The 144,179-nt window shown below is 29.5% G+C and overlaps 9 protein-coding genes and 1 long non-coding RNA gene across 22 annotated transcripts; 3 read left to right on the forward strand and 7 right to left on the reverse strand.

Annotated features, from left to right (window-relative positions):
* Positions 1-9,269: 9,269 nt before the first annotated feature.
* Positions 9,270-18,554, reverse strand: LOC132950713 (zinc finger protein 271-like). The gene is made up of 3 exons (XM_061022258.1): positions 18,401-18,554; positions 17,967-18,057; positions 9,270-11,623 (listed from the first exon to the last, which is right to left on the reverse strand). The coding sequence occupies exon 3, from the start codon at positions 11,493-11,495 to the stop codon at positions 10,164-10,166; it is 1,332 nt and encodes a 443-aa protein (XP_060878241.1). The 5' UTR covers positions 11,496-11,623; positions 17,967-18,057; positions 18,401-18,554; the 3' UTR covers positions 9,270-10,163.
* Positions 18,555-18,603: 49 nt separating this feature from the next.
* Positions 18,604-35,651, forward strand: LOC132950717 (uncharacterized). The gene is made up of 4 exons (XR_009665235.1): positions 18,604-18,939; positions 22,413-22,465; positions 35,107-35,219; positions 35,512-35,651. It is a non-coding gene; the product is annotated as an uncharacterized LOC132950717 (long non-coding RNA).
* On the reverse strand, positions 20,492-35,719 carry LOC132950710 (DNA topoisomerase 2-binding protein 1-A-like). Of its 4 annotated transcripts, none has more exons than XM_061022247.1 (27): positions 35,499-35,719; positions 35,319-35,371; positions 35,088-35,242; positions 33,898-34,030; positions 33,720-33,827; positions 33,456-33,657; positions 33,090-33,311; positions 32,868-33,023; positions 32,661-32,752; positions 32,417-32,580; positions 31,714-31,846; positions 30,731-30,857; positions 30,419-30,517; positions 30,147-30,337; positions 29,359-29,522; positions 29,092-29,294; positions 28,601-29,003; positions 26,081-26,150; positions 25,945-26,016; positions 25,554-25,715; positions 25,452-25,492; positions 25,295-25,389; positions 23,797-23,888; positions 23,672-23,728; positions 23,395-23,595; positions 23,105-23,313; positions 20,492-21,038 (listed from the first exon to the last, which is right to left on the reverse strand). In XM_061022247.1, the coding sequence occupies exons 1-27, from the start codon at positions 35,575-35,577 to the stop codon at positions 20,522-20,524; spliced, it is 4,200 nt and encodes a 1,399-aa protein (XP_060878230.1). In that variant the 5' UTR covers positions 35,578-35,719; the 3' UTR covers positions 20,492-20,521. The 4 variants fall into 4 exon arrangements, with proteins under 4 accessions (XP_060878230.1, XP_060878231.1, XP_060878233.1 ...); XM_061022249.1 differs by lacking the exon at positions 20,492-21,038 and adding an exon at positions 22,685-23,040; XM_061022248.1 differs by having other exon boundaries at positions 20,494-21,038; positions 35,088-35,260; positions 35,319-35,582.
* A 4,163-nt stretch (positions 35,720-39,882) lies between these two features.
* On the forward strand, positions 39,883-95,453 carry LOC132950711 (uncharacterized). 6 transcript variants are annotated; one of them, XM_061022252.1, is made up of 19 exons: positions 39,883-40,617; positions 80,998-81,080; positions 81,324-81,428; positions 81,501-81,575; positions 81,847-81,935; positions 83,508-83,597; positions 83,859-83,937; positions 84,032-84,096; positions 84,309-84,513; positions 85,649-85,909; positions 86,053-86,226; positions 86,977-87,052; positions 87,215-87,318; positions 87,893-88,028; positions 88,151-88,225; positions 88,756-88,813; positions 90,235-90,534; positions 91,451-91,486; positions 94,739-95,453. In XM_061022252.1, exons 1-19 carry the CDS (start codon positions 40,496-40,498, stop codon positions 94,910-94,912), a joined length of 2,307 nt encoding a protein of 768 aa, XP_060878235.1. In that variant the 5' UTR covers positions 39,883-40,495; the 3' UTR covers positions 94,913-95,453. The 6 variants fall into 6 exon arrangements, with proteins under 6 accessions (XP_060878235.1, XP_060878234.1, XP_060878237.1 ...); XM_061022251.1 differs by having other exon boundaries at positions 81,321-81,428; positions 94,739-95,452; XM_061022254.1 differs by lacking the exon at positions 39,883-40,617 and adding an exon at positions 58,457-58,739.
* Positions 47,116-51,448, forward strand: LOC132950714 (uncharacterized). Its single transcript, XM_061022259.1, has 3 exons — positions 47,116-47,465; positions 47,557-47,860; positions 50,311-51,448. Exons 2-3 carry the CDS (start codon positions 47,562-47,564, stop codon positions 51,185-51,187), a joined length of 1,176 nt encoding a protein of 391 aa, XP_060878242.1. The 5' UTR covers positions 47,116-47,465; positions 47,557-47,561; the 3' UTR covers positions 51,188-51,448.
* LOC132950715 (uncharacterized) lies at positions 47,888-51,767 on the reverse strand. The gene is made up of 3 exons (XM_061022260.1): positions 51,333-51,767; positions 49,392-49,539; positions 47,888-49,020 (listed from the first exon to the last, which is right to left on the reverse strand). Exons 1-3 carry the CDS (start codon positions 51,505-51,507, stop codon positions 48,396-48,398), a joined length of 948 nt encoding a protein of 315 aa, XP_060878243.1. The 5' UTR covers positions 51,508-51,767; the 3' UTR covers positions 47,888-48,395.
* Positions 68,438-76,220, reverse strand: LOC132951205 (defense protein l(2)34Fc-like). 2 transcript variants are annotated; one of them, XM_061022976.1, is made up of 5 exons: positions 75,917-76,220; positions 73,526-73,624; positions 71,677-72,381; positions 70,616-70,707; positions 68,438-68,667 (listed from the first exon to the last, which is right to left on the reverse strand). In XM_061022976.1, the coding sequence occupies exons 3-5, from the start codon at positions 72,088-72,090 to the stop codon at positions 68,511-68,513; spliced, it is 663 nt and encodes a 220-aa protein (XP_060878959.1). In that variant the 5' UTR covers positions 72,091-72,381; positions 73,526-73,624; positions 75,917-76,220; the 3' UTR covers positions 68,438-68,510. The 2 variants fall into 2 exon arrangements, with proteins under 2 accessions (XP_060878959.1, XP_060878958.1); XM_061022975.1 differs by lacking the exon at positions 73,526-73,624.
* Positions 95,454-97,602: 2,149 nt separating the features above from the next.
* LOC132950483 (egalitarian protein homolog) lies at positions 97,603-112,140 on the reverse strand. The gene is made up of 7 exons (XM_061021971.1): positions 110,478-112,140; positions 102,764-102,844; positions 101,400-101,644; positions 100,423-100,620; positions 100,266-100,355; positions 100,109-100,203; positions 97,603-100,030 (listed from the first exon to the last, which is right to left on the reverse strand). Exons 1-7 carry the CDS (start codon positions 111,693-111,695, stop codon positions 99,777-99,779), a joined length of 2,181 nt encoding a protein of 726 aa, XP_060877954.1. The 5' UTR covers positions 111,696-112,140; the 3' UTR covers positions 97,603-99,776.
* A 5,906-nt stretch (positions 112,141-118,046) lies between these two features.
* Positions 118,047-122,189, reverse strand: LOC132950897 (ninjurin-1-like). The gene is made up of 3 exons (XM_061022508.1): positions 121,488-122,189; positions 118,792-118,989; positions 118,047-118,730 (listed from the first exon to the last, which is right to left on the reverse strand). Exons 1-3 carry the CDS (start codon positions 121,824-121,826, stop codon positions 118,512-118,514), a joined length of 756 nt encoding a protein of 251 aa, XP_060878491.1. The 5' UTR covers positions 121,827-122,189; the 3' UTR covers positions 118,047-118,511.
* A 1,161-nt stretch (positions 122,190-123,350) lies between these two features.
* Positions 123,351-131,590, reverse strand: LOC132950379 (ninjurin-A-like). 4 transcript variants are annotated; one of them, XR_009665200.1, is made up of 5 exons: positions 131,343-131,590; positions 125,786-126,026; positions 125,498-125,695; positions 123,568-125,416; positions 123,351-123,503 (listed from the first exon to the last, which is right to left on the reverse strand). XR_009665200.1 is itself a non-coding variant. In XM_061021801.1 (4 exons), the coding sequence occupies exons 2-4, from the start codon at positions 126,014-126,016 to the stop codon at positions 125,258-125,260; spliced, it is 588 nt and encodes a 195-aa protein (XP_060877784.1). In that variant the 5' UTR covers positions 126,017-126,031; positions 131,343-131,590; the 3' UTR covers positions 123,351-125,257. The 4 variants fall into 4 exon arrangements, 1 of the variants encoding a protein (XP_060877784.1); XR_009665199.1 differs by having other exon boundaries at positions 125,786-126,031; XR_009665201.1 differs by lacking the exon at positions 131,343-131,590 and adding an exon at positions 128,993-129,160 and having other exon boundaries at positions 125,786-126,031.
* Positions 131,591-144,179: the final 12,589 nt, after the last annotated feature.

Below are 144,179 nucleotides of genomic sequence, written 5' to 3' on the forward strand. Positions count from 1 at the left end.
TATAAATTGTTTGAAAATAATATATTACATGATTCGTGTTTATATGGATGTATTTTAAATAAATTCTATGTAGCACACCAAATAAAAATTCAAAATGATGAAAAAAGTGAATCTTATTCGGATATTTTAAAAAAAGAATTTGAAATTTCAGACAGATATGCTCGAAAATTGCGTTGGTTAGGGAAGCTGTGGTCAGTTCATAAGAAAATAGGAAATCTATGTATAGCGTTCTCAAAACTGTATCAGCACAAAAAAGAATTGGACATTTTTTTTAAATCTGAATTTGCAAAAGAATGGAAGCAATAGGCTCTCAATAATAAAACAGTAGGTACATTTAAACCTTTTATTATAAGTACTAAACAATATGCTCTAGTAGAAGTGACCGGCTGCGTCATCTCGTAGTATACACTAAGTTATAAAAAAAACCCTTTAAAGGGGGATCTACTCAACTCTTTTGTTTTTATTATTTTATTACTTTCAAAACTGTTAACATGAATTTTTTTTTCTTTATTCAATTTAATAAAAACCAATAATTGTAAGTACATACTTATATTTTTCATTAAAATGTGTTTGTTATATTGTTAGTTGATAGCACACCACAATGGATTTAAAATTTAAAACAATTACAATAAAAAGATTTGAGGGTACACGAACAAATGAGCAATAGTTAAGTTTTGTTTAAAAAAAGTTTTATATATTATTGTTATTTCAAACATATTTACTTATATAGTTATATAGTATATACCTATAATATACCCCATATGTTAATATGTTATTAATGTTATTATCATTTAATACTTCTATTATATTTTTATAGCTTAAGATTTAAATAAATAAAAATGTTGTATTTTTTTAAACACTAACCCAATGGTTAACATACAATTTCAATATTTTACCTATATTATATTTAATTTACTAAATAATTAATTATATTTAAATTGCATAATATATAAATATATATATTTATATAATTTATATATTTATATATATAATAATATATAAATATTATATATTATTTTTAATATATAATAATATATTATATATATTATTTTTCCTTAATTAATTATATGATAAATGTATCAGTTTTTATTATGTGTTCATGTTGTAAAAGTTTCCAAATAAGTGGTGTACTTCAACTCTTACCAAGTGGTGCTGAGTTCAAATCTTTGTCACACTATGAAAAATGTTGCGATATTTTGTTTTAGAATAATATTAATTCTGCGGTCTTAACAGGACCGCACGGCGGCAAATGATTCATTACACTTATATCAATTATGTACTATAATATACTATCAATAATTATACACTTACGTACTGTTTGATGATATTATTGTGAATAAAGTAATTTATATATAACCTATTTATGTGGAACCTTATTTTAAATTTTCAATCCTTAACTATAAAAGTTGAACATTTTATACATTTTTAACAACAAAACAATTATTAAGTTTTAAATTTGGTAAATTCTATCGAAATTTGAACTTTAAATGCTTATAAAAAAAAATTATGACTGTATTTTTAATATTTTTCAACTGATATTGTAACAATATACCAGAAGCCTTGCATTCAATTTTCACCCTTTTTTACCCAACAAAAAAAATTGTATCGATATTTATAGAAAAAAAAACTAAAAAAATTTAAAACTGAGAATGTTCGTTAACAGCTCAAAAAGAGTCAAATTATTTTCAAATTGTTATAGTGTATAGAAAATGCTAATATAAACATTCAGTGAAATTTTAAAGTATCTATAGTCATTCGTTTTTTAATTACAACAAAATAAGAAAATCGTTACATGAGAAATCGAGTAAATATCAAATGTTGTAAAAATATGAATTTCAAACGCTCATAAAAATTTAATTTGACTTTCTTGTAGATATTTTTTTTTTTTGATAAAGATAGACAAACTTATGGAGAATCTATTATTACGTTTTCAAATCTTAAATTTAAAAACAAAATTTTTTATGAATTTCTAACTCAAAATAATTTGCAAATGTTTGTAATTTATACGTATTTTGTCAATATTTGAACTTTAATTACTTATAAAAAAAAATTGTGACTATGGATTTTTAATTTTTATCATCTGCCGTTGAAACAATATACTAGGTGCCTTCTCTTAAATTTTCAAGCTTTTTTAACCAACAAATAAAATTTTATTGATATTTATAGAAAAAAAAACTAAAAATATGGTAACTGAAAATGCTTGTAAACAGCTCAAAATAAGTCAAAATATTTGGAAAATGTCATGGTGTATAGATAATGCTAATATAAATGACCAGTGAACATTTCATGTGTATAAGCTCATTTGTTTTAGAGTTGCACCAAAAACCAAAATCGATTTTGTGGAAAACCGATTTTGCGTAAAAAATCTCGTTTTTCATTAATTTTTATGTTGTTTTTCATGTCGCTTTTGAAAACTACTGGAAAATGTATACTTTTGATCCCCCAAAGTACCAACTAGATTCACTTTCCTATCAAAAAAGATACTGCTGAAAAAATCTTGGCATTTTTACTGTCCTAAAAGGTGATGACGAACATAAAAATTAAATATTAAAAATTAAAAAAAAAATAAAAAGAACACACATCAATGTAAAATCAATACATTCATCGCTCCGCTCAGAATCTAAAAAAACGTAAAAAATTGGAAACTGAAAATGTCCATAAACAGTTCAAAACAAATCAAAATATTTTGAACACGTTCGACATAGCAAGTTTTCGTTCAGCAGTTTCAATAGTGTGCTTAATGCTGTTAGTTTTGATATTAGATTAAATCGACCTATTATCAAACTTTTAGGTAAGAACATTATCTGTGCCCTTTCGTTGGTTTTTTACAATATTTTAAATTTTAAGTGAGTTATGAGAATTTCAAAATATAAATATTTTACATACTCATAAGTCATAACAATCATAACTCACTTAAAAATTAAAATATCGTAAAAACCAACGAGCGCGAGAGAAGAACACAAATAATGTTCTTAGCTATAAAAGTTTGATAATAGATCAATTCACTCTATTATCAAAAAATTCAAAACAGCACACTATTGAAACTGCTGAACGAAAATTTGCTATGTCGAACGTGTGTAAGACATAATACCGGTGCGACGTCCTCTTAATTTTTAAAAACATGTTAGGTATGAGTGAAAAAAAATACGTGGAATTTGTAAAATAATAGGATAATTGTTAAAAAACTCAATAATTTAAATTAAAACATTTGCTCGTTGTCATTCAGTCAATTTTGGTTTTAGAGCCATGGTTAAGGGGTCAAAATGACTTAAAAAAATTATGTCTATCCGAATTTGATATTTAAAATACCTGTTGCCATTTAAACAATAGCAAGTTGTATTGCGCATGCGCACACTGTAAGCTATAACAATTTTAAAATCATCAAAAAATGTGTATTTATGTATTCCTTAACTCCTCCCGAAAACCTCATAACAATCCGAGGTCACTAGATTGAAATATGTCGTGTTACCTTTAAAAGGAAACACACTGTTTATTATAGTTACTAGCATGACTAAATAAATAGGTATGAATACAAAAAAACTTTTCGTCTGGTTTGCGCATCTCCCCACTATTCTACACACAAAACCATTGCTCGTAGTTTTCCGCATTTCATTCGTCGACAATGTCAATAGAATATTATTATTATAGAAGCGGAAAACTACGCGATAGACGTGGCAATAGGGTGGTGTGTTTATCACAGAGTGGTGATCATACCTATTTATTTAGTCATTATTACAAGCTTGTGAAAAAAAAAACAATTATTTAAAAAAAAAATCTGTTTAAATTAGTAAAAATGTAAAGGACGAGTTGAAAAATAAAACTTAAAAAAAATTAGTTAAATATTGGACAAAAGCCTTGAAAAATCTCATTTCTTCTACATAAAAACCGTAATAACATAAATTATATATTAATATTGCCAAAGATTTATGCAAAGTAATTGGACGTAAAAACAATGGATATAGTGCAAGAGCTCAATAATTTAGAAGATCAAAATATCAAATACGGCTCACGCTCTCTAACTGAATGCGCGTTTGGGAAATTGGAGGCATTCAGCCTTGCCAGTGGCTGCCAAATGGCCAACACCTTTGGTTCACACCGACTGTTCGTCCAACATTAACATGTATCCAATTTGTGACATTGGGTAATCACTAGAAAATTTTAATATACCTACGTTTAACGCGGGATCATAATGTTTAATTGGACTATAATATAGTCGTAGGTCCTACCATATTATTGTCTTAGGTTTGAAACTATTGCCCGTAAGCTTAGTTAATTTATGTTTCACATAAGACATGAAACTATCTGTTATGTGTCACATAAATTCACTATGCATATTGCATACGGACAAATGAGTACTAGAAATAAGTACGTCAGTCGAGCTCACAATATTCCACAGATATCAAACCACGTGAAACAGCTGTTCAGCGTAAGTTATTTTCTGAAAACTTAACATTTTATTACCGGGCGCGTTGTATAGGCAATTTTATTTAATTACATATATACGCGTTTTTCTCAATGCATTTTTATCCGCGTGGAGTATGACACATCTTGTCTTATTAGGTATAATAGACAATGGCCATTTTTGGATTTTGGATTTACCCATTCATTTGTTATAGTAATTTATAACAATATTCTGGGCATAAATGCAATTCGGCTAACTCAGCGATTTTTGAACAATGCTGCAATAAGAATTTGTCGGACGGACTTGGTTTTAAAGCTATAACCTTTTTAAGTTCAAGAATTTTCGTATTTTACGCATACGCACATTTTTTCACTTGCACAGTTGTACCCATGACTAAATAAATATGTATGGTTGTCGCGGTCGTTATCGCAACGTCCGCGAGAGCGCAACCGACAACCGGTCTGGCCACCGCCGACGGTGCGAGCCGCCAGCCCGGCCAACGACGGACGACTGGATCAGCTTTTGCCTGACCGTCGTCGACGCACACACGCCCTAATAATTACGTTGTATACTTATATACTCTTAACTACAATTGTAGTGAACTTGTCATTGTATTGCTTAATAAAAACGTGTGTCGTGCCGTAACGTTCTTGTCAATATTTATTCATCCAACCGTCCGACACCTACAAATAGCACAGTTGGAAAAGGAGTAAGGTAAGTGCTAATTTTAATAAAAATAATTTTAAGTAAATTAGCAAATATTGGGTTAAAAGAACCTACAACAGGTGTCCTGATCTACCGGTTCCTAATAGTTTTAATCTATTTTTTATTTTAAATAAAATATTGAGGGCTTAGCCAATCTAAGGTGGACAAATTTGGCAAAATTTACGAAATTTTAGCGTAATTCCTTTTGAGCTAAACTTGGTTTAGGCTATTTATAGATTGGAAAGTACAGTTTAGCCAGCGAACAACGTTAATCTCATATCTAGCGTACCTTAATTAGGTTGGTAATATAAATTAAATTGAATTGTCATAATGGCCAGTAAATGCATTGGTGAGTTAAATATTGTTGAGATTAACCGGAAGTTATGTAAGCGTGACATTGAGACCGGGGGGTCCAAGGCGTATAGAATCTTAACACTTGAGGAGTTTATCCAAACCAAATAATGTATGGTACCAGGATCAATACGGTTTGGGGAAACTGACGAACCGTCAGCCCAGGTAGTGGCAGAAAAACATCGGAAGCTCAAAGTGAGGAAGATGAGGTCAACTCCGAAAAGAGTTTGATAAATAAGTTCATGGAGCAGATATTATAGATAGACTAGAGGGTCTGGAAACAACGGTCGAAAAGCAGCAGCTGACAATCGCTACTCTCAGTGAGAGCGTGGAACGCCTGGAGCGAGTTTAGCCGAAGAAAAGCGTAGGTCGACCGAACGAGTGGTGCAAGCAAGTTGCACATGCCGTGGGAACTCACCCCAAACCTCCACCAGCGTTAAATCCGAGGCAAATCAAAATTTCCCGGAAGAAAGCCAAAATCCACCTCAAGGAGTGAGTTTTCCAAGCAAGTGTACAACAGAAGTTATGGGGAAACGTTACGGAGTAGTTTTCAAGTGGAAAACGTGTGTATTTCCCGGATAGCCTGCTCATTCCTCAAAATGAGTTGAATATGGCCCGTGCGTCGATACTAAAGTTTGCCGGTAAGAGAGAGGAAGACCCAGTGTGGTTTTTGCTCCAGGCCGAGGCAATACTGGAAGAAACTGGTATCCACGTGGCTAGATGGGTGACCGTTTTGGCCCCTCAGTTGAAGGCACAGGCAGGAACATGGTGGGGAACCATGAGAGCGTTGGACTTGCCATGGCAAGAGTTCAGATCTGAACTATTGGGAAAGTTCAACGGGGACAAGTTGCAGTCGAGTCTGCCATCAGAACTGTTGAGCACCACTCAGCTCAAGACCGAAACACTGGGGGAGTATGTCCTACACAAGTACCAGTTGTATCAAAGGTTAAACCTTGGTCTGACAAAAAAAGCGGTGGTAATGACAGTGATTGGACTCATGCGTGATGAATTTAGAATTCACTCGTGGCGTTTAGGACCCAAAGAGGATTATTCCAGTTCAGAGTATTCCTTTTGGACTTAAAAACACCTCCGCCACCTTCTGTCGCTTGGTAAGTGAAGTCTTCCGTGGGTTAGTTGGTTTATTTGGATGATATTGTGGTATACTCTGAGAGTACCGATCAACATCTAAACCACTTGCAGAGAGTCTTGGAGCGATTTCAGTCTTACGGTCTGATGTGCAAACCAAAAAAATGTACATTCGGGGTGGCACAGATAAAATTCCTAGGCCACGTCGTGGACGGTAAAGGAATAGACCGGGAACCAGAAAAACTGACGGTGATTCAGGAACTACCAGTTTCAAAGACAAAAGACGTGTTACGGGTGTTAGGCGTTTGTGGTTGGTAAAGCCAGTTCGTGCCACACTACGCCGAGATCACAGCACCGCTCACAAGTCTGTTTGCCAAAGGGACCAATTGGCGTTGGTCAGAAATTGAGCAAGAGGCGTTCCGGAAGTTGAAGGAGTTTTTGGTGTCCACCACACGGCTTTGCCCTCCTCTTTCGGGTAAGCCATTCAATCTGCACAAGACGCAAGCGAATTCGGAGATTGTGCCGTGCTCTTCCAGCGGGAGGAGAGTGGCGACGGGAAAACCATATCCTACGTCAGCAAAAAACTCAATCCCGGTCAGAGAAGATACTCGGCAGTCGAACGTGAATGTCTAGCCATAGTTTGGGCGGCTGACAGGTTCAGGCCGGCCGTATCTTGAGTCCGGTAAGTTAATGTTATTTACGGATAATGTGGCACTCGGCTTGGTTACAGCAAGCTCGCTGTACCAACAACTAACGCGATGGGCGTTACAATTCAGGCTTTCGATTTTGAAATCTGGCATGTGCCCGGAGTAGAAAATGAAGAAGCCGACACGTTATCCCGTTGTCCGGTAGGACCGAATACGGTGGACGAAGAGTTGTTGGAGATTAATATCCACAATCTTATGATGATTCGGCCCGGAGGGTCCGGTGAAACGTCCGGAATCTTCGGTGATCTGTCCGGGGTGTCTGGTTTGGGTGACACCCAGTGTGGGGAGATCCAGCCGAAGATTCCGGACGTTTCATCCGTGCAAGATGTCCGAGAGTGGCAACATAACGACCCGAACATACGGGAAATAGTTACTAAACTCTCCAGAGACGGGGCAAGGTTCGGTCGTCTTCAGAAGTTGTACGTTATCCGAGACAAGGTGTTCCACCGCCACCCTCGATCCATCGTAAATGAAGAAGAGGGAGTGGTCGTCCAGGTGAACAATGCCCAGATTTTGCTACAAAGGTTTCACGACCACGAGGTAGCGAATCACCCAGGATGGAAACAAAAGTAACGAAGCATATAGTCATTTTTTTTGGGCCGGTATGCAAGAAGCAATGCGTTACTACTAACTACGTGCGGGAATGCCACATCTGTGCACGCGTAAAACCACTGAATCGCAAACCAGAAGATCGGATATGCACCCGACTCTTATTGGGAGGTGCTAAGCATCGATCTTACGGGTCCATACCCACGAACGCAGCGGGGTAAGACGATTTTCGTAGTAACTGATTGTTACAGTCGCTGGGTTGAGGCTTGCTCCTTAAGGCGACGACCAAATCGATTGTGGATACATTTGAACGGGAGTTGTTCTCACGGTTCAGATACCCGAGGGGCATTATAGTCAGATAATGGCCCGCAGTTCGTGTCCAAGGCAATGGGAGACGCACTCAGGAAGTGGGGAGTGGAAGGATGGACGACTCCAATATACCACCCACGTGCCAACCAGGTAGAATGGCGATATCAAGAGTTGAAGAAAGGGTTTCGAACCTTACTTACCTCATCATCTGTGGGATGTCTACCTATAATATTATATGATGTCCACCAACCCGCTAGATTTGAAATAATATAATATTATGTAAAAACTGTTTAACAATATATTTTTTTCCCCATCACAAAGTTTTTATGATTGAAGTTAATTAAAAATAATAAATAGATCCTAGCCATCCTATTTATACATTTATCCCATTTAATAAAGATGTCAATGTACATTTTTTGTCTTATTTTTGTCAAGTCGACAATCACTTGCATAATTACATGCAAAAAAGTATATATACATGGTATATTAATTAAGAGCATACAAATATAATAACATAAATAAAAGTTAATTTCAGCTAAATATAGGTGGGTTTTTGTGTAGTTAATCGATAAGGTTACTACAATTTAGAAAAATTAGCAAGAAACTGTCTGGCACAAGCCAAATGTTGTGCTAAATAAATTCCACGTCTTTTGGTGTTTAAAACGGACCATTTAAATATAAAAGTATACTTACCTACTTGGATTCATTTGTGGTATTTGACCATTATTGGTTTGCATAGTCTGTTGATGGATTGCTTATGGTTATTTTACCTTTATATTGGAAAGTTAGTGTGCAACATGGGCAGTGCATTATTATAGACGTTTATTAGTTTTGAATTTAATTGATTGATTTGACAAAAATAATGAGATATTTATAAGAAAAAATGTAATAATTCACGATTTCACATATATTTATGGTTCAATAATAGTTTAACTCCGATATGAGTATCAAAGACAATAACGCCACTATTGTCTAAACATTAATATCACCTTTTTTCCCATGGGAACATTTTCTAACATTAATGCTACTGATTTTTTAAAATATTCTATTAGGTATTTCTATATTATGAGATGAATTACATTTGGAATATAGTTTAATAACAGTAATGATAAAACTTTCTGGTGGAATTTTTTTTGATACTTTATCTATCTAAATGATTTCTACTCAATGTGCATAAGCTAATTTGTTTTTTATTTAAATTTATAATGGCATTCCATTTTAGAGAACACTAAATAGTTAAAATAATGGATTTATATTAACTTAACTGTTAGAATATTTACAAATTGCAACACATCATTTTAGTTCATAGTTTAAAATATTCTAACATTACATAACATAACACATAACATACCATATTTACAAAATATTTTATGATTATTACAATTATTTATTACGATGTTTTGAAGTAATACACATTAAAAATTACAATTGTATGGTTTTCTTTGACAATTCTTAATTTTAGTTTTAAGTATTATATATTTTTTGGCATATACACATATATTGCTAATATTTAATGAGGACAATAATTATTATTATAAAAATTGATTTTTTTTCTTAATAACAATAATATAGTATATTTATTTCATATTGTCACTTAATTTTCATCAATAACGGAGTTTACATTCACCCGAGATAATATATTGTCGCATAACAAGAGAGTTTGAAAAAAATTTGTAATTTGGTCTTGGCGCATGAAATATTACAAGAAACGAGGCATACATCAGTTTTAAATATATTGGCATGCACGATAGAAGCGTCTATTTTATTTTATCATAGAAGTGTTCACAACATTCATGTTTAAAAATTCCAGTTCTATGGATACAGATAACATCTCTCGGCGAAACCATTGCTAGGGGGAATGGATAGCGGTACCAATAAGCAATCAATATATTTTATGTTTTGTAGTGTACTTATAATATATATTGGTAATACAGATATTATTATTATTTAAATTATAAAATAATTTGTATATTTAGAATATAATTGTTATAATATTATGCCTTGAATACATTGCATTTTATAGAATTTATTGGTAGGTATCCTCGTTTAATTTTTTAATTTGATGCTTTAGAAAACGCTAAATCACAGATAACATATTTATACGGCTCTATACCGGTATGTGTCCTTTTATGAGTATTTAAATTTGTTTTCTGAGAAAAAGCTTGATCACAGATATCACATTTATAAGGCTTTTCTCCGGTATGTGTCCTTGTATGCCCCGTTAAATGATGTGCTTGAGAAAAAGATTGATCACATATATCACATTTATACGGCTTAACACCGGTATGTATCCTTGTATGCCTTGTTAATTCTAATGATGTACAAAACCCCTTATCACAGATATCACATCTATATGGCGTTTCTCCGGTATGTGTCATTGTATGCCTTGTTAAATCTAATGATGTACAAAACCCCTTATCACAGATATCACATTTATAAGGTTTTTCTCCGGTATGTGTCATTGTATGCCTTCTTAAATTATATGCTTGAGAAAAGGCACGATCACAGATTTCACATTTATACGCAATTTCACCGGTATGTGACCTTTTATGGGTTTTTAAAGTATGTGGTTGGGAAAAACTTTGATCACAGATATCACATTCATACGGCTTTTCTCCAGTATGTTTCCTCGTATGTTTTTTTAAATTTGTTTTCTGAGAAAAAGCTTGATCACAGATATCACACTTATAAGGCTTGTCTCCGGTATGTGTCCTTGTATGCTTTGTTAATGCTGATGATGTAGAAAACCTTTTATCACATAAATTACATTTGTACGGCTTTTCTCTATTATGTGTCCTTGTATGCACAGTTAAATAATGTGCTTGAGAAAAGGCTTGATCACATATATTACATTTATACGGCTTTTCTCCGGTATGCGTCCTTAAATGCTTTGTTAAATCTGATGCTGTAGAAATCTTTTTTTCACAGATATCACATTCATACGGCTTTTCTCCAGTATGTGTCCTCGTATGTTTTTTTAAATTTGTTTTCTGAGAAAAAGCTTGATCACAGATATCACACTTATAAGGCTTGTCTCCGGTATGTGTCCTTGTATGCTTTGTTAATGCTGATGATGTAGAAAACCTTTTATCACAGAAATTACATTTGTACGGCTTTTCTCCATTATGTGTCCTTGTATGCACAGTTAAATAATGTGCTTGAGAAAAGGCTTGATCACATATATTACATTTATACGGCTTTTCTCCGGTATGTGTCCTTAAATGCTTTGTTAAATTTGATGCTGTAGAAATCTTTTTTTCACATATATCACATTTATACGGCTTTTCTTCGTTATATGCCGTTAAATTGGTTGCTGTATACATTTTCTCACAGGTATCAGTCAGTGGTTTTTCCCTTAAGCAGTTAGATGTCTCGTCCAAATTCATATAAGTAATAAATTCTGAAGAGTTGCTATTGTTTAAAATTGTTCCTTTAAATTCATATCCGTCAATAATTGAATACTTCAATTTTTATTTCGGTGTCAATTTTGTTATTTTTTTCTCCAGTTTTAGTTCTAAAATAATAAAATTAGATATTTTAAAAACGTTAACCTTCATCAAATAAAGGAAAATAAATATAACTATAGTCTGTACCAAATAAGAGCGCACCGCGCTGGCACATACAAATGAATCGCGGAGCGACGTCCGGACCCCCCTGGACGGGTCTATTAGCTATGTGATTGGTCGCCTTAGTCGGCTATGATCGGCGTCGTCGACGATGTTGCCGCCGTCGGCGACGCCGCCGTACATACAGGAAATTGTAGTAACAATGCGCTATCGCGTATTACATTGCGCTACCGCGTATTACATAGTAAAATAATAGACCTTTTTTTTGTTTTTTTTTTTTAAACAACAACAAGAAAAATTCAATAAACAGCGAATGCGCACAAAAAACAAAAATACGTGTTACCGCTAAAGACCGTTAAAATGGTGTGACAATATAACACACTCTGTATAAGCGGTTGACCCTGGTGGCGCTGGAACGCACGACGGTAGCGCTCTCTGACATGCGCGTGATATGACCGGTTTTTGTGCGCCGCCCGGTGCGCTCTTATTTGGTATAGACTATACATATCATGAAGATTTCAAAAATTAATTTGTGAATTAATTTATATAGGTCATAATCCAACATGTATAGGTATCAAAAATATTTTATATCAAACAAACATATGGAGTAAAACTTCTATATATTATACAGGATGTCTCACACTCACGCGAGAATTTACCCATTGCGATTACCCATTTATAATATATTATATATCTGTTTTTTTATTAGACTCGCAGAGACAAGAACTACGCATATTTTATTTCATTTTTTAATTTAATTTAATGATTTGGTAAATAAAGTAAAAAAAATTATAATTTTGAAACAATTGAAGATTACCATTTTATAGTTTATTTTTGTAAAAATTTTGACTTTTCAACATTTTATTTTCATTAATCTCATGATTTTTAATAATTTTTTTAGTTTTTAGGTAAAACGGTAAAAACCCGGTTAATGGATATATCCTCACAGGACATCCTGTATATATTTAATTATGTATCTACCTAATATTTTCAAATAAAGGTGGGAAGAGAAGACTGGGACCTACAAAGAATTGTCTGAAGATCCAGCACTGAAGAATTACTCCGTTCATATCAGCTTACTTCAGTCACGTACGGAACGACCCCTACCTCATTTTAGTCCACCTATTGTCTTACAACAAAAAAGTGTCTAGAATACCCGAAAGTTTCAAAAGTGATCACCGAAGATTTTTACATGGACGATCTAATGACGGGGGCCGATATGGAGGATGATTGCTGTCAATTACAAAGAGATGTTAGCGTAGTGCTAGATTAAGCAAAGTTGCCGTTAAGGAAATGGTGTTCCAGTTCCGAGTTTGTTCTGCGAAACATGTCCAAGCGTGTTGACGATCCCTTGTTTGTATTAAATATAGGAGACGATGATAAAGTCAAGTCACTAGGGCTGCAGTGGAAACCAGTCGCAGACCATTTTCAATATGACATCGTATCAAGATCCACGGAAGGTGTATTGGTGAAAAGAGGTATACTCTCTGTCTTGAACAGAATATTCGACCCACTCAGGTTTCCATCACCGGTTCTAGTGAAGGGAAAAATATTCCTTCAACAGCTGTGGTCCATGAAGATAGACTGTCACGGCACGGCTTTCAGTAGACAATCAGCAAAGATGGGGTCAGTTTTATGAGGAGCTTGAGCGACTACGAAAAATATCCATTCCCAGAAAGGGTATGACGGGTGTACTGACATTATGGATGTACGTGGGTTTTGTGACGCCTCCGAGGAAGCGTTTGGGGCCTGTATATATGCTATATTCGTTCCCAGAGCGGCGAAGGAAAATGGCGTTCCAGGCTCCTATAGTCCTATGTGCAAAAACACGAGTGGCCCCGTTAAAGGGAAGCACAATCCTACGGCTTGAGTTGAACGTTACATTGTTGTTTGTGTGTTTTTGAGTGAGTCCCTGAATGGTTTAGATTCACAATTAGACCCAATTGGTTCAACCCGGAGAGGGGCTCAAACAGGTATTTTGAGATTTACGATAGAAATTTTGTTTCTAAATGGTTGCTATTGGTTATAGAAGAAATAATCAGTAAAATTAGTATTTTAAATGTTTGCCATTAGTTACTCTGGCAGATAGGGTAAAAGCATACAATATCAAATCGTCGCACGCTTATGATTTCGAATAAAGAAATTATATCTTAAAACAAATATGAGGGTTGAATGTATATTTGTAGCTATATTTTGTGAAAATTTCGAATGGTTCTTGGAGATATCAGGAATATTTAAAGAGTAGTTTGAATCACGTTCGATATATACCCAACCCACCACAAATATATTGTTCACCTTAGTCGATTTAGTTCGCAAAGCTACCTAAATTTATCTGTGAACTGAGGGTAGGTACACCAAAACCAAGATACACTTATATTATATAAATTTTTTGTGGGTCAAATCGGGTTATATAGGTACAACTAAAATTCGATGTTGGTTTATCCGAAGTTAATAGCCTCAAAAAATGACTGGACCGATTTCAATAAAAGTTAATTAAATAGATTATTACTTAAAAATTGGAGGGTGTATACAGCTTGATTTTTCAACTCATACACTCAGGGCCGGATTAAGGGGGGGCAGGGGGCCTTGGACCCTGGGCCTCCACAAAATGAGGGCCCCCACTTAATGGGACTTTTTTGCGCCCAAGTGTAACACACACACAATATAATGTTTGCAAAATAAATTTAAATCACAAATCGAATAATATTGTTCAATCATATTTTATATAGTAAAATTATTAAAGTAATTTAAAATAGATTATTATAACTCGTAGAGTAGGATAAGCGATAAGGACAACTAAATAATATTGCTAATTTGGTATGGTTTTAAATTTTGATTTTAATTTTGATCAGTTATAAATTAACACATATTACTTGTATAGCAAGCCGCCCGACCGCTGTTGTTGATAAATTCGTGCCGAATACGTTTTATATAAAAACAAGCAATAACGTAGATAAAGATTATATTTAACATTGATGTGATATAGACGAGTACGGTGAGTAGTGAGTACCCTCTTTATTCGTTTTCAACCATACGTCCACACGAGTACCCGAGTATACAGGTTAGTTTAATGTATTATTTCTCACTATTAAATTTATTATTCCGACGATATTAGTTGATTTTTATTTTTTAATTGTTATTTTTAAAATAATATTCCTACCCGATCGAAACATTCACTGAATAATTATATGAGCATTTTTTAGATTTATTATTATTTTATGTTATTAATTATTTTATATTATTGAATATCTACTAAATTTCAGTGGCGGCTCATGGTTATATGGTAATGCGTTAATTTTTTTGTTTAATTAATAAATTAAACAAAATAAAATACATATTTTGTGTTCGCCACGGACTCAGTGGCGGACTGGACGACCGGGTTACCGGGAAATTTCCCGGTGGGCCGCTGCTCGTATAAAATATATATTTATTAATATTATTATTGGGAAATTATAAATTAAAATATTATCTAATAATGGTGTCCAACTGCAGTGGGGAACGATCGTTAGTCAAAAATGAAGTTGATAAAAAACCGACTACGAACTTCGATGACACAAAGTCGACTATCAACCCTTGCACTGTTAAGTATAGAAAGTGACATACTTAGAACATTGGATTTTTCTCAAGTAGTTGAAAAATTTGCAGCGACGAAATCTCGCAAAGTTGCAATATAATAAAAATTATTATTAATTATATACTATTTAGTATTATATTAATATTATTATTATAGACTATGTAATATGTAGGTATATATACGATATAAATATTTAATGAACATAATTTACTACCAACTTTTATTGTATTACATTTTTTTTTGTTATTATTATTTTGGCATTATAATATAAATATTTTTAAACCATAATTTTATTTCTAATTAAATATTGTTTTTCGGTAAATGTTAATATACCTATTATTAAATTAAATTCACTTATAAAGTTATAATAATATATTAAAATATTAAATATATGTTATCGAAAAATAATATATACTTCTAAGGTGGGCCCAGGGCCCCCACATTCCTAAATCCGGCCCTGCATACACTAATACACATAATTACACATCACGCACTACATAGCCGACAATAATTGCTAGGCGATCCCGAACAATACTGTTTGAGCTATTTCACCATTACAAACCCAACTTATCCTCCATATTTCTAGGACTTAGGTGTTAGTGGCGTAAAGAACCTAAGTTGGTTCCGGGCGCGCGTATTATTATTGTACGCACCCAGCCGCGTATTAACAAAGCCATTATAGCCCCATCGCCGTACGTAAATACACGCATTTCATTGGCACGTTTGAATTTCGCGCCAACATATTAATTATTATCAATTACTATCGTGTTTCATTTAAATTGCGCACGTTTTCTGTTCAAAATGAGATCGGTACGGGCATCCAAATAGTACACACGGCTCTTTTTCGTGGCAGCGCCCAACCGTCGCTGTAGTGGGGACGGCGTCAGACCATACGACGTCTGACAGCCACCCGACAAAAACTGGTCGCCGCCATGTACCGATCTCATTTTGAATAGACTATAGTTGTGTAATTTTTGTATACATTTTAGTATGTATATACCTAAGACTTATTTTTTTTGACTTATAACTTATAAATTATAACACAATATATCATGACGTATACATAATATTGTGTTCATATTTATATTTCTGGGCTTTTTTTCTGCGATTCTTAGCTAATAGCTACGTTATGTTATATGATACGAAAATATTTAAATACTTTAATGATATTACTAATTATAATTTATATTATAAAAAAGTTTATTTGTATTAAATTGACATAAGTGAATTTATTATTAATTTAATGCATACTTTAACAATGGCTTTGTGAACAAATTTAATTGAAGGAGCCAAATATATTTTATCCATTCACCCACCCACCCACAAAAATTAGGATATATACCAACATTTGCTTGTATCTCAATTCTCAAGTTCATAATTTAGAAGCAATACATTTTACAAATCTAACATTACCAACTCCCAAAAATCAAAGGAGCTGTGGTTCAAAAAAAAAAAAACTGCCGCACCACGCTACAGCATACTTATATACAATTATTATAGTTAATAATCAGACATATAATTCTTGAGAAATGTCTTTGTTTATTTTATGAGAATTGACTCACTTGGTTAAATTAGATACCTACCTACCTATGTATTTGGATACTCAATTTTAATTATTCATCCGTATATATACCTAAATATTTAATTATTTAATTTAGTTGGCTTCGTTAATCAAAAGACAAATACAATCAGTAATTTCTTCACTGTAAAAAAGGAGTGTAATATAATTTTATCAAAAGTATATTTGAATTTTTTTATAAAACAAGATTCAATGACTTTCAGCCCAGAAAAATAATCGTAATTCATAATAATAATTATATGTAATAATGATAATAATTGATATCTTGTAATAATTCATCATATTATATCTTAGATAATACATACATACATGTATTATATTAAAGTATTATATATTATTTAAGTATTATCATTTGAATTTCGTGCCAACATAATATATAATATATTTTAATAATAATCATTATTAAACACCTTTAAGACTTTAAGACACCTTTACACTAGAATTGAAGCTTCACTTGCACTCATTCATTAAAATAAGACAGAAATATTTCTTGAGTCTATAATTTATAAAAAGATGTATGACGTGTATACTTACAAAAATATTTATTTATTCATTTACACGGGCCTTAGATAATAATCGTAACTCAACATTTTATAACAGGTTAATTTACTCTAATATCAAAACTAACAGCACACAATTGAAACTGGTGAACAAAAATTTGGTATTTAGTACGTATGTAAGACAGAACCAACATATGCGGGTACGATGACTTTTTAAAAAAAATTAATAAAAATAAAAATTGTATCATCAAATTTAATATTACACTATGATGTAAATTTAATTCATACTCTAATTTAAATAATGCATTATCATTGTTATGGTCTGTTTCTTCAATTATAATAATAATTTCATTGAATACTAATTGATCATCACATCTAATAAGTACCTAGCGGCTAGCATTGACAACACTCTAGAACTGTGTATTATATCATTATACCTAAAAGAAATTGCAAAAAAATTGTTTTTTTAATTAGGTATTACTAGATAACTAATGCACAAATTGAATGATCAAAACACCAAGTTTTATAAATAAAACTCTATCAAAATGTAAGCTATAATTACATTTTGTTATGCCACATTAATTATAATATAATTATTATATAGTATAGGTATATAACTTGTATATTATACTACTCACTTTGAATTTACCGCCCAATCATCAGTATTTGTTCCTCGTGGTTCCATATTGAATTATGTCTTCTTTATTGTTTGTTTTTCAATTAGGTACTCTGAAAATAAAAATAACAATTAGATAGGGACATTTTATTTAAAACCTTTCATTTGGTCGCAAGAAGGGTTTGTAAGAGAGCATTTGCCATTTCCACATATTTTTTTGTAAAACTTTTTTTGTAGACTGCCATAAATAAAATGAAAACACTGATATGTAGTTAAAATTGAATATTGAGTTAGTATTTGGTATTATTTTTTTTTACTTTTTAAATACATTTTCACCATGTTCCTACAATTTACCAACTTACAAGGACAAATTTATATTGGTATTAAAGTATATTATATAGAATAAATTGTAATAAAAAATAGTATTCCTAATTAAACATTTAAATCCATACGTACCTTTTTCTGTTACTAAATGTTAGGTATCTACGTATCTTGGTTTTAAGTTTTCCATATGCTTTTAATTTTTGTACTGATCTGAAAATGTTTATTATCTCATGACGTTATTGTTATTTGTTTACTCATGACGTGCTGATGGGGACAGTAAGTTGGGCTCCGTTATAAGAGTTGGGTCCCGTGATAAGAAATTATAATTGATAACCTTAATCAAGAGTTCGAATTCTAACCCATAGAGTAATAGTAATATTACCCTATGTTCTAACCTCACAGAACAATAAATTTTAAATAATAATATTATATTATGGCCATAAAAATCATGACAAATTAAATAGTTAAGTCGGCAACTCGTGATACGCACGTCTATGACGTAAGCATTTCTCCATCAGACTTAGCGGTGGAGTAGTGGTGGAGTCTTCGGCGGCGGTGGCTATTTGCGGCAGGGGCGGCAGTGGACCAATGAGAACCGGAGAAATGCCCACGTCACAGCACATGGCTGAGCGAAGGGTGGGTGCGCGATTTGTTTCTAAACCGCCAAACCGGTAATATTAGATATTAATGATTCCAAATTTCCAACTCATAAAATATAAATGTTGTATTTTTGTTTTAAATCAAATGCAAGGGGATGACATGCATATTAAACAATTTAATTTTCATACTATAAATGTATTCCGAATAAAGTATTCAGGATACATCACAAAATACTTTTGGAAATTGTAAAAGTATTTAGAATACTATATTCGGAATACTACCCAAGACTGGTAATTACCAATAAATGTGAAATACATGTTTTGAACAATTTAGCTAAGAAAAAATTAAATAAAACGATTGATTATGACATGTTAAATATGTACATTTATCGGTATTCGTTTAGTATGTGACCTACCTAAACGATTATCTATATTACGCACGGAAAATGTAAGAGTACTGATCTATTAACAGGCAAGATATATTTTTAAAATTTTTTCAAGTGATACATAATGTGTATTGCTATATATTTTTCTCAAAATAAAACCATTTTATAATTTATAAATATAATAATAATAAAATAATATAATTTTATGATTTTTACTTTGACTAAAAATACTAATCGAAGATGACCCAATATGGTAAGACTCATACTAAACAAATACCCATTTGTCTAAAAACAGGTATGAATATAAGTTTTAAAAGATTTAATTTCATATTATTATTTTAAAAAATATTATTATTATCTACCACTTACTCAGTTAACAGTTTTATATTATTAGTAAGTACTATAATCGTTTTTATGATTTCTAATTAAAAACAATTAAATTAATGACTTTTTAATTATCATGGCTAATGATAAAACAAATAGGTACCATTGAATTTAAACCTTTAACCATCTAAGGCAATCCTTATTGGAGTGAAGTATTCAGTATTAAAGGCGATGGCAGACCATTCAACACCTTTGATTTTTTTAAATTTCTAACTTAAATGTTTAATCAACTAAATAAAATTATGAAAATGTGGATCAATCCTCCCCCATATATGTTGTGAGCAATTTGAATATTTTGTCACAATGCAAATCAAGTTGTTTGTTGAAATTAGAGTTGTCTATTTGAGTGAAAAAATAGCATATTTTAATTCGTAATAGTAAATACAAATATTTAAATTTCGTTATAACATGTTCCTTGGTTACCTAGGTATTGTTTTTATAAATTATTAACAACTACTTACTGAATAGGTACTATTACTATACAATTACTATTACTACTATGGCCATTCAGACAAATTTCATTTTATCATTTTAATTCCGATGAAAGTTAAATATCCACTTATATTGTGTGTACTGAGTACTGACACACATTTATGTTTTTAATTTGTTAAAGTATGATCTTGTTGAAATGTACGCATGTATGACAATAACAAATAAATACATTTTTTTTAAATTTTTATTTATTGTTTATACAAGTTTAAATATAATAATTATTATTAAACATATGATTTATAATTTACAATATTAAGTTCCTGTATTGAAGTCCTTAGCAGGATACAAATTATACTGATATGTAGCCAATGCAAAGAACTTCTAACATAAAATCATAAAAAAAGACTGTCGATGTGATGAGTGATACGTACAAACACATTGGCAACAAAATATTACTCAAATTCTATATAGTTGTGAAGAACAGGGTTGCGACTAGGACAACCATTTTCTTGTGCATAACGCACGCAGACAGTGTTATCGCAAAAAATGGAGTTGATGCACGTTCGTTCGTCCCATTTTCTCGTGCGTAAATCAGACAGTCTAAATGTCCGTACAACGCTGCAAGTGTTTTCATTCCATGGGCACCCGTTTTCCCGTGCATATACCAGGTAGTCCATGTCACCGGTTAACACAACGTGGCTGCAAGTGTTCTCATCCCACGGGCACCCGTTTTCCAGTGCGTATTTCAGGATGTCAATGTGACCGTTCATCGCGGCATCGCTGCAGGTGTCCGCGTTCCACGGACACCCGTTTTCCCGAGCATATACCAAGCAGTCCATAATATGACCGTCCTTTACGGCCCTGCTGCACGTTTCCTCGTTCCACGGACACCCATTTTCCCGGGCGTAAACCACAGGCACACTAATTGACCACTCGACGCGACGTTGATGCACGTTTCCTCGTCCCACTCTACAACAAACGACCGTAGGGACATGAAATTTTGACTGAATGTTTATAATTGCATTTCCTATACACCATAACATTTTTCAAATATTTTGACTTATTTTGAGCTGTTTACGGACATTGTCAATTTCCATTTTTTTTAGTTTTTTTTTCTATAAATATCAATAAAATTTTATCTGTTGAGTAAAAAAGCTTGAAAATTTAATAGAAGGCTCCTGATATAATGTTACAATTGCAGTTGAAAAATATTAAAAATACATAGGCACAATTTTTTTTTATAAGCATTTAAAGTTCAAATTTTGACAATATTTATCAAATTTATAATTTATTAATTATTTTGTAGTTAAAAATGTATAAAATGTTTAACTTTTATGGCAAAGGATTGAAAATTTAAAACAAGGCTCCGCGTAAATAGGTTTTATATAAATTACTTTATTCACAATAATATCATCAAATATACCTATTTCATCCTATCATAGGCTGACTGACCATTTTCGCTCAGAATCGTTTTTCTTATACAATGATATTATATCATTGAATTCAAATTTAACACTATCCATTACAGTGACCCACTTGTAACCTACTGTACACCAAATTGACATCCACTTATCCACCTTTTTTTAATTTTTTTTTGTGTCTGTCATCATCTTTTAGGACAGTAAAAGTGCTTGGATTTTCTTCAACAATAACTTTTATGATAGGAAAGTGAATCTAGTTGGTATTTTGGGGGGTAAAAGTAAAAATTCCTCAGTAGTTTTCAAACGCGACGTGAAAAACAAAAGAAAAATTAAGGGAAAACGGGAATTTTTACGCAAAATCTGTTATGGAGAAAATCGATTTTGGTATTTGGTGCAACTTTAAAACAAATGACCGTAGGTACATGAAATTGACTGAATGTTTATATTAGCATTTTCTATACACCATAACATTTTCCAAATATTTTGACTTATTTTGAGCTGTTTACGGACATTTTCAGTTACTATTTTTTTTAGTTTTTTTTTCTATAAATATCAATAACATTTTATCGGTTAGGTAAAAAACCTTGAAAATGTAATAGAAGGCTCCTAGGTTATTGTTTCAAGGCAGATGAAAAAAATTAAAAATCCTTAGTCACAGTTTTTATTTATAAGCATTTAAATTTCAAATCTTGACAAAATATGGACAAATCACGAAAATTAGCAAATTATTTTGAGTTGAGAATTCATAAAAATATTTCTTTTTAAATCTAAGATTTGAAAATGTAATACAAGACTATTCTTAAGTTTGTCTGTCTACCTTTATCAAAAAAAAAATGTCTACAAGAAAGTCAAATTAAATTTTTATGATATCTCATGTAACGATTTTCTTATTTTGTTGTAATTAAAAAATGTATGACTGTAGATACTTGAAAATTACACTGAATGTCAATGCCCTGGATCTGCCACTGTTAAATTGTAAGTACCTATCTATTTATTTGTAATTATATATTAATAAATATTTTGTATTTATTTAACTTTCTAAAAATATTTTTCAATCACCTTCATTGAATAATGCAATGTGGATAATATTGTATGAATATTTTAACCACCTTAATACGTTTACATAATTTATACGTATTTAATCATATCTATTGATTTGAAATATTTTGGTATATCACTAAATACAAAACATCATTATGTGGAAGTATACAACATATAATTTATATTAGATTAAAAATTACAAATAATAGTATTCATAAAAATTTAATACCTTAAGTATAATGTCTAATATAGATAAAAAAAATTACAACAGTACAGTATATTAAATGTTCACATTATTTTGTTACGTATTGGGCGCCAATCTATTATAAAAAGCTAGGTACTCGGGTATTAGATATTTTAAAGGATCTGGTGCTGGATCTTTAATGAGAAAATCAGCGAGAAATGGAGCTGGTAATAGCAATATACCCTTGACAGCGATTTCGTTTAAAGGAACAGGAATATTACCAAACCCTTGGTCAACGATACAATGTGTAGACTGCAATAGTTCTCTAAATAAAAATAAAAGTTAAATTCAAACCTTAAATGTAACTAGAAATTAATAGTTATATTTACGTTTTATCCAAAATCACTCCACCACCTGCTCGTATGAGACGTGTCAAAGCTTGGTATCTATTTTCAGAAGTCATTAATACAGCTCTCATACCACTGAATGCTGCAGCTTTACCAGAACAAATTTTAGAACGCCATCGATAACCTGCTCCGTGCAATGGTGTTGATAAAGATAAGTCCGATAAAGGATTTCCCCATTCGTATTTATCTTCCTACAAAAAAATAAACAAATTAAAACATAAAATATATTCAATTATTTAGAATAATGAAGTTATATATTAAATTTTACTTACTGGCAGAAAGCGATTTTCCTCTAAACAATCATCAATATAGCTTGGATGTAATATCCATTTTCCAGAAGCAAGTGAACATAAATACTTTTCACTTCTACTTGGTTGGTGCATAAGAACATGAGTAACATCTTCACAAAACATTGCACTTCGCAATACTTGAGCACCAAGTTTTTCAATAGCATTTTCATACTTTTGTCGATCCTATTGAAAAAATCAACATATAATAGTTTTTCACAAAAAATTTAAAATATCAAGCATAAAAATAAAATTTAGTTACACTGGAATTCACGCTGGTCAATATAAACTTTTTATTGCACTCCGACAGTCTTTTTAACTGAAATATATGAAATATATTATACATAGATACTTGCATGCATATAGATTAAATTTTTAACAACTTACTCTGGCTTTTTCTTGTTGTTCAGTTGGATCTTCCCATCCAACAGAACATTGTTGTGATGATTCTACAACGCGTTCTTTAAATAGAGAGTTTCCTAAACAAAACAAAGAAAAAATATTTTTACAGAAAAATAAAAATAATTGCAACTATTGGTATTAAATTAAGTGTACACTATGCAAACCTATTAAATTTATAAGAGTATTTCAGTATAATAATTGGGCGCAACTAGGGTAAAATTCACGGGAGTGCTAAAACGTAAAGCACAACATGAGAACTCTCCTCCCTTTTTTATGATAAGCAAAATAGTTATTGTACACTAAAATGTAATGTTTTTATTTAAGATGATGTCAGTGGCCACTCAGCACACTATTTGTTTTCTCTCTCGGGCCCAAGTGCAACATAGGCAAAACGCATTTATGCAAAATAATTTTTTATATGTATAAAAATAAACTAGACCAGGTTTATGCCAAACAGTTACTCTTAGTAACATTGAACTATATTTTATTTATTCTTAAAAATTATGAGATGTGAACAATAAGTTAACACTTAAAGCAAATTATTGATTTTAAATAGTGTTAAACAGTTATAATAATAATGGCAATGAGTAATAAACCTAGTGTTTTAAACAACAAACCGTATAAATTATAAATTAATATCTAGATTTTTTTAATCATTTGTTTGCTTAAAAGGAAAACATCACAAAATGCATTAACGCAGAATCATTTTTCTGTTTTTAATTAATCTTAGAGTAAAATCACCCATTACAAAAAATAAAGAAAATAATATTATTAAGGGAATGTCATATCGATTTGTCTAAGTATTGTCTAAAAACAATTTAAACATTATTTAAATTTACAACATTTTTTTGTTTATTTTGAAAGTCAAATACAAAGTCACATAACAATACAATATAAAATTGATATGTCATTCCCTCAAAAATATTATTCTCTATCTTTTTTGTAATATGTGATTTTACTCTAAGATTAATTAAAAACAGAAAAATGATTCTGCGTTAATGCATTTTGTGATGTTTTCCTTTTAAGCAAACAAATGATTAAAAAAATCTAGATATTAATTTATAATTTATACGGTTTGTTGTTTAAAACACTAGGTTTATTACTCATTGCCATTATTGTTATAACTGTTTAACACTATTTAAAATCAATAATTTGCTTTAAGTGTTAACTTATTGTTCACATCTCATAATTTTTAAGAATAAATAAAATATAGTTCAATGTTACTAAGAGTAACTGTTTGGCATAAACCTGGTCTAGTTTATTTTTATAAGGTGTGTTGATAATAATTATTTATTTATTTAATAATTATTGTAAGTATTATGAGAACTAAGAAGATTATTAAATACAACTGAAAATTTAAAAATAAGGATCTATTAATTTAAATAAGTTCTTGGAACATTATAAAAACTAACACATTTTTTAGATGATATTTCTTTTTACCCTAATATCTGTATGGAAACTTATTTATAAACTAATTACTTACTTGCATAATCATCTTGACTTTCAGACTCTGTTCTGGAAAGAGGAAATTCTGGTTCTCTTGATGCACATAAATCTTGTTGAAGTTGTTCGATTGTTCTTTAATAAACAGAAAAAACTTTAAAATCAAAACATGTTGCAGTTAAAAATGAAAAACAAACCTTCTAAATTCTTGTTTATCTAAAGATTGCTGCTTAGTATCCTAAAAATTATTAATTATTTAATTATTACTGTTATACTAAGTAAAAATTTTATTTTCTCACAATATTTGGCGATACAGTATTAGATTTATTATTTTGAGCTTTTGATATTTGCGATATGTTATGCAAGCTGCTGTTAGCCACACCTGGAGAACGGTATGACAAACTTGGACTTTTCAATGTATCATTTGATTTAGCATTTATTGAACTTATTTCATTTGTTTCCTAAATATAAAATAACTATAAAATCATATTTAAATAAATTACATAAACAGTTATGAATTAATTTATTATAAACTGTCATTTGAATCTCAAACGTTTCAAAAATAATTGGCAATTTTTTGTATTTGTTGTAATACTTTATTAAAAGTAATAAAACTATTGTACTATAAAAAGCGTAGTTAAAATATATAATTATATTGGTTAATTTAAAAATTATATCATGAATATTTACTTCTTGTTGATTAGTATTAACATGTAGATTTAAAGATTTATTCCATATTTGACGCTTAAGCTCGGTCAGTGGCTAATGGAAAAAGTAAAATATGTTAAATAAAAAAACAAAAACATATTTAGAAAAAAAAACTTACAGTGCTATTTCGGTTCTTCAACTTAGGTTGTGATAGTTCGTCGGGACCATCTGGCAAAGTATCTATCCATCTAAAAAAAATTTAAATACATAATAAGTATAAATAACTAATATCTATTAATGCATTAATTTTTTACACGCATTAACTACTAAAATTATATAATAAATATTTTATATTTAATCAAAATAATTAGTAGAAATGTATATTATTTCTGGTTTAAGCTATGAGGTTTTCTGTATAAGAACTTAATATTGTAATAAATGTGGAACTCGCGTCATATGTTATCTACATGAAAAATGTATGTCTACAGTTGTGGTAGGTATGTTGGCGTTATGTGTTATCTACAATTTTTCACCCCGCAATATTTAAGTGTCTGTTATCTGAGCATTTCTACATCAAAAAAGTTCTTTTCATGTCTTCAAAGAATTGTTTGAAAGGTTCTAAGGACATTGAGTGAGCCCCACGTGTTTTATGCCGTAGGTATTTGACTTTAACCTGTCCTCATGTAGGTTCTATCTATTGAGTATTGGCCCCTGTTTTCGGGCAATGAAGGTTGGTGTTTAATTAGCTCCGTGGTCACTTAACTTGCCATATACCCTCCATTTGTCCAAGTGAATTGTGAACCCAACTTATACTTCAAGTTTAATAATAGGAAGTAACGTAGCTCTAACAGTAGAGTACCATAGACCCGATACTTGTGATCCATAATTTTATATGGCACTTAACACTGAAGTCGAATGTGTAAAGTGTAGGCTGTGGAGTGTAATGTACTATTATTTATGTTTATAATTATATGTTAATTATACCGGCAATGTCAGCATGTTGTCACTGTACAACGAAAATATCACCCAAAATGTAGATAACATACAGTGCGAGTTCTTTTAATGCCATATAATGGATTATAATTATAATATACAGAAATCATTACTTATTATATAAAGTAAAAAACATGTTATCTTTCTGTCACAAACTATAAAAGACTAAAAATAATAATTATAGACATATAGTGATCAATAATCATATTATAACAATCAAAAGATTCTTGTTGACACAAGATTCTTATGTGACACCCATAATTTCCTTAACAAGAATCTTTTGATTGTTATAATATGATTATTGATCACTATATGTCTATAATTATTATTTTTAGTCTTTTATAGTTTGTGACAGAAAGATAACATGTTTTTTACTTTATATAGTAAGTAATGATAGTAACACTCAACAGATAGCATTGTTTTCCATGATTAGGTGATCATTGTGGAAAATATAAAATAACAATATTCACTGTATACAACCGGTTTTTTGTGAGAAAGAACCACTCGGGCTACATCTTTAGCTAAGACACCGTATTAACATACATTATACAAGAGAATAATGTCAAATTATTCTAATAATATTCATATCTCTAATATGAAATTAACACATTCATCGTTCAGAATCTAAAAATAATTATTGTCTTAAAATCTGTTGTTTTTTTTAAATTTTAAACATGAATAACTTTTCACTTTGAAGATATCAAAATAATTAAATTTATAATCTACGATAAAATGAATATTATCTTATATATTAATATGTACAAATTTGGTGTCTTTGCTAAGGGGTCTTCCCCATGTAGAATAGTTTTTACAAATTATTAATTATTAATTACCATTACTATGTACTTTAACCTAAAATACCTAGATGTAATAAAAAGTATTAATTTATCCAAGTAGTTAGTAATAATATTAAAAAGATAACTTAAACACATTTTACACAATTAGTTAAAATTATGAAACAACAATTAATTTAATTATAATTTTAATAGTTTAATAATTTTGTATATATTAATGGTTATGAATAGGGCTCGGAAGTTGAGGCATTTTGCATTTTTTTTTGGAACTTTTTAGACGATGCTCTCCTGGCCACAAATGTGTTTCATTAGCATGTGAGTCTAAAAAACTAAATTTTATTTTGCATTTTTATGCATTTTTTGGCTTTTTTTGACATTTTTAGGTCATTTTTCGACATTTTAAGTCATTTTTATTAATTATACACTAGTTCACTTCTTATTGTTTCTTGTCTATGCCGATAACTTAAAATTTGGAAATTACCACGGACTAAGATTAGTTACCTATCCGATTTTATCTCGCCGATTACATTTTGTCGATTACGGTTTGATAAATTTATAGAACAAATATTTTTTATTTCATTTTTAAGGATATTATTTGTCATTTTTATGTCATATTTTAATTTATAAAACAAATATTTTTTATTTGATTTTTAAAGACATTATTTGTCATCTTTATGTCATATTTTAAGCAATTTGTAAGCTTTGATAAATGTATATAGAATTTTATAGTAAAATAGAGTAAAATATTAAAAAAAATGTATCTATAAATTTAAAATAAATATTTGTAATATTTTTTTAGGTCATTTTTTAAAGACATTTTTCGTCATTTTTATGTCATATTTGCATTTTTTTTAGGTCATTTTTTGATGTTTTTAAGGTCATCAACTTCCGAGCCCTAGTTATGAACATACTTTTTCCATTTCTTTTTTGTTTCTGGTGAAACAGGATCATCGTAAAATATTTGACCATATGGAGTTTCTGGGGTTTTTAAATTTTCGATGAAACTATTTGAAGCAACTGGCGTAGAACAACTTGATTTCAAACGAGCTATTGCTGGCGTATATTTGTTGGAAGGTGAACCTACAACTTGAGAGGTAGGAATCATGATTTCCATTGAACATTTCTTTTTTAGTGGTGGTTCAATATCATCCTCAGTGTCTTTAAGCGGTATTGCTAATTCGGATTCAACATCATTTTCTTGCATTGCAAGTATCGTTAATTTTTGAGTAAACGATGTAGAACTATTATTATGACTTTCATTTTTTACTTTAGAAGTTGAAGCAACTATAGAATTTGTTAATGTGGAGTTATTACCTAATGGAAATTCAATCATTAAAATTATTTAATATTTTTGATACTATGTTAAAATTCAATCAATTAAACTAATTTATTTAATATTCACCATTGGAAACAATTGGAAATTTATCTTCTGGTAAACGGCGTTTGCATGAAACACATTTAAGTAGCCATTCTTTGGATACAACTGGTACTCCCCATTTAACTGAGGCTTCATATTTGGGTCCTTCTGGTGTAGAACAAATGAGATGAGTTGTCATCATAATGTTGTCTTCTGGTTTTGATTTTCTTGACAATGCATCTTGAAAACTAAAAAATGAGTTTGTGTTGAAATTAATTCATAATTATTCCAGATAAATTATAATGATCTTACTTCGCTCCAAGAAGTAGTGAAACTTCTTTTAAGAAATATCGTTCAGAACCTGTATAATTGGTGATGCTAATCACACAGTTTTTTAGAGGCATAGAACCACTAAAAATTACTGGTTTATGATAATATTCTACAGGAGTTTGTTCAACATGATTATAACAGTCTTCCTAATAATAACAACAATAATAATTAATTTAAGTCTTAGAAAAGTTTAATATTTATAGGTACATTAAATATTTAAATTGTATCTGCACTAGAGCACATCCAGGTTAAAGGGTTTGGTAGTAGGCAATTTTTAAGGAGTTTTAAATAGGCAATTTAAAAATTACTTGGGTACACATGCGTCTTGTAAATGTGTGCGTAGTTAGTGATCATTAGTGTCTAAAAGAAATAGAGGAGCACTTGAACAGTAAATAATTTATGTTAAATTGTATATTATACTTGTCCCTTCTACCGATCGACCTAATAATGCGATAAGGTTTCAGAAAACTCATCAGAATTTGTTATAATGTCTACTTGAGATCGAGCAGTCTACATTTTAAGATTTCTGATTTCAATTCCAAATAATCAACTTTTAAAATTCCAAAAAATCCTGAAACTGAGAAAAGTGGCATGACCAATCTCAAGTAGATATAATAAGAAATTCAAGTATTCAAAAGTATTACTAAGTTGATCAGTATGATGGTTTTGGCTAACTGTCTACCAGTTACCACCGATCCTCTTAAGAGGATATTAGCACACTATTTTTTTTCTCTGTCTGACCCACAGGCCACAGGCAAAATAGTACTTACTATCCAAAGACAGCTAACTATGGTGGCTTTAATACTTAATGACTTCTCATTGAATACAATAGGAACAACAACATAATTAATTTGTCCTCGATAACTACGTGTATTAACTGCCACACCACCCATTGATATTATTTTACTTTTTATGGATGGCAATTGATGAGCGTCCAAATCATGGAGAAGAATAGTTAACCCTATAAAAAATTTAAAGTACATTATTTCAACATTATTTTATATGATAGTTAGTAAATTAAAGTAATAATAATTATAACAACCTTCTAAAACAGATTCAAGTTTACTATCTTGAGTGGACATTGTATCTTGTGTTGTACAAGAAGATTTTTCACTAAGGGTATCATTAAAATTGGCGTTTTCTAAAAATTATAATATAAAAATTAAATTAAATTAAATTTGTATTAATGTGGCTAAAATCTATTATAATAAAACTTAAAATTATCTGCTTTTGTATTAAACATAACAATTTAACTATTAGGATTTTTAATAAATTTATTTGTTCTTTTAAATAAATAAATACATTCAACATTTTAGTATACAAAGTGAAAAAATGTTAATTGTATGGTACTAACCAACATTCAAATATTGATCGATAAAATTATCCATTGGCGGATTACTGGTTACATTTGAAGTTTGTAGTTTGGGTTTATCTACAACTCTCGGTTGAGAGAGTGTAGAATTTTTCATCATATACAATCCCTAAAAGAATTAATTAGAAAAATTATACATAATTTGCAACAGTATTATAAAGCTAGCCATTAACCAAATCTAGAAGGTTAGAAGTTATTAAAAAAAAATGTAGAACACTTTTGGGTAAAAGCTAGGATCTGTTCATTTTATATTAACTAATAATTACATTTCATATTATTAACTTTTAAGCAAATAAAACGACTAGTGAATAATAGTTATTACATTAAAAATTGATTTGATTATGAAATTAAATAGAATGTCGGTGCAATATTGGTTTACTCTTAATTATAAAAATTATAAAGGATAATATTTACATCTGTTTTATAATTTATTTTTATTTGAATTTAAAAATAGAAATATGGTATCGATATTAAATCATTTTAAGATAATATTTAGAAAAATCGATATCTCATACTCATAAATATTATTCTCTATACATTTTGTAATGAATGATTTGTATTCAAAAACATAAAAATTGATTTTGCATGAATACATTTTGTCTATGCTGCGTGTGTACTAGAAAGAGGAAACAAACAGTGCAGTGACATCCTATGTATCAAAATTAAAAATCATAAAATTTTCATGGGAAATTGTGACAAAGTGCGTAAAACATCCACAAACCTCAAGTTTATATAAGAATTCGGCAAGCCCCATTGACGATTATTATTTATTATATTATTATGAAAAGATTTTAAATTATAATACAGTAATATAAACTATACTAAAAATAAAACCAAACGTAATGACTGCACTTTTAGTGAAATTATATTTGTACCTTTTTATCTATATAATATGTATATTAGCTGCTTTTTATTGTAATTAAACTGTAAATATTATAAATAATATGTATTAAATAAAATAATACCTTTTTGCTAAGAGGAGATGGCGATTCTGGTGTAAATGAATGAGATGAATCCATTGCTAGAAACTGTTCTTCTGGAGCAGTGCATTTCAAATTTATACTTTCAAGTAACCAATTAAAATTCACAACATGAGGTCTAAAATATTATGTTTATTATAATTGACAATAAAAAAATAAGGTTTTTAAGTATTTATCTTGTTTATTAAGAGGACACCACACTTTTAAGAGGTTTGATATAGACAACTATAAGAGTAAGTTGGTTACATATGATTGGTCCCACCCCAGCACTACAGTTATTTATTGCTTAATTCCAAAATTATATAAAAAGACAGTTTCATGCAAAAAGAACCAAGAACACTTTTTTTATTGAACTTTCATTATAAAATGATGAAATTGTTGACTTTGCAATGTTTTTTTTTATTTTTATGATATTCCTTTAATTAAATAAGGCTTTTAATGTTTGAAAACTGAAAAATAACGGATTTTAAAACAATAACATTTTTAGTGCTAATGAATATGAAATGAAAAAAATAAAAATATAGTCCTAGTTCTTTTTTGTTGATTTGAAAATGTAGTTTTTTGATGACAAGGGATTATAGTCAGAGTAATTCTTACCCTCCAGAAAAAGTTTTAAACAAACAATTTATGGATGTGCAGTGTTCTCTTAATCACAATTTCTGAATTAAACTATGGAAGTTATATTTACTTTTCTTGAATAGAGTGTAATAATTTTGCAAGTGATGCTGAAAATTCACCAACTAAAATATGGGTTATAGACTCATTTAGCTCTGTGTATCGAATTCCACCAGTAGAGATTACTATTCGTTTTAATTTTTCTTCTTCGCTTAAACTAAATCCACTAAAATAAATCTGCAAAAATTCAATTTATGACTGTAGTCAAAGTATATATTATATAATATTTAAAAGGCATTGTTAAAATTAAAACTTACTTTACAACCATCCAAAATTGTGCCAGCTCTTTTTACTTCTGGCAAACTTAAATCATTTAAAATATCTTTATAATTTATTTTTTTTGAATTATCTGTAATACAATGTGTGTAATTTTATAACATGAATAAAATTTTTAATTTTTTAAAACTGACAGTTTAATGTAACAATTACTAATAAATAATGGTATGATAAAATAGTATACTTACATTGCCCATTATTTTTTTTTGGAGTAGTACAATTTTCTTGTGATCTGTGATTATTTATTTTTTGGTGCTTTAACTTATCACAGTTATTTATTGTTTCTTCAATTGTTGATTTGGGTTCAGCAACAATTTCACTAATATCGTTTTGAGAAAAGTCAGCTAAAAAGCAAGTCAATAAATGAATGATAAATGAAAATACAATAGTTTACTTATTTTAGGTCATACGTTTAACATTTGATGAGGCAGGTGTTGAACTTAGCATTGTATTTTTGACAATATAGTCACGAGTTTCAACTATGTAACCCTTTTGAACACTGTCAAAAATCCAAGATGGTTTTAAACAAAATAAACCCCATTGTTGTGCATAAGTAAACTTTTGGCCGGTAGGTTTCATTAAGATCAATATGTTAGTTTCATCTTTCTTCATTTGGGGAGTATATTTGCCACCTAAATAATAAAAAGAATCTATGAACATGGATTAAAACTATATATACAGTGGAACATGGAAAACTTGAATGTCTATAAGTCAACTTTTTGATAACTGAAAGGATTTTCCTGTATATTTATTATTTAACAATATAATTTTTTTACCATTTCCATCAATTAGGGAGATGATTTGTTCTCTATCTTTTCCTTCGAGTCCAGAAGTAGTTATTTCCAGTTTATAAAATGGAGGACATTTGAATTTATCAAACATAGTTTCAGTAGCAACTATATTACATATAAGGCTTTCCTCCCAAACAGCATCCACCCACTTTTCAGTCATAATATTTATTCCATTTTCAATAGCTTTCTAAATAAAACCATACAATTTTAAATTAATATAAATAAGTAATAATATAAAAGTTTACTTACAATATGTTTTTGAGATCCTGCTTTTCCAACCATTAAATGAGTAGTACTGTCTCGTAAATTATGAGAGAAAATTCCACCCATGTATTCAACTTTTTCTTTTACTCTTTCCTAATCATTATAATAATTAATAGTTTAATAAAAAAAAAAGGCACAGTAAAAGTTGTAAATTCTGATTTACCTTTTCTTTAGGACTAAGATTCGAAATACTTAGTACAATGTTACGCATTGCCATCGTATATATCGGTGAATTATTTTCTGGTATGGAAATTGCTTCAATGAAACATGTTCTCAAACATATTGGGCTAACAATTCTGGAAACAAAAATAATCAAATTAAAACTAAATAAAGAATATTAAGGTAATGGAAGTCCTATTAATTAATCCTGCTCTATAAACTACAATAAATTATTTAATCCTAATTCCTAAGATAACACATAATAACGGTATTTTAGTTAGCGACATTTAAATTAGGGTTCAGCAGTGCAACCAAACATTTTCCGTAAGGGGTTGTCATTAAAAATATTATATATTATTATTGCAATTTTCATTAATACTAAATAAATCTAGCCAAACAGGTACTGCTAAAATTGGGGATCCAGACCTTGAGATCTATAAATTAAATATAGTAGGTAGGTACAGATTGTATGGTTAAATTAAAATGGTTTTGTTGAGAATAAGTAATAACTGAAAAATGTAATATTTATAATGTCTAATATGGTATAGGACATGGATAGTAATAATATATTACTTTAATTTTAAAATCTAAAATATTATTAATTATTTTGTTCTGAATTAAACTGGCGTGCCCAACTACGATAGGTACATGGAAATACATAAAATAACTATAAAATAGTATAGTATGATGTTATGTGAAATTCAATTATATATTTATACATCAAGTGATTAATACTTGGTAGGTATACATTAAAATAACCAACAGAATTACAAACACAAATATTAATATTAAAATTATTTACAAGTGATATGAATCTAATTGAAAGAAAATTCTTACTATATAACATACAAAAGGGCACATATGTCAACCTGTCTGGTTGTTTGAGTATGTACCTATAGTTTATATAACAGATCTGGACAGTAATTATGTTTTATTTATTTATAAGTAGGTATTATATATGTATATAATATGTATTATATACAGACTAATGTTTTTAAAAGAAAAAATTGTATACAATTAATAAAATCTTGGTATATAATACTAAAATATGGATGGACTAACAGCTATTAATTAATTTTTTATTGTATTATTGTACAAATAAGAAAAGGTTTAAATGTTTAATATATTATAAATACCTATTGATTGATTTGAAATATTAAATAAATAATTAATTAATTAGAATATTTTACTAACACAGCTTTATTTTGTTTAGCAGCCATTAAAATGTGTTGAAAAGCAGGTCCTTCAAAATTGTCATAAACAAAAACTTGACTTTTTTTCAATGATGTCATATTACAAACATCTGATTCACTGATCACATTAGTGGTAAGTTCATGATTAATGCAATCCTATAATATAAATATGATCTATATATTTTATTTTATTTATTTGTGAACCCCAAAAACATAATACGTCACCACTTACTTGTAATGCGAGCTGCATAATTTCAGACATATTTTCAATGTCTGTCCTGTCTTCTGTAAGGACAAAAAAAACTTGAATGGTATTTTTTCTTGATGACCACATATTTACAGGAATTTAATGAACAACATTAGATACTATACAAAGACATCCTTAGTTAAGCAATGCTAAAGGCTAACATACTTAACAATTTCAGATTTTTCAAATGAACAACAGTCAACAAATAACATTTAGCGGGAGCAGGATTAACTTCTTTTATCATGATACTACATTCATATTGTGCGATAACGTTTCTGATTATTTTGAAAAATTGAATCTCCTCACCATGGTTACCACTTACCACACTATTACCTCTGAACAGTAAACAAGTGCGGTTAAGTGCAGCTTTTTTTTTTAAAAAAACGTCATTATAAAACTAAAATTGTTTGTAAGCTACAAAAATAAATTATTAACACCATGGGCCCTTGTTTATTTTCCATTTCCGCTTCAATGACCGCCTTCAAAGTGGTACTACTGATACTGTTTCTCGATATCTACAGGCTGCAACAGCCAGCAGCTGCTGCTGAACTACACTCACGTATTACGATATTATTATATTAATATATTATTATTTACTATACAAATTTATTGTGAGTCGTACTCACAGATAATATTATATACTATATTATGTATTATAGTATATATCTGTGGTCGTACTGCTATATTTCGTTCGTGGTCGTGACCATAGATAAAAGGTAAACTACCTACAACGTCGTCTAGTCCACACCAGACATAGGTCTCATTGCCTATGAATATTTTACGTCTAGTCTTCACCAATATTTTCTCAATCAGCATTCAGCATATTACATTATTATTTATTACCTATATAATAGGTATATTAATTAAGATATTAATTCCAATATCCATATGATCAATGATCATATTATAACATATTCATATATATTGCCATATTGTATGTGTATTTATGTATATAGGCATTACTGGTATTAGGTGTATATACAAATGTAACATTATAATAATTATTGTATACAAGCACAAATTAGTAAGGGTAGTCAGAATTCTACTCGTACCTATATTCTTGTAATTTTATTATTAATTCTCAAAAATAAAAATTAGTGAGTAAATTACAATTTCCAATAGTACCTATAGTTACAGTTTACATTTTTATCAGATTTTTAAATAACTAACCGTGTTTGATTAAAATAAAATATATGTTTTAACTATAATATTATACTATATAAATTATACATAATAATAATTATTACAAAACACTGAACAAGTATAAATACATAGTGTTCTATAATATAATGGAGGTTTTAGAGTATTGGGTGTCAATTATTCTTGGCTCTTTTGGTAGGTTGACACTTAATATGTTAGTAGAATTAAATGTTTGTAAATACCTTTACATAATTTCCATGTTGTAAGGGAGAGAGTTTTAAACCCACTACCTCCTATAACTACGTGTCTCTGACTCTCTTAGGCCCCGTATTACAATCGTTAAACTAAGGTTAAACCACCGAATTCGGCCGGCAAAATCAGTGGGTTAAGCGTAACGAGGTTTAAACTATGATTGTAAAACAGGCCCTTAGCCTTCCCGAATTTATGGTGGCGATTGAAAGACAAGTGATAAAAAGGTGGGTGGTCGCTCTGCTGTACAGTAGGGTTAAAAGTGGGTCACTGTAATGGATGGTGTTAAATTTGAATTGAATCATATAATATCATTGTATAAGAAAAACGATTCTGAGCGAAAACGGTCAGTCAGCCTATGATATTACCCAGTATATTTGATGATATTATTGTGAATAAAGTAATTTATATATAACCTATTTACGTGGAACCTTGTTTTAAATTTTCAATCCTTAGCTATAAAAGTTGAACATTTTATAAATTTTTAACTACAAAATAATTGTTACATTTTGTCAAAATTCGAACTTTTTATGTATGTTTAATATTTTTTAACTGCTATTGTAACATTACATCAGGAACCTTGCATTACATTTTCACGCTTTTTAACCCAACAAATAAAATGTTATTGATATTTATAGAAAAAAAAACTAAAAAAATTGAAAACTGACAATGTCCGTAAACAGCTCAAAAAGAGTCAAATTATTTTCAAAATTTTATCGTGTATAGAAAATACTAATTTAAACATTCAGTGACATTTTCAAGTATCTACAGTCATTCGTTTTTTAATTACAACAAAATAAGAAAATCGTTACATGAGAAATCGAGTGAATATCAAATGTTGTAAAAATATGAATTTCAAACGCTCATAAAAATTTAATTTGACTTTCTTGTAGACATTTTTTTTTTTTGATAAAGGTAGACAAACGTATGAGGAATCTTGTATTAAATTTTCAAATCTTAGATTTAAAAAAAAAATTTTTATGAATTCTTAACTCAAAATAATTTGCTGATTTTCGTGAATTTTCCGTATTTTGTCAAGATTTGAACTTTAATTGCTTATAAATAAAAACTGTGTCTAAGGATTTTAGAGTTGCACCAAAAACCAAAATCGATTTTCTCAAAAACAGATTTTGCTCGTTTTTCCTTAATTTTTCTTTTGTTTTTCACGTCGCTTTTGAAAACTACTGGGATATTTTTACTTTTGACTAGTACCAACTAGATTCACTTTCCTATCAAAAAAGTTACTGTTGAAAAAATTCCAAGCATTTTTAGTGTCCTAAAAAGGGATGACAGACACAAAAATTAAAAAATTAAAAAAAAACACACACATCATTGTAAAATCAATACATTCATCGCTTCGCTCAGAATCTAAAATAGGGATTGCGGAGTCTGGAGGGAACATGGGCATCTAGAAACTTAGGAAAAACGCGATAAAGCAGTCCACGCTGCAAGCTTGCAGACAACTAATAAGGGCACTTGGACTATATAAGACCAATTTATTCCAGACCTAAGGAGATACGGTTCTCTCAGCATAGGCTTTTTCTTGTAATACAACGCGGCCAACTCTGAGCTTGACACTTATTATGTGACTATATGAGTACCTGTGTGACGCACATTTTTTTATTATAAAATCAACAATGTGGATCTGGGTGGAAGCAATGTGAAAGGAATCTCATCGTATGAAACAGACAAAAAGGTTTATATGTATTGAACATAATATTATTATGATATTATATCTTCCCTGTTTATTTTATATAGTGCACAATTAAATAATTTTTTTTTAAATTAACGCGATAAAAACATAACGAGTTTAATTTCAACTTTGATATTAAAACGTGTATAATAACAATGATGACAAGCAAACAACACTATACAGGTATATATTGCATAGGTGGGTACCTACCTGTAACGTTACGACTTACGAAATAATATATATTTGTGCATGTAATATAAGACTGGTTTAAAATTGTATATAATATGATCTTAGGAATATATATAAATATATATACGAGTGATACCTATGTATTATTATAAGTATACGTACATTTCAATATTTTTTTACGTGTATATAATAAATTGTCATTGTTATGAAACTACACCGACGCGTGCAGTCTTTTTAAATCTCATTAAACATTGATACAATATCAGTAATATCACATAGTCATATTATATTTTTTACTACCTATAGATATAATAAGCGTTAAAACGTGCAGTAAAATTCGTGTGATTTAAAATTAAATCGTCTTGTGCATGTAATGTCGTAATGCAAAAAAATAAAAGTTCGGTTATAGTTTCCGTTTATTTTTAATCGCATCTGCAGTAGGTTAACCAAACATTTTTTTACCGCTTTGCATTTAAACTCGAGGTATAGTTTAATATAGATTATAATAGAGTAATTAAAAATGGTATATACCTACTTATATTTAAATTATACGTGGGAAAAATGTATATTGTCTAATAATACATTACCTACTGTATAGTGAATCTATATAGATATACAATATAGTATGATTTAGAATACTGCAGGTATAGCTACGTGAACTTCAATTGTCTCATCGTGAACTAAAAAACAGCAGAACGTCTATTATTATAATAAATTGTGGAGCGTTCGAAAAGAGTTCAGAAATGTTGTACTTATACCTATATATTATTATATGCATATTATATTATTATGATATGTATACCTATTTAGGTAGATCGGTAGGTGTACTGCTAGATATAGTTGCAGTGGTAATAATTTTGCAGAATATAGGTGCTCTTAATTTTTTTCTCCGTGTTGTAAATGAAGTATCGCGCTGTTTAAATGTATAGAGATTTTTTTGTTGACTTTAATGGTCGAAAAATCAATATAGACAGTACCTATACGAATGCAGAAACAATATCGGTCGGTATATATATGAAACGCATGTATATACGTACTATACGTGAATCTCGCGGTGGCTGTGGTGGTGGCGCTAATTAGCAATTAATGTCAATTTTTTTTTTTATTGTTTTCAAGGTATCCCAAACACGTTTATTTTACAATCGCCAGCGCGCGCGCGTATATTCATAATCATAATGCATGTGAATATAATATATACACATAAATAATGATGATGGCCAGTAGGGGGCAAAAAGGGCAACTGGTATTATGTATACATATAAGTACTGTCAGTTGCGAATGAAAACAAGTGGCGAGCGCTTCTAAAAAAAAAAAATAATAATAGTAAATAAAAAATTATTCAAAACAATATTTGAGAATAATCTTAAATATAGTGCAGTTTGTGTAAAACCGTGTTTGGACTTTCGATCGAATATTTTTTGGTTCTTCACACAATTGTAGTTCGCGCATTGTATAAAATATCTTATATTAATATTAATAACTCGCTATTACAGTATTACCTATACCTACACGAATTGCGATCGGATTACGTATGTGTCGTTAAAATATAAAAAAAACTGTTAACATTCCGATAATATTCGCGACTGCAGCCTATATATACCTACTTGTCAGTGTATATACTATACTATATATGTATACCCAGGTTGATATTATTATTTATCATCAAAATTGTCGGTTATCTCGAGTGTCACCGCCGCCGCTACCGCCACCGTCGTCTGCGACTTTACTTCCTACCTCTTGGCTCTTATAACGTTTTATACCAACCCACTTCTATATTATAGGTACATACCTACCCATACACAGTCAACCCATCGGGGCTTAACGACCGCGCGACGTAAATATAATAATTACTATAATCCTTTGAACGATCGTCGCCACCGCCTCCGCCGTCATGTTGATCGCCGCCGCGGTCGAATTCGCCATGGTGTCCGTCTGCATGTTCGCGTCAAGCGCCGGCGTGGCGATCGCCGTCGTCGCTGTCATCGCGTACACTGTGTACGGCAGACTCAACAGGTGAGTGCTATTTTGGACCACGCTCGAAATATAAAATGCAAGCGTAGGGTGTATTCAAAGTCGAGCTTGTGTGTTTTGTGTACGTTGTGGATGGGAGGGGGGAGTTGGGTAGAAGTTTTTAATCACTACTTTTTGTGGAATTTATGTATAGCGTAGACTGCAGGCATATAATATATATTTGATACTATGCGTAAATGCGTAATATACAACTTAGATTTTTAATGTTATCGTTATGGGCTATAAATTATAATGAATGTATTATTGTACATACCACGTTTTTTAAAACAAAAAACAACATTCGTTTTTATAAATATATATATATTTTGACAACAAGTGTGTAATAACATATTATACGAGAATCAATATGTTATATATTTTAGACATTATACATACTTAATATAATGGGCATCAGTTTTTAATTAAAATCTACGCTACATATATTAATATACAATATACCTATCTAGTATTCTAGTTAGTGGTTACCATGGGAACTATTTCTAGAACTATTTCGTAGATCTGACCAAGAGTATATTTTTACAAAATTAGCTCCCCCCTAAAAAAAAAGTTAGGATTGCGTTAATTTAAATATACAGTTTGTCATACGCCATAAGCACGCCTATGGATTATTAGCTGAAACAGCAAACTAAGAATTTATTACCTAATTATATTTTATAAATTACTATTATAAGTGAGCATGCAGTCGGCGGTATTAATATTACACACAATTATTATTGTTGTTGTAACTTGTCAGTTGTCGCGAATCGGATTCTAACCAATAACTTCCGAGTCCCCCACGCGTGAAAATTATCCAAATAAAAACAATATATATACCTGTATAGTGTATATGTATAGTGTAAACTTACAAAATTATGATTATTCAGCAACCAGCTGTGTCCGTCTCATACTCTATGACATAAAATATAACTAACAAAAAACTTTAAATTTTAGACAAAAAAATGTGGAACTAGTTTTTAAAATGTTTTTTAAATTTATTTGCACGCATCAAGAACGTAAAACAAAAAAAAACTCATAATTAACTTAATTAAGTTCAAAGAGACTTTTCATTTTACAACGCATAATATTTACAACATATTATGGTTAATGATATGGTATAAACTGTTTGTTAATATATAGTTTATATAGTTAATAATCCTATATAGCTGTATTAAAATCCACGTTATAGCACACGCTATTGCTACTATATAGATAATATAATATTTTATACATGTTCAGTCCTCTTATAATTAGTGAATATTTTTAAATTGTGAAAACAAAAATATATTAAGATGCGCTTTAGAGACTTGTGAGTTAATTCTAGAATGAAACGATAAGGAACTGTTAGTTGTTCGTTCCGATGATATTGAAGACGACTCCCACATGCCCATTTTCGGATTAAATGTAGATGTTTCATCAATGTAATTATCACATAAATAACCATACACATTTTTTAGACTATCATCATCAATTTTTAATAAAAGTGTATAGTAATATAATATATATAAGCCGAAGGAATCAATATGTAAAAAGTTCGGCGGAGTTGATAGCCGGCGCAAACAATAAGTTTCTTACAGGTGAAAATGTAATTTCGGCGGAATCGATATAATATGCCCCTTTCCTCTGTACAGGACATATGTATACGTGACATTTTCCGATTGTATAAACATTGGTTATCCCCCCAACAGCTGCAGTTGTCCATTTTTTACGCAATTCATTGGATTTCGCGCTTAGCTATTTCCGCGTGTCACGTGTAAATATATTGCACGTTGTGTATAATAATTATAGTAGTACCTACCTAGGTATACTTATATTAATTATGTGTGTCAAATTGAAAACACCTTAGAACGCGGTGTGTGTACGCTTATAATATAATATTTTAATACACATAGGTATATCTTCACATAGTTATTGGAAAGTATATTATAGTTTAACTGTTAGGTTTATTATTTTTTCCCACAAAACAAAACATTCAGAATTTTCAAAATATATATGATTAAGTTTGGTATAATATGTACATAGTGAATGTAGTTACAACTATACATTCGATGTATGATTATGATTAGTGATTACTGATAAGTAATTATAGTAGAAACTATAATATGATGTTATTATTTATATTTTATTTTGAATGTTGTGTAAATTATTACCGTAAGAAAATCACATCTTTTTGATGATTTCCATTTAGTTCAAATAAACTCTTTTAACTCTATTGTTCATATTATTTTAACTGAAATATAATATACGAATAACCCAATTGGCAATTATAGACAACGAATGAGACCGTTTTAATATCGGGTCTTACGCAAGATAAGTTAAAAATAATTGTTGGCTATTGGAAATTACACAAAACACATTCTGTATTTTGTAACATCATGTCATTATAATACCATAAGACTTTAGTTCTAAATTGTATAGTATATATTTTATTTTTTAATTCAAATACAAGTAAGAATCTCATATTAAGCTCACATCCGTATACAAAACATAGCAAATTTCCGTTCAGTAGGACAAAATATATTGTCTATATGTTATCTATTGTTATCTATAACTTAAACAGGTAAGAACATTATTTGTGTTTGTACAGTTTTTTTCCTATATTTCAATTTCTAAGCTAATTATGAGTATAACCTACCCACCTACCTATGTGAAATATTGCAATTTTAAATGCTCGTAATTCACTTAAAAATTTAAATACCGTTAAAAAATTACGTATAAACACATATAATATTCTTTTCTTTAGGTTTGATAATAGATAAACTCACTCTAATACAACACACACTATTTTGTTTTGCTAAACGTAAATTTTCTATAGCCTATGTTATACGTTTGTAAGTCGAAAACAGCACTATGGCTTTTGCGTCCTCTTAAGTCTGCTGGGTCTTACAATTACTCGATCATTATCCATTCCATCGATAATTTTTTGAATAGTAGTATATTAAGAGTATAATAAATAAAAATAACTTACAATAGTATTTTGGTTATTTCAAGAAAAAAAGTCAATATTATAATATATAGCCTGATATAGCCATATAGGTACCCGTTATATTATTGTTAAAGGTATAGTTGCGTGACGCATGTAGTTTTAACGTTTTCAAGTGTAATAAAATAATACGATAGGTATGACATGTTTATTCTACTTTAAGATAAGTTTTGATGATATTATCCCTACTATACAAGGCTGCAGTATTGCGTTATTAATGTTACCTAATTTGTAAACGATAAGCCAAATAATAGGTACAAAATATACAAATTAGGACTATATAATGTTATTAGTTATTATACCTTATAGCTACTATAAAACGTTTTTTAAAAATTTCATGATTAAGCAAAATTATTTCAACTTTAAAAATTATAACTTATAGTTATTAGTTAAAATGTTATTGTTAATGACGGTGTGTATCTACGTAGAGTTTTTTCAAAAGCATGTGGTGTCGATATGTCTTCAAAAATGATAGAATCTTTAAACTATCATCGATTAGTTTAATAATCAGTTTTCCAATGCTCTCATGAAATTTTTAAATTGGCAAAATAAATGTTGAAACATTATATTCATGGATAATGTTTAAAATATATCTTTGATATATAATAAATTATAAAAATGTTTATCAATATTTTGGGATTTTCTTTGAGAAAATAGGAATTTTTAATGTAAACGTCATCACTCAATCATGGAATTTTCTTTTCTTTATGACATAAAAATTAAAATTAAATTTTTATTTAAAATCATTATTATAATTACTTTGTCTTGTACCGTTGTAATCGTAATAATCGTGTATATTACATATATATCACATAAAAACTATTTAAGAATTCAAATATGTAACTTGTAGGTACCAACTTATTATAATGATAGGCTGATAAATAAATATTGAAATTTAAATGCCAATTAGTTATACATAGGTACTACGAAAATAATTTATTAATAATTATGAAGACGGCTGAATAAATTTATATGCTATAATAAAGACAATTTAGGAATATCAAAAACAATTAATTACTTTAAAAACAGTTTTTATTGTGTGTTTTGCCATCGCACTATTTTATGCAAATTTCTTGTTTTTTACGGTACCTATCTAATATTAAGGCTGGGCATTAACGAGTTAAAAAGTTAAAGTTAAGTTAAAAAGTTAAAATAAAATTAACTTTTTAACTTAACTAGTTACTTTTGGCTTTTCATTAACTTAACTGTTAACTTACTAAATTTCTTTTTTTAATTAACGTGAAATTAACGGATTAATTTTTCATTTTATGAAGTAGGTAAGTTAAGTTAATTTATTTTGTTTTTAATTTAATTATATTTAACTATTTCAGTCTATTTTGTTTTCATTACAAAAAATATTTACCGTGAATTGTTTAAAGTTAAAAATGTATATCATTTGAATCAAACTTATATGGAAATACTGTAATATGTATAAACACTATAGTCTATATAATTTAGTTTTGGGTTGGAAAAAATTAAGTACACTATCGATAGTCGTTGTATAAACAAATTAACTTTTTTTTAACTTCATAAAAAGTTAACAAAAAATGTGCATCAACTTTTAACTTAACTGAGTTAAAAAAAATCATTAACTTGCCCAGCCTCTGTCTTATACTATGATGTTTTTAACAAGAATTTTTTTTTTTTATAAACCTACCTAGCCAATATATAATAATATTTTATGTATAATATAATATAGTATTAATAAAATAATATGTTTGTGCCAGGCACCTACGGCATTATACATTTCTATAATATGATATATTATAATATTATGTACCTACTTATGTATAGGTAATGTACTCGTATAATGTATTTTATATTATATTATTATTAAAACTTATAAGAAAAAAATTATATTGACTTGAAAAGTTTTCATCGTGATATTTGACTAAAGAAAAAGTGCCAAGATAAGATGTGTTTTTGTACCCACCGCATATATATATAGCATGTGTAATACGCATGAAGCACAAATATGAAAAATATTAAATTACAGTTTGCAAACAAAGTTAGCATCTTGTATCATTGTGAAGGTTTGGTGTTACCGTTGCGTTCCGGGTATCCGGGTATCAGTAACCTTCGCGGGGCCAACCGTAAAGACCCAGTTAGACAAGTTTTGTGATAGTTATTATTTTGTTCCTATATAATACATTAATTTTGTTCAGGGTAAAATATGTTTATTCTGTACATCATAACATTTAACAGGAAATTCAGGAACAACATTAGCATACCTACCTATATTAATAAAAAAATATTGTATAAATACAAAAATAATTTAAAAACAAGTAACAACAAAGTAAATTTGGAGCAATTAAATGAGACGAAAATTGTCCCTTATTATAACCGATAATTTTTTCATTAAATATTCAATATTTTACCCATTGCAGGTAATACATTTAGGGCGGGATTTCGATGCTCTTTGAATTGATTTCCAAAACTAGCTGCGCGGTGCTCGTTTTATAAAATATACATTTTCATGTATTTTTGAATAAGAATAAGAAATTTTATTTTTTTGCAATTTTTGACAATTTTAAATTTTAGTCATTTTTCAATTTTTTTAGAACGTTTTAGGGGTTTTAGGGCATTTAACACTAAAATATAGATTTTTAAATTTTATTTAAAAAAAGTAACTTCATAACGTGTTACAAGGTTATTATCTAATCGAATATTATTAATCAGAATTTTTTGAATTAATCCGTGCGACGTACAAATCAACATTATGAGTGACGACCGAAAATTAGATGAAAATAATTCTTTCTTCAGATTTAAAGTCCATATATAGAAGACTTGAAATCATGCAGTCTTACAAGACTTTTTTTTTTAAATTAAATGAAAAAACATTATTGCTTCAAAACTTGTTAAAATTAAAAAACTAATTGCATTTTATAAGTGAATAAAATAATTTTTTTTAAGGCAGTTTTTGGGGTTTTCGTATGACAATACATTCCCAACCACTGTATTAATATGCTCGGTAATTACTAATTACCTGTATTAATTCTTTAGGTTTAGGTAAAACTAGTGAATACATCCTCATAGTCGTATATTCGTAAACTCTTATATAAATTATAAGATGATATTATGATACGCAAGTTATATAATATGCATGCATACACGTACATTTCCTTACGATAAACCCATTACTTAAATTGTATCTTTAATTTTAATTTTAAAACGTTTAATGATGATAAATAAGCATGAGAATTTTCTTTTAAATGTACCTATATACACGGTAAACCATTATATTGTAATAGCCGTGGAATGATTATGTTATTTTCAAGGGAAACCTTGAACTAAATTGATTATAATATTATATACTAGGTATACCTACCTATATTATTTTACGTATCGTCATAAACTCATAATACCCAAAACTTAGATTTTATGATTTTAACAAGATTTTCAATGTCATATTTAAACTTATACACCACGAGCTTTATTTATCATATATTTTTCAAAACAAATTTTTTAATTCAAAAACTAACATCATATTTTGTCATTTAGGGTCCCGCCACATCATGCGTTTTAGCAGGTCCGGGTAAACCGGATGCGTTTAGACCGGATGATTTTGCCTATGTCACATCTATGCGTTTTTGTTCTTAAAAACGTTCCCGCCACTGCATTCCAAGTTCCAAACGCCACCACTAGTCCCCAAATTCGTCAAAAACCTACGACCAATAATTTCATTACATTCAACATCCCTACGCTCTCTGAGTTAGACCTAGATTACTTACGTAATTTATGCAGAATTATTTTATTATATTACTTTATCAGTTATAACGTTATAGGTACGAGTATAATTTTTTAATAGGTACCTAATTAAAGTGTGTCAAAATAATTACATTTTTTTATTTATTTTTTGAACATTACATAAGTAAGTATACTTGTATTTTATAAATGTATTAAATCGTAGTTATATAATATTTTATTATTAATTAGTTCATATTAAATACATTTAAATATAGATTAAATGAATCGTCAAAATACTAAAGTTGTTGCTGTAGCTGAAGCATTAGGCTTATTAGATCCACCAAAAGCAAAACGAAGGTATTGGGTACACCCACTAAATGCGGATCGTGAGAAAATAGGCCAGTTTACGACATTTTTTGAAAATATTAGACAATATCCTGATAAATTCTTCGAGTATTACCGTATGTCGATTTCAAGTTTTGATGAGTTGCTAAAAACTCTACGGCCACATATAACGAAAAATACCACAGAATTTCGTAATCCGATATCTGCTGAGGAACGTCTATCAATTACTTTAAGGTAAGTTTATTTTTTTATATTACGTATAAAAGTTAAGATCTTCAACGTGATATATATTATATATGACTATTAATAATTAATAAGTTATCACTAATCACCTATAAGTAGTTATCAAAAATTAAAAATAATTATTTTTATTTTTTAACATAATTTCCGTATTAGGTTATGAAAATACAAAGACAAACAGTATATTAGGTATAAGAAAAAAAATGTAATACTTTATTTTTATTCAAAGATCAAATAATATTTAACAGTATGGTATAAATAACATTAAAACATAACAATCTTCGTTATTTAATTAAAAAATATAAAAAAAATGAAACAATTTCATGTTCTTACAAAATTAAAAATTACATACTTTTTAATGTCATTAATACATTATAAACACCATATAATATTTTACTGTAAGTATAACAAACCTTGTTACTTTAATATTTATAAAAAAAATTAAAAAAGGTCATGTTTGAATTTAAAATTTAAATGACGCACCTTATTGCAATAAGTATAATTTAAACTTTAATTATGTATCATACTATTAAAATTTTTCAAACAAATCTCCACTAGTAGTAGGTTGTTGGGACTGATCAGATATATAAGTATATGAGCTTTTAGGATATGGTGTGGGATGTTGAGCATTTGGATTGAAATCAGATGAATATATTGGCAAGGGTTGTGGTATAAGATTATGATTTTGATTGTTCCCCAGGCCGGGATTGAACGAAGGACATACATTTGAATATTGAGTTGGGATAGGGACATTCTGACTAGTGTTTTGATTAATGTTAAAATATGGCGGAGTTGATTGTAGTTGATTAGATCCTAATGATACGTTCCTAAAATATTGTAGAGTCATAAGACGAAAATCTGTTTTTTGATTATAGTTTAGTCTTTTATAATCGGGTAATAAGGAATATAAAAATGCCTTATCAGGATCAGAGGTTACATCATCTTCAGAAGTAGCTAAATTGCTTAGTAACTCTTTTTGAAATGGTGTCATCTTTTGTACCTTGGAATTATTTTGTTTTTTACTTTTTGGAGTTGAATATGTGTCGAATTGAGGTGGCATAATTTCATTATCTAAAACCAGCTCGTAGGATGAATCTTCTCCACCGGTATTTTCTCCTTCTTCTTGTACACTTTCATTGAAATTACCTGTCGTCCTATGAGCAAATAAATAATAATTCATCTAGTTGCCATTACTAGTGATGTACATTTTCATGAATATTTTTTGTTATGAACTAGATTTTATAATTTCTGATATTAATTTCATATCAGATAAAACTAACTACTCTGCAGAGGCGTAACCGGAAATATTTATAAAAAAAATAGTATGTACAAAATGTATCACAGTGCAGTGGTCTGGTCTTGGGGAATACATTTTTTAGTAATTTTTAACAAAAACTGTGATTTTTTGGACTCAAATTCAAAAAATTATTTTTGGATTTCAGCGTATTTTTAAAAATCTAAAATTGTCGAGTTTAGATTGCATTATGAATATGTTTGTAATAAATATCTTTATTAATATAATTACCTTCTTTTTTTAATTATGTGCTGCAAGAACGTCAGTGATTCTGCGTATACATAATTTTTTCTTTTAGCACTATCACCACTTTTACCCTGATTCATAAATTTTGAATAGTGGTCTCTAATATGTCTCCATTTAGCTTTCAGATCGGTCACTATAATAATATTAATTTATAATATTATAAAATATAAATAATTAATCAAATCAGTATAAAACTGGATATTTCCGTGAAACCTTGTTTAAAATTTACAATCCTTCGAAAAAATGTTGAACATTTTATAAATTTTTAACTACAAAATAATTATTAAATTTTAAATTTGATTAATTTTGTCAAAATTCTAAGTCTAAATGCTTATAAAAAAAATTGTGCCTATGTATTTTAATATTTTTCAATTGCTATTGTAAAAATATATCAGGAGTGTTGTATTACATTTGCACGCTTGTTGACCCAACAAAAAAAATTTTATTGATATTAATTATAGAATAAAAAACTAAAAATGACCGTCAATAGCTCAAAATAAGTCAAAATATTTTTAAAAATGTTATGTTGTATAGAATATGCTAATAAAAACACTCAATAAAAATGCCATGTATCAACAGAGTAAAACCAAAAACCAAAATTAATTTTTTTGAAAACCGTTTTTTCTAATTTTTTTTCTCCTCATGCTTTTGAAAACTACTGGGAATTTTTAATTTCGACTGTATGTACCAACAAGATTCACTATCCCATCGGAAAAGATACTAAAGTTGAAAATATCGAATCATTATTTCGACATCTTATCGTGTACAAAGACACAAAAAATAAAATTAAAAAAACAAACACATTGTAAAATCAATACGTTCATTGTTACGCTCAGGATGTAAAAACTAAAAAAAAATTATTCATCAAAATGTATTTATTAATTATGTATTTTTTGTTTATTAGATATTTATCAACTGGTACGTGCTTCGCTGCATTAAAATTTGATTTTTGTGTGGGAAGAAGTACGATTGGAGTGATCGTAAAAGACACTTGTAAAGTGATATGGTCAACTTTAAATTCAAAAGAGATGCCTAAACCGACTAAAGAAGATTGGGTGGAAATATCAAATATATTTTATACTAAAACAAATTTTCCAAATTGTCTAGGAGCAATAGACGGAAAACATATAAGGTGTAGAAATCCTAACAACTCCGGTTCGTTCTACTTTAATTATAAGAAGTATTTCTCTATCGTTTTGATGGCAATAGTTGATGCAAATTTGAATTTCGTTGTAATCGATGTGGGTTCATATGGTCGTGAAGGGGACTCCAATGTGTTCAAGGAGTGTGCATTTGGTAAACAATTATATGAAGGTAAATTGAACATACCAGAACCAGTTACTTTACCAAATACAAGTACCAATCCACAACCGTATGTGTTTATTGGAGATGAAGCGTTTGCTTTACATTCAAATTTACTTAGACCGTACCCTGGACGTAACCTTACTGATTCTCGAAGAGTGTTCAACTACCGATTATCCAGAGCAAGGCGCACAGTCGAATGTGCCTTTGGAGTCCTCGCGAATAAATGGCGTGTTTTACATACGGCTATCCAGGTGGAGCCAGATTTTACGGACGACATTATAAAAGCATGTTGCATACTGCACAACTTCGTTCGTAAAAGAGATGGTATAAATTATGAAGATTCTGAAACGCACAACTTAGAAGATATTGAAGCTCGTGGAACAGGGACTCGTTCGCATGGAATTGAAGTGAGGGATTACTTTGCCAACTACTTTATGGGCCCAGGAGCAGTAGATTTTCAATACGACATGATTTGATTTTTAAATAAAAATATAAGTTCTAGAATAAAATTATTTTTAAATTTAAAAATGTATTCAATAATTTAATTTATATCTACATGATATAATAATATAATAATTGTAAACAGTATAATAAATATAAAATATAACTTAGAATACTTACCTTTACTTTCTTTTGCATGTTCTTCAAGCTCACTCCAATCTTCAAACATGTACTCACCAATCGTGTTCCAACTTTTTTGTCTTATATGCTTATCCATATAATCTTTGGATCCAATTTTCCATATGGAAGGGTTATTTTGTACACATGATATAAATTTATCGGTATCAAAAACCATTTTTCAAAATATAAATATTTAAAAAATATGTCTAGGTAAAATATTCAAAAAACGCAGCGGCCAAAACGCACAGTGTGGCATACACGATTTAAAATAATGTGTTTTGATGACTTGTCCTGTCGATTCGTTTCCCGCCCGACCGCAACATGATGCGGTCGGTCAGCGGCAGGAATCGACCGGTCCCGACAAAACGCTCTAATATAGCACCTATGATTAGAAACTATGCAAGTTGTTGTTCCGGTCGACCGGATGCGTTTTACCCGGACCCGCCAAAACGCATGGTGTGGCGGGACCCTTAAGCAAAATAACTAAAAGCTTTTGAATTCAATGTTGAATTAATTGATATAAAAAATTTATTCAGTTTTTGAACCTTAAATTTCTAAGTTACTAACCTTTTTTCTTCTTTTCCTTCGCCGTTCACAGTTTCACTCCCAACTATTTGTAGCCGGCCATCTTTGTCTACACCCTCCTAAATTATGTATTTTAAAACATTTATTTAATTAATGACTTTTTGATTTATTGTATTAAATGTTAATTTAATATTTGATGTAGGTGTGTCGTGTGTGTATACAAATATTTATAGTATAAATATATAACTCTAACTTACATCATATGATTTTTATTATATTCCAATGAGAATAATTATTAGTTATGTAGATCAATGATTTAATTTTTTTAATTACTTATTAAAAAACGTATACGTATACGCAAAATATATATAAAATATAATAACGATAATAAAATTAATAATATTGGATCATGAATAATAATATTGGGGTTGTAGTGAGTCGTATAACAATAATTAATACATATTTAATACTATAAAATATAATAATATAATAAATTAATAACATAAGTATATAACATCTTATAGAATATATTATGACTATTATGTAGGTATACATATACGTATAATCAAAGTTATTACATTAAATCAGAAATAAATATTTTTATAATTTTTTCATAAGTAAAGATAAACTATGTAATTTAGGTTTTGATTTATAAGGTATATCAAGGATAATAATGAAAACCGATAGTAAAATAATATTCGTTTGAATAAGCTGTCAGGAAAACTTTGTTAGGTTAGTGCACCCACATTTGTCATTTTACAAAGTTACGATTACCATACTCGTATTATACGGGAGGTAATTTACATGGAAAATTGTATTTGTTTGTTTGTTTACCTATTGCATATTGTTACTGAACAAAAAACTTAGGTAAAAACATAAAATTTTTTTGCATCTAAAACAACTTAGGTCCTCCTAAACTTTATTGTATTATGTTTACAAACTTTATAGTTTAAAAAAAAATGTTATTAACACAGACAAAACTAAAAAATGTCTATGAATAGTTAAAAGACAGTTAAAATATTTTTGCAATAGCATAATATTATGATGTACAAAAAATAAATAAATTTAAAACATAATTAAAATGTAAATATTGTTATTAATAATAAAGTTGATCAATATGGTTATTAGTTTTTTAATTAATCAATTGCAAGAAGATAACAAAATCAATTTTGACAAGAATATTCCCGTTTTTCCATTATCTCCCGTGTATTAAGACAATTTGACCCCTCCCCCTCCCTATATCTAATTTTCTACCAGAAACCACACTCAAAGTTCAATATTTGAGTATTTTTACAACACTACAAAAGGTAAATAAAAAACACATCATTGTAAAACTAATACATTAATAGCTCCACTCAGAATTTAGTGTCTTTGGGGATGGAGGGGATATATTACCCGGATCAGCTCCTGTAAGTACCTAAATACGCCACTGAAATGAATGCTTATTAAGTCAGTATATTTTTAAGAGGTAATATGCTGATTTACATGCATCTAAAATTGTAGAATTAAAAGTAATATTATTATTTAAAACCAAAGTTAATTCGAATATATTATATTCTATGATAGAAAAAGTACTTATCCGAAATTTGATTTTTATAGATCGAAATCCTTCGAAAAATATTCTGCTTGGAAATATGAAATAAAAATGTATGTAGTTATTCGAAATAATAAAAAAATTAAAAATTGATAACGAAAAAATCTTAATTTTAGTAAAGATATAATTTGTTTTTAAAAATGTTATTTATTTACGACTTAAAATGATGTAAAAGAATTTTTTTTAAATGTTAGTGTTTTCTGAAATAAAGAGTGTTATACACTGGTGATCCATTTAACCACGTATTATAATATGGTTACCTACATATTTTATTTTTAAATATAATTATATCATAATATTATTATTTATTTTTCTTCATTAATTAAAAGATGTTTCAATTTGAGGTTCCAAGTGGAGATATATTTATCACTTTGTTAGACTTTTAATGTTTATAAAACACTACATAATGATGTAACTAACTATTATTAAAATATCAGCAAAATAATTTGTTAATTTGTATTTAGTATTTATTATTTAATATTTAAACTTCAAACCATAGGTACTGCGCAGAGGAATTAAACAATAAATAAATATTTTGTTTTGGAATCACACAATTGGTAAATCTAATTGTTGGGAAATCATTTTTAGAAAATATTTAAAGGAAGTAGTTATTTAGAAATTATATACTATTATTATCATTGTTAAAAATATTTTATTACCTATAAATTATAATATTAGAATTCATAACATTTTTGTAACGCCTCATCATTGGTAGATGATAAACGTTATGACAAATTTACAAACCGAACTTAATAGTTTAGATGAAACTGATTTTGTATTTTTACTGTCTATAATTTATAACATTGTTCAACATATTATATAGCATTTTTATATTGATAATTTGATGTACAAATATACAAATATACAAATATACAAATCGTGGTAATAAATATTTTGAAATAAAACTTTTTTTGACTTTCACACGTGACAATGCTGTTAAATTGCTGCATGTAGTCTCGTTTTTTTCCGCAGTGAAGGGAATGTTAGTGTCGAAATTGCAGTTATTTCTACCACGATTTTGATAATGAAAAGTGAAAGGTGAATGTCCCGAGCACGATCGTTATTGTTGCCGCATGAACGCGGTCATCAATTTTGATTTTTGATTCTGAGGGTTCTTATAAAATATAAATATAAATTTTTTTATCTGACACATCTTATTATTTCAATTCTCTATTAAAATTAATAGTTACGCGTATTATACACTGTAATTTTGTTTAATATTCGTGATAAACTTATAGGACATGTTGGAATATCCAGTATATGTGCAAGGTCAAAACAATAATAATAGTATCATTAATAGTATGTTACACAACTACACAAGTATACTTGTATAGAAAAAGTTTCGGGGTGGTTGTGTAACATTAATAGCCAATAGGTATACATTACTATAAGTAATATGTAACGCGAATTAAGTTTTAGTATAAGTGTGAATTGAAAAATAATGAATAAAACTTATAACTGAATAGTACCTATTAACGTTTTTATGAAATCGAAATCGTTTTAATAAATACGTGTACGAGCAGGTAGCTAGTCGTAATTAATTGATTTCGGTAGCATTTAATTTGAAAATGTAAATTTTTAAAATTTATTTAACACTATAATAGTTGATCAATTTGGGCCTACTCCTACATAATATATAATTATGTACTTATACGACCTATACTAACCTATATACGAAAGTGAATTTTGAATGTGATATTTCAATCGTTCCATTGCATTCATCTTATACACAGAAATACGGAATGTATATACCTGTACAAGTATTTAGACGACGTGCAAGTGTGCAGTATAGACTAAACATATTTTGTGATTCCAATGATTTGCACAGACTATATAATTGTCACATAGGTGTAACTAAAGTTACAATTCGGGGGGGGGGGGGGGGCTACTGCCCGCCCGATAAAACTATTAACTTAAAATAACCAATAGGTGGCTATTATATCTAAATCGAGGAATATTTTTTTTTTTTTGGGGGGGGGGGGCTAAATCATGGTCGGGGGCTAAGTCCTGCTCTAGTTTTACCACTGATAATGTGCATACATATATTTTTTTATTATTAATATAAATATTAGTATTAATTATATGTATATTATGTGATTAAATGTTTTTATTGATTTTCAATGATACTGCAATAACTTATGGGCGTCAAGCGTTATGACTTATGTTTATATAATAATTTGTTCAAGTGGCACAATTTAACTTTACAGCTATATTTATTAATTATTTCCAAGTACTTTTGTAATTGCACTATTAAACAATAAAATATTTTAATGCATTGCACACTATTAAACTTAGCATGGTAATAACTAATAGATAATAATAATAAAAGATTCGTTGTTGAAAACCGTTAGTGTATTTTCATATCTAATTTAAATACTTTTAGCTGTGATTCGTAAATTAAAAAAACATATATTTAAATAGTATAAGGTGTACGTAAACTGGCAGTTTACGATGCGCAGTCGTGAAATTGACGGTTCCACACCCATTTCTTTAACATTGTTCGTCGACTTAACATCTCCAGTTCTGGATTGTAGGCCACACGTGTAAAAATAATATAATAACTGTGTACTTAGACCCACGTCGTATGCAGCCGATGCCTTTTTCAGTACAATGGATGGCAACATTAATGTATATTTATAAAGTGTCATACCCACGTAGTAATACAAATATATATATAGGTAAGCCGAATAATATAATAATTGTTTAGGCATAGCCGTATAGGTACACACACATATATAGGTATACAGTGAAACCTCTAAATACCGGACACTCTCGGTCGCTGACATTTCGTCCGCTGTTCAGAGGGTTCAGCTTGTAGAAAATTTGTAATTGGTTTCCAAGGAAACGTGCGCTATTTGAAGGTGCCTACTATTTAGAGGAGAGGTTTAACTGTATATTGTATATATTATATTTATTGAAGTTCGGGTAAGTTGGCCGTTGTTTATAATAATTGCTGTACAGCAGTGTAATGAAAACTTCCAAATGCAATAAAACAGTATCGAGGCGCATTACCCCGTTTCATTTTACATCGGCGTATATCCTATATTACCTACATATATATATAATATATATATAGTATGTATTATAGTATACATATACCTGTTGTTTTCGAACGACATAATATTACTATAACGAATTAAATTACAATATTGAATATACCATCGATATACATATTATACTTACTGTGTTATTTAGATTTTAGTTTCAATTTTTATCTTTTTTAACTAAGACTAATGCAATACAATTAAATTTCAAACTAACAATGTTTTTGCCAATACATACTGTGTAGGTGACATATTTAAATACCTATGATATCAAAAATGAAGTGTTAAATATTATAATATATTATTGCTTTGTATAATATATTTACTTACTCGCCGATAATATAATATAATAATATGACAGTATTTAATGGGATTTCACAAATTAACGCAAAATGTTTCAAGATTATAACTTATAATATGTTTCTATAAGATGATTCACCAAGCTTGCTCAACAGGACTATATCCTTTTATAATGAAATTATTTATGGCTTAGGGGCCTACTTGAAAATCACAATTTTTATATTGGTTATTGACTAATATAATAGAAACACTTCGTATGTAAACGCATAATCTAAAAGCGTGCGAAATTCTCGGTTTCTTATCAGCTTTTTCAAATAAAGTTAAAAATATTTGAAAACTCAAATTAAATAAATAAATAATATTAATTTTGACTATATTAAAGGCCCATGTTTCAATATTCAATAAATACATATCTAATGACTTGAAGCATTAAAAATGTCACAAAAAGACAACAGCAAGCATCCTAACGAAGTATAAAAAATTAAAATAAATAACTTATTTTTATAAGTTAATAAAAAAAAGTGTGTACTTACGTATATTGTATATGATATAAGTTAGTAAGTATGGTATTATCCTGCTCTTATTGCAGAACCAACTTTCAAACATCAATAAATATTTTTATTTTTATCACGCAATGCTTACAAAAATAATACTTAAACATTTTTATTTTAACAGAATATATATTCGAGAGTATAGGTTAGGTTGTTCGGGGTACCGCCACTGGGTGACTTCCCCTCCCGTCAATAAAATCTCATCAAATTTACTTATTGTATTTGTAAAACATGTAAATACAGATTGTAAATATATAAATTTTGTTCGATACGTTGTTTATTTTCATATTTCTTGTAATAAATTAGCATTTTTAAACATTTAGATACCTTTATAAAACGTAATAAAGTATTTCCTTTATATATGAGTCGTGTGTGTATTTAGTGCATACAACAAATAAATACCGTCAAGGCGTCAAACATAATTCAATTAAATAATTAATGCAAACGCATCAATAACTCTGAGCCTCTGAGGTATATATTTGATATATTATAAAACCAATTATACCTACATATGCATAAAACCAATGCGGTCAAATTGATATTTACGTGAACTGACATGGTGGACATTTTATGAAACAGGTACACTGTGTGTAAAAACCATAGATTTGACTACCTAATTTGATGTTAGTAAAATAATATACATATTTTTGATACGAAATAATAATAATTAATAATATTATTGTGATATTAAAATAGCCGCAGTTGCAGTATAGGCCAGAAATATCATAGAGTAATAATATAGTTATTCATACAAAATATGTAGTTCGTATTAACGTTTCCACGTCTGTAAAATATTTTCAAAGGATTCTGTTTTACATAAAAAAAAAAAAAAAAATTCAACCGTAGACTTTAAACGTGCGTTTTGCAAATATACATATATATATATATATCACAATAGGTGTACCTATATGTGCGTATGGTGTATATATACATATATAATATATGTACATGCACTGTCATCATCGCATCACGCACCATTTGTTACCGTTATTATTATTATTCATTTTTTACGTGCAGTCCCTCCGCATCGATATTATATTATTATTATTATTATGTATCGTATAACTTTACCACTGCTACTGGTCATCATTAAATGTGAATGCACTCGGCTGTACGTATAACGTGTGACGGTGTAGGTATACCGGAGACTGTCTGCAGTAGTCCGCATCACCACGGCCCGTTCAGAAGGAATGAGTATTCGGTCAGTTCCTGTACAATATTATAATACCATTAAATGGTCACATGATTATCGTGTTGTGCAATCGATTCCCGGACATCTGCCGCAGACAGATCCGTTTGAATAAAAATATGCGACGCGCGTGTTGTACATGATTGTTGTATTCGCTGATCTTTTCAGAAAACCATTTCCGTTCGGAATACTCTTCCACGAGACGTAAGTGTTGATTTTTTGTAAATTCGCTTTAAATACATTGCGTGTGCGATGATACTATACGACGTGTAGTGTAGAATGAAATGCTCAAAAAAAAAAAAACCCTATAACCGAATTTGAGTACGACTCTGCTGCAGTATGTTGTTCGTGTATATTTCAAACATACATTGCTGAAAAAATAGATAACACATTTTGGTACCGTTGAAATATTGAATGATATAATAGTACTTACGTTATAACACAAGATATTATAATATTGCAGTGCACATGCTATTCATAAGTCCAAAATAATGATACAACTAATAATACCATAGTCAAATCATGAGCACATTATAGTTAGGTAATTATTCAAAAATCGAACGACACACACTGCATGTACCTACTGTAAAACTATTGAACATACGTATTATTACACCTATACGGTATACGTATATTAATATTATTTCACTATAGAATACTAGTTTATTGTTGTTGAATGTATAATTTTCGACTAAAATTATTGTGATTGATGAACAACTTTACTAAAAAAATACCATACATGGTTCGTTTTACTGTAATACATTTGTTTATTACGATTTACGAATAATCTACTAGTAGGTACCTATATTAATGTAATAATATACAGAACGTTATATTAAGCCTATGCACGCGTAACAATTTAGGGTATGGTTTCCTGTATCCGGTCTTCCGGTTTCAGAGACCAAATAGTATTGGTAAATTAATTGGTTGGTTAATGTTAATTTGTATAAGCCAAAATAAATGGATCAAAGAAAATTTGTAGGTAGCTACTGCGTGCAGTATTGTCTATGCGTAATTAATAATAAATGCACAGTATTATTTAAATGAAATAAATACAATCATATTTATTATTTTAATTACCTATGATAATTAATAGGTAATTATTATTTTAATTAATTAGGCATAATATAATAAAATAGTCTATAATATAGATGCTTAATCATCTAGAATTAACTGGCAGTAATAATAATCCGTGTTTTAAAAATAATTCAAACGAAAACGCATAAATATTAATGAATATAACATATTCATTTGTTAACAAGTTTTGCAAATAGCTTTCGTACTCCTCTCCGATTTCTTTTTTAAATGTTGTTACGTGTTATTTTAAAATACAATATTGTCAATTGATTTCTCGAAAACTGACCATAATTTCGATGTGAGTACGTGAGCGCGTGTAAGAATATAATATATTGAGGAAATATTGGGCGATTAGTTGCGAACTGCATTAATAGTTGTTTTAAAAAATAACCCAAACGAAAACATAAATATTAATGAATATAATGTAATAACAATATTTTAATTTCTTAACAAGTTTTGTAAATATAGCTTTTGTACTTTTCCGATTTCTTTTTTCGATGTTGTTATTTTAATATACAATTGTCAATCGATTTCTCGAAAACTGACCATAATTTCCATGTGAGAACGTGAGCGTGTGTGAGAATATAATATATTATACATAGAGGAAATATTGGGCGATTAGTTGCGATCTGCCGTAATAGTTGAATGCGGTCGTCGTCCGAAATGGAAAAAATAAATAATATCCAAGAATGATTTCCTCTCTTGATCGGCCTGGGAAAGGAATAGTAGCGCATAACAATGAAAGTCAATTTGAGCGAGTTATTATAATAATAACGATGTTTACGGATAGAAAATTGTAATAATACGTAGGTACCTATAAGATGGGTGTATACTGAATAACCGCCGTGCAATCCAAAGTACGATATTAATTGTATTATCAAAACGCGTCTATGTGGTTAGTCAGCAGGTGGTTACTCAACGACGACTGAATCCCTAATAAAAATTAATCGCCGAGAAAATCGTTCTGCTAACTTCCCGGTATAATTATTATTGTACTATCGCCGTAATATCGTCGTGTTGGACAATGTACAATATTCGCATTAATGCTTTTCGTTACATATTATTATATTATAATTTTTGTAATAAATATTACAAACCTGATATTTTTTTCCAACAAAAGTAAATCATTTTGTAACGAGTTTTTTTTAAATAGAAAATTAGAAAGTGTCTTTTTGGAGGGTGTCCAACATTATTGGGACCGCGAAAACCGGGATTAATAAATAAAACCATCAGGTTCTGATGGTTATTGACTTGCAGTTACCCTCTGCAGCGGCTGTTTTCGGCCTTCAACAATTTTCCTCAACGTATAAAATATAGCACCTGGTACAAAGAGGACACGTTTTATCAACGTGGACAATTTTAGACGTCACAATGATTTTTGACAAATTACAATTATATGCCGCTTATTATTAAAAATATTGTTTTTATTCGTTTATTATGCACTTTTTTATTTTCGTTATTGAATACTAATACTATGGCCGCGACCTGCACGGCGTCAAGCTGTCACATATTTACCTCCTTTATTTTACGTAAGGTGTGGTATTATGATCGTGACGTGTATGATATATTATTTTGAAGGAAACTGGTACATTAGGTTGAGGGCAACTGATGTATTTCGCTCTAGTTAGTTTAGGGGGAATTGGTAAAAAAACGAAAATGTTGAGGACAATGCCCGCTCTGCCTCCCCCCACATCCCACTTTAAAACTGTTCAGTGACTTTTATAAAAATATTTAAACCAAAGGAAAACCTACTGGAATTAATGAATTATTTTTTTATTTAAAAATAATTTACAGTTTACATTACGGTGGACAGTATACAAATATACAATAAATTTCAAGTTTTAGATAAACTATAACTCGCCTCCTAAATCGGGTTAATTACATTTTAAATAACAAAATTATTGTATATAAAGTATTATAAGCTTTTATTTAAATTTTTTAGTAGGGGGGTTTCATCTATTTTTTACTACCCTACGTTCCCACTTCCCACTTCCCACTATCCCACAAAACGAACGTATATATAGTAGTTATTGCGTAGTTATTGCGTTTGGTATCGTTGTATACTCATATCTTGGGCCCGGAATTTGATGACCTAAAAATCTTTAAAAAATGCACACAAAAAAATGTAAATAATTATATATTGGCACATTGCTTATAAATACATCGTACTTAATATTAATAATTAATATAGTAATATTATTTTCTCTTGATAAGTGATAATATATCATTTCTTTTGCCTAATCCTCATCGAACATATTCGTATAATTGAACTAATATAATAATTGGTGTTACAGATTTTCATAGTTAAGTTTTTTACATTTTTAATCATTAAATCAATAAAATATAGTGTTAATAATAGGTGGGTAGGTTTTCTTTCTTCATTTAACATTTTGGAACTAATAAATTAATAACATGTTTATATTTATATTTTGTAGTACCTATAAAATTGTGCAATATTTATTTAGTGCAATGTTATCTAATTTAAAATTTTGCTGTCTAATTAACCGTACCTACCTTCAGGCTATAGGTAAATATTATACTAAATAGGCACTTACCTATACATTTAATTGCTGCGTTTTATAGGCACTCATCGTATATATACTGTATAGTACCTATTATCTAAAGCAAACTAATATTTTTATGAACTATTATTGTATTAATTTATTACTACTCTTCTACGAAATTTTAATGCATTTTAAAATAACGTTTTAGATGGTAATTTTTTTTTTTTTTTTTTAATTTCAAGGTCACCCGCATTCGCAGTAAATTACACGTGCCTATTATAATACGCATAGGTGCATTCAGCTAAAGGTGTATACATATAGATGTGTAACGAGTAACGAGTATATATGTATACATATATATTATAATATTATATCTGTGTGTAATTTATGACGTATACATGGTATAAAATCCGCCACACTGACCTATAGAAATGACCCATTGTGACGGCTGTACAGGCCGTCGAAACAATGACCGTGTAATTAGGTGTACATGTTTAAATTAACATTTGAATAAAACATAAGTATATAATATTATGTACACCAGTACACCACTATATACCAACAGGTTCCTCCGTATTTATTCGTGTCCTTTACAGACGCTCGTGGCTCGTGCGCAGCAGCGATTTGCCGCAGGCCCGTTGTTCTAGAGCAGTTTACATAAAAAAATTTGATATATTGACATGTACGCCGAGTTGTTTTCACGCACCTTACGCGATTTCAACACGCAGTGCTAATGCATTGTGAAAACTGAAAAGGGACGGTTTAAGGCAACTATTAGGTATACTATATTAGAACTAATATTATAATAATTTCCAGTGTAAAACACAATATCCCTGCAGTCGGTAACCGTTCAGACTGCTGAAGCCATTATAGGCTTATTATAACACAGCCGAGTCTCGACAACTCGTATCTCGAGGGGAATAAAAATAAATTCGACTCGTGTATTTTTCGAGTTATACTCGCAATACCGGCTCAAACACGACTTAAAAACACTCCGGGGGACAAGACAAAATTCTATAGTTAACGAGTTATCGAGACTCGGCTGTGAAATAATCATACCAATATAGTACATTTTTCACTATGCATAAGTATATATTATTATTTATGTAATTATGTACAACTATGTAGGTAGGTGCCTATTCGCCCGTAACAGTATCAATTCATCAAATATGTTTTTGTTTATACGCCTATATACACGTTATGACTTGTATAATGCACTTTTAATGTAAAATATTATTTTATACCTAATAATAATTGATAATAGATACATAACATCCTTTATGTATGTATACATTAACCTTGTATTTTCTTATTAGCAGCTGATATTGTATATATCGTATAATTGTATATAATATTACCTACGTTATAAAAACTCAATAACGTCATAATAATATCACAATTATAAGCAGAATCAGTTGATGTTCACGATAATTCGCTTAAATATTCGACAAATCTTAAAGGAATATTATTGGTGCATCGATATCTTATAATGTATTTGCTATTTAGCGAATAATATTATTATAATTAATTGCAAGTACACGAGCGTAGTATATAATATGGTATCATCAAATTTAACGGTCTTTCAATATTTGCTTGAATTGACATTGTAGGGCGATTTCTAAAATTTAAAATGGTCAAAGAGGTTACGGGATATCTAAGGCACTCTCTACATATTATTTACTTTCCGGATATGTATTGTTTTCTATACGTCCGATGGAAACCACAACTTTGCACGAAAAAATATAAATTATAAATAAATATACACTGCAGGTAATGTAATATATTATAGTTTATAAATGTATGTGTTAACACTTATCAGTAAGGAGTTATGATAAATCTAATATAAAATAAATAAAAATAATATAAAACAGCTATAGGACGGTTATGATTACAGATAATTCGTATTATATGTAGGTACATATCTGTGGACTGTGGTTGTGATATAATAAAAACAATTTACCCAGTATTAACCTGAAGAAATTTAAAAATATTTTACAAATTGTTCAACTAGTGTTATACCCATAATAAACTTACCATCCACAGCTGGGTTAACCAATTAAATAATAAAAATATCTGATATACTCAAATAAATAACCACAACGATCCAACGCAAACTATATAATCAATCTAAAAGACCCCCGATTGGAACTGCTAAGGTCGATGGACCAGGTTCTGGTTAGTGGTCAACCAATTTTGTAAAAGAATTGGATGAAAACAACACAGTTATTTAAAGTTGCACAAAATATTAAAAACTAATTTAAATCATTTAACTGCTGGATTAAAATATTAAACACACAAAAAAAACAACTGTTGTGGATTGGTAGACTATTATTATTATACGCTATTTATACTTATATAGTTAACAAGACTGTAATATTATTACAAAAATGTATGAACAACGATATAGTATAATTAAATAATTCACGTCAATATTATTTCACGTAATACGCTACAGCAGATAATATAGGCACTGGTATAATATAATATTATTTTATAGCTACAGAATGTACATACCCGGTATCTGGTATATGTACAATTTACTGTCACAACCGTGATTATAGTTCGGCAGTAGGCCGCCGCGAATACCGTCAAACTGAGCACTTGCAGGGACGGTTTTAAAATTGCATTAAAAATTACGAAAAACAAATTTATATAACAAAGTTTAGTAGTTTGGTAGTTTCAAAAAACTTGCGTCTTAATTAGTTCTAGGTACAAGTCATAAGATCATATTAAAATTAAAGCCGTATAATAAGATCATAGCCTTAATGATAACTGATAGAAAAAATGTTACTCTCGAATAGTGCATTATAATCACGATATACTGCCTTTAAATATTAAATATCACCCATAAATAGTTCTGCGGAATTTTCCCCAGTTGATACCAGTGTTCGGCGCCACTGTTAAGCTAGGGCAGTCATAAAATATGTACAGTATAAAATTTAATTCTTCACTCTTGTAGTCTCACGGGTACACGCAATTAAGGTTCTTAAAATGTAATTGATAATATTATATTGCAAGTGTAGAAAGTATTTACTTGTATTAAGTACATCTCCAATCTAATTTTATTCTGTTGAGAATTTTGAGGTTAAAATATTTATGTATATAGATAATATAATATAATGATAATGAATAGGTGTGATAAGTGACAACAAGTTGCAGTTGAGGCATGGAAAACAAAAATGTCTATTATTGCTCTAAGTGTCTATTATTGCTCTACAATGTACCAGTCCAACCGAATAAATATCAAAGTGATTAATTTAAAGGTTAGACGAGCATATAAGAGGCCTAAAGGCTTAAAGGCCTTTAGACCGACATTTTTCTGGGTACCCCTGAGCCAATCCTCTTAGCTCATTCAAAATACATACTTATAACAACTCATAAACTGATCATCTAAAACTAAAAGTTTATCAAGTACTCAAATACTCACACGAAATTGTATGATTTTATTAAAAAAAAAAAAATTAAGAAAACGATAACGTTAAAAAATATTGTTTTGAAACAATAATTACAATAATTTCAAAAAATACGGTGGTCGGTCTGCTGCAGTGTACGCACACACGTTTCTTCGTTTCCTGTGTGACCCACATAATATGGAACAGTTGAATGTACCTATATTGTATAATATAAATTATGTTGAGCGTTTATTATTATTATTATTATTATGAGTATTGAGTATAATGGCATTATATTAATATATTAAAATATTCTATCGGCGCACAAATTCACAAACGTGTACGCGCGACACGTCACGAATGACATTGATAAAATATCATATTATACTGTATGTCTATATATATTATATTGTATTCAACAATACAATATAATTACATACTTGTCATTTGTATGGACGTTTAAGATACATATTAGTATGCGCACCATACTTGAATACGCGTATTAGATAATATAATATCGACGGTATCGTTATAATATCATCAAATTATAGCGGTACTTATATTGAACTATTAAAGTATTAAAGTAGGTATTATTATTATTATTATACGTATGAACAAAAATTTTAAAAATACTCAAGTCTGCAGTAAGTAAACCGACAAATGATGATGATTGATAATATTAATAAATAGTTTGTAACTAATAATGTATAATTGGCCAGGTATATTAATAGGGATTAGTTTAACTAATTGTTGTACGTAGAGTGCGGCTGATTGGCGTCAAGGCTATATTCATTATTCCTAGTCAGAAAGTGTACAGGGTGACCAATATTTTATCATTTCAATGGATAACAAAATATAATTAATTATAGGTGACCATTGGTATTTAATATTTTATTATAATTTGTGTAGAAGAGACAATGATTATTCTTGCTCTGCTCGGATTTTTTTACTACGATAAACCAGGCCCGCCTCTATGAAAGTTTGTTCTATATCTCAAAGCATATCTTAACATGTTTTTTTTAACTATTAGCCATTAGGTATTTAAAAAGTCCTAAACCGAGAAAAAAATTGATTTCTGAAATTAAATAATATACACAGTTATTATGTCTTAAACATATATTAACATAAGCAAACTAAACCTAATTCACGGTTTCGCTATTAGGATTTAGGACCATAGTTTTGAGTCAAAGATTGATGTTATAAAATGTTTACTTTCATATCATACGTAGAAAATATAATAATAAACTCAAATCGTAAACTGATGAGAAGGGTTCTAAGCCGTATAAAGCATATTATAAGCCATTATAAAGCGATTATACAGCTATCCTTTCCATATGTTTGTATGTAGTAATTATATAGGTAGGTAGGTAGGTAGGTAGGTAGGTAGGTATGGTAGGTAGGTATGGTATATAGTAGGTACTAGGTAGCATAAATTGCATTAAAATAAATGAAATTAGAGCGACCAATGTGAAACTTTTGGTTACAATCGACATCGACTGTATAGAGTTTAAAGTGAATCACCAGAAATGTTGTCAATAATATAATATTATTTCCAGACTTGTAAGTTATAAGCCTTATCGTTTATGTACAATTTCCATAGAAAATGTGAGGTGACCACTTATGAATTGGTACAAGACATTGGCAGAACCTATTAGGCACAACTGGGGGGGGGGGGGGGCTAAGGTCCCTGATATTTTTTCTTCAAGTATAACCTATGCCAGATTTCACAAAAATTATTTTCAATTTAATATAGCAATGCAACGAATACAAATTTAGAATTATTCTAAAGTCAATGCTATACTATGATTAGTACAAGTAAAATATACTAATAGGTTACACTAATATTGATTACTCAAGAATACTTAAATATATAATACCTTTTTTGGATCGGTACCGTCCAGTGTTCGTAGTTTGGACTATAGCGGTGGATCACTAATATCCCTGGATTATGACGAGATATCGTGTAAAAAAAACATAATTTTCGAAAAACATCACGAAGATAATAATTTAACGGAAAAAATCCATCATTAATTTCTGTTAAAAGCGCTTTGTTTGTTAGCCACATGTTTTTGCCACAGGTTTTTTTGTTATAGTTTTTCCGTTTGCATGATTTATATCAGTGGCGGTTCCAAGGGGAGGGAGGGGGGCACAGGGGCATTTGGCACCGCAGTTGTCGTATGTTTTAGGCCGTGTTTTCCGCTGTGGTTCAGATAGTAGTGGATGTCCGTATAGTATATTGACGTAAGAAAATGTTTTGCAGTTTTGTCATACAAATTTCAGCTCTGGACTCGCCTGCAATGGTTTATAATATGGTAGGTACTTGTACACTATAATTCTGAATGTTTGTGCGCGCGTAGATTGTCGGCAATAAAAATTAGATTTGCACGTTTTAAATACCGGTACATAATATATTGCATATTGCACATTCTATAATATATTGACTACCCCGACTCACTTCACGTTGTGACATATTGGCGAACGAAAACCCTCCCGACTGTGCTTTGATCCGATACGTCTGTACTGCACGACTAAATTCACACGACCTCGATCGAGATTTAGGCCCGTGGGAAAAACATTCCGTGAAGGTCAATCGGGAGGATTAATGTGAAAATGTGTTATATTTTCAAACCTGAAACTATGAAATCGATTTTTTGGTTATCATTCGAAAAACGTCATTCCGATCATAAACCGTGCATGCCATCATAAGGATTGCAATGCGGTAAGTAATTTTTTTTGAATTCCCATTTTTATAATGTAATCTTGTCGATTCATCCGGAGTGTGAGCAATAAATTATAATGTACTATCAACGTTTGTTAGATTAAAATACACTACACACCTACATTAGAATTATTTAATTTGTGACCTACACCGCCGCGCGGGATCAGTTAGTGTATATTTTTAATTATGACATTTTTATTATATTTAAAATAAACCATATTAATATTATATTATATTAGGTACCACTCTTAATATTTACTATTTATATACATATATTATTGTATTAACTAAAACAATTTTTAATGTATAATTTGTAAATATAGTATTCATGATTAATAGAATTTTTTATGTTATATTCTTCTGGTGAAAGTTTAGCTACTGGAATATCATCGGTTTCTTCATTAGTCCAGAAATGTTCAAAATTTAACACAACTGTAAACCTAAAAAATAAGTAAATTTGCTTGATAAATAAAAAATCATTATCAGAAATTCCAAACGTAACAAAAGTAATCTTTTATAACACTTTTAATTTGTAGCTTTTAATTTGTTAACTTAACAATTTTTTTATCTAATTTTTTTACTTTTGCAACGTTTTAAATTAATTATATTTCCAGAACAGTATATATATATAGGTCTACTTATATGTAGAATTTGGGGCTTACGCACCTAACATCATGCATTATCATTTATCATTATACTATAAATATACTATACAATATCATGATGATCACACCGCGATGGTAAAATAATATTACTTTTCAAAAGGTATACCGAGAGTCAATTATTGAATTATAGATTGTTTTCTGAAAAACAGCGTTATTATAAAGAACGTTGGATTTGTTTTCATTGTCCATGGATACAACCTATGCAACAGATAACAAAAACAAACAAAAGCTCAGCCCGAGTGTTACTTTTATTGATACCTAATAAAACACAAATGCAAAATTCCATCGTCTTTGTTTGTGGCTACCGCCTGCGTCATCTCTAAGTAGAATGTTGACAAAAAAAAAAATATATATAAATATTATCCAAAAAAGCTAGTAAAAAGTATTAAGAATCACTTAATCACTTTCAAATTTCATATTACGAATCATTGTAACATGATATAAATTTCCATGATGCTCTTCTATAGACTTTTCGTCAAGTCTCAAACCCTGCTCATAAGTTTTAATCTTGTCCCGTCATATAGATTTATTATGTTGGTGCCATAAATAATATTTTTAAAATTTTTTGTTCTGAATAACCGGATGGTAATGAGTCTATTACGTAATGTACATATTTTGTTAGATAACATTATTATAGAATCGGTACATTATTGAATAGGTACCCACATTATGTGACCCCTGAACTGGTTATCTTTAAAATAGTGAACTTGTTTATTTAGTTTTATTATTAGATTCTGAGCGAAGCGAGGAAGCTAGTGGTTTTACAATGGTGTTTTTTTCATATCCTGTATACACAATTTCTACCAGAAGGAGTACTTCGATTTCAACATAATATAGTGCCTTATCTTTCAGAAAATTGGATCAAGATGGTACTTTAGAGAGGTCATTTTTCGATTTTATTAATAGTTATTTAATGCCACCGAAAAATTACGAAAAACCGTTAAAAATGGGATTTTAATTTTTAACGCTTTGTTTATCACCATAGAAACGAATAAAAAATTATAATACTATAATATTAATTCAATTTACATGATATAATAAATAATAACAGTATAAAATATCCAGACTGACAAACCATCTCCGCTCAGAATCGTTTTTCTTATACAATGATATTATATCATTGAATTCAAATTTTATACAATCCATTATACAATGACCCACTTGTAATCTACTGTACAGCAGAGCGACATCCACTTATTCGCTTTTTATATTGTTAAAATATACATCATTATATTATAATACAGGGAAATAAGAATAAAGTGGACATTTGAGTTTTCTTCGTTATGTAGCACTGAAATCTAGGTGGATTGATAATTTTAAATTTATTAATCTGTTTTGACTGAAATCAAGGTGGATTGAAAATTTAAATTATTTTAAAATTTTCGATCTAGTGTTGTTTGATCAGAATCTTCTAATAGTTTTCAAACAATGTTTGTTTAAATATGCTTAGCCGTGTTGCTCAGCCGTGTATATTAGATCCAAGACCATCGATTTTAGTGGCGTAAAATAAAGACAGCGGTTTTAAATTTTTATTTATAATGTATATATTTTAAAGCCAGTATGTATTATTATAGTTGTAATAGGTATGCGATTAGTTCTACGTCAACTTAGTTATCAATACTGTGCTTTAAAATATCATACAATTAAATTAAATTCTTAAAAAGTACTTTCGTATATCACTAAATTCGATTAAGTAATAAATCAATAAAATGTATTTACTCACTTAAATCGAATAGATCCTTTAAGTGATAATGGAGCTATCCACGTAAAAGTATCTGTTATTTTATATTTGTTATTTGACTGAACCACTGTGTTCTGAAAAAAATAAAATTCCAACCATCATAAACTTATTTAAATTTAATTTGAATTATTATTATACACACATTAATTATAATTTGGTTACAGCTGACGATTAGTCTTAGCTTACTTCTTAACCTATATTAGTATGTAAAAATACATTACTATTTACAATCTACTTTATTACTAACTATTTAGAATGTTTATACAGTATTGGATTTTGAATAAGTATAATAATTTATCATTATTGTTGAACAGTTCTATAAGCGCTATAATATAATGGCTTCAATTAATAAATTGGTACCTTGGAGAAGGATATGCGTGCAAACTGCAATTTATTGCTAATTATGAATTTGAAATTTATGTAAATGAATAATAATATTACGGTCAAAAAAATATTATATATTTGTGATAAAAGGTCGAGCGCATTATAACCAAGTGTAAATAAATAAAGTACAATAAATTAAGTGCAAAATACTATCATCGCAATTAAATAATGCAAAATAATTATCTATTTAATAATATAATATATACCTATTTAATATAATAATCATATTATATATTTGTGTATAATGCAATATAATAATACATTATCGCGTTCACGCACGGTCGTATATAAACATGCGTTCAGGCGTTTTATTTAAATGTAATGTCACGGAGGTCACGTGCCCGTAACAAAACGTAAACCGTAAGCTTCGACAGCCTATGCCTTCGAAATTAAGTCCGACGATTTCACAATATTTTTAGAATCGTAAGCAAACTAAAATTCGTTGGATGCAAAGCAATTTACATTTATGCCTATTTCTTTAAAAGTCTATATATAGGCGTACATCGATAGTACCAATATATCTATTGTGCAACATCGAATATCTAAATCCACGCTATCATCCAGCTATCTCAGTGTAGTGTAGTCTCAGTGTAGTGCAGAATGCAGAAATATGGCGAGTAAAAACGTTTTGAAAAACCCTAAAAAAAAAACCCACTCACGTATGGTTCGACGCCGTTTGAACAGCTGATCATGTGATGTTGTGTCGCGTTCCTGCATTCCGGCAGAAACGTGCCGAGCACTCGGCCGTCGTCGTCTCGGGCCTGGACCATGAACCCCTTGAACGGCATGGTCACGCCGACGGACGTGAGCGTGATGTTCACCAGGTTGCCTGGAACCACGGGCGTGGACGGGTCCACCATCAGCCGGTAAGGGCAAGGCGCGCCCTGCATGTTTTCCGGATGGTAACCGGGGTGCCTGGGCGTCATGTCCGAGCACGCGATCTTCAGCATATCGTCGGTGACGGCCCTGGCGCCGGGAGCCTGGACCGCCAGCAGCAGCAGCAGCAGCATCACCATCGCTACGATTGCCCCGGACGTCGTCGTCGGCCCCGCGAGATGGGCCTCCACCGACATCGCGGTTACCGCGGTACTATACGATAAGATATTATGTCCCCGTTACCGCGGTAGCAGCAGTAGCCGGAAAATTATTATGATAATAATATTATGTTGTTTTTATACGATGATGATAATACTATGATATGGTATAAAGGATATAAAGGCGATGTCTTGCAGTCGTCCCCCTGCCCGCTGTGGTAACTGGATACGACGGTTTTAGGTGGTCAAGTCACCTACGTTAACCGCACCTATGGATTATAGTATTTCGTTCTGTGAGTCGTCTCGAAGCCCGCCGCCAACTACTTATGCCTGCAGAACAACAAAATTATTTTCATTTCCCTTTGTCCCCCTACCAAAAACACATTTATTCGGTTGTTTTTTTTAGGTAGGTGCTTATTTTTATTTATAGTTTTATTCAGAAAACATGATATGCTTATAATAAACTACAATATTCAGGGAATTAATTGATAAAAGATATCAAAAGTAACATATTTTGCATATTTTTTATGATCAATAATATTATGTGGTACCTAAAACAAAGTTCAACATTTCTTGAAGATGAAAATGATAATTTCAATTTGAATGCATCTTGATATACATTATTATGGATTATGATTTGTATCATGAATTTATTTATTTATTGTTTCATTGTAATACTTAATTCTACATTTTTTAAATTCGATCATGTGTTTGTTGTGGAAAGAGTATGTAAGGATTATAAGAATTAAGAAATTTCTCTTCTAAGTTCTAACTTAATTTAAAAAGATAGATAAACTATCTGTAAGCTAACAGTAACGTTAATATTATATTATTATATACGTTGATGAGTCGACGATGACAGATTTTTTGAAATTAATATTAATGATTTAACCAATAAATTCACCGCTTTGCTCAGAATCTAAATAAAGTGAATCGGGTATAGAAACTAGGGTTTGTTCACATCTATGCAGTATAGTTATAACTAGAGACCGGAATTGTATGCATTTGCATGTTCATACTGAGTGTATGCACTTATACGAGGGTTTGAAATGTCAGCAAATCAGACCTAACTGATTCCATAGACCAAATTTAATTTTGCATATAATTGCATATTTGGAGGGTTGGGGCATATTTGTTCATAAATGCATATAATGTGCATATTCATTCAGTCTTAGTAAAATAATCAAACTATTTCATGTTTTCATTTTGGAAACTGGAATTTTTAAATATTGGTGAAAAAAAATGACTGTCAACACTCAACCTGATATAGAATATTATCTCGTATATAGTTCGATAAACTTTTATCTGACAAATGAAATTATCTACATTAAACATACATGTCTTAAGGTTTTAAAAAATTTAGGATTCATTTATTGGCTACACTGCATATTTGAAAAGTGTGATATTAAACTGATATTAATTCGTAACATTTCACGTATCAGTGTTTTATCAGGAAGAGAACGAAGTGTCTTACCCCCAAATTTTACACCAATGATGAGTTCTTGTATGAAATTTGCGCCTATAACTTCTGTGGACGTTGAACGATCCTTTAGTACATACAAAATGATATTAACTGAAAAAAGAACAAATATGACCTCTCAAAATATGGAAAAGTATATTGTAATTAATTGCTATGAAAACAAAAAATAATGGTGTTTTTTAATTTAAATATTTTGTTCCTATTTAGATGTTGAAAGGTCCAACACTTCTATATAATTTTGTTATGTTTTATTTCTTTAAATTGTTTTAAAAACATATTATAATGATGTTTTTTAATATTTTGTTTGTTAACTATTTAGATGTTGAAAGGTCCAACACTTTTATATGAATATATAATTTTGTTATGTTTTATTTCTTCAAATTATTTTAAAAAGCATATTAAGATGATGTCATTTTTATATTTAAATATTTTGTTGATTATATACAGGTATAAAGTAATATAAATTTATGATGCATATTTGAGCATATTTTTCAATTATTTCTGCATATTAATGCATATTTTGACCCTTTTGCTTTGCATATTTGCATCATATTTGCCACATTTTTAGTGCATATAATTCCGGTCTCTAGTTATAACTTATAACTTATGATAAATTATCATTTATCATTAAACATTTGAATCGTCAACGTTACCTTCAGCAGGTAAAATAATACGGTGTGTCAATGTTTGTTGACATAATATGATCTTAAAAAGGGGGAAAGTAGGTAACCACTCTGCTGTACAGTAGATGTGGAGTCATTGTGAGTAAGTAACTGTGATGTATGTATTAAATTTGAATTCAGTAATAAATCATAGCATACGAAAAACGATTCTAAGCGAAAACCGTCTGTCAGCCTATATTACTAAGTACCTTATATTGGTATGATATGTTTGTTATACTATTAAAGTAAATTATTTTACTACATATTAGATATTATAGTAACAGAGTAGATTTAATACATTTTTGCCAAAATCGGCTTGAAAATGACATTGTGAGCAAGGCTGGGCAAGTTAATGATTTTTTTTAACTCAGTTAAGTAAAGTTAATATGCACCATTAACAAAAAGTTATAAGTTAAAAGTTAATTTAAATATAGGTTAACTCAGTTAAGTTAAAAGTTAACACACACTTTTTGTTAAATTTTTATTAAGTTAAGAAAAAGTTGATTTGTTTATACAACGCTAGCGTACTTAATTTTTTCCAACCCAAAACTTAATTATGGACTATAACGTTTATACTTTATACAGTATTTCCATATAAGTTATAATCGAAAGACATCACAGTAAATATTTTTTGACATGAAAACAAAATAGACTGAAATAGTGAAATATAATAAAAAAAAACAAAATAAATTAACTTAACTTACTTCTTAAAATGAAAAATTAATTTGTTAATTTAACGTTAATTAAAAAAAAAATTGAGTAAGTTAACAGCTAAGTTAATGAAAAGCCAAAAGTTAATTAAGTTAAAAAGTTAAAAAAAAATAAACTTTTTAACTCGTTAATGCCCAGCCTTAATTGTGAGTATACAATATTTACGTTAAAAGTGTCAAGTACCTGCCCATGAATATTAAATTTTTTTGAATTCCAACAAAGTAGCTAAAATCGTTATTATTGTTATCGCTTATATGTAATTTCGTCAAAATTTGAATTTAAAATGTCCATAAAAATCTGTTAAGGTATATATATTATTTAGATTTTTCGGTACAGTATAATATATGAACAATATAATTAGTAGAAGTCTTGTTTTAAATTCTCAATCCTTAGATATTTAAAATTTTATTGATTTTTAAGAACAAAATTATTTGTGATTTGTTATGAGTTTTTTCAACATTTGAAATTAAAATGCTTATATAAAAAAAAATGGAGCATAATACGTATCTTAATTATTTTTAATAACTACAATGACATTTATGAGGAACCTTGTATTATATTTTAAAGCTTTTTGATCCAGCAAAAAAATGTTTATCGACATATGGAAAAAAACAAAAACAAATTGAAAATTTCTAAAAAAAGCACAAAAATATCAATAATATTTTTAAACACAGACAATACTAATATACCTATATAGAGGGGAGCCTATTAGAGGACCTATGCAGTAAATCTTAAGTAGGTACTAACTAGATGGAACTTTTTAAATGGATTAATAGATATAATTTCACTTTTATATTAATAATTTTCAAAAAAAATTGTATTTTTAAATTTTTAAATAGTCACTACTCAAAATCTATAAATACGCCACAATATTAAAATTAGCGCACTCTTCATGAATATATCAAATAGAATTTAGGAATCTAAATATATTGTATTTATATAAATATAATACTTACCTATATTTAAATAATATATAATATGATAGACAAATGTTTGAATGTGTTCAACTTACCTTGATGAGTATGCGCTGTCCTAATATGTAAGCATATTACAAATAGCCGATTTGACATAGGAATTTTAACTGAACCAGATTTTACAGAACATGTTTAAGATTGAATATTGATACGACTAGAATTATAATAAATTATAAGTAATTTAGCAATATACATGTTTAACCTTACTTAATCAAAAGTAAACGATCAACGAATTACAACATATACATTATTACAATGAACCCGGTGTAGTACACTAAAATATTATGTAATTCAATTAATATGGACAACAGTTGTTTCACTGTGATAATGGTAGGAATAGTATTTGTTTATAGTAAAAATATATAGATAATCAGTTTGAATATAATAATATAATAATTGAGTAAATAAATGGTAATATTATGTGTACTATGTGTTACAACAACGTAGACGGTGCCTCTTATCGGTAATGGGCACAATCAATTTAGTTATATATTGTTCGATAATTTTTATCGAAAAGCCATACAATTTCAGGCATGTTACATAATATTGTAATCGATTATTTGTTTTCATTTGATAATCGATAGTTTTAATTGTTTGATATTCAAGGCTGGGCAAGTTAACGATTTTTTTTTAACTCGTCAAGTTAAGTTATTTTAAAATAATTAAGTTAAATTAAGTTAAAAGTTACTCGTATTTTTTTTCGTTAACTCGTTAAGTTAAAAGTTAACTTTGAAAAAAAAGTAACTTAACTTAGTGTAAAGTTAAAATTTGCTAATTTGTAAAAATAAAAAATTCCAGAAACATAATATGGTATTATATGGTGTTATAAACATAACATTTATTAGATATTTTTTCTTTACGCTCGAGAAAATTACTGGAGAAATTTAAAATGATACATCAAAGTAAAAACCCATTCAAACATTTGCATTATTCTTCGGACGAAAATTAACTTAATTTAGATATTTTTGAAATAAAATTAACTTGAAGTTAACCTTGACGTTAATCTTGAAAAAAGTAACTTATTAAGTTTAAAGTTAATTTGAAAAAAAAAGTAACGAGTTAATTACTTAATTAAACGTTTTAACTTAATTATAACTTTTAACTTGTTAATGCCCAGCCCTGTTGATATTTATCATCACTCGACACTCATCACTCATCACTAGAGGTTGGAATTATTTTGCATATTTTGAGTACCTATGCACTATGCATTTAGACAGGGGTTCGAAATATTTACAAATCACGAAACATGTATATTAATGAATTAATGGCAAAAGTGTTTTTTACATTTTTGAGAATATTTCGTATAATAAAGAATGTATATAATAAGAGAGAGGAGATCGATTAGTTTTATAGATTTTCGATATTTTGTGTTGCAGTGGCGTAAATAATATTATATCTAAATTATATGCCCGATGATAGTGATATGCTGTATTATTTTTTATTATCAATAAGTATAACGATTTATACGTATTGTATTAGTAATTTTTTGTATGATGTACTATATTTTATTTTATTTTATATATATTTATACGCCTCAATACTGCTATGGTTATTGGCATTTTTAAAAATACATTACATTTTATAATTTATGCAAATTATGTACTTTATTATTTTGCATATAAATGCATATTTTTAATTTAAGAGAATATAATATTAATACAAAAGCATATGTTCTGCTTATATTATTATGATTTTTAAAGGATATTGGAAGATTATTTTCAACTTTTTAAGAGAATATTATTCCGGTGTCTAATCATCACTATAGTGTCTAGATATCAGTTTAACTATTGATTTTATAATATACTATTATAAATATTATAAAATCAACGATATAATATTATGTATGTCAGACGTCCATAGTACAAGATTACCTACCTACTAAGAATCGCAACGAACTTTTATATTATATTTAATATATTGCATTTAAAAACTACGTATGTTATCATATCTCGGGCCATTGGTTTAGATTTTGGATAGATAATGATTAGAGCTCGTATGTTAATGACCAAAATGTCATTAAAATATGCATTTAAAAATTTCAAAATATGCTAATATATGCCTTTAAATATATCAAAAATATACCTATTTTTCAACAAATATATGCAAAAATGAAAAAATATACGCAAAAAAGGTGTTAATATTAATTCAAAATAAATTATGAACACTATTAAATTTATACTAAATATTATATCTATTTTAAACAATTACAAAAAATAGGATAATAGTGATTCAGAATAACTTTTGTTTCAAATGATTTTAAAATAACTTCATTGCAAAATACATAAAAGAAATAAAATACTATAAATATAAATATATAAACTAAAATACATATTAGGTAGTAAAAAGTGTTATGTTTATATTATATTTTAATATTTTAAATGCCACTAAATCTAGAAATTAGCAATATATGCATTTATATGCTCAAAAATGTCAAATATGCAAAAATATGCAAAAAAAAAGTTTGCCTATTTCTGATATAGACTTCAAGAATCAAATTTATATCTCACTCCGGTGTAATTCTGGCTGCGCGAAAAAAATATGCTAAGTCATAAACATCCGAGCTCTAATAATGATAATCCTTTAAAAGTTTAAATCAAAATATGCTAGTACAAAATATATTTGGTGAAAAATTTAAGTCTCTAGAGTTATTATTTTTGAATTACATCAAAATAACAAAATCGATTTGATCGAAAACTAGTTTTGCACTACTGCTGCAAGCGATTAGACTTCTAAATAATTAGTATATCAAATATAAATAATTAAATACCTAATTATTAAACGATTAGTCCAGAGTCCAGACAATACGCGTGGTTTCTAACGCCTCTGTTATTTAACTTTGTGATTGGTTCAGCAATTATTAATATTTCTGTTAAACTATATTATATTATGCAATAGTCAAAGAATTTGCTTCCAAATAATTTATTTATTATTATCGCATGTTGTAAATGGTTTTTTTTATATGAATGGTTAGTTTATAATTGGTATAAAATGAAATTGTTATTATGAATATTATTGGATATAATTTTAACCTGTAATTTATATTTGGTCGCTATATTTTTTATCCTCGTGGATTACAATTATAAACATATATTTTTTTATTTCTGCGAACAATTGGTTTATATGGTCATCTGTAAGAAACACAAGTTACTTATTAGTTATTACTTACTACTTATTAGCCACCAATTTAATATTAAATATTTTTTATTTTTAAATTTGAACACCATTATACCGAATATTAACTAACGAATCGAACAAAGTTTGAATCATAATATAAAAGCGGTCATTTTTTACGGCCAACGAAATACACGGGGATACCTAGTTATTACCTATATTTATATATGCTTAATTAGAAAATGATAAAAATAGTAATTGGATGTTTAATTGTTGATATACTATTTTTTCATTATGATATAATTATTTTTTTTTTTAATAATTAACCCGCGGCAACTTAGGACATTGGGTGTTTTTAAACTGTGGGGGAGGTGAACTGTAGGTGAAAACACTTGTGTGTAGCTTTGGAAGATTTTTTTAGTGGCAGTGGGTATCTGCCATGCCCGGGTGGGGGATGGTGGCATTTTTCTCCGGACACCGTGACTTGCCCGAAGAAAAATGCCGCCCGTGAAACGAGGTTTGAACCAGCGCCGGTGTGTGTCACAACCGACGCCTTAGTCCACTCCGCCACTACGTCCCCCATATTAATTAATTACTATTTACTATCGTAATTACATGAGACATTGTGGATAATATGAAAATTATATAATATTAATTATATGACGTATTATAACCATGCATAATAAATTCAAAGTTATTATATTTTTTTTTAAATGAACAGTTTATTAGTGAACAAAGTATTCAATTAATTAGCTTACTAATTAGTTTAGTACATAATTGTAATTTATTACATTTTATTATCATTGTATAACAACATTTAAAGTTCACATTTAGAATGTTCAATAACTGCAGCGAGTTACATTATATTTTTGAGAAAATGGAAACACTACCAAATATTGTATCCTTATTAGTATTCTTATGCCTAATACTAACGAATAACGTTGATTTAAATTTATATTAAATTTTTATCTTATTTCATTAAAATAAAAATAAAAAGTAGAGAGTATGCTATATGGAAGTTTTGTGCTTAAATTTTCCAAACAAGACCCACACATTGATCCAGTTTAATATTTACATAAATCTGTTTGTCCGAGGTAAAACTAAAACATTACATATAGGCTATAAGTATATTATATATTTCCACGATAATATGCAAAAGTTTAAGTCCTAATCCCTGCCACCCTGCAGCAGCAGGCTGGTATGTTACATATTATCAATATTGTTCACAACGCTATTATTACGATCGCGCGGATCACGCGAGACTTTGATAGTTTCCTGCAGCCGCAAGACGGTGCGCATACAAATCGTGGCCATCGATATTATTATGTATGAATATTATGTATTACGTTTATAGCCGCCGCTATTAGGTAGAATGGCTGGGACGTTCTATCGTCGTATGTTATGTCACTCGCGGCAATATAAATATTATGTATACATATATATATATAGGGACACGTGGTGAAAGTATATTTTTTCTTCCGGTTCTTCCGATACGCGTTCCGACAGGTGTAGGTACCTATCGTTATGTCTGCCACCGACGACGCTGCTGCAGTACCCATATTATCTTTAATATTATTTTAAGTCTCGTCGCCGTCCGATCATGAGCGTCAACGCGATACCGATGGCCGACCGGCCTTTTCTGTCGGACTACACCGACGACCAAAACGACATGGACGTGTTCACGTTCATGTTTTTCACCTGTTGCTTCGAACTGTTTTTGTTTAAATTTTTCACCGTCTGATATCTTCAATATAATATAATTTTATAATAATAAAAAATAATAATACTACCGGCATTATAGGTATTATAGTGTTGACGAAAAACGCCGTTAATCGAATAATAATAATAATAACCGAAACAACGACACAATAATATAATTATCATCAAGTCATCATGCGATTGTGAGTGTAGTAGTCGACTATATTATACTTACCCCGTACCACGTGACACGTCAAACTCGCGGATAACCGAAGACAGTGTTATAATGGTTTTTCTTTTCGGTTTTCAGACACAAACTGCTGTGCATCCAACAGCGGGACATTTTAAACACCAAATTAAAAGCGAAAGTGGCGTCCAAGGCGGAAAATGATCGTAAGTACCCATTTCACTAAAAAATTATAATATACGCAACCTTTTTTTTCTTCATAAATTTTAAGTTAAAATTATTTATGTGCATAATTAAATGTTGTCTATACTTCATATTATTATAATATGGTACGTCACAAAGCATTGTGAAGTTTTAATTTAGGTTTTTATAACTATTGTATATACCTACCACAATAATATAGTAGGTATGTGTGTTTGTAAAACTATAAGTATTTTGTTCTACAGAAGATAAGTTTTTTGAAGTCCGCGATTATTTGGAACGGCTAGTGGAAGGGCTGGTGGACGGAGGCCTAGATGACGTATGCCTCACGCCCCTGTCCACCCACCCGCTATGTACGTAAAATCTATCTACCGTACTTGTATAATATATTAAATTTAATGTTCAATAATTTTGTTCCGGCCTAGACATGTCAATATGTTGGAAGTACCACGAACAGTTGGCCACCACGCTAACAGCAGCCATACACTCCATCATAAACGGTAGGTATTTATTAATAATACATGTCCGAACGGATCGTTAGGATCTATTAAAAACGTATTTAGCGCATTCGAAAGTGAAAAATGAACAGACGCGTCTTCTTATTTAAACATTTATAGCAGTATAATCTATATAGACCCGGCGGCCGCTATTATTTTTTTGGTTCACTGCTAATGCCTTAAACGTTAATATTTCAATTGAATATATATATTTTTTTAGTACAAAATATGCACCTAACCTATATTATAATATTAGTATACACTTTTTTTTTAGAGTCTGATGAGTTTGATGACATTCCCATAAAATTAAATACAATTTTGAAAGAAGTGTCTTATGACGTGGAACATCTTCCAGAACTACAGGTCAGTTTTTACAGTGATTGGAATGCTTTTCCTACCACTACTTTATTTTAAATCTCTTTATGATAAAAATAGTATCGAATATTTTATCTTCCACATAATACAATAGTCAATAACTGCCATGAAAACCAATAGATAAATTATTATTATAATAAATTAAATAAGTACTTAAAAGTTAAATTATTATTTAAAAAATTTTTCGACATTTTATCTTTCAGATATTTTAAATTATAGATAATAAATTTAAAAATGCATACGTGGGGAGGGGGTCTACATGGATTGAGGGAGTCTTGACTCCCCAGAGATTTGGTGAAATTCTAGTTTTAATTAAAATTAAATTATAACAAAAATATATATAAATATAAGATAGGACTTTGTTTCTAAACCTAATTGAATTTTATAGATTCTGTGCATTCTATACACTCTCTAATAACATAATAAAATAATATAAGGAAACAATGTACAGTTTGAAAGTAGATATCTACCATTTAAATTCATCTAATAGGTGCGTTGATTTTCGTTATATTAATATTATTCTACTCATTAGCGTGCTGCAATTGAAGCTATATATGCGTAATGCGTGCCATATTTCGGGGTTTTAAATACATATAATATAAAGATTATACTTTGAGTAGCGATTAGTGAATATTATACGTGAATCTCTACATAAAATTCAACGTGCAACTGTTGCACTCGTTGCACCCGATGCACTACACCCAACTACTGTTCTTACTATAAATATTGTTATTATTGTTTTTCATTCATTACAATCTCAAATAGACATAGACGTGTAGTAGTATTTATAAATTATAATAACAACTCATATTTCATAAACAGAGTACCTAATGTATCTTACTGTATACACATAAAAATTTAAAATATTTTTTTTTTTTAATATTTTTCGTTTGAAAATTAGGTATAGAATAGGATATAAGACTACACAATTAAACAAAAAATAAAATAAAATAGTTTTACTGTTTTATTGTTATAAAGTTTTATTTTAATAACCTAATGTATATGAGGTACTTATTTTTATGTATTATGTATCATTACATAATCATAGAACAAATACTTTTCTAAAAATAATGTTAAATACACAAGAGTTACATAATTTGAGTACCTATTCAACAAATATTTTATTTTTATTAATATAACTAATAAATGATAAGTAGGTATAGACATTTTAAAGTAGACGGCCAGAGTAAAATTGCAAGTGGTGATTTATAAAAAAGAATCGTCACCACCCATCATCACAAATCAAAATGTGGATCACCCCATTTATGCCATACTATATTTGTACATTTTATTATATTAATTACTTTTCAAACTTATTTTGTGATGATTATTTAGCTATGTTAGTGCAAGAACGATAATATATTATATAGATTTGTTTTTAATAACATTGTAATTATCAATAATAAGTTCAAACCACGGGGAAAAAATCAATTTTGAATTATCCCACATAAAGAAATTAGTTTGATTAAAAATGAGAGAACGAATTAAAATTATCACTACAAACAAAAAAAAATATTAATAATTCGTAAAATTAAATTTTATATGTATAAATGTTTTAAGGCTGCCCAGAAAAAGTGCGCTGTTCCATTGGCGGAAGATTTAAACGAAAAAAATTACGAAGATCTCTTGGCCACTGCTATATTAAACAAGGTACGCTATATATTTCCTTTACCCTATATAGTATTTACTTCTGTATAGGTATTTGTATTAAATACATTACACGATGTTATGTGGAAACCCTTTTTCGTTCATACTAATAGCTTGGATATGGCTTCCTGTCATTCATTCCTTTATAGTTTAGAAGGCAGTTGCTTATTCAACTGTCACACTGCACTAATAATAACTATGTTTGTAAGTTATAAAGGGGTGTTTTTCATCACATATTTGATTATTTTTTTTTTTTTATTACAGATTGTCGCCAACAGTCAGACAAAGAAAAAAGTCCCAGTTGCAAGGACTCGAATTTCTAAATTTCCTCCTAAACAAACGGGTATGTATTTTTTTTCCAACACTATGTCAAATTCTAAATTGACGTGAAAATATTACATTATTATATTGATACGATGATAATATTATGTATGTAGATTCAAATATTCAGAATTCGAAAAAAACCGAAGAGCCCCGGAAGACTCCTAGAGTGTCTTTAACTGTAAGTCTCATATAATTACTTGTGAAATATAAATGTATAATGTATTTATGCATATTATTAATTTTATAATATATTAAATAAATACCTAGCGAGTAGTTACGAACATTTTGTATTTGTCCAAATATGTTACATAAAGTCATACAAAACAGATAAAATGTATTATCATATTGTATATTAATGTGTGTAATGTATATTATATTATTCGTGTTTAGGTGGAAGAATTCACGGAAGAGGTGACGACGACCAGTTATAATACATACTCTGATATTGAAGGCGATTACGACGATGGGTACAACGAAGGTGACGAAGAAGACGATGAAAGATCGCAATCGACCATCGGAATGTTCATGTCCAACGCGAAATTGCTTCGAGGGCACACGGCGCCTTTGCCCGAATTCGGGTCTGATGCAGTTGAAGGTAAGTCGTAAGTGTATAGTATCTATGGGTAAAAAGTCCTGAGCTTTTTCACTCTATCTTCGTATCTATCGTAGTACGCAATTAGGCAATAATTATAAATTTATAATAAATTATTTTTTATTACAATAAAGCGGCCTCAAAAATAAATGTTCTCGTCATTTTTTTTATCGCGAATATTTTAGTTATATCTAATGTCTGCCGATAAAATACGTGGGCGCAAGTGTGACACGTTAGTACGCTTTGTGATAAATTGATAATAATAATATGTTATTATTTAAAGTTCTTATATTTTTTTTTAGATATATTAGGTAGTATAATATGGACGTTGATTTATTACAGGTATACGTTTTAGATTACCCGTATGAAACTGTTGTTTTGAAGTTATTTGTAAATTCTAATATTTTTTATATTGCGTACCTATATCGATAAATTTAGATTGTCCACTATTACATATTATTATTGAGTGCCACGTGCATATTCATATATTATAATTTTTTACATAGCTTTCACTTCTGCCAACGGTTCAATAACGTCGGGGTCGGGATTGCACTCCATTATACAGTGCGTTTATTAGTGTATGATATATTATATTACTATGATTATATTTATTCCATACTTGTATTGGCACCCAAGTCTCGTTTATTTGTTATTTTATCGAACTCATAATTATACGAATCGGTCGTTTAGCGAGACCTTATAATATATACATATGTATATTGTTGTGTACGTCTACACGACTAAATAAATGAAACACGCGGTGAGGTAGTTAACCACTATACTTTATTTGAACACTATGTTAATACGAAAATACACGGATTTGTGGAGGCTCTGTTGGACTGACAACGACTGACTCGCCTTGGGAACGAGCGCGGTCGGGCGGGCCCGCTGTGGCTCAAAAGTTCCCATGCAGCGGAATGCCATATAGGTACGCCGGCTGTGCTCGTTCCTACGGCGGATACATGGTTACATATGTATGTCAAAGAAATGCTTATATTACTAATGAAATGGGTTTATAACAATATTAAATAATATACTTAACTTTGGCTCTAGATTTTTGCTAAGTTCCGTTGTGAAACCAACTTATTATGATGCTCTCGTCGAATGTATTTAGCAAATACCTATCGATTTTTTTCAGACGGCAGCAGTACCATCGATCCCGACGATCAAGGAATAAGCGCCACGGTGGACTCGTGGGAAGACAATTGGCTGTTCCAAAAGAAAAGGGTAAACCGGATGTCCGGCTCCAACAATTATCACCATCATCCCGTACCTGTTCCGATGTTAGTGCCAAACCCGTCCGAAGTCACCAGGCCGCTAATAGGTGATCGCGATGCCGACGAAACGTCCGAACTGTCCGACTATTCGAATTCGGCATTGGACGAGCTGCTCGAACTCTGTAACTTATAATTATGATTTATTATTATCTCATATACATCGTTTGTACATTTATTTGTATCACTATGTATATTTGATTACCCGCCGAGGCTGTTAATATTATATGTGACGAATGTGTCTTTTGCGTTTCCGTTATACTTATAGCTGATTTCGAATCGGAGCCACTGCAGACGAAACGTTCGGACGTCGATACAAACTCCGCCAACGGTGGAATTTTACTGTTCGAAGGCCCTAGCAGCGAGGAGGACAACCCGCTCATCTGGGATCCCGTAGTGGAGGCTTGCAACAAGCACGTCGCACTTTCCCAAGTAGATTCCGGTAGGTCGTTTTAAATTTTGGAATATACCTATAATCTATAAACAGGGTGATTTATTAAGCGTAAAACACTCATTATCTCAAAAAGTATTAATGTTTTTGAAAATTTTTTTTTACATAGTTTCAAGTTGTTAAAAAACAACATTTTTATTAAAAAATTATATTTTTAAATATTTTTTATCCTTATATTTTTTTAAGTTTTTTACTTTTTTGAATGACAGCATAGAGTTTTAATTTCATTTTCCAAAGCAGAATATTTTTCTAAGTATTTTAATACATAAATATCGAATTTAGGACGAGTAGTTTATGAGTTATGAGCATTTTAAGGTTTAGACAAGCGGAGTAGTGGACACACATTTGCAGGGTAATCTCCGCCCATCTAAACTTTAAATGCTTATACCTCATAGACTACTCGCCCTAAATTAGATTTGTATGAATCAAAATACTTAGAAAAATATTCTGCTTTGGAATATGAATTTAAAACTCTATGCTGTCATTCAAAAAAGTAAAAAACTTAAAAAAATATATAGATAAAAAATATTAAAAAATGTTGTTTTTTAACAACTTGAAACTGTAAAAAAATATTTTCAAAAACATTAATACTTTTTGAGATAATGAGTGTTTTACGCTTTATGAATCACCCTGTATAGGTACTTATTGATGTCACATCGCACAGTCGCGAAGTCTGTTTAAAGTATTATACATTTTAATATACAGACATTAATTTGTTATAATTTTTTTATGCATTTCTAGGTCAAGGTTCAATGGATCATCAGAGGGATTTTGATCAATCTATAGAAGTCAACGAAAAACCGGTGCCTAGGCCAAGGTAATGTTAAAAACACCTATTTGCGTATATAATATTATTTTCGAATACACAATAATGTTATGGATAATAACATACTATTTAATTGTTTGCCGTTTGGTATATAATATATATGTAATAACTATTTTAATTATACCAATTACATTTATGTATCGTTATTTATAGGTCTAGTTTAATGTCAAGCGCCACAGACAGCAGCGAAGTCAACTCGGTGTCATCTGAAGATGTAAATGTCGCACAAGAAGACGAGCAGTTACCTCCCAGGCCAGGTATCAGCATTTATATATATATATATGTTAATTAATTTAAGAGTCAAAACTTATCATGCATTTGCATATTTTTTACGGAAAGTAATTAATAAATAAAAGAAATCTGGTTCGATACAAATGTGATGTCTGGATTTCAAATTTCAAAATGTTGAACACAAAAAGTTTTCATACTTAGGGTTTTTTTCGTCATAAATGTGTATTTTAAAGATTTATGGTTTTTATAAAATATTTTAAAATATAATGTGGTAGAAAAATCAAATTTTACATAAAATTAACAAACTATTTTTACTTTTTGATGCGATATAAAAATATTCTACATTTTGGAAAGATCTAAGAACATCAGAAAACTTTTAAAACTATAATAAATGCCTATATGATCAATGGTGCTTTTTTAATTGCATGATCGTTTTAACTTTTAAGTACATAATTTAATGATTCAGTCTAATAAATCCCCTAGTTCTGGGCTCAGGGACCTGCCGGGACATTATATTTTTATAATACGTATCGTAAGTCGTCGTATCAGGTAAATCGTTATGTACAGAGCGAGTGAAGTTACTCTCGTCTTAATCGGCAGGTACGATAGCAGAACGAGAACATTCCAAGTGGGAAAAGGCGACGCCGCTGACGAACAACCCGTACTCCGCCGAGAACATCGAAAAGCGCAAGTACAAGACGTTGTTCGGAAGCAGGAGCAGTAGCGAGGCATCACTGTGAGTTTTTTTTTGTTATTTTGTTCCACAAACGGTTTTGCTCGTTGTAAAACTGTTTCATTTTCCTCCTACGGTAACGTTTTATTATAATATTATTACATACCTACACGTTTTTCCTGCAGGAATTTAATCAATGGAAACGACACGTCCAGCCCGTTGAAAATTGTCTGCAGCCCCTCCTTACCGGACACGCAGCGGTAATTATCGTTCGCAAGTCCAAAAAAATTAATTATTATAATAATTTAGAGCACGTGATACCCACGTCCCATATATTGTTGTACCGTCCCCCTATCAACAACGGGCATATTATAGTATAGTAAAATTCTACTAAGCAAAGTCGAAATTATGGTGTCAAATACTCTAATGAAGGTTAATTATCAGAGCTTTAACCTCGCCTAATACCAAATTCGAAGAGAAGAATATTTTCGAGATAGTTTATAGCCCCTTTTTATTCACTTAATATTCCTCAATGTAAAAGTCACTGCGATTTACATTTTATCATAATATTTTAATAGTATAATACTATAGTATATGTACATATATTATATTAACTCATATTAAATTAAAATTTAGTAAAAGGAGTTTAAAATCCAATATTAACCTAGACGCAATAATTTCGATTTTACTTGGAGGAGTTTTGTTTTATTGGGTATGGGTATCTAGTTATTCTAGGTACCTTGTCCTAAAATATTATAATACCTATTCAATCGTCTAAAAATTAATTCAGGTACGGTCGAGATTACTACATCAATCAGTCCGGGGAATTGAAAACCAGACAAAAACAGGTTAGTGTTGACGACGTCAGTACTTTGGAAAAATCAATAGTGTACGGAACTTTGCTCAGAACCGTGATTAGGAACCAAACAGGCACAGACAACTTTGTTAAAAATCCCATTTACTGCGAGGACGTTTCGAGCCATACCTATAATAGCTGAACGTGCCATATAAAATATTCTGATCGATGTTTTATATATTATTATTATTCATATATTTATTCTTTAAGATTACCTGGTTGTGTGAGCCAAAATTGAAAATTTTGGAAATTTGGCTTTATATGATATTTTTGGTAGGTACAAAATCGAAGTACGCGTTACCATATAATATAATATTATTTTGTTACCATACATATTTCAAATAAAATGTATCGTTAATCAGAATTTGCTGCAGTTTTTATTTGCGCTGGTGTATACTCGGGAACCACCGCAAAGATCCTACGTTTGTTTCTAAACATATTTTATTCACTGAAATAATTCAAAATTTAAAATAAATTATTTGTAGCAAATATTGTCGCACGTAGGTATACGTAGTGTAGGCCATAAGTGTATTGGACTCTCTGCATTTTTGTCACCCATCTATAATGACCACTTCAGCCATTGTCCGCGTAATCGGTTTCTTTTACGCCGTTGTTCTATAATATTTCGCACATCTACACTATACAATTAAAATTACATTTTAAGTGATACGCCCACCTATATGCAATTTGTTTATGATTTTTTAGGTTTTCGGTAGTGCCGAAAATAGTAGAAACACTAGAAACATAGTTGGTTTTTGGTGGTTAAATATTAGTTTGGAATTTTGGAATGTCGAGTGATCGGACTTTACCTTAACGAATGTTTTATCAATTCTGCAGCCTCAAGCTTTCGTCCCTACAAGCTAGGATATGAGGGGGGAGAGATTTAAGTTCGGGGGCCTCTTTAGTCATCACTCAACAGCATATAGTACAATCATTGGTCGTTTGTGCACATTTTTAATACAAAAATCATTAGTAGTTTATATAATTTTATTTACAAATATAACTTTAAAGGCTCACTGTGAAACAAAAGCGCACAATATAATAATAATTGTTGTGTCTTATTTTACAGTATTTTAGTTTTAACTCAACTCTCGTAATAGTAATTGGTAGATATGTGTTAAGTTGTTTGTCTTTGTATGGGTTGAGCAATGTTCAAAGCTCTGGTAAGAATAGGATTGTATTTTTTACATCGTCGGGGCCGGGGCCAACCACCTTCTACAGCCCTACAGCCCCTTGGGCCCTCTACTCTTTGGTGAACTTTTGATCCGGGATTGCATCTCTAGTCGCATAGTATATTATAATATGCAAGCTTCTCGGCCTTAACGCCGTAACATATTCCAATTTCACGATTATTGAATTTATTATATTGTAATGATGCGTAAACACGTGCCCGCGATGTGTGTTGTGTGTCAGACCAAGGTGTCCAAACTGGTAGTACAGATCGGCGAAGACGAACTCGAAGGTGACGGGCGGCGAACTGACGGCGTACTCCAGGACTCCACGCCGGTCACCCCTCAATCGACTTCCAGTGGCGACTCGTTAGCGCCCTTTGGCACTGGCGGCGGCCAAGACAAACTGGTTCGGGTGTGCTCGTGGACGGACCGACGGGATAGCGGCAGCGGCGTCCCCAAGAGTTCCATCGCGGAATCGGCAGACGACGTGCACCACTGCATGCCTTCGGTCAGAGAACTGGCCAAACAGTTTTCGTCCCACGTGAGTGTAACCAAAGTTATTAATTATATCTATAATAATATAATACAACTCGTGTGATTTGTAGCCAAATATATATAATATAATATTAAGCTCGGTTGTCGGTGGTGGCGGCGTATCAAAAAAGAATCTAACACGATCGGTGGAATATCGATTTACCGAAGCAGGACTTGCACTTTATACTATATTAAATAAATAAATACCATTTGTAACTTGTATCAATATAATATGATTTATTATATAATTTATGTTTTTCACGCTAAACACCTCATCATTCTCATTGGAATTACTATAGGTATAGGGGGCATTTAAGCCAAGTCCTTGCAGCAAATAAATTTCGTCATGCGTTCAATAATATAATACATGTACCGGGTGTACCTATTCAATAATGGGAGCTATAATATAGTCCGGACTATATAGTCTCTAGGCAAGCCCATAAATAGGGGTGGGGGAGGCAAAGCCCTCTAGTGGCATAATTTAACTTTGGTTTTCTAAGATTCATTTGTATAAGTGATTAATTAAATTCTAAATCTCCCGGAGTTAACACTCGAAACGTATAACAGAAGACCAACTCTTCATCGTTTTCGTTCGAAATATCTTTTGAAAATTGAATTAATATGCGTTTTGGACTTCACGGGAACAGCTTAAATACGAATATACAATTAATCGAGAAATGTATGTCTTTTGGTTGATTTTAAAATTGTTTTTCTTTGTCGACGATTCGGCTGGTGGTGGGTGTGGGGTGGAGTGAGTGTCGGCTCTCTGATTCCATTATCGTGTCCTTAAATATAGTAGAATACCTATGTGGTTACAATATAATATTATTTATTTCAAACATTAAAGGCATTATTTATTATTATAAATCACAATACAAATTTAACAAATTTTTAATTATATTTTTTTTTTTTTGTTATTTTAGAACGCTGAAAACACATGCAAGAACCCGAGCAGACAAGTAAGTAAACCACCTGGGTGTTACGCTGCGAAGGTGTACCGCCTCCAAAGGAGGTTCGATTAGTATTAAATGTTTTGTGTGCTTGTGTATATGTGTATAATGTTTGTATAATGTATATAAATATAGGCAGGTCCGCGTTGACTGATTCGGCGTATAAGTACTTAACCTAAACGTAATATATACGTTCTCCCAAGTCCCCTGAAAGTATACTGTATAATAATGTGTCACTATCGATATGTTGGCATAAATTGTTGATTGTTATATTGTTATTAGCATTCATCTGTATTTTTTATTTTTATTATACATTAACAACATGTGACAAAAGTATAAAAATATGTTGTGTATTTCGTATTTGTATAAATTCTGATGTATTAAGTACAACAATATAGTTTATGGTGGATAATATATCATAAATATAATGTATACTGTGTATGACAAAATGCTGATTATCGCTATTGACTTTTATTATTGATAATATTATAGTAGGTACCAGAGGACTAACCTAACCATATACTGTGACAATATTACTCTTGAGTTTTATCATTTCGATGAGATTTTACATTAACTTTTAGTTTTCAAATGTATAACTTATATAATAGGTACATCAACAATCTACTATAAATTATAATAGTATATAAGTATAAACTTATTACAATCTACTATAAATTATAATAGAATATAAGTATAAACTTGTTCAAGCGGCAACGTTTATAAGAAGAATCAACTCAGCACTTGCTTGTGTTGTTTTTGTATTATAATTTCTGATTTAGATTTATTAAAACTCTGTATGATATTTTATAGTTCAAAATTAATATGCATTATTGTTATATATATATTTAATGATTTGTGTCGTAACAATTAGTATTTTTATTATTTTCACTGCACGATTCAGTGAGCGTGTCCACAAGTGCAATAAACGACCGTTACTAATATTCATGAATGCATAATTTTAATCTATAGATAGGTATTTATGCAGTGCACACGCAGAATGAATCGAAAATTCGAAACCGTATCGATGGTTATGTGGGTAGGTACCTATATAATAGTAGGTATTAGGTTTACGCTTTTACCCCTGTGGCATTAAATGATAGCTTTGTAAATTTGTGTAGCAATAATTATGCGAAATATACGTAAAATGTATGTGTAAAATGTATTGGGCTTGGATTTCAATGGAAAAATGCATTATTTTTGGGTGCATTCAATGCATTCCAAGTACGTTATTCGTTTCACGTACCACATATAACTGTTCACCTTTAAACATTTAATTTTGAATTATTTTTGAATTTTTCGATGTTTTTCCATTTTTAGAGCATTTTTAGGGTAATTTTATTGATTTTTAATGCATATTTGAATACATTGTATACAAGCTTTTAGTGTAAATTAGGAGACTTAAAATATTATATCAAGAAACAATTATTTCCAGTATACTGTTTATTTTGTGTGTGCCTGAGTTTGGTATTTAGTTTTTGAATCTTTATTTCTTTAGTGAAGATAAAGTGTTATTAATACTGCCGAAAGTCAACCCATCGTTTTCCTATCTGTAGTTTCGCGTAGTTGCCTGCCTATAAAAAAATGTTTGGGTCATTTTTGTAAGGCATTTTTGGTTATTTTTTGAAAGTGTTTATTGCATTTAAATCCGGGCCCTATAGACTAATATAATATAACAACAAAAAACCTTTTGTCAGCGTCTCGGCGATATCACTACATGAGCACCTTCCAATAATAAGTTGGGCGTACTAAAGCAAATCTCGCCGTTATTATATGCTTACCTTATTTCAGTCTTCGGAAGCCGTTAATAAAAAACAATTATTCATTTATTCGTCTGGCTTAGTGGTTTCGCACACATTCTGTAGCATATGGTCAAAACCGTCCTCCAAAGGTACGTTTTTAAAAACACATCTCTGTTTTCCCATCTGAAATCATAATATAAGATATCTCCAGCACCAGAAATTCTATTATAAAAACAATCGGAAACCATTTTATCCGTAATGAAGTCTTGTCAACAGTTTTTTTCTTAAAATGTTGATTTTGTAACATAAGAATTTGAATTAGGTGATTTTTAAACAAAAAACTAATCACAGGTATATAGGTAACTATATAAGCGAATAATTTGCTTACGAATAAAGAATAATACAATATAATTATTATATTGTATTAATTATATTACACTTGAGTAACTATATTACTGTCTGTATAAAATCAAAATATTGAAAAAAAAAAACCATTCGTCAGAACGCGGACAACGTCCGTCCTCAGTATTTTTGATAATAAACCATCATAATAGAGCGTGGGACGCGGAATTTCGATTATTTTAATGATAACTAAAATAAGTTTAGTATGTATAGACTATAGGCATACCGTATACCCATTACCTAGTCATAGGTATATATGGTGTCATACAGTTATTACATATTATTGTGTATGACTCCAATATAAGACACTATCATAGTGATATTAGACGGATAGACAACTGATCGTACCTATATAATATAATGCGCATTGTGTATGTGTATATAGCCCCGTGTATGCAATTTAACACTGCAGGGCGCGGCCGATGGGCATTACAATACAACATGTGAGGGAAAACAATGATATTAGGAGGGACCTATATAATATACTTATAATATTATATAGATGGATACGCAGAGATACGCCGTTCAAGGTCTATCGCCGACTCCAGAATTCACCCATTATTATACACTCCATATATATAACATTATATACATACATTATACCTACATTTATTATAATACACCTATATAATATAATATGCGCATTGTTAGGTCAATGTTTAAAGCACTTGTGAGCAAATTTGATGATGAGCGATCGCTGCGGGGTCACAACACATCACATCCCTGCTAAACCGGCTACGTCTCACCAATATACGAAATCGTTTTTACCGACTGATATGATAATATTGTTGATACAATGATTAATGCTCATATAATATAGTCATATGACTATTTAACGTACCTATATATTAAATAATAATTTACGGTCCGGCGGGGATGGTACAAAAAACCACAAATCCTAACACGACAACCGACTATAAAATATCGTCTCGTCTCCATTCGAAAAGTATAAAGCCATTATTTTGCAAATCCTAAGACTCCAATGCCTGTGCAATTATTTTCAAAATGTCGGCATATCTGTCGAATCGATCGGTCAAAGTCAGGGGAGGGCTTAACTTACTGGACATATTATCTGCGTCGTTGTGCAAAATTCATTGTTGTACCACCTACGTGTTTACAGGTGCACAGTTTGACGGCCAGGAGCCTCAGTCGAGAGTACCGCGAAGGATTGGGACTGAAAGTGCGCGATAAAAGCGGACACGCCGTACAGGACTCCGACGACAGCGGCAACGGATCTGCCAAGTCTGAGGACGCCAACACGGTCAGCCACCGACACCTGTTGCAGCTGGCCTAGTGAAATCGTCTGCTGCGGGGCGGGTCGACAACTTATCATATTATTATTATTATTATTATTTTCATCGCGATCGCTATATTATATAGTAATGTATAGAGATTTCCATATAATTTCTATAATTTCTAAATTATAATATTATATATTATAGTCTTCCCAAAATTATTATTATTTTAATATTATACATATCACGTTACACCCAGTGTGTACATAGGATATTAATATAATATTTTACGGTGTTTGTGCTATATAGCATTGATTTTATAATTGACTATAATAATAGTATTATAATATCAATGGTTATATATGTACCTCCTACCTATAGTATATTATAGAGGTAGAAATAGATACAGTTGTTGTATTGTTATAATTTATTATCGTATAATAATATTAATTAAACTGTTATTATTATTTTTTAAATACCTTATAGGTATATCTATAAAAACGTAGTTGTTTTTTTTTAACTGAATAGTAATATTTTATTTTTCAAAATTGAAAAGCATATAATATTATGATTATTTTATTACGAGTGCATATTTTATTATTATAATTAAAATATATATCATTTGTTAATTATTATTGTTTTCTTCATACAATTTATATCATTTATATGAACATTTTTTTCGAAATAAAATATATTATATTATATACCATAGTATAATATCATTACCTAAACTATGTGTGTGCATTGATGTTTAATAACTTGTGTTCGGATTCGAGTAACAATCAATATATTTTTATAGCTCGAATGTATTACAGGGCGTATCTGGAATATTTGCCAATATCTCGTTTAATGCTTGTCAAATAAACGCGCCATTAACCCCCCCCCCCCCCCCCCCCCATCAATCCCTTCTGTATAGATTTTATGGTATTTAATAATGTTATATATAGGTATGAATGGTTGAGGGCTTGAGGTAATATAACATGAAAATGGTTTTATACTGTCGCTGTTCGTATATTATGATATCATATTATTTGCTATTACCTATTTAGGACTATAAGCATAAAATGCACGTAATTTATTACTTTAAAATTACGTGCACATTTTTTCAATACCATTTCAATTTTATCGCCAGTTAAATGTATACAGTGTGGAAACGCATTAAAGACGGCAGTTATACGCGAGCATAGACCTATAAGCTAAACTTACCTAGTTTAGGTCTATGGTTTACAGCCAGGGTCTTAGACAATGCTAAAAATAACTAACGCTTCACTGCCGGCAGCTTATTGGGTGCTTCGGCCTCATAAATAATATACTTCGCCTTCGTTTCATTGAACAATTTAACAAGGCAGATAAATAAATACAATTTTTAAACAAAACATCAACAATATTACACTAATATAATTTATATATACAAGATTATAGGTTTTCCGTTTGACAACAAACAAATTTTTTGTATAAATATATTTTTTAACGTTATTATAAAGTACGAAGTGGGTGCCTACTGTACAACAGCCAAGCTTGAACACCTTTTAAAATTTTTTTTTTTATAATATATTTTTAGCACGTAGGTATTATTGACAATCGTAGGTACTTTTAGATAAGTACATTTTGAAAAAAAATATCGAATATATACATTTTTTTTTAGCCGGTCGTTTTTAAATGAAATATTCATTTGGATTTTTTGTTGTATTCGTTGGTTTTTTAACCCTCTACATTTTGACCTAGATTCGTATACATATTATAGATAGGTGGGTGGACTTATGACTTGACGAGTTTATGACCTACTCGCCGCAATATCACACGACTTTTTTCTCGAGCGTATTGTTGTTCTACAATTATTATTATTGTATTTAACTAATAATAAGTAGGCAAGGTTCCTTACGATGCTTTTGTATTTTATTGTTTCGGGAAACAGTTACATTAATCTCGTATATTTTTATTACAATGCGTCGTGGGCGTACCTATGTGTGTATTTATTTAGTTTAGTATAGTGTAATATGTATATCTACGCCGTCACGGCATAACAATATGACATTAGTGAAGTATTATGGCTGTTAATAATACGTAGGTATTCTCATCTAAATATCCGATCCTCCATTCCATATATTGTCACGCCGGACCGTTGTTGATTGTACACTGATCAAAAAACGAGGAACGGCTGTCGTGTCGTGTCGTGCAGTGCGCCAGTGCCGTAGGTCATAGAGTAACATCACAGAATATAATATGAAATTTCATATAAATTTCATATATTCTGTGGTGACATTACGTGCTAGGTATTATCGCTTGCAGGGCCGCCAAGAGCGACGAGTTTCGAGTTGAGGCGACGCAATACCAACAACTTTTTTGTGCACCTGCCCCCGTGGGTAATGAACTTAACTCCGGCCCCGTTATTGGGAGGTGCACGTTTTTATTACATTCAATTTCACAGTAATTTTACATTCTTAAACCAATGCCAACAATAATAATCGAACCGTAGCTGGTATTTGTGTTTTCTGAGAAAATACTAAATCGTATAGACACCGGTAGGTATTACAATATTTTTCCACGGCATAGACCCCGGGTACCTAGAATCTAGATATAAGTCAAATATAGTAATATGATTTTTAGCTGCAACACTTATCGAACATGATGAAAAAATATGTGGTCAAATAGCAGTATAGCAATATTAAAATATAATATTGATACTTGATAGGTAATATTATTGGATTAAAACCTTTTTAAAAGAAAAAAAAACAATGAGTTTATCATGTCGTTTTGTTAAATATACATTTTATTTTTATAACTTTGATTAGTAAATAAATAACACAATTATGTTTTAAATAAAACTTGTAAGAGTGAAAATTATAAATACAACCAAATTTCTTAAAGTTAAATTTTAATATTTTTCTAACAATAATAAAATAATAATACTTAATGACATTATCAACGCTGATACATAAATATTATAATATTAAGAATATTGTTAACAATGTACAATAACACCACTCAAGGAAGACAAATATTGAAATATGGTTAGGTTTTACCAGGTGAATGTAAGACATTTTCTCTCTAAGTTTTAAAAATGACATAATATTATCAATATTATCATGATAATGTTCGACATTATTTACTATCATATGCAATAATACAGGGAAAAAATTAACCCATCCAAATTCGATTTTATAACTTAGATATAATGGGTGTGTGTGTGTGTGTTAATACTACCTGCCGGTAGTCTGCGCATGCTTATGTATATAAAATATCCCAACTGTCATCGGTGGTTATCTTCATATTAAAGTGACATGGTATGCTGGCAATTTAATTAATTTAATTATTTAATAACACTCGTTATCCTGCATTTCATTAGTATCAAGTTTACAGCTTTTCATTGGGTTTGCCATGACTAATATAAATATATAGTGTATTATGAGGCAAACTAGATACAATGATGTGCGCAAGCCTTGACAATATTTCAGAACGTTGCCATCATACCATGTTATTTTACCATGATTATCTTAATGATTTATAAGATAGACAATATTAAGTTGCAGAATTTAAACAGTTCACAAACAATTGAGTGTAAAATATACATACATAATATACACGGAGAGAAAATGTCTCTTAAAAATAGGGCCCGGATTTAAATGCTCTAAAAATTGCTAAAACTGACTATAAAAAATGTATTTTACCACAATAGAGCCCTTAAAAATTGACATATAAATTAATTTTTTTAATGCAATGTTTTATTAAGTACACCTACTGAAATTTAAATGTACAATAAATTTAAAATAATTTACTAAACATTTATGAAAAATAAAAAACCAAAAATTGTTAAGAAGTTCAGTGTTTATAAATTATAATTACGGCCTACAAATTTTATTATTGGATACATATTTTTTCCTCTATTTTCGAACTAAAAGGATATTACCCCCCTACCCCTAGAAGGCTAGGAGACGAATCAAATCCGCTACCGTTACAGTAATACTGACCACAGTATGATATACAAATATGCACAGAAAAATGCAACAAAAAAATGTTGAAAAAATTCAAATAAACCCAAACATGCAACAAAATGTAAAATAAAAGTTTCACCTTTGAAGTATCTGTTTCATGAATACCGGGCTCTACTAATGATCATGTCAGGAGAAAATGTCCATCTACCACATCAGGCACGTATACAGGGGGAATTGAGAATTTTCAACCCATCCTACCCAAAATCATTTTTTACTTATATAATGGAACATTTAATTTGTAATTCATTTTTGTTATGATTAACTAACCCCCTCCCCTCCCAGAAAACAAGTACAATGTACATGCTTGCGTTACTCAAGTTAAATAGGTGTAGTATAGTAAAATGTCTACTTTCAAACACCATGCATTCATTTTTAAATCTCTAACAGGTATACACACCATACCTTCCACTCCATGATAATTCATACATACGTTCATGTTATTTATTTTAATACATGGACTTCACAATGCAATACTATAGTTTAGGTTAATACTGTTTGAGCAAACAAAGTCAACTATAATTAATTTTTCTAAAATCTAAATAGGCACGTCGTGATGCTAGCGCAAATTTAATAAAAATATAATATTTTTCAGTCTAATATGTCTAACCGCCTTGCGGATTTTCTTTTTATTGCTGTCAAATTTTGAATATTATTTATAACCTTTGCTATATCGTGACACAAAATATAACAGGTATAATAATATTATGGACGGATATTGTACAGACTCAACCCTGTTAATTAGTTTCTCTATAGATATTATATACACAGACCCAGATTTTCCAATACCACTTTTTACATTAATCAAAAGCAATATGAAACCTGGTCGTAAACTAAGCAATAAGGCTCAAAGGCCATGGCTGGGCATAAGATTTAAAAAATCTAAATAATAAACCCAAAGTATTTCTCTCCTTTTGTTTCCAACAATAGTGGATTATAGTGGTTCAGTTTGAGTAGACATGTCAACAGTGTCTGTAGCAAAACGGCACGTGCATTTGCAACTCATAGGTGAAGTATTTAAACTATCTGTTTGGTCTGGCTCTGCATCCATGGCCATTGTCAACAATGACTCTAGACGCTCAATTTTTTCCAAACGATCCATAAGTTTATCAGATAATACATCATCCAACCTTTCCATAGTTTCAGTAAGGCTTAGCGGTTGTTCAGACGCAATAGACTGGAATTCCCCTTTTTAAAATATTGAAAGTTATAAATAAACAATAGAACAAAATTAAAATTAAAAAATTATTAATATTAAATATTTACCAGATGCAGAATTATCTGATGATGTTGATTTACCACTGATATTGCTGTCTAGACTGAGGAACTCATTAGAATCACAGTCCTCTCCATTATATTTCCTATAAAACATGATTAAATAAATTAATAAATTAATATTGATTCAATTATTTTTACTTCTTACATATTTTTTCCTTCCATCTTTTCTAACTTTTTTGCAACCTTTGTGGATCCTTTTAACTTTTCTTTATCTTCTTCAGTTAATTCCAAATGCCTGCAACCATAGTTTAGGTTTAAAGAATATTTAAGTCAACATATTTAATTGATATTAATCAAAATACCTTAATAATCTCAATTCTCTGTTACTGAGAACGACATTTTTGCCATTATCAGTAGACAATTTCTCTTTAAGAACTTGCAATTCGTTATCAATTTTACGCTGGTGCTTGCGCTTTTGAACATTATCTGGGGAAATGTACAAAAATGCTTGTTCTTCACATAATTCTTCGAACAGTTTAGTATTGGATGGATGAATTTGACTGTAAACAATAAAAAAAAATTAACGTATTTATTTTGAAAAATAAAACATAAAAACATGATAGTAAACTTTTCAATAGATTAATATAACATATAATATTAAACAATTTCCTTAACATTGAAGAAATTGTGTATGCCATAAGGTAGTTACAAAACTAGTGGGGATAGGAAATCTGAATTAAATCCAAACATTAAATATCATCCAGACATCCAAATCCTAGTTTTCATCAAAATCAACTAGTGATTAGACAGATTCATTAGAGTTAGTGCGAATTAAAACTAGTTGTGGGATATTAGGAGCTTACAAATGATAATTTAATTAGGTATATTTATTCATTAATCTTACAATAAAATTAATAAATAATACATTTTTTTGTTTTTTTTCTTATAGAAATTTTTTAATAATATTATTTTTAATAAATGGGTTTTATGATTGATTATAAGCTATGATTATATTTTCAAAATTTACTCAGATAAATAACAGTTTTGAAATAAGGATAGGTTGTAATTCGGATATGAATATTACCATTAACTGTAATAATATTTATATATATATATTATATATTATATAAACAAGTCATATTATACATTACAGCATAAGACAGTGCAATGTCAGTGTGTTCTGTCAATGTGTCAGTGTCATGAAACCATATAATATCCTAAACTACCTGCATAATGCACCCTACAAATACTATTATCAAATTACGTATGTAGTCATTACTCGAGGGATTATTTAAATAACTTGTTTAAAAATAATGTTAACTATATATAATATACTTACGCAGATAAAATTTTATATAATTTAGGCATGAGAGTTAGTACGTCACTGGCAGCGTAAGCAAGCATATCCTTAGATAATGGCCTCCGTATCCAATACCTTGAATCTTTTTTATTTTGAGTTCTCAATTGATCCTTGGATGAGTTTATTGGCAAACCATACATTTCACATATGGCATTTAGACTAAGATTTTTTGCCTTATAAACCGGTTGTCCAGTTTCTTGAAATTGAATAATAGCAATGGCAGCCTAAAATTGAAAAACATGTCATATACTCCAATATTTTAATTTATCTATACTATTATGGCCAAAATCTAATCTTACAAATTAGTTGCATATGCCAAGAGTGATAAATTATTATCAATAATAAAATTTAATACAATTGTGGGTATTCGTTTAGTATGTGACCTACCAAGACAATTATCTATATTATGACAACATACGAGTGCCGATCAATTAAAGCAGCAAGATAAATTTTTCAAATTTTTCAAATGATACAAAAACTGTATAGCTAACCATTTTTAAAAATAAAATACAATTTTTTAATAATAAAATAATCTTATGAATAATCTTATGTATCTATAGTATTCATACAATTTATTTTGCTGATATTTTGTTTGACTGATTTTGATATTATTATATGTAATCATGTATTATTTTATGTGTTTCTAATTAATTGAATAATTATTAACATAATTTTAAGATTTTTCATTTGACTGTTTTTAAATTACTTATCGGTCTGGTAGGTCACATACTAAACAAATATCCAATAGTGCCACATGGAAATGGTCATATTTATTGTAAATATCTTGTCATAATATACTGAAATATGTAAGTACTTAAAACCAACAAATGAAAGTATTCAATAATATTCAGTAAAAATTTAATAAATTTGTATTAAAAATATATTTAAATTCCAACCATATTTACTTCTAATCCCGAGTGACGATCACATTACATTGTAATTACTCAAATTAGGTTCGGAAATTCTACTTTACGAATCTAGAAGATTCGAACGACAGTTTAACAAAATATTTTAATTTCATAGCAATCATAACTATACCATTATTTGCACAAATCAGATCTAGACACGAACATTCGTGAATGTAATAAAATTTAAGCAGATCAATTTATTATACCACACGAAACAAAAAAACTGTTACAGGTTGCACACAATAAATTAAATTATTTCATTTATTCTGTGTCAGTTGTTGTGTGCCATAAAAATATTGTGCGGGCGTAAAACAAATACGACTAGGTGTGTTTGTTTGAAATAGGTAAACGATATAAGCTACGACAACATACAGATATACTTTAAACTTATAATTTATAAATATTTTTTTTCAATAATAGCACTACCGGACTCACCTGAATATCGAACACGTTTTTCATTGCAATGCCAAACTGGTTGTACAGGTTCAAACTTTCATTTCGACAATCATTGATCACCTGTAAATACGTGAAAATACTGAAAATTATATATTTTATACTTTTGCAGAAGTTTATAATTAATTAATAATTTGTTGAAAGTAATAATCTATTATTTCCTAATTTATATCAACTTTTAAGTCCCGTAAAATAAAATGAAAAATAATAGAAAATAAAATGAATAGGTCGTAGTTTGTTAACAGTAATAAAACTGTCATAACTTATAACTCTTTATTAATCACAATTTTTAGATTATTAAAACTAGACTACTTAGTACATAAACTTTAAAACCTAGGAAGGTCGGAGTGCCACAAATGGGCAATGTCCCCCTCTCATGAATTAAATTACATTTTAACATTATATCATGTTTGTTTATTGTAATACTTTTTTAAATATTTATACTTTATGTAGTATGTACAAATTTTAAGTGTACTATGTTTTTATTTAAATATAATAAATAACCTAACCTAACCTACGATTCTTAAGATCAAATAATATTACTTATTAAAATCTTGCGCAAAATCGGGCAATTTTAATTATGTTTTTTGGTTAGTTGTTAATGCACGTTAATAGACGGAATAGCTTTGAGTGTGACAGCACGGTACAAATTCGTATTTAAAAAAAACACAATTTCATATTTATAGCGATGTAAAAATATAGATTATATTATGTGAATCTCAACGAGGATCAACTTTATCTATACTTGGTAATTACTAATAATTACTAATTGGTTGGTATAAATATTTCGATGTTCTCTAAATTTTTTATTGTTGATTAGAAAGGCGTATATAAATTACTACTTATTGTTCTCAAATCCCTTCTTCCTATTTTTTTAGATCTTTAACTGATTTAAGTCTAAAACTAACTTAATTTCAGGCAGCAATATCAATAATTGCTATAGCACGTGTTAAAATTAATAAAATACATAAATTACATACTTATTTACTTGATATTGTGATATATTTTCAGAGTTCTATAATCCATAGGTAGACACGTTTTTTAAAAAAGAAACCATTTGGTGGCTGAACCAACTTTAGGGATTCAAAAATATCTGTGTAACGAAATAAATATCTATGTTGTTAAAACACGGAATACCTACATTTAAAGTGCTGTAACTTAGCTAATTTTGCAGGGCAAGGAAAGTTGCTTGAACCACTAAAATGCATGGAAAAAAATTAACTAGAAATATGCGGAACAATAAAAATTTACTTAAAGAGCTTAGAAATTTGTATTAGGTACTAAATAGTAAACAGTAAACATAACCAACTAAAAAACAAAATTCTAATTGCATGGCTCAGCGCAAAGATATTAAGTGTCTTCAATCAACGTTTATACATTGTATGCAATTTAAATTTGTTTGGTCAAAAAACTAAGGAAATGTCAAAACATTTTACTAACGTTATTCAAGTAAGTATACAAGAAAACAATTTTTAGTTTAAAAATAAAATGTATAGTTAGGTTTCTAATAACTTAGATAAGTTATGTAGATACATTGAATATAATGAATATTACAAGTTATTGTAATTGTATATTATTATTTATTGTTAACTATTTTAGTAACGACTTCTATAATCACAAATATATAATGCTTAATGTCAAAAGGGCCAGGCCCGTATAATTAATTAAAATAAAATAAACGAATTGAACGAAAAAAATTGAGTGTAAATTAAATGTTTTTAAATCGTTAGAATGCAAAGACTACAAATACGAAAAACATTTTAAACTTGTTTATTTTTAAATATAAATATCATTGGTCCCAGATGTAATCTCAAAAGAATCTTACATGGGATTTTGAAAGGGAGCAAGTATATTTAACCAACATCAGCACACGTATAACTGTATAAGTATTTATATTATTTATAATTTGTTGGTTTAAAACATAAATACGCTACAAAGAAGTAGAAAAATGTTTAACTACGCTCTAACACTTTGGGCCGTTCTTACAATGTCCGGTAAAGTGTCGGTTAACTTTAACCGGACATTGTAAGAACGGCCCTTAATTGTTTGTATTTCCGTAAGGTAAACTAAGTACATGACAATATAACTATTAAGTATTAACTCTAGATATTTTGATGAGTGATGACTATTTAAAAGTTAGTAAGGTAAACAAATATAGTACAATGCATGACTACTGACTAAGTATTTAATTACATAATATTTTAGTTTCCTAATTTATTCGATTGAAAACATTAGGTAAATAATTAATTTTAAACATGTTAAAAACAATATAGAATATCTGAATATTCTGAATTTAGAGGTACATATTATAACTACTAAGGTCAACTTAAATTTTCTAAAAATTATAATATTGCAGTATTTTATATATTTTCTAGATATTAATCACTAGGTACATATTATAAGAATTATGTTTGAAATTTGCAGTATGTACTTATGGTCTATGGCATATTGTTCAAAGAGTACATTATACATTTTGTAATCTAAAGTCAGCGCACGTCACACAATAACCCACACACTCAAGCGATATATATAGGAACCCTAGACTCATCCTACTCTATAAGTTTATACAGTTTGTTGTCCATGTTTTCGTAATCAAGTCGATTGTTTTCATTAACAATAATTATCATTCCCACTGGGTATATAACTAATAAGAATGCCGTTTTCGCCTGCCAGTCGTCAATGACCTCGACAAAGTTATCAAATACATTTTACCAATCCCCGCCACAGAGGAGTGTAAGCACGGGTGTTTACCGCGCGACTTAACTGGACAACTTCCGCACATACATACCACGCGTATAATAATACTATTATGTATGTATACACATTACACACCCATTCAATATAGCAGGACATAATAACAGTTACGAAACATTTCTTCAACCTACTCTACACTAAACAGCAGCACCATAGGCATAAACGTGAACAAGAAACGTATTTCCATTAAAATCACGCTTTATAGAAAGTACGATGATTGAAACATTTGAAACCATATAATCCAATCACCATCATATTATGATTTAGAAGTTCAGAACAAAACATGAGAAATTAATTGAAATGTAATAATTTTGTTTATTCCACGATCAATAAAAATCAAATAGATTAATTTTCGTTTTAAATTTTAACTACCTAACAATTAAACAGGTAAACAACCCGATATAAATACGGGTGTTTAAAAGCCCTATTAAATAATTTTTGTTATTTTGTTGTACCTCAACAGATATTAATCGTAGAGCTTGGGGACGTCAAAGTAAATACTTAGGTCAAAAAAATTTTTTTTTAAAAAGAACACAATATATCTGTTGCTTGAAAAAACGTTACGCTTAAAAAAAGTTGTGTCCGTGTTTATTGATAATTTCGCTAAAAATACAACTTATCAGGCATCTTGAATTAGATTTTCAAGCTTTTTTATATACCGAGGTTAAAATTTTTATTTTTTTTTATATCAAAAATAAAGAAAATGAAATAGCTTATAATTAGTCATAGTTTTTTTAAATTACATATTGTATAGATAATAATTATATAAGAAATAGTAGAATTTTAAGAGAACGGCACACTCACATGTGTTGTCTCCGTCTTCACACGTACGACATAGACAAAAGTCGTTTACGAAATCTGAGTAAAACTTGCTCAATTTTGGTTTTAGAGTAAAAATACCTATTATAAAACTCAATTGTAACAATATTTCTGAGGGTAAGTCGTTGCGTTATTTCCATTATACCTAATTTAACGTTCATTATATCGTTTAGAAATAGAAAAAATTTCAACATTTTAAAAATACCTTTAACTTTTCAAAATTTAAATTTAAAAAAAAAACTTAACGACTTGCTCTCAGAAATATTACCACAATTCAATTTTATGATAGGTATTTTTACTCTAGAACAAATATTGAGCGAGTTCTTCTCAGATTTAGTAAACGCCTTTTGTCTATGTCGTACGTGTGTAAGACGGAGTCAACACATGTGAGTGTACCGTCCTCTTAAATGTCTACTATTTCTTATATAATTATTATCTATACAATATGTAATTTAAAAAAAACTATGACTATTATAAGCTATTTAATTTTCTTTATTTTTGGTAAAAAATATAAAAATGTTAAGCTCGGTGTATAAAAAAGCTTGAACATCTAATTCAAGATGTCTGATAAGTTGTATTTTTAGCGAAATTATCAATTAACACGGACTCAACTTTTTTTTGAGCGTGGCGTTTTTTCATGCAGTAGACATATTGTGTTCTTTTAAAAAAATTATTTTTGACTTAAGTATTTACTTTGAAAAACGCCATTATTATCTTTTTCTATCACTATGTACACTAATGTTGTTAATCAGTATTTTATATTCACTAATTACAATATACAGCTGTAAATATGTATAATTATAGGCCTATAGTATTATCTATGGTCTATCGTCTATGATGAATACCTAAATGTACGAGTTAAAAGTAAACAAGAGAGTATATTACAACAAGTGTTCATTTACATGAGTTGTTAGATTGTAATTTACTAATTTATAATATTTACAACAATAACTATTACCTATTGAATAAAATAATAAAATAATAATTTATAAATTAATAGCTATTAATTGATATTAATGTAACATTAATTAACTAGTATATTTGGTAAATAAAATGTTATTATAGTCTATCACAAAATATATGTAATGAATAATGATGTGAACAATGAATGCCTTACATAATTAAACATCTTGGGCCATAGCTAAGTTTAATTTTCAAAGAAAGTTATAATTAGCTTAATAAAATTATTATATTTCTTATTTATGCAAAGTAAGATACTAAAAAATGTTAGATTAAAGTTTATTATATATCACAGGTAGACTAAAAGTACAAAAAAAGCGGGTAAGTGGATGTCGCTTTGCTGAACAGTAGGTTACAAGAGTGTCAATGTGTAATAGATCGTATTAAACTTGAATTCAATGATATAATATCATTGTATAAGAAAAACGATTCTGAGTGGAGACTGTTTGTCAGTCTGGATTTTTTATATTGTTATTATTTATTATAGCCCTTAAGTTGAATTAATATTATAATATTATTATTTTTTATTCGTTGCTATGGTGATAAACAGAGCGTTAGAAATTAAAATACCATTTTTAGCGGTTTTTCATAATTTGTCAGTAGTTTCTACCATTGTATTAAATAAATATTGAGAAAATCAAAAATGACCTCTCTAAAGTACCATCTTGATCCAATTTGATCAAATCTAAAAGATAATGTACTATATGTTGAAATCAATGCACTCCTTTTGGTGAAAATTGTGTACACAGGATAAAAAAAAATAAAAAATAAACACCATTGTAAAACCACTAGCTTCCTCGCTCTGCTCAGAATCTAATAACATTTTATTTAATTTAAAAAAATTACACATTGTCTGTGTTGCGTGTGGCCCAGAGAGAGAAAACAAACAGTTTGTTGACAATTGACATTCTCTCAACGTACAAATTAGAATATCTACCTAAAAGTATATATTATTATATAGGTACTACTAACTCACGTAACTATACTTAACTTTATCAATATACTTAGACACTTGTTGGTCACTCCATTGATAAAAAAGTAATTTCCCAAAGTACTGCTCTATTGTCTCTATTATCTTTAGGTATTTGTGTCAGATGCATAAAATACCTAATTTAAGATAAGAAAAAAGGAAGTAAATATATAGAAATAGTAATAGATAGGCTATAAATATTTTTAATTAATCTAGGTGACTTCATATACTTTTTAAACACGAAGAACTGCTAAGAATGTGGAAATTTGGAGACCACAAGTTGGTCTATTAGAAGTTGCTATATTAGGAGATAAAAGACAACATAGACAGACCATTGAGAAGTACCAATGAAACCCAATTATTATATACATTATTTGTTATTTAGTAATCCAAAATCTGCCCAACTTATTATAAGTGGCTGTATGACAAATAAAATAACGGTACATACTACATTCCTAATAATGTTTTATAAAAAATTACACAGATAATGTTATAGATCTATACATTCTATAACAATTTACATTTTACACTCATAAGTAATAACATTATAGATTCATAAATTCATTACATTCTGGAACCAATTTTAAATATCTTATTTGCTGTGTATATCGTTTTAGTTTTATTTCTTGTATTTAGTTACCTAGGTATTTTATAAGTCTAAATGAGTAAATTGTTGGGGGAATAATTATATATAAAAATATAGGTAAAAAAAATCTATAAAAAACGTAATAGAAAAAAAGTTCTAAAAATGAAAGCCTGTAAATGTTGTCTCAGTTACTACATTTTAAAATGTTCATAACTTGCTTTAAAATTAAAATATAAGAAAAAAACCTATGAGATTCACTACATAATTCTTACTTCTAAATTTGATAAAATGTCAATTCACTCTAATATTAAACATATTAACATAGCTAGTTAAATTAATTATTTAAAATACCCATACGATTTGGAATTTGCTATGTTAAGTGTTTACATGACAGAATCAACACATAGCATTCTCTTAAAAGTATTAACTTTTAAATTTAGATAGATAGATAAATACATACCTATACTTGTAGTGAATAATAGGTTACTACGGGGGTTACTATCTAAAATCATTTTTTTTTTAAATTTTTATGATAGAAGCTTACTTTTGCTAATTTTATCTAACCTATTTATAAAAAATACATGTTTAAGGACTAAAATCTACCACTGAAATAGAAGTTCTGTCAAAAGATAATTTTTTTGCTCAAAACTCCCAATTACTTAACCTAATTTACCAATTGCACTGAATGTAAAAATCGTTTACAGATTGTGAAATATAAGCCCGAGTATAAACCTAAATAAAAAAAAATAATAATAGGGTCTCGGAAACCATATTTACCACAAACTACATAGTAGTGATATCTCCATACATGAATTGTCATAGTTGATATCTGTCGATTTCTATACCATCGAGCACAGATCTATACATTTTCATGTATATTATATTTGTCTATAATATTATAGGTACCTTATATCAAACACAGATTAGATCTATAAGTAGGTAAGCATTATAGAAAAACTCTTCAATAACTTATGTGAAGTACGAGGTGAAGTATCTTCATAGATAATTACTAATCTGTAAGCATTGATAAAACTGATTCTCATAAAAATATTATTTTGGAAGCTAATTTAAACAATTATTTATGTAGTTTCCCGGTGAATAATTTAAATACAATTGGAACGCTGGCAAACACAATTTATTTTTATTTGTTGCAATTTAATTTAAAGAATCGAGTAGGTAGTAAGTAAGTAAGACATATTACACTATTATTCTAATAAAAAGCTTAGTGTCTATAAAAATATAATATGTTTAGTAAATATCGAGTAGATACCAATAGCTAGGCTGAAACATTAAATTACCAAAGTTAATCCAATTACCTATCTAGTTTAATAATCCCAAGTGTAGGTACCAGTGTAGAAATATCAATAATCAAAGTAAAACAGGTAACTACCCATAAAATCATGAAAGTTTTTTATTGTCTTTAATAGATTTACTAGGATAACTATAGATCCTTTTTGAATTATTAAGGAAAATATAACATTTATCAAAATTTTATTTTTTTTTTTATGTAGGTAATACTTAATTAGGTAGGTAGTAGATAATTATTGTGTTAAAATAGTGGGTATTAACTAAAGTAATAGATATAGGTATTTAGTTATTTTACTAACCTTAGGTATTTCTTCACTTTCTAGTAGACTTTGTAATCCACTTTTAATTAATTGTGGACAAGCAATCAAATCAAATATAAAACATGATCCATCTTCATTTACTACTTGCATTAAGGTCAATTGACCATTAGCTCCAATATATAGACCTTCAAAATCTATACCAATAGCTGACTTTTGTGCCAAAATTCTGTCGACAATATTTGAACATTCTTTAGTACTTGTAATTACTTTGATATTGTTCAACATTTTTCCTTTCCATGCATCACTATCATCATAACCATTTGGTATTTTGTTATTTCGCTCAGTGTTGTCTGCAATCGTTTTCATAACCAAATTGTTAATTCTTTGTTTAAGGGATTGATTATTGTTTGGTATTGGTTTGGGTAGTGGCGGAGACATAGGCGGAGTTAATGGTACAACTTCTGTAGGAATTCTAACGATTTTAACTTCTGGTTTAGGACCATTTTTGGTCAACGTTATTAAATTGGATTGTGTATTAAACTGTTCAGGATACATTTTCAAAAATGTAAACAAATCTGATGGAGTTTTAAAAATCGGTGACCAAGTATTTTCTGTAAAACGCAAGGAAATACTATGGAACATTTGATCAGTTAACATCGGTCCTTTGCATTCCAAGCATTGCACACAAAATGCTAAAAGACGTTTTGTAATTTCTGGATCAATTTTTGCTTCACGTTGGTCGCTGTCATCATACATTTTACGCTCCAGTCCTGCATACTCAGTTAGTATAATGGTGTCTTCACCCACAGTAAACACATCAGGATATTTCATCAGAAAGTCTCTGAATTCTTTTATGTGTAGACCAGATATTAATCGGATTTCTGGTGGAGCTTGAGAACGGTGTCCAAGTAGGCATCGAATCGGTACTTCAGTTCCAACCCCATATTTTAACAACTTATCTTTAAAATAATGTACGGCTTTGTTGTTATAGTTAGTTTCTGATTGTACAGGTGCAAATAGCTGAGATGCGGCAACTAGGTCTCCGTCCAAAGTGAATAACGACGGGTGCTGTGACAGGAACTTCTTTAGGCCTGACTGAGATCCGCCAGCGATTTGTCGCATCTCTTTGGTAAATCCCTTCGAGCCAAATTGGCAACTTAGGTCGTGCAGGGATCGTGGAGTGCCCTTGTCCACCAATTTTTCGAAAAAGAACAGCAGCGTTTCGTTTCTCACCGATTCGTATTCCGAACTGTCCATTATAATACTATGTTCGACCCTGGTGGTAATTATCGTTATTGCTCCGCTATGTGGCCGGTGGTCGATTTGATGGTTTCAATACAGGTATTTTATTATTTCCATTGGTAGGTAGGTAGTGGCAGCCTAGCCTACTGTCGCGTAGACCGTCGGGTCGCCCCGAACAGCTTCGACTCGCCGAGCTGATTCATTTTCGGTAGGTACTTAGTTTTTAAAGACGAGAAAAAATTAAAACTGAGAATAGATAAAAAAAAAAAAAAATAACGTTCACCTAAACTACACGTCTACACAGCACACACACCGGTAACACCGGCCGACGGAACGACGTACGAATACCAAAATACTATGAGTATTGGCTGGCAGGAGCGGCGGCGCTAGTGCACTGGCACAGTGGCACGTCTGGCACACAAAAATGTTAAAACACCGTCGCCACTCGCCGAGTGCCGACGACCGTCGACGACGATTATCGCGTGCGGTGCCGGCCGATGTGGCGGGTCGGCGGGAGGGGGTCGACCTTGAACATCAGCTATCGACGTTGGCAACTCTATGCCAGACAAGATAATACGCGGCGACTTCAACTACAACACACTACACACATACTTCTATTACTAGTATTATATTATAGAAATCTCTGTGAACTATACAACTTACTATCTGCCCAGTGTCTGGTACTCTCACTGCTGTACGGTATAATAATATTATTAAGTCGTAGGTACATAAATTCAATCATTTACATGTTTCGTGATATTTATTTATGCTGGTATCGATTGGTTTTTTTGATACAAGTATCAGTGGCGTAGACAAGGGGAGGGGTGGCGTGGAGGTCAGACCTCCCCCCCCATTGGCTCTTTATTACCTTAGTAAAAAGTTTTGAGAGGATGAGAGATTTTCCAATTTTCCCCTCCCATTTGAATATGTCGTTTTTTTTTTTGATCCCCCCTCCCCTTTTAGAATTCACGTCTACGCCACTGACAACTATATAACTCCCCTAAATTGCTATAACTGTATTATATTACATATTATATAATTCGTACTATAGTAAAATTTGAAAATTTGAAAATGTTAGTATAAATATTTAGTAATGAGAGTACCACACTGGTGGCACAGAATATATGAAATTTTTATTTCATATATTCTGTGCTGGTTGGCCTCCCTCCTCACGCCATTTCATGTTATTTACCTTATATTAGCTATCAAATTTACTTATTATATGGTATAATATATAAATATCAAGATTGTAAATACTCTATTTTTATCTAATAAAAAAAATAAATAAAAATATTTAGTGAACATTTTGACTTTTGAGTGTCTACGATTATTCGTTTTGGAAATACAACAAAATATCAAAAATCGATTAATAGTAATTCGATAATTTACTGCTGAATATCTAATATTGTAAAAAATTAAAAGTTCAAACTCACATAAAAAAATGTAGGTATGTTATGTTTAAGTAAACTTTTTGTTACAGGTTGAAAACTTATATGTAATTTTCTATTAACATTTTTAATCTTAGTTATGAAAAGAAGAGGACGTTGCACCCGCATGTGTCTCTCCGTCTTACAAATGTACAACATAGTAAAAACTGTTTTGCGCGGGAAAAAACCGAGAACGATACAGACACAGTCATAACTAACAAACGAAATTTTCACCACATAAAAAGGAGAACTTTGGCTGTGCAACATCGTTTTTATTTTTTGGTTATCGGAACTTCAAAAAAAGTTATTAAAGTTTGAAAAACACAAATAATAATGGATTTTGAAACAATAAGAACTTTTTTCGTATTATTGATATCAAAAACAATAAAAACAATATTGCACAGCCAAAGTTCTCCTTTATATGTGGACATGTGGTGAAAATTTCGTTACTTAGTTATGACTTTAGCCTTCTTGGTTCTTTCCCGCACCAAAACGTTTTTTCTATGCCGTATGTGTGTAAGACAGTAACACCATATGAGGGTGCGACGTCCTCTTAAAAAGAGTCAAAATTGTTAATGTATGGTAAATGCCAAATGGTAATTTTATAATTTGGTGAAAATTTCAAGTTTCTAAGGCAGAACCATGTGGTCCTTTCAAATGTTGTGAATTTTACATTATAAAATCCAGCACTATACACTTGAGAAAATAAAATACTAATATTAAAATAAAAATAACTTTTATAACTTATAATTATTATCATTCAAAATGTAACTAGGAACAGTCTTTACAGTTTACACACAGGTCCTATAAGGGGAAAAAATACGTCCAACAAATTTAAATTTATTCACTGCATGCGGCCCACAAGTAATTTTTAAAAATAATATTTGACTTTCCAAAATCCTAGTGGGAGGACTGCTGGTTTAGGGTTATTTGTTTTTGAATCACAACAAAATATAAGAATCTATAGGGGAGAGTGGCCGAGCGAATTAAGGCGTCGGTCGCGGGTTGCATTTTTCTTTGGGCGTGTCCGGAGAGAAGTGCCGCCATCCCCCACCCGGCATGGCAGATAGTGCCAGATACCAACGGGTGCCCACTAAAAAAATCTGCCAAACCAAAAACACACGTGTTTTACAAACCTACAATTTCCTTTCCTACAAAAAAAAAAAAAATCGATAGATTAAAATTCGTTAATTCACCAGTGAAAATCCAATATTGTAATAATTTTAAATTCAAACCCTCATAGAAATAATTAATGTTACTTTCCGGTAGATTATTTTTTTTTGTTCAAGGTAGAAAAGTTTCTGGGGAATGTTTTATGAATTTCTCAGTGAAAAAAATCGAGTAAATTAATTTTGTCAAAATTTGAACTATAAATACCTACGACCTACCCATATACAAAATAATCGTGCCCATAAATGTTGGTAATACAACACATGAATATTCTATTGCACGTCTATATTGTGTGTATTTATGAATAACACATAATATATATCAAAACCACCTCCTTTAAGGGTTTAAAAATTATAAAACATGTTTAATATAAATAACATTACGTTTACAGAAAATTATCAAACTATTGAAACTAATAAAAATAGATTTAATGCTATAAAAATATAATAGGTAATTAATATTACTTTGCTTGTCATGAAAAGAAGGAAGCCAAGATCTTGAAGATCTATTATATTTATGGGCCCTGTGAAAATCACACATTAATGGGTGGTTTAACAAATTAATATTATATTTTAATTTATTTTATATATTTGTTATTGTAGGTATTTGAATGTGTTATCGCATATTCGCAATGGCAAAACATGATTTGGAGCTGAGAAAAGGTTGTTTGCCAGAACTAATGGAACATGTACGTTTGCCATTATTAATATCTAGGAATGATGTTTGATGTAGTGTAACTATACGATGTAATTATGTAGTGTAATTTAAGCAGGTCCTTGCACCCAAATGATTTATTCGGGTTTCTGGTTTTGGGTGCTGCATGTATTTGGGTGTTCAAACACCAGAATAAAAAAACTAAATTAACGTTTTGGTGTTGATAAATGCTATTATTCGGGTTAATATTGGTTATACGGGTGATTAGTAGTTCAGAAAAAACTTATTAGATAATTGTTTAATCTTTAATTGTTCAGCAAAATATTTGTTATACTGAAACTATTAGGTATAGTGATACACTTTTATTCACTGATGGTTGATACTTGATACATAATATTATATAAAAATTAGAAATGTTTAGTGTTTAGTAGTTTATTGCAAAAGCCTAAGCCCGAAATATATTATTATCTATATAGTATATTGTCACTGGTTAGTGATAGTGAATAATAAACTTAATTCAATTTATTTTTTATTTTTTAATTTATTGTATACAAGTTATATACAGTTGTATACAGTGTAATATAACATTATGTTAATTACTTTAACAAAATAACAACTAAACTGTTCTCTAAGTGTATTAGCCTATAAGTATTCAATATTATAGTGTTAAAATATATAAATACTAGCTGAATAACCCTAATAAGAATAAAACCTATATTACTATATTAGTATATCTTTGTAGTTGAAAAATACAATGAACCTAAAATAGTATTGACTATTGAAGTCATAGTTGATCATCCCGAATTTTTAGGAGTATTTAATATATTTTGGGGGTTGTTTTAATCGTAATTGTACCTACCTTTGTGAAATAATTCGTATATTTAACCTCAACCAAATGCAACCATCAACTAACAAATCAAAAAGTTTCAATTTCTACCATGAATCTTAAGATCCCTATTTGACCATTTCTTTAAAATATGAATATCAGAAAATCCTTTCTCCCGATCCGTCCAATGGTTTGAGCTGTGCGTTGATAGATCAGTCAGTCAGCTTACTGTTTTATATATCACACCAAAAACACTTCGTTATAACTCCATGTAAAAAAAAGCTAAGTTAAAAAAAATAAATTTAGTAATGATTAAATCTTTAAAAGACGTGATATAATATGGAAACTAAGTAAAACGCCATTTTATAAATTTATAATATTACAAATACCTATGATGACAAATAAGATCAATTGTAATGTTAAATACTTAGTCAACATATTGTTTAACTATTTGGCAGGACGTAGAAGTAATAAGTATGCTTCAATAAATACAAATAAGTAACCAATATAGTATTTTTCGTAATTAATATAATGTATAAACAATATGTTGACTAAGTATTTAACATTACAATTGATCTTATTTGTCATCATAGGTACAGTATGCATCGTTGGCCTCCTGTTATTATATCTTTTTTTTCTATTTTATTTTATTTTCTAAAGCATTCCATACTTATAGACATATCATTATATCTAACTCATATTTTATTATTATGTTTAATAATTAATGTGTAATGGGCTTGAGACTTGAGTCATAGATGGACCATGATGGCAAATCACAGAATTAAGAACATATGATTTGCCATCGACCTTAATTGTTGCCACGGGTAATGAATTTATCACCAGATTGTTTATTTTATTATTAAAATTGTTCCAAGTTTTCAGCATAATAATATAACACCGTCGTGCTGGATCACGAATTCACTAAATAGTAAACAATCACGGTCGTTAGCAATACAAGAAATGGTTGCCGGCGACCGGCATCCGAGGGACCACGCCACCGTCGCGATGAGAGGGGGGCATTTACGATATTTTCGTTCCGTACGCAAAATCGGTCTTAAAAGTACTTGGACATTTTTGCTTATAACTTATAAACCATCTGACCAATCTGCTATGGAGTTCCTATGTTCCCATCTGCACAACATTTCTGATCGATTGATACCTTATACGACTTTATATGTTCAGCCGTTTGCCCTGTAGAGCTTGACAATGGATTGACATAAATTAAGACGGTTTTTCAGTGGTAAAACTCTAGCTCCAGTTATTATACGTTAGTGGCTACTCCGCTATTATATTTTTTACTTAGCTTCGCGCCACTACCGTCGCGCTGGATACTGCAGGTATACATAGTTCATAATATATTAGTATTTGGTAATTATACCAATTATTCTATTATTTTATTAAAAGATACGTAGTGATTTTTGGCGTTATTCACACTGTACAATATTATTTTCCGATGATCAGCGAGTGAATGCATGCGTAACGCCGTGTCTTACGTGAATCCGACGAATGCGACAAAAAACATAATTATTTTGTATTTTGCTGCATCGGACGCAATATTGCAATGCGGCGGGACAGCTTGGCCACAATAGGGTATAGAAATCACTAGCATTCGACGAGTGCATACGTCGGGGGCCTCGCCTTGGACTCCTCGTTTTGGGACTTGGAAAATACCAAGTTGATGGTTGATATATATCCATATATCGCGTTTGACGGCAAGTACGGGTAGGTTTCATTTATTTATGTTTTGGTCTTGCACGCACTGCACTTGCGTTACTGATCGACCGCGTGCACAGAACATTCTTATTTTTTTTTTACAGTAAGTTCACGAACTAGTCCACTCTCCGATACTCCATTCGACCTTAGTACCATACTCCATAGTCCATACTCCAATACTCGGATACTCCCCAATGACATTTCATATTTTCATATTCCATCACCAATATTGGTATCTATATATTACTGAACGTCTGTACCTGCCTACAATTTACTTATAAACAGTATTATATATACCTACTTATTCTGTACAGCAGGGTATATGAGCCCGAGATTGGTCCATTACATTTTTAGCGAACCATTAAATTTAATAAATTGTTTATGCAACCCAGCATAAGCATTTTTTCTTTTGACCCATCATTACTTAAAGTTCCAACTAAATATAATTTGGTATACCAAGCACCATACTCAATGATGAAAACGACGAATACAACTAAAATAAATACAAATATATAGGAATCATAAATATACTCACATACTTCATACTTTCATAGAATTTTAATTGTTTACAAAATATATTAATACAATCCATTTATTTTTTATTTACTTACAAATAACATTTTTACAAATGTGTTAGAAATCGAGACCCCCTTCAACAAAATATTTCTTATTACTAAATCTTGATTAAAAAAACTTATTTTTCAATTTTTGTACATAGCTAGAAAAATATTAAAATATATATTAATTAATAATTATTAAGTAATGACTAAATAGAAATTATGACATTTTTTTGCCTAGCATTATATATTTTAGAACCATATTTTTTTAATTTAAATTTTAAATAGATAGTTTAGTTGAGCCCTTAATTCTTATCCAACTATATACCTCTTATAAGTCTAAACTTTAAGAGCTATAATTTCCTGTGTGTATATAAATATGTGCGAATAGCCAATATGAGTATAGTTTGTACTTTGTTTATTAATAAAAATTAAAAATATCATTAATTTTAATATTTTACAGTGATAAATCTTTAGCGTGGATCTATAATAATAAATTTGGTGGCTCAGTCACAGGAGTGGACAACACTATTGCAGGTGAATTTACTGTTGGACCTCCAAATGATGTTATGAAAATGTTGACCACCGTTATGAGGAATATACCAACAATGACATAGTTTCCCAATTTAAATGCCATCTTTCGTTGGTCACAATTGGTCACATTGTACCGAGCACTCAGTAAAAGCGCTACGCCAACTAAAATCTAATAAGTACGGCCAAGCTCAATTATTAGCAAATCTAAAATTAACAATTATTATAATTACCTGCAAAAATATGCTAATCAACAAAAGCACAACGCAAATGACGTAAAGGGCGGTACCATCGCTATTTTCTAATACATATCTTAGTTGATTTGCATTTGCAGAAAAAAGTGCCACGTCCATCATACCATGAGACAATAACTTTTTATTTCTGTATAAGTTAAATGCTTTTGGTGTATCTTCATCCATATCTCCGATCACCTGTAATTTGATTTTCTTTATCATTATAATAATATTTAGTATTTACCTCATGATTATTATCACATAAATAACCATAAACTTATAAATATGTGAATTTGAGGATATATTATTTTCATACGAAATAAAAGGTGTATTAAACTACAATTATGCGGTAACATTTTATAGTACGACTTGATTGACGTAAAAATACATATTTTTTTCAAGGAAATTTAAATATAAGCAATAACTTAAGTATATGTCTCCAGTCCTCACTCCCCAAATCTAATCCAAATGAGTTTAATATAAATTCAGGTATCAACAGTCAGCACCTATAATATTCCCTCTATCATTACTAGGTACATAGAAATCAAAATAAATGCCTATTCATACTTCTGTTGTATATTATGCTATCAAAACTCATCCGGACTCCTGTGCTATGGTTTTAAATTCGAAGGACCAACACAGATATCGAACAAACAAAAAATTAAAATTCTACAATCTCGTGACTAGGTACCAATAAACCGACTAATAGACCATTCTTGTAGGTATAGCACCACCATAATATTTATTAAATTTCAATAAAAACACACCATAAGGCATAAGGATACTTCCTCACTTTTAATAAACAAAGAAATATAGCTAACCAAGTCACGATACAGATAGATGACTCAGAAATTGACTAAAAAACATGAAAAATAATTTATTATGTATACGTATAGGTATCTACTTAGCAGTAGGAACATAATAAGTCTGCTAGCTCTACTGGCTATACTAAGCCACCAATAGTCCACATAAATTCCTTAATGGTGCATCGACAATTATTGACCTCTCATTATCTAAAATTTAACTTCGTTATTTAGTCATGTATATGCAATTCATGGATGTATAAATTAACTTTAGGTGTTCCGCTAACAACTTTCCGCTAACGGAATTTTCTCCACTTGTCTATATGCATTAAATTAATTGTAATTAACTGTAAATGAATAAATCATATTATAGGTATACTTATTATATAAAATGTAATTTCATGTACCTATCTCAAAAATAAAAAAGGTGGACAAGTGGACACAGCTCTGCTGTAGGTACAGTAGTTGTCAAACATGTTGTAATGCAATGATATTTGAATGCAATGATAATTCATTGTATAAGAAAAACGATTTTTAGTGGAGATATTGTGTGGCAGCCTAGCATACTTGTATACATAATCAAATTCAATAGTTAAAAAAAAAATTAATAAAAATGGAAAATATCTCATTGATATAAATAGCGTAACATTACGGTGAAATTTTTGTTTTTGATGGATGTAGAAAAACTTGTTGGTAAGTGGAAACTTTCTATTAAAATTTCTAATGTTAGCTATGAAAAGAAAAACTTTTATGAATTTCTAACTCAAAAATTTGAAGAAATTATCATGGCTATAAATTCAAAATAGTTTGAAAATCATGCCATTTATGGAAAATGCTAATATAAATATTTGGCGAACATTTCAAGAGTCTACGGTTATCTGTTTTACAAATACAACAAAATATCAACAATCGATTAATGGGAATTAGGTATAATTAACCACTGAATATCAAATATCGAATAATTATAAGTTTAAACGCTCATAAAAAATTAGTGTTCTGTTTCAATAATTTTTTTTTTTTATATATAGGTAGAATATCTTGAGGGGCCTACTCGTGTGTCTTTAATAAGGGGCAATATTTAGGCAATATGCAGTTTCGTTGCCGCCGCCCATGACATTTGTGTTAGTCGTCAATGGTGATTAGTGTGAGTGTGATTGTATGCGGGTACCTATATGTATGCTATCTACGCACGCACAGCGTGTGCGGATATGTCGACGGCACCACCGACCAAAAATAAAATGCATGATTTTTTGCTCAAAACACGCTTTACGGGAAAAACTTTCACGCATCGTAGAGTGGTCTGATTTGATTAATTTTTTTTCCGTTAGAAAGAGGAGAATTTTCTACAGGGCACATTGAACTTTGATTTTTAATTTCGTTGCTTAAAATAAACATTATAAAAATAACAAAATATTGTGAAAATCGGTCGTATTTAAAGTCATATTATATGGTTTAGAAATAGAATCTTGAAAATCCAAGTTCAATGCGCCATGTAAAAAGCGTTTCTCTTTCAAAAAAAAATAATATATATCCAAATCGGATCACTTTACGAGGCGTGAGAGTTTTTCTTGTAGGGCATGTTTTTGAGCAAAAAAACAATAAGTGAAATCTTCTATCAAAATTTTTAATCTTAGCTATGAAAAGAAAAACTTTTTTAAATTTCTAAAAAAAATATTAAAAAACGCTTCCTAAAACTAGTTGGAATTTTCAATTTTGATAGTAAAGATGCTGATCTCAAAAATATGAGTGTTGTTCCTACCCCAAATATCGACGACAAACAGAAAAAAACACACATCGTTGTAAATCCAATACATTCTTTCGCTCCGCTCAGAATCAATAATTTTAAAAAAAATTAGAAATATGCAACACGTATTTATAATTCCGCTTTCATACCTCATTGGCCATAACAGTTTGGTTTGGCAATAAATTGTCGTCGTCTGCCGAAAGTATTTTGCCATTTTGATTATTTACTGCAGATGACATTTCAGAACCGTTTGCATTATTGTGACCAGCCGAAAAATCTACTGCAGAACTCCGATTTGCAGCAACTATTTCATTCATCTCTAGTTGTCGTGTCTTAATGTCGGTCGATCCGTTAGGTGTTCGTCCTGCAGCAGTCCTGTGTTTTAACTTTGGCTCAACGGTCCTAAAATTATTATTCGTGTGCACTCGATATCGATCCTTTAAGACCTTTCGTTCGATACTGCAGTCGGACGGAAGACGTGCACGCATTGTTTTAGCTCAGCTTCTGTTCGAATTTATGGTTTCAATAAATGTCCACCTGCCGACGTGATTTCCAATATTCAGTTTGCAACAATGTTATTATATTATTATGTTAGTAGCAGGGGATTCCTGTGTTTAGTTACTTTATTCAAACAATATCGTAAATTGTTCACCTTGAGAACATGTGCGTTTAATGTTTATATATAAAGAGCAATATTACTTAATGAACAATACAATTAGTAATTACTCATTATAGTTATTACGTATACAATAATAACAAATGTATCATTTCATTCACATATTTTCTTAGTATTTCTTTATAATGCAATTAAACTATTATAGGTACATAATTCAATAAATCATTTTTTTTAAAATCCAGGTGTGCATTATTATTACTTTATTGACAACATATTTTACGATGTGACAAATTATGTTGTTTTAAAAATGGTTAAATAGTATACGATATTATATATTTGTACAATTTTCAATAATTTTAGAAACTCAAAAATAAATATAATATACATATATATTATATTGTTATATTATATTTTTGGTTATTTATCATAATATAATTGTTTTTATTATTCAGAAACGAAATATATTTTATCTAAAACAAAATTTAACAGTAATATAATATACCTAAGTATATAATATGAAAGTATCATAGTAAAGGTATACTATATTATTATTCATTGTGTACCAATGTTTATCGATATATTTTATTTTTGTTTTTTTATTAGAAAACAAGAATATATACAATCTGTAATAATTTATACAATGGGTAATATGGAGGGGGGGTACAAGTATACAAGACGGGATGGCATGATAGAAGGGGGGGTCCAATGACCCTACTTCAAATTGATATATTAAATAAATATCAATATAAATTATCGAAAGTATAATAAACTTTACGATTTAAGCTCCTCTTGAAATCCCTCGAAAGCCCTCTAGTATGTTTCTCAAATTACCAAGTTGATCACTGTTTGATAAATGTAATCTGAATTAAAACATGCATTGAATTGAGATTGAATGACCATACAATACATATTGGCATTGGTTATAAATTCTATTTAATATTCACAATCAATGATATTGTAACGGATGTTTTCTTTGTACAGGTTTTGTAGCTTTGTAGGTTACGCCTCCCAATGCTGGGCATTAACTAGTTAAAAGTTAAAATTAAGTTAAAACTTTAAGTTAATTAACTCGTTAGTTTTTTTTCAAATTAACTTTTAACTTAATAAGTTACTTTTTTTTCAAGATTAACGTGTTAACTTCAAGTTAATTTTATTTCAAAAGCATCTAAATTAAGTTAATTTTCGTCGAAGAATCCCCAGTACATTTTTTGGTCCAACTTCATCAAGTACTACAGATATTTCTTTAGCAATAAATATAGCTGTGTATGATTCAGCTCCTGTAGAAGAAGTTTTATAAAATAAAGGTTGGGGAGTAGTAATAACATAATTAATGATAGATTCTCTACGAATATTGGTCCACCCGTTACACATTAGACCAAATACTACTAAATTCTGATTCAAGATAATTGTTTAAAATAACATAACGTGACGGAATTTTCCAAGCTGGACAGATTTTATTGAAAAATAATTGCCAGTGTTCATTTTCAACTGCATGAAATGGTGTACCACTTGAGTAAATTGCTCTGGCAAAATGTTGGTCTATCACAATCTAAAAATATTTAATACCCTCAGGTCTCAATATTATAAATTACCATCTTAACTCTTAACCTTACCCGGTTAATGATTGAATTCACAAATTTCATTATATTCATTGGTACTTTTGTTTGAACGGATGATGTGGTTATATTTACTGAATCGGAGTCAGAGTCTGAATTTCTACGTACATGTGTTAATTGACTTAGACCCGATGTTTGCGTAACAATTGGTGGACATTTTGAACATTTTTTTTAATAAATGTTCAAACATCCTAGTAAAATTTATAACTGTTTTCCATTTGCAATAGTTACAAATGTACATCTCTTTTCTACTACCTATATCACCAACTTGGTTAGTTTCCTGAGTAAAATGAAACAGCGCACTTTTTAATTTTTACCCATGTTATTAATTAAATAATAATGTAACAGATAAATACGAATTTAATCAAACATGTACACTACACAACATCTAAGTTTATTCACAATTCACGCTTTTATCCATACTGGCTAATTATCTGGTAATCAGTAATCACTTACAATAAACAACAAACATACCCACAAATAGAACTATAAATAGAAATAGTCGGTATATTATCATTTATCAGTTATCACTATCGTTATTATCACAGTTATTATTATTATTATTTATTACGAAAACCGCAAATTTCAGTCATTGAAAATTTTCAATGTAGCTAGCTAAAAATTTTCAGAAAATTTCAATGAAAAAAATAATTTTCAAGCTTACATCTCTAACTGGAATGAATTCGAAATTAACACAAAAAAGTAACTTATGAAATTATAAGTAAATCAGTGCGTGATAAATATAAGTAATCCGTTATCAATATTAAATAAAAATGTAAACAATAAATTAAGTAGTTGATTCCCAGCCTTATAATCAATATTATTCACGGTAATATTCTTCAAGTATTACTTTTAAAAAATATTGTATTTAGTATAACATTATAGCTTTTGCATTGTGTACAAAGTGTATTAGGTACTCACTTAAGACATTTATATATTGTAAATATTATATAATATCAAATAATTTAAATTACATGTATAATTTTATGAATAAGCCAAAATATATAATTCATAAATTTGGCTAGTGTTAAAATAACATTTAAAATATATTTTATTTTATTTGTATAATATACATTTTTTTTTTAGAAAAATAAAATAAAATTATTAATCACTAATTATACTAATTGTTAGCACCCGTAACTTTATAATGTGTACAAAAAAAAATTATATTGTAGGTTCATATATATAATATTTTATAATATCCTTATTAAATGTATTTCACTATGGCAAGTTTAATAACCGATACATAAATAAATGGCAGTGACAAATTTTAATCGTGAATACAGATATTGAGATATTATGTGTGGATTAATATAATATATTAATATTATTATGTTCATCATCCATATCGTGTGGCAGTATCTGTGGTAGTTACTAGTTTCATAATTCAATCAAGTATTCGCCATCTAGGAGTATAGCAGTCAATAAGTAGGTATAATGAGCTGATTTTCAAATAAATACATTTTATTTTTAATTTTAAATATTAGCAAAAGTCAAATTGATACGATTAAATTTAATTTTGTATTCGTTAATATGCACGTATAATATGGTATACCGCATAATAATGATATGTTGTATATATACATTGGCACAAATTGCGCAAATAAGGGGTGGGTTTTATTCCCCCCCCCCAAAAAAAAATGATTAGCTATTACACCCATAATAATATGTATTTATATGAGTACGGTCACGCTGGTTTTCCAAATGCAGATATTAAAATATTAACAACAGTTATGAGGAATATGCCGACAATAACATAGTTTCCGTACGTGAATGCCATCTTTCGCTCTTCGCAATTAGTTACATTGTACCGAATACTCAAAAGCATAGTTATGCCAACCAAAATCTAATAAAAAGAATTTCAATAATACAGACCACAATTAGCATAGAGGTATATCAAAAAAATACTTTAAATTTAATTTATTACTTGCAAGATTATACTCAACGATAAAAGTACTACACAAATTAACGAAATATATTGGCCATCAAATGTCTCCATGACATGCCTCAACTGATTGGCGTTTGCGGAAAACAACGCAATGTCCATCATGCTTTGAGTTAAAAGTTTCTTTTTTCTATACAAATCAAAAGCTTTCAAAGTGTCGTCATCGGAGTCTCCAAGTAACTGAAACAAATATAAATTATGTACAAAAAATTATTTATATTTAATAATGCTAATTAAATATTGTAAATATTGTAAATATTGTATCTATACATTGTCAAAAACTCCATTTTTGTTATTTATAATTAGTTCGTTGTCTTCAGTGGGTTGAACAATTTGTGTCGAGGAATTACCCTTCCCTGCGCTCGGAGGATCGGATAAACCATTGATATTTTTTTGTATTTCAGGGTGATTTGGAGAACCAGTCGGTTCCATAACGTTCTCTTCTTTCTGATTTGTGTTACTTTCAGGTATTCGAAATTGTTTTAAAACTGATTTTTCCATGATCTATGAACTTTTCTGAAACAATCAAAACAATACAGATAATTAATATAATATTGTTTATTAAGACTTAAGAGGTAATCAGAGTACCTAAGTATACATCCATTTTATTAGAATAATAATAATAATAAAAGGTGTGTAAAGTAGCTTATATTTCCAAAATATAGTACATTAAAAGGATATTATCATAATCATTATTTATTTATATCAATTTTCTAAATTATAGCCTCACGAACAAATTACATCTTTATGGAGGACAGCTGTCCACCATTTTTACGCCTACTCCGTATTAGACCATGCCAACGAACTGAGCATAAAGTATCGAACTTTTTCTTCAATCAAATTTAAGGTAGCTGTAGAAACAACTGCATCCTCCCAAATTTGAATTTAGCGAAGTTGAGTGGCCATAGGTGTGCTATGCAAACTGTTGCTCCCTACTACCCTCATATAAACAATAGCTAACTATAGGTTTGGGATGTTGTAGAATTTTACGTATTTTTTTGGTGAGTCCGAAAAATAGCTGAGTTTATTAGAAATCCGTTTTACTTATAGAAAATTAAAAATATTCTAATTTATTTTAAAATTTTTATTTTATGAACATAATATTTTAAGTTTTTTTATAGAATAAATGTATAAATGCATCATGCACTGTGCATGGTCCAGCATTTTTAAGTATATTGTTCATCATACTATGACAGTTTTGCAGCATACTTTTGAAGGCACATTTTGTAGTTTTTTAGAGGATATAAATTAAAACCTAAGTTATAACTAAATAACAACTCGTTTGGAATTCGAATTTTATAAACTGAAATTTTCAGAATAATAAATAGTTACTTCGATATGATAACATTTAATTTATTATTTATACAATATTACATTTTTTACAGGAATAGGTACTATGTAGTTTTTCTTTTAATTTTTCAATTTAAACACCACATTTATATTTTATATTGTTAAAGTATAGCTATATATTTTTGTGATGTGTTCAGTACCCGGAAGTTTATTTGTCATTGGAAATTAAAAACTATAAAAACTGTAAATAATAAAATTATGTTTTTATATTACTTTAGAAACTATTACTGCGCGAATTCTTGTGCTCCAAAAACCAATAATAATGACAAATTTTTATGGTTTGGAAATATATAATAATATAGGTACCTACCTAATATTATAAGTACTACTTTAAGACCTTTGTTTTCATCTCTATGGTTAGCATTTTCGATGCATAGAAATAAAATTTCAATCTGTGAACCATCACTATGGTTAAAATGAAGAATAATCATAACTAATAAGAGTATATTTATTTTACTTACCTATTAGGAGGTAGATAGCAATAAAATTATACAACATTCACTACATTATTTTTAAATTTGTTCACAAATAGCGTAGCTAGTATTAACATTAAATATAATACATTTATACAATTTTTAAAAACTTAACATTATTCGATACAAATGAAAAATATAAAATAAAACATTTAACAGCTATTGCCTAATTTACGTTGATAAATAAATACTACGAATATTCATAATTTAAAAGTTATCAGAGTTAATTCGGACGTCTAATGTCTTAATAGGTATGAACAAATGTAGGTTTATAATATAATTAATTGATTTATGAAACTGGTTTAGTATTGATAACTGATAAGAACAAGTTACATGCATTAAACTGTAAAATATATTATACTTAGTAAGAATATAAGTTCAATGTTTAGTCCCGTCATACCATGCAGCAGGTAGAGATCACGACTGTTCTACAGTATTCTCCCCTTGTTTGTGATTTATTTTCGTATATTACACATAAAATAAAACCGATTGTGCGTTAAGTATACCTCTCCGCTCTACCAAAGGTAAACGTCAAACCTTTTACTATTAAATTTAATGAAGTTGGTATTTAGTCGTTTAAACTATTAATATGAATTATGATTAAAATTACTTAAAACCGGTCGCCGCCTTTTCACCCGTGTGATTGTCGTGATTGAAGTATATCGGACTTTTTGTCTCTTATCTTAAATTCATAATAATGAGTGCCACAAATCACTGCTCATTAAACAATGCCGAAAATAAAACTAACAAAACCAATCCATGGCCAATGATCCCCAAATCGTCAAAATAGACTAGCAATTTTTCACCCACTGACTTCTCAGATATAGGTAGTGAATTAAAATAACCAATTGATATTCAAAACGATTAAATGGTTGCGTCCACCGAATAACAATATCACGTTATCAAAAAAAAAAACTAATATTTTCATCTTTTTAAATCATTAGTTCCCAGTATGCGACAACTCCTGATGAACTCATGATTGTAAATTAATAAGTTAGTTAACCGACGTAACCGGATTTGAATTTAAATATTTCACGTTGGGCCTAAGACTAAATATGTTCAATTCAATCTCTTACAGGGCTGTAGACTGTAGTTATACATTTCAACGCAAATAATGTTGTTTTCAGCCATACCAATTTAAAGGATATTATATTATATAGTTTAACAGGGTGTTACCACTGGGTATCTTCCCTAATCTAACCACTCATACCATATTTTACCTTTCATATATCAAACCTACTTATTATACAAAAAGCATGTATAGATTGTAGATTTCTTCAAATAAATAAAAAAAAAAATATTATATAGTTATTCGCAACCTACACTCTCCGACAGATGTAACTTTTAATCAAAATTAACTTTAAGAAAAATGGATTTGCATCCAGAAAATTTTAAATGACTATCATAAAGCAACTATTATAGTACTCAGTCCCTCAACCAATGTTATGCAAAGATTAAAGTTGAAACTCTACACATAAAAAATCTCCATACCCCAAATGGAGTAGGATAATCCTATATTATTGAATAATTTATTAAATTTATTTTTAATTTAAATGTTTAAAAGACGTATACAATCCGTACCCTAGCGTACAATAAGACTATAAAAGTATGTACCTACTATACATCAGACCACTGTCACAGTGAAGTTACTTACTTGTTGGAAGAAGACACTCGGTAGTAATACTTCCTTCTTTATTCCATTTACAATGAGATTTTTGAAAACAAAAATAAACACACACACCTATTCATATTATAATCAATGTTTTTGGTTGTGTGATCTATAATAATAAATACGAGGCACGAATTAGGTAATACGAGATGGAATAAGGAATATACTAGTATAATGTAGCAGAGAAACCTGCCCAGTGACTAACTCCTGCGGCCCTGCCTACTGCCTACTGCCGTCATAATTGGTATATTACATAATCTTAAATTTTAATTTAGGCAAGCTAGATTACGTTTCCGACCACTGTGTGCCGGTTAGAATGACTGTATCTATCACTTATCAGCGAGGCGTAAAAAATAAGAATTTTTAGTGCAATTAAACACAAATTTAAATATTTAACAGATTGTAGAAATAAACGAAGTAGAAAAAAATTATCAAAATAGGAGAGGTAGGTATCAAAATCTAGTAATGTAGTAAAAATAGAATCATTTTTAATAAATTACATAACTGGGTTCAAGTGGAAATTATTATTGATTTTTTTTTATTATACACCCCATGGCTCGAGCGTAGGTAGTTTATAAGTATAGTTATCCGTAATCGTACAGTGGACATGCAAATATGTAATATAAATAAAAACAAATTAGGTTTCTTTTAAATTCGTAAAAAAACAATGGTAGTTGAAATTGAACAATTTAAATAAATACTGTAAGACATGAGTTAATTTATATTTTCTGAATTGAAAATATATGTATAGTAAATAAGTACGTTAAAAAAATTGGCCATCACCCATCTGTAGATTTGTGACATCAACAATTCTAAAAATAAAATACGATTTAGTGAAGAAGTGCGTGTTCGAAATTAAAGAAGAATAATGATTAATGAATATTATGCCAATCGTAATATAAATAAACGAATTAAATATGGTAATAATAAATAAGACCATAGAAATATAGAATCATTCATAAATAGTGATTTTAAATTATTAACTCAGGTAGAAAGTTTTCTGGTTTTTAATTTTTTTTTACTTCTACATACTTAGCACTTAGGTAAAATGTAGCCTTTTTTAAACATTTTAAAATGTCGAGCACTGGGGAATATTTAAAAAATCGTCCCTTTTAGGTTAGGCAACAAAAATTCAGTGTAAACTTGCAAAACGTTCACAAATAATAAATATACAAAGATATAATAAGTAATAACAACACCGCATACGTAAAATAGAATACATTTATTATAACAGAACACTGTAGGAGGACTATACGTTATCCATTCAAAATAATCTGTCCGGATGCGTCGCACAGAAAACGTCCGAAAATTATCACTCCCCCCCTCCTCCAAAATACCACCCCGAACAGTATGTACAAATTAGCATAGTATTATATTATTGTTTAGCCGTCTATGTACCTACGTAAAAGTCACATCTATCACCATACAATCGAATCGATGCGAGGCCGACCGTAAATTCGCTTAAACTCGTTGTATCGACCATGTTATAAAACGCAGAGTTTTATCTAAATGCGATGGGAGTGGAGTATTTCAGTGGAAGTAAACGGGTGATATGGGATGGCAAAACAATCATAAACGATAACAGTAGTTAACCCCACGCACATGTTCTCATAGACCTACTACCTACATATAATAATATAATATATCTTATTATTATAGCGTGCCGGAGATATTCGGTAGGATTTTAAACGGCTCGTTGTAAAAAAAATATAATATATAATCAAATAATATGATTGGAAGTCTTACAAATTCACACGCATCAGTTGTGTCAGTCGAGAATTTTCAAACTGTCACACGCTGATAATCTATAGTCGCTTTACTATATAGATTAACTATACTATAGCCTTTAAATGTTAAAAAATCGAAAAAATACCGACGAGTGAGGTAGATATGGTACCTGTACTTGTCCTATAGTAAACTTATCGTCCTTAAGTGGCACACATTTAATCCGATATTAGGTTAGGTTAGGTTAGGTTAGCTAAAACCACAAAACTGTGTTGTGAAAAACAACGCGTGTCTGAGGTGAATTTAGTTGATTTAGTTTTGTGATGTACATCCCGACAGAGGTGACTCACCAGGGAGATAATGAACGCCCGTGATCCTTTTAAAACGTTTTACATGCGGGTTAGGTATTAATTATTATAATAATAAACTCGTGCGTAATTTCGCAGCAGTTTAACGTTACTTGTTTGCGTATATATACATTAAACGATTATAAAAATATTTTATTATAAAATAATATAATAACCACGGCGGGAAATCGTCATATTATTAGATATCGTGTGGCGTGGAAAAATAAAAAACGAAACAAAATATTATAGCCGTGAAACTTTACCTGATTTACGATCGCTTGTCGTGTTTAACGTTCAGATAGCGATGCCAAACTTTTGGGGACAAATTACTGTTATTGCCGCTAACGTGTTGTCGGTGGTGGTGAAGACGAAAAAATAAAAAATACAAACGAACGAATAATAATTAGAAAAAACGTTTTACTAAAATATTCTAAAGTCGTTTATTATTACGAAACATGTTTACAGCACGGACGCTGTATACGAACGGGTTCGTCAAACTGCGCAAAACCGCTGCCGCATCATTATTATTATTATTATTATTATTATTTCGTTCCGAATCCGTAGGAGGAAGTCCAATCTCGAGTTGGTCGAAGAATGGGTCACTCGTTAAACTCTTCGGTACTGGCAGTTGGAGGGGACTGAAGCTATAGCTGCAGGCTAACGGCAGATTAATCGCAACGTATCTCCGAGAAAATGTATTCGTAATTTTACATTTCACAGTGTACAATGTGTATAATATGTGTAAACGCGCAGCAACCGAAAATATTATTATTTATTTGACTGACATAATAATGATTTCTTATGGTGTAAAAGTTACGTTCCTCACAATGCACTTGTGAAGTTGCATTTACCATATTTTTTACAAACCTATTTAATAGGAAATATTATTATGGTAATCAAATAGGAAAATACTTTTTATGTTGTGAGCGTTTAAAGTTTTGACATTACGCTAAATCGTTTTTGATTTTTTCGTGTTACAATAATAACATTAACGTAGGTCGAAGGTACTATAGTATACTGTTCTAACGTCTAACCGTGAATTAATTTGTGTTACTTCATATTTGTAGTATGTATTATTGATTATTTTTATCATCGTCGTCATTATAATGATTATTAATTATTATTATTATTATTATTATTATTATTATTATTGCTATAATTGCTATTGTTTCAAACACGCGAAAAATACGAATTTGTTCGGCGGAAGCACAGTTATATATATTATGATAATTTTTAATATGTAGAATGTAGATACGTTCTGACTTCCATGTGCGACTCATGTAAATCGTGACCGGTAAACATTACGTTAAACGTTATGTATTTTAGCATTAATAAGAATGTTTTTTTATCGTATCATCGTCACTTTTGTGTTGATAGTCGATGCAATCGAAAGCCCAAAGTTAAAATTAAAAACATAAAACAATAATATAAAGGTATTCGGTACGTGAATAAATATTATTATTATATTTATTACTTATTAGTTATTAGGTAGGTATTTAACTTGTATATTAAAAAAATTATAGGATTTATATGATAAAAATATATACATATAATAACCATCTCATCAAATATATAACATGACCCATGAAATGTACAACTATTCTGGCATACTTTCGTGTAAAGTTAAAAGTTGTCAAAAACAATTAAGTATAAACATAACATAGGGAATAAGATAGTTTGTAATTGTGTATTATAATTATATGTACCTAAATACTACATTAGGTACAGTGGTGTATATGGAAATAATTTTTGGGGTGGGCCACATGGCCGACTACACCATATTTTATGTGTATGTTAAGATTGGTCTTATTGTTGATATATTATATGGTGATAATGAGGACTTGATTTGTAGTGTCGATCGAGTTGTATTATTTTCAACCATAATTATTTTACTCGTCAAAATATATACAATATTTTTAGATTGAATAAATATAATACTGAGTTTGGGAAAAAAGATGCCTTTAAAATAGGTATACATTTATGCATGAAATACGATATACCAATTAAACAATTATTATTTTATAATAATTATGAACATTATAAAAATTATATTAAGTATAAGATGAAATCTTGATTATAAAACCCACATCGATAAATTTGTACTGTACTTAAATATTGTCCCTGTCTTATAATTTATTATTTAAATATCACTTATTTATTTGTTTGTGTGCGTTTATTTCGATCTTCTCGTCAGCGAATGTGATGGAATTTATAGTTGTGGTTGATGTTGAGACGATAACGTTGTGTGCTTCTTGATCAGTTATTTCGTTTCCCGGTATGCCAATATGCCCAGGGATCAAGGATCGATAGAATTGTGTAAAAAGTAAAAAATCTCTGATAATATAGAACATTTACTATTTTTATTTTACAAGTGATAAAACAATTAGTACCTATTGAGTGATGGCCCCCCGACACACATGAATGATTTTTATTTTACAACGATTTGTGCTTTTATATTTTATTTTTATTTTGTGTCTGCCATCACCTATTATGACAGTAAAAATGGTTCAAATTTCTACTTCAGCATATTTTCTGATAGGAAAGTGAATCTAGTTGGTACTTAAGTACTTTGTTGGATCAAAACTCAAAAGTTAAAAAGTTTCCAGTAATTTTCAAAAGCGCGGTGAAAAACAAAAAAAAAAAATTAACAAATATAAAAGTAATTTTTACACAAAACCAGTTATCGGAAAAATCAATTATGTTTTTCTGTTGTAACTCAAAAATGAATAACCGTAAAAACTTTATATTTTAACAACATTTTTATATAGGTAATATATGAGTATTCTCCTTATAAGATATTTCTTACAAGATATTCAAAATATATTGACTCTTTTTGAGCTTTAAATATCGTCGATAAATAATTTTTTCTCTTGGTCAAGTTGAACATAGATCCACAGTATTTTATTTTTAACGTGGGTCTAAAGTAAAAACTTTAACAAAATTCATAAAAATTGAGAAAATTAAAAATTGTCGACTGTTTACCAAAGAAAATTTAAAAGAAAACCTTACCAGAAAGTAACATTAATTTGTGTTGAGACTTAACTAGATAAATTTATATATACATTGTGTGCTGTATGCTGTCAAAAATTCATGGGGAAAAAAAAAATGTTACCCACTCTTAACTAATAAGTTATTAGGGCTACACTGAAAACTATACCACGGTCCTTACCAAACATAAACTTAAAGTTATCTACATCGTGGGCTCCATCTTATACTTATATTGTAACCTCCCTGCATGACGAGCAAACAATTTTCTTTCATGAAATTGTTTTCGTAGAATAGTCTGGTTGTTGCATAGAATATCCCTGCATAGTACATTGCCTTTGCCGACTTGTTATTGTGATCGATGAACGTCGAGGCGTGACAAAAAAATAGTATGTGTGGCTCGTGTGGGAAGGCAATTTCAGTCTAACGACTGCGGCTCGCTATACACTAAAATTGCGACTGAAATTGGTCACTTCCAGCCTTTGCCACTCAATATACTGTTGTATATACCTACAAGTAATACCTGAAGTACCTTCAATGACGTTATATACCTATTATTATTATTTTTTTTTTATTAATCAACCCGCGACAACATAGGCCATTGGGTGGTTTTTACTGTAGGGGTGGGTACTGCAAATTTTAAACGCGTGTGTTTTTTGGTTTTAGCATATTTTTTAGTGGGCACCCGTAGCTATTTGCAATGCCCGGGTGGGGGATGGCGGCACTTTTCTCCGGACACCGTGACTTGCCGAAGAAAAATGCCGCCCATGACCGAGGATCGATCCGTCGAGGATCTAACCTAACCTAACCTAACCGACGCCTTAATCCGTTCGGTCACTCCGTCCCCCATTATTATTATTATAATATTATTATGACGTATAAACAGTAAACAGTATGTCGCATATAACATTGATATTATACTGTGTTGGCTAGTATTGTTTATTGTTGACGACGATTGTGCCTATACACTGTTTAATCGAATAGAAATAGTTTATTTATATTGTAATATTTCGACAGTAAATTGTTTCCAATAAGCATTTAACTTTTTTTTAAGTTTGGAATTTATGTATAGTGTTTAAATTAAAATAAAGCAAAGTAATGTTTTCAATTAATTGAATTATTTTTCCTCGACTTAAAATAGCTGCCAACATAGTACTTAGCATGCTAAGTTTCACGTGTGAAGTGATATCCCGTCAACCAATTAAGATGTGGCTGCAGGTCGTAGTTTAGATTGCATTAATTAAAATTAATTATACAATTATAGGTGCACTTAGGATAGATTTGATAAGCCAGATTTATTTAAAAACCGCTTTTAGTAATAATTTATAATAATTTATAATAAATAATAAATCATAATTTATAAATAATTTATCATCGAAAGGCCGGCCCATCAGCCATGGGCTCGTTATATTATGTTTAAAATGTATACGAGACTAAATTCCTTTCAAAATTCAAATCCTAAGACCACTTATGGTTATCGTAGTAAATACTAGAACTCATATTATTCTTCTTGTTGAGTCCGGTACGAATTTTTGGTAACGAATTCGATAAATCTAATAAATAAAAATCACATACTTATTCGGTAACGTCCTAGATGTTATATTTTTAATGTAATTTTGCTATAATACCTAATAAATTATTAGGTAGGTACTATGCAGACTGCCAGACTCTACAAAATTTAAAATATTTTAGACATTATAATATCAGGTCTATATAAAATGTAAGTACTTTAAGTATTTGATTTAGATTTTAACTCATTAGGGTTACCTAATCATTTTTAATTACAACAAAAACATCAAAATACATTTAATTCAAAACTGGTGTTGCGTAAATATTTCCGTTTTACCGCTGTTTTTTGTTGCCAAGTTGTTACTTATTATTTGCAATATAGTTAAATAGGTATAACTTATATTTATAAATATTTTAACCTTGTTTTAAATTTTTAGTTCTTAGCTATAAAAATTGACCATTATATACATTTTTAAATAAAAAATGATTTGATAATGTTCGCGATTATGATGGATTTTGTCAAAATTTGAATTTAAAATGCTTATAAAAAAATGTGTGCCTTTAATTTTTATGTGTTCATTACTTTTAAACTTCTAATATAAAATGACTTATGGTCTATGGGTAAATTTTAAAGTTTTTTGATTCAGCAAAAAAAAAATTATTTCACGATAATAATTGAATTAAAATCGAAAATGAGGTTTTAGTGTTGTAATTTATTATTTTTGTTCATTGGGTTTTACTGACGTCTGAAATTTTGATGGTTGCCAACAATTTCCAGATTCCTAATGTGGACCTTCAAAAATATTAATTGGTAACCCCTATATATAATATAATATTATGTACTAGCTACTTAAAACTTAAAACTTCTGGTCCGATTGCACAGTTTTTTGATTTCATAGGTACTATAAGTTTGAAAAAATGGATATATTTTACAATATTACAATATTAGCATACCATTATTGATTTATTAATAATTGCATCAGCATTCAGTACCGATAGTATACATTGATTTGTTGAACTTTTTCATTATCCTTTTTTGATACATTTTATACTTTTTAATTATTATAATACATACTATTTGTATATCTATATCAAATTTTTAATAGATCTATATATTTTGGGTTTTTTTAAATGTTGAGCAATGAAAAAATACCTAATATCCTGGTACACATTTGATCCCTAACGATTAGGTAATAATTGAATATAAATGGATATATTTCATTTTCTTTTCATATATACTGACAGACTCTGTATAGTATATACGTTATATAAGGATATACATAATTATTAATTTGAATCTTTATATGGTTTTCTAAACATTATCAAACATGATCCTATACCTAGTTTATTATTTCTATGATTAATTAATAGTTAGGTTAACTGTTTAAGTCTTGCTAATACCAAATAACGTAACGTAGGTACCTATCCAATATATTTTTACTATATTTCTGAAACCTTAATTTTCTAAATTATACAAGTATCTATATTTTATCCTTTCAAAATCACCTTTTAAATATGACGATCAAGTTACTTAAATATTTGATTTTATCGATGTGGGAACGACCAACAAATGATTCAATTTACACTAATCTGTGTTCTGTAGATACCATTATATATTTTACTACTCAGTACTATTGCTATATTAAGAATTGTAATATTGTAAACAATTTGTTGATATGTCAAATGTTACACATAATACATTCGGCAAGAATTTAAACTGGTAAATATATAAACATATAATATACAATTTAACGTGATTGGTATTAGAGTTCATTGTATGGTGACCTGGTGAAGCGCAGTCATTGGACGTAGTCACTAATATAGTAATGTGTGCAGCGGTCGAGCAGGCTCCCAGATGGGTGACCACCCGGGTTTTCTGTGACGATCTATCTGCCTCACATAAAAAACGCGTACCAACTGTAGCCCCCCCCCCATATAAACCGAATGGGGTTGCCGAGTGTCAAAAAAACAAAGTTCATTTTTGATTTATTTTTGAACCACCTGTCGCATGACATAGTGAATTGCAAGTTAAAAACAATGGTGTGGAATATTGTCCACAGTAAAAACCAGCTATAATAACCATTCAGTTTGAAGTCTTAAAAAAAAATTATACTATAACCTCCTAGTTATTTACCCAAGGACTTCAATTGACTGTGACGAAAATAGTGTTTGCACATTTTTATCTGCTAGTCAGCAATGTCAAAAAAAATAAAACACTATGTATAATATTATGTTTTTTTAAATTAATAATATTCATTATAAATTTAGTAAAATGTATAATAGTATAGCAATTTGAGATTAATTGATGTTTTCTCAAATTAAATCTAAATTTACAATAGCAATGAACACATTTTTAAATTATTAAAATAATAATCGTCTAGTTTAAATCGTGATGAAATGTATTTGTTGTAATTTATAAGATGATTTAAATCGGTGCTGGGTTGTTGGTTGACATCCCACTGCAGTGTTCGCGTGATGCCCGATGTCAATTCTATTACTATTATATAGACAGTATCCATTATAATATAAATATCTATATACTTCAGTCTTCAGAGTTTATATTTTAGAATCAGATTATCAAAACACAATACAACGCGACAACGTGACTAGTAACTGTCCTTGTCATTATCTTGTGTTCTAGTAACCTAACCAATATCTGTGTTATAATATATTTTAATTTATTACTGGATAACATTTTAAGATATTTTTTTTTTTTTAAATTGAACTTATCTACTTAAATAAAATAATAAATTCTTAAATTCTAAATGTGTTCTTAATGTCTTAAATACAAATCAAAATTAAACTTGGCAAAACAATTAGGTATTTAATGTTGTTTTATTTTACTTTAAGAAGTATTATCCAAGTGTATTTATTAAATTAGAGTAAAATCATTAAAACATTATAATGATGCAAGTAAAATGTTTACTACATACCATGGTTTTTTTATTTTTAAAAGGAAAAGATTAATCGTGTAAAAAAATATTGATAGATCGTTATACCCATCATTCCAGTGGCGTATTTCGGTGACCCGGTCACTACCCTTAGTCTGTGTAGTATATACGGGCAAGGCTATATGCCTAATTATATATGGTAATTATTAATTAATCCAGTAATCCCCCCATGGGAGATTTCTGGCTAAGCCACTACATAGCTTATCAAGTGTAAAAATAGTTATCTATTTTGTTTATCTACCTATTAATTTTATCTGTATACTTAATGTATTTTTATCTATTATCTTTATATAGGTACATTCCTATCAACAGTCTAATATTTTTATCTAGATATTATTTTAGTTATCTATTACCAACACTGTAATCATTTCGTATAAGCATTTGAAATTCATTTTTTTACGATCAACCGTGATTATTTTACACGACATGGTGTAGTGTAAACCCGGCTTTAGTTAATAATTTCTTTTCAAACAATTTTTGATATTTTGTTGTAATTCAAAAATTAGCTCTAAATAGATACTTCAAATTTTCACCAAATGATTTTGATAAAATAATATAATTGTCTGAAGATACCTACATGATAAAATTTTCAAAATATTTCGACTCTTTTTGACCTATTTATAGACATTTGAAATTTTGAAAAAAAAAATGAATCAATTTTCTCCGGGTATAAAAATTAAAAGCTTCAAAAATTAGTACAAGGTTCCTCAAAGTTGTTATAATATCAATTTTTATATAATAAAGATACGATTAATTTTTTTTGTAAGCATTTTAAGTACAGATGTTTACAAAATTAGTCAATACCGCGAACATTTGCAAATCTTTTTTCGGTTGAAAATGTATAAACCAAACGTTCAATTTTTATAACTAAAGATTGGAAATTTAAAATGAGATTTCTCATGAGTGGGTAATACTGTTATCAAAAAATCTAAAAAAATTATGAGCACAGTTTTTTATAGTAATTTTAAGTTGAAACTTGGACGAAATTAGATGTTTAAACTAAGATTAACGATGTTCATTATTTCGTTATAATTCAAAAACATTATTCTTGGTGACTTATAACTTTTACTTATATTATTATATTTTATACATACAATGAAGTTCTGTAATGCAATGTTTTAAGCAAAATTTAATTTAACACATTGTTTTACTACTAGCAAAACAAATTACTCAAATAGCTGCAATATAAATACTTGTATATAATATCATCTAGATAGCTATATTTACCTATATTATACTATTATATGTATAGGAAGATATAAGTATCAGGTGAAAATGATATTGGCATTAAAGAAATTATTAGTATTTTTTCTTAAAATAGGTATTACTATCGTACAGTATACTAAAAAAAATATTATGCATATTATGCAAAAATACAAACAGTTATAGGTACATTATAAATTATAATACATTATTCAATTAAAGATAAAACAATTACCTATTTGAATTTTGAATTACTCATCGTTAAATTTAGACGTTTAGGTGTATTTAACACTATATTTAGTGAACAGTAGATACTAGTAAAATAGAAAAAATAAACACTTATATTATTTACAACAGTTCTTATATATCTTATGCTTTGTACTTTTTAAGTATAACATTAATTGATTAATAAATCAAAAATACATCAATGCTAGGCATAAATCGTTAAGACTTACCTAATATAGTTAATAAAAAAAGTTATTTTAGATTTATATTAATATAACTAAATTTGGATGTTATTCAATTCTAGGGAATAGTCATTCTAAAGGTAGTATAGGTTAGTATAAATATCGACAACATCTCAAAAAAAATATATTCACTATAAGTATAAATTTAATTTATATATGTATTTATGCACTGGAATGAATTCGAAATTAACACAAAAAAGTAACTTATGAAATTATAAGTAAATCAGTGCGTAATCAATATAAGTAATCCGTTATGCATATTAAATAAAAATGTAAACAAGAAATTGATTCCCGCTTTATAATCAATATCATTCACGGTAATATTCTTTAAGTATTACTTTAAAAAAAATATTGTATTTAGTATAACATTATAGCTTTTGCATTGTGTACAAAGTGTATTAGGTATTTACTTAAGTCATTTATATATTGTAAATATTATAAAATATCAAACAATTTAAATTACCTGTTTAATTTTATGAATAAGCCAAAATATATGATTTATAAATTTGGCTAGTGTTAAAATAACATTTAAAATATATTTTATTTTATTTTTATAAAATACATTTTTTTATAAAAATAAAATGAAACTATAATTAATCACTATTTATGCTAATAGTTAGCACCCTTAATACATTACTAAGAAGCCTGGTTAAGTGTACCATTTTCTAATAGAGGCTTCTCAGTATTATTATAACCAGGGTTGGGATTTTATAGCATTTGCATATTTCTTATGAGATGCTTAAAAAATAGCAGAGTAAGATAAAAATGTGTTTCATGATACAGAGAACTGAAATTAAAAAATTTATTTTGAATATTTTGTGATTTTTTAGCTTTTAGTGCTTTTCTTGAGACTTTTTGCATTTTTACCTGTTTTTGAATCAAAATCGGCTATATTTTATGAAATTATATTTTAGTAAACGTGTTTTTAGATTTTTGTCAATCGAATTATTATGATAATTTCGTATTAGGTATGTATAATTTGGTTCTAATTTTTGTTATCTGCTGATTTTGTTGTGTTTTTTTTGTCGATTTCTACTGCGATTAAAATCACCGATTATCAACAAACGAGCGTTGAATGCGTTGTATAGTCAATTCATTTGGATTCTGATCAGAGTTACTAAATTATTTCAAATGTAAGTAACTACCTATAATAATTTGTAAGTGATTAAAAAATTATTAATTAGAATTTTGTAATTATTCTTATATATTTTGGAAGTAGCATTGCCATTTTCATTTATTTTTATCGGATTTTTGGTTGTGTTTCTTTTTAAACATTCAGCCAATTTTAACATAATTTCTAAATTTAGACCATTAACTGGATGCTGGACCAACGTTTTGTTTTCATTGTTCATTGTGTTGTTATATTGGTTATTTTAAAGAAAAAATATTGTAAAAAGTTTCCATATTTATGACAAATCGTGTTTGTAAATTACCAGAGGTTTAGCATCCATGAAGCTGCACATTAATACTACGAGCAGCAAGATATCAACAGTATACTTCAACAATTTCCAAATTTTTCGGTTGGTTTCTGTTAGTTAACAATTTGAATGACTCACTACAACGACACAATGCAACAGTTTATAAATTATTAGACAATACGATTTTTTAACAAATGAAAATGCTATTGAAATCGTATTTATTTAAGCCCGGCATCTATGGCCATTAGCTGTATTTGTTTTTTGTATGTTTTTAATGTCGGTAGAGGGGGGGGGGAACACGTGTGTGTTGGGTTTGGCAGAATTTTTGATTGGGCACCCGTAGGTATCTGCCATGCCCGGGTGGGCTTGCCCGAAGAAAAATGCCACCCGTGACCAAGGAATCGACGCCTTAGACCGCTCGGCCACTCCGTCCTCCTAATTGGTATTATTATAATAACTATTATTGTAATCATAACTATTATTGTAATAATTATTATTATTTGTAATAATTTTAATTGAATTACTATTTCCATGCATTTCCATGAACTTTTGCGTTGTTGTTTTAACTTTAGCATTTCTGCTAATTCTAAGCCGTATTGATCTAAAAACTTTCCATCGACGATAGAATTGGTGCAGCATATGAAACCTTGAGTGGACTGTATGAGGACAAAGAATAGTAAGAGAGTTTATATATATGTGTATCGAAAATAATTTGTAACTTCAAATAATTTGATCAAACAAAAGAAAAATTTATATTAAGTTTACAATAAAGGTGAAAGAGGGTTCGAACCACTAAATTACTTAAACAACAATAACATGGATAACAATGTGTACCTGTCCATAACATTACATGAATAACAATAGATGAGAAATACGACCTGGGGGTTTGTTTTGGAAAATTTAAAACAGCTTTCATATTTAAACCCATAAAAATATGCATTTTTATCTTATTTTAATCTTTTTCATCGATTTCACTTTTCCAGAACAACCCCCCTGGTCGACCTGGTGAGACACGGACGATGACGCTGGGAATGGATAGCACTACTGGCAGATGACGATTGGTGAGGTGAACGACGGGATCGTAGACTTTGCGCGTGCGTGGAACCAGTACCGGATCTTGAACTCTTAGGGCCCTGGTGCAAAAAAAAATGTAGGAGCCCCTAATTTAAAAATGTTATGAAAAAAGCTACATGTATACTTGTATATCCTACTAATACTATACAGAAAAATACATCAGCAAAATTGTCAATTATCTTCTCAATATTTAGAGTTTTAGTTCGTTCCTTTTCTATATTTAAAATGTATATACTATAGGTAGATAAACGTTCTTGTTCACATGTGTTTCTTAGGTAATTCTTTATAAATTTAAGTTTGGAAAATGATCGTTCTGCTCCTGTCACAGTGATCGGCATTGACAGAAAAATTATACAAGCACTTAAAACGTCCGGAAAACTACTTGGTAAATCATTATTTATAATAAAACTGCCCAAAAGTTTTATTGTTTTTAATATTTAATCTTTTATAGTACCCGATATCCATAATATCGGGGCTTTCAAATATTTCATAGAGTCGGGCACCGGTGGTTTATCCTTCACTGCGTGGAGCGCGACGGAGACTCACGACCACAATAAGCAAGGTTTGACAAACACACCAAATAAATCGGATGGCGCTCAAATACAAAAATTATTTTAACGGCACAATAGCACATGATCTTTCGGGTGCACACTAGTTGCTTCCCGAAGTCAAAAAGGTCAATAATTTTTATACGAATTGCCTCCCGACGTACCCTAAATTTTATCGTAAACGAAAAGGGTCTAGTACTAGCCTTACCTTCTAATAGCCAGGTAATAAATATACAAGTGGTTCTAAAACATTCTCAAACATATCATGTATGATGTATCAAAATAAGATTGTAATTTATGACTTTTGTTATGTTTGATATTTGATACGATTATATCGAACGACTAAACATTAAGATAATATACTATTTTGTGTAATGATAAGATATAATGCAAACCAGACTACAGTACATAATATACGTGATCGTGGCCAAATATTTCTATAAAAGGATGTCGATTTTCATCATTTTTGAACCCAGCGGAAGTCATGGATATGTTTTCAATGGAACTAGCACCCATACAGCCTTTAGATGATAAAATAACTCAATTTCCGGACTATTTAGTAGATACATATATATCAGAGGATTCAATGTTTCCACCTCATATATGGGCAGAAAAAAGTTCAAGTATTCAGTGCACAACCAATGCATGCGAATCTTTCCATAGCAAATTCAATAGCTATTTTGAGTCTCCGCATCCTAATATATATAAATTTATCGAAGTTTTAAAACTAATTCAGACTGAGACTGTAATTTTAATAAGCCTAAACTACATGGTCGATTACAAATTGGAAACAAAATAATTTTCATTGATACTTAAATAAAAAAGCTGAATGAAAAAAAAATATCAAATTTTAAGTACCTACAAATATTGGCTAAAAATATAAGCAATGTTTTTTGTATCTTACCTATTTTGTTTGACTTATTGACTAATTTATTTATCGTTTTT

The sequence above is a fragment of the Metopolophium dirhodum genome, chromosome 8 (assembly GCF_019925205.1).
Source record: "Metopolophium dirhodum isolate CAU chromosome 8, ASM1992520v1, whole genome shotgun sequence".
NCBI classification, from domain to species: domain Eukaryota; kingdom Metazoa; phylum Arthropoda; class Insecta; order Hemiptera; family Aphididae; genus Metopolophium; species Metopolophium dirhodum.

Excerpts from the sequence above, each read along its gene's own strand:
- LOC132950713 (XM_061022258.1), bottom strand. The coding sequence starts at position 11,495 with ATGAATTTGGACGAGACATCTAACTGCTTAAGGGAAAAACCACTGACT.
- LOC132950710 (XM_061022247.1), bottom strand. The coding sequence starts at position 35,577 with ATGATAAAAGAAGTTAATCCTGCTCCCGCTAAATGTTATTTGTTGACT. Across the intron at positions 35,243-35,318 it reads TTATGCAGCTCGCATTACAA|GATTGCATTAATCATGAACT; the intron begins GTAAGTGGTGAC and ends TTTATATTATAG. Across the intron at positions 30,338-30,418 it reads ACTTGAATCTGTTTTAGAAG|GGTTAACTATTCTTCTCCAT; the intron begins GTTGTTATAATT and ends AATTTTTTATAG.
- LOC132950711 (XM_061022251.1), top strand. The coding sequence starts at position 40,496 with ATGTTGATCGCCGCCGCGGTCGAATTCGCCATGGTGTCCGTCTGCATG. Across the intron at positions 81,429-81,500 it reads CCTGTCCACCCACCCGCTAT|ACATGTCAATATGTTGGAAG; the intron begins GTACGTAAAATC and ends GTTCCGGCCTAG. Across the intron at positions 87,053-87,214 it reads AAACCGGTGCCTAGGCCAAG|GTCTAGTTTAATGTCAAGCG; the intron begins GTAATGTTAAAA and ends CGTTATTTATAG.
- LOC132950714 (XM_061022259.1), top strand. The coding sequence starts at position 47,562 with ATGAATCGTCAAAATACTAAAGTTGTTGCTGTAGCTGAAGCATTAGGC. Across the intron at positions 47,861-50,310 it reads CGTCTATCAATTACTTTAAG|ATATTTATCAACTGGTACGT; the intron begins GTAAGTTTATTT and ends TTTGTTTATTAG.
- LOC132950715 (XM_061022260.1), bottom strand. The coding sequence starts at position 51,507 with ATGGTTTTTGATACCGATAAATTTATATCATGTGTACAAAATAACCCT. Across the intron at positions 49,540-51,332 it reads ACATGCAAAAGAAAGTAAAG|TGACCGATCTGAAAGCTAAA; the intron begins GTAAGTATTCTA and ends ATATTATTATAG. Across the intron at positions 49,021-49,391 it reads CACATAATTAAAAAAAGAAG|GACGACAGGTAATTTCAATG; the intron begins GTAATTATATTA and ends ATTTGCTCATAG.
- LOC132951205 (XM_061022975.1), bottom strand. The coding sequence starts at position 72,090 with ATGTCGGTGGAGGCCCATCTCGCGGGGCCGACGACGACGTCCGGGGCA. Across the intron at positions 70,708-71,676 it reads CAAACGGCGTCGAACCATAC|AACACAGTGGTTCAGTCAAA; the intron begins GTGAGTGGGTTT and ends TATTTTTTTCAG. Across the intron at positions 68,668-70,615 it reads AAAGGATCTATTCGATTTAA|GTTTACAGTTGTGTTAAATT; the intron begins GTGAGTAAATAC and ends CTTATTTTTTAG.
- LOC132950483 (XM_061021971.1), bottom strand. The coding sequence starts at position 111,695 with ATGGACAGTTCGGAATACGAATCGGTGAGAAACGAAACGCTGCTGTTC. Across the intron at positions 102,845-110,477 it reads AAAGTGAAGAAATACCTAAG|GTGATCAATGATTGTCGAAA; the intron begins GTTAGTAAAATA and ends ACGTATTTACAG. Across the intron at positions 100,621-101,399 it reads TTATATAAAATTTTATCTGC|TCAAATTCATCCATCCAATA; the intron begins GTAAGTATATTA and ends TATTGTTTACAG.
- LOC132950897 (XM_061022508.1), bottom strand. The coding sequence starts at position 121,826 with ATGCGTGCACGTCTTCCGTCCGACTGCAGTATCGAACGAAAGGTCTTA. Across the intron at positions 118,990-121,487 it reads AAACTGTTATGGCCAATGAG|GTGATCGGAGATATGGATGA; the intron begins GTATGAAAGCGG and ends ATCAAATTACAG. Across the intron at positions 118,731-118,791 it reads TGATTAGCATATTTTTGCAG|ATTTTAGTTGGCGTAGCGCT; the intron begins GTAATTATAATA and ends CGTACTTATTAG.
- LOC132950379 (XM_061021801.1), bottom strand. The coding sequence starts at position 126,016 with ATGGAAAAATCAGTTTTAAAACAATTTCGAATACCTGAAAGTAACACA. Across the intron at positions 125,696-125,785 it reads AAAATGGAGTTTTTGACAAT|TTACTTGGAGACTCCGATGA; the intron begins GTATAGATACAA and ends TATTTGTTTCAG. Across the intron at positions 125,417-125,497 it reads CGTTGAGTATAATCTTGCAA|ATTTTGGTTGGCATAACTAT; the intron begins GTAATAAATTAA and ends TCTTTTTATTAG.